Here is a 144,179-nt window from a genome sequence, read left to right as displayed (position 1 = left end):
ACCTGATGGCTAAGTGCCATTTACATAATGGGATTTCATTCAGCCTATACGAGATTGGGCTGCATTGTGAAACTCTATACGAAATAAACAACTTCAAGAGTAACTTGAAGCGGAAAGGAAATGTCAGTAGAAATAATACAAACTGGGCCAGCCCCACTATGCTCTTACCTCGGCACCTGCTATTAACCGATAAAAACAGCATTCTATTAATGCATTTCTTTGAATTGGATCTGAAGCTGCACCTGAATAGCTTCCACAAATCAATCTATCCTGCCCCGAATCCAGAAACCAAATGGCACCTCCCGCTACAGCACAATCGGTATTAAGTCTTTAATGCTGCTGCAAAAAAGGGACCACCTGCTGAGCATGGCCTCTCCATGGCCTTAGACCAGGGGTGTTAAACTCAACGCCTGGGGGCCAGATCTGGCCCATGGGGTGCTTAGATCTTGCCCGCGGGGCCACCCTGGAAACAACAAAGAACCAGCCCACGGTGCCTCGGCCAACGAAAATGGAGCTTGGGAGGGCTGCGCTCAGCCCACCCAGGCTTTGTTTTCAGCCGCGACAGCCTCCTGCAGCCCTCTGCCAGCAAAAATGGAGCCTGGGGAGACTGCGAGCAGCCTCCCCGAGCTCCATTTTCACTGGCAGAGGGCTTCAGGAGGCCATCGCGGCCAAAAGTGGAGCCTTGATGAGTGATGGCCACACCCACCCTGGCCACACCTACCCTGGCCACACCCCCTGGCACCCCAGGTCAAACCCAACCCTGATGTGGCCCTCGATGAAATTGAGTTTGACACCCCTGCCTTAGACTCTGTTCTGTAGGTCACACACACCCTCCTCCCTCGAACAACTTCCAAGAATTCCATTGCTTGCAATCCAGGGTGTTTAGATTCCCTGGCAAGAAGCTCCATTAGTAGCTGGTGGTACATTTCTCCATGAGTCATCAGCAGTGCCAGCCTATTTTAGACCCTCCATTTGTTGCTAAGATATATTAAGACACTCTTTCTGAATGAATTAGAACAGCAAAACAAAATCATTAGCAATCCAAAGTGCGTACAGAAAATCCTTAAAGTGGCCCTGTCAGCCTTAATGATGGGAGGGGTGTTGTTTTGTTTTGTGTAGAGTTTTTTTTTTTTTTTTTTTTTTTTTTGCAGGCGAAAGCGTAGCAAAAGTTCTTCTCCCCTCTGGGCAGTTGAGGAAATGCTATTAGAGAAACTTTCTGTTCCCACTTATCTGATAAAACTGTCAGCTCATTGGCAGCCAATTTGTAAAACAGCTGCCTTTTCATCTCTACTTCAGAGGGGCTTGGCTCTTATTGGCTGTCACTGAAATTAAGCTTCAGATGGCATTGATCAAGCAAATTAACAATACAGATGGGATCTTCTCAGGGAAGATCTGTAATAGGGTATCACTTAATGGGGGTGATTTACTAGTGTAGTTCTAATCCCAGAGAGCCCTTACATTCCTGAAACACTCAAGGCGGGTGGAAAATGCTTTGGCATTGTCATTCATTCGAGCAATGCAATGAATTATTCAGCATGCTTAAAGATCTTTTTATTATTTTAGACAGCAGTCCAGGACCAAAAAAAAAAAAAAAAATTTCAACTTCATCTGTAAAGAATGATTATTGATGATGAAATAACAATGAAGATAAAGGTTTCCCCTGTCCAGTCATGTCCAACTCTAGGGAACTGTGCTCATCTCGCTTTCTTAGTTGAGGGAACCAGTATTGTCTGAAGACATTTTCATGGCCTTGTGGCCAGTATGACTATATGCCAAAGGCACATGGAATGCTGTTATCTTCCTACCGAAGTGGTACCTATTTATCTACTTGCATTTATATGTTTTCGAACTGCTAGGTGGGCAGGAGCTGGGGCAAGTAGTGGGAGCTCATTCCATCACATAGTGCTCTGGTCTTGAACTTGGGCTGTCAGCTGACAAGCTCAACTGTCTTTAAGTTCTGAGCCACCACACCACCAAAATAAATATACAATTAATATAAATATTGTGTTGCTTGAACTCTAACCCTTTGTTTACTGAAACAAATAATTTTTTCCGTCAATCAGTTACAATGGAATGTATCATAGAGGGGAACTCTACAACCCTTAGGTTTAAGAAATAAATGGATACTCATTTATAAAGATAAAGGTAAGGTAAAAATTAATTCTTAAATAGAATTCTTTATTGGCCAAGTGTGATTGGACACAGAAGGAATTTGTCTCCTTCAGTAATGAATTCACTAAATGTACAGGTTGCTGGAACTGTACTTTTATTTTATTTTATCTTGCTTTCAAGTCAGTCTTATGTCCTAGTAACTGCATAAAATATCCATGCAATTTTCTAGGCATTATCTTTGCAAGTAGTTTGCCATTGTCTTCTTCTTAGTGTTGAGACAAAGTGATTGGTCCAGAGTTGGCAGGTCAACTAGTTGGCAGGTCATCACAACTCTTCCCATCTATTACTTCCCATCTAGTACTCTAAAACCACTAGATCAAATCATACCAACTTCTTATATCTAGTTTTCTACAAACGGTTCTTTAAATACGTTCAACAACAACTCCTATTATCTAATGCCATTTTTAGTAACCATCTCCAAATGCATAATTTATAGACATCTGTCATTCTCTAAGTGTTTCTAATGTTCAGCTTTCACAACTCTATATTATTACCAGCAAGACTATTGGTTTCACTCTTTTGATTTTATTTGTCATTCAAATGCCCTACCTTTGTCTCTAGAATTGTCTGAGCCTTTTAATGCTCTCTGCCCTAGAATGAATCTTCTCTTACTTCTGCAGTATGCAGCTCATCTTTATCTTTTCTTGATCCCAAGAAAATAACTCTATCTTCTGTCTTCACTTCTTCACTTTCAACTGTCAGTTCACTAAACGTAGAGATTGACACCATTTTTATCAATTTAATATGTTAACGTTAACCTGGATTTTTCACTTTCCTTTTTTTTCCACTTGCATAATGAACTTTGCTTTTAGCTGGCAAGGTGGTATAATCTACATATTTAAAATTGTTAGTGTGTTGACCTCTTATATGAGTCCCACTGGCATTCCTTCCAATCCTGTCATACTTCATATTGTTACAATACAATTACTGAACAGATATGCAGTCAATATTCATCTTTATCTTAGTTTTGTTCCTATTCTGTACCACTCTATTGGGTGTGATTGTGGTTGCACTGAATGAAATTCTTGATTGAGGTACTTTTTCCCTTTCTCCCTGATATTGAAAGACTATGCTCAGTCCTTCACTATCCTTCTTGTTGCTGAAATCTTTTCAACGCCAGCTCTAACACTAAATCTATTCCTTATATTAATCTTATATTTTGGCTATAAGTTTCCAAGATCATATCTTGCTGGCTCACTTCCTTTCTTCAACTTGATAAGTTTAACTTGTATATTTAATGCCAGTAATTCATTCTTTGTTCCAGTTTGCCAAGAATCTGAATTTTAATAAAATGACCATGGGGATGCCACACCAGTCATAAAATTGTCAAGTCACTTTTTTCAGTGCCATTGTAACTTCAAATGGTCACTAAATGAATGGTTGTAAGATGAGGACTAGCTGTAATTCATGGTCTGCTCTACATTCCACATTACAAGACAGTGTATCCAACTCCAGTTGTTTATAAGGATATTGTGACCGATAATATTAAATGCTGTTGAAATGTTCAACAAAAGCAAAAGACATATGACTCCTACCCAGCTTCCACTCAATGTGTAGTCCTTAATGGAACTGCATCTATATAGATGGAAGTATGCAGTGAGGTGCCCCGAAGCTCTGTCTTAGGTCCAGTATTCTTCATTATCTTCATCAATGATTTAGATGAGGGGATAGAAGGCGAATTCATGAAATTTGCAGACAACACCAAGCTGGCAGGAATAGCCAACACTCCAGAAAATAGGTTTAAGATATAGAAGCTTCTCAACAGACATGAAAACTGGGCCCTATCTAACAAAATGAAATTCAATGGTGAGAAAAGTGAGGTTCTACATTTAGGCAAGAAAAAACTAAATGCACAGTTACAGACTAGGTAGTACCTGGCTCGTAATAGTAATTGTGTGATGGATCTTGAAGTCCTCGTGGACAATCACTTAAATATGAGCCAGCACTGTGCTGCACCTGCCAAAAAAAAGCCCAACACAGTCCTAGGCTGCATTAACAGAGAGATAAAATCAAGATCATGTGAAGTGTTAGTATCACTTTTTAGTGCCCTGGTGAGACCAGACTTCGAACATTCGAATCCAGTTTTGGCTGCCACAATATTAAAAAGATGTTGAGACTTAGAAAGAGTGCAGAGAAGAACAACAAAGATAATTAGGTGACTGGAAGCTAAAACATATGAAGAACGGTTGCAGGAATTGGGTATATCTAGTTTAATGAAAAGAAGGATATGATAACAGTGTTCCAATATCTAAGGGCCACCACAAAAAAAAGGGGGTCAACATATTCTCCAAAGCACCTGAAGACAGGACAAGAAGTAATGGATCAAAGAGAGAACTAACCTAGAATTAAGGAGAAATTTCCTGGCAGTTAGAACAATTGAGGAACGACTTGCCTCGAAAAGTTGTGGGTATCCCAACACTGAATGTTTTCAAAAAGAGGTTGGACACCAGAGGTGGGTTTCAGCAGGTTCTGACCAGTTCTGGAGAACCGGTAGCGGAAATTATGAGTAGTTCAGAGAACCGGTAGTAAAAATTCTGACTGGCCCTGCCCCCATCTATTCTCTGCCTCCCAAGTCCCAGCTGATTGGGAGGAAATGGGGATTTTGCAGTAATCTTCCCCTGGAGTGGGGTGGGAATGTAGATTTTACAGTAGCCTTCCCCTGCCACGCCCACCAAGCCATCCCACACCCACCAAGCCACACCCACAGAACCAGTAATAACAGTTTTTGAAACCCACCACTGTTGGACGCCCATTTCTCTGAAATGATATAGGGTTTCCTGCATGAGTGGGAGTTGGACTAGAAGACCTCCAAGGTCTCCTCCAATTCTATTATACTATTATTTAGTTATTCTGTTATTTATTTGGGTTTTTGAAATGTAGCCAAATTAACATACTTATTCAAATTCTGAATGGATTTTCCCCACCCTAAGATGGTCACACACACATTAAATAACAATACTTCAAAACACTTGTGAACCTAGTCACAAAGTCCAACTTGTGTACTTTGGGAGATAATCCAAACTCATGCCAACATCCTTCTGATTAAGCAATCTAGCTGCATTCCCAAGCCACATTTCCCTGAGCCTTCTATAGTTATAAAGGCTGCTCCTGGCGTCTCTCCAGCTCGCTATTTCTTTCAAAAATGTAGGCAAAAGTCCCCACAGCCAGTGAAGATGACATAACCAGGCAGCTTTTATAAAACAAGTTAAGTAGAAGAATTTATTCCCTCCTCCCTTTTTTCTTCTTCTTTTTCATCCCCAAAATGTTTCTACCAGACTTTTTCCTTTTTTGGTGCTATTATATGATGATGTTGACCTCAACGGCATCAAGCCACCATCAAAGCAGCAATTGTTTTGTACCTTATCTCTGGAAAGCTGGCACAAGCTGATGCAATTTAGTAAGCACGATCCCCTGCTGTTTAATGAGAAGGTACGTCACTTCACTATTCTTTGATTGAGAAGATACATCCCTTGTTCTGCTTGGATCTTCTGCTGGAGGGCCCCTTTTAACATGTGCCAGTTGATAAAAGTGCCTTTGCAGTACTGGCAGCTCTTAATAACTAAAGCAGCTTTAGACATTTGCCATGCCTGTTACCACCCACAAGGTCTCAACAAAGATATTAGCACCACAACTGTCAGGCAACACAAACATATTTTCCAGAAGACTCCTTTGAGACTCAACTTTTTTTTCAATGCCTGATTTTAAAAGATGACCTTGAGACTGAATGAGTTCCTGATGACTGTATTTTAGCTTCTGTAAATCTTACAGACTCTAGCTTGCACCCTTCCCTGGAGATGTTAATTCAAACTATTTCTCTGACTTGAGAAGCAATGCATGAAGAATGGAGTATTTGCCCAGAATTAATATGGAACACATTAAAAGGTTTTCTGCAGTCACGACATAAACCTAAGACTGAAAATCAGGCTTGTCAGATGTTACATCTTTTCTATCCTGCTCTATGGAGTAGAGAGTTTGTCTCTGACAGAAAACCACTTGAAGAAACTAGAAGCATTTGAAATGTGGATTTACAGACGACTGTTACATATAAGCTGGGTTAACAAAATCACAAATGAGGAGGTGATAAGCAAAGGGAAATAATCAAAGCCATTAAAAAGCGAAAGTTAAAATATTTTGGACATGTGATGCGACACCCAGAAAAATATGGCATCCTTCACTTAATCCTCCAAGGAAAGATTGAAGGCAAATGAGGTCCAGGCAGAAGAAGAACATCATGGCTTCACAACTTTAGGGACTGGTTTGGACAAAACTCAGCAGCACTTTTTCATACAGCTGTTGACAAAAATAGGATTGCCAACACGATCGCCAACGTCCGATGACGGATATGGCACAAGAAGAAGAAGAATATGGAATATGAAAGTTCCTATCCTACACATGTCTATAGGTGAATCTCATCTAACTCAGCAGACAGGGATAGAAAGTTTACAGTATACATTTCCAGTCCTCTTTCCATATCCCAGTCCACTCCTGGTGTAACCACTGCAATGTAAAGCATAATTTCAAGTAAGTAAATTTGTATTCCTTCCTGGCAAGAGTAAATTGGTAGAGGTTATTTAACAGCAAGGAATGCCACTGAATTAACATGGTATTCATATACTTTTGTGGGACATATAATAGCTGTTTTGATCTTCTCCACCCCTGTCACTCATTTGAGTTGATAGGATTAAGACAAGTTGTGCAGTTCAGACTGTTAAGTCCTCCAAACCAGGAGGCCAAGCAGAGAATTCATAAGAACAGTTGAGGGAATACCAATTGCTACTCTCCACTATCAGTTGTCCAAGATGACCAACTTATGCTCCGTTAATGGTAGAGTCATGCAGCCCTGCGTGCTCTTTTTAATTATTTTTTAGGATGATGAATACTTAGGGTACTGGTGAGTCATAAACCAGTTTCTCTGTAGTAAAGGAATTTGTTTCCATGGTAACAGCTAATGTTTCCAGAGGAAATTTCCACAAGACAATCTCTCCTAAACAAAAAAAAAAAATATGCACACATACACAGCATATTTTTAAACAGGTGCAAAGTACTGCACCCACGCCATACCTCTGTTAAATAATCCAGTGCCCATCTATATAAATTCAGGTTCTTATTTCCCAGGGACATAAGCAGAGAACATGGGTAACATTTTGTACCACTAAATATATAAAATCTATACCTTGATTAAATACGTGGGTTTTTCAAGAAAGCCTCAACCATTCTGGGTTCCTCCAGACGTACAGACCAACATCCAATTAATTTAATCATTCTCGACAATCAGAAGGGGAACCAGGATGGGAAATCAGTTTCAAGAAAGTTCTGAGGGTAGGACAAGAAGCAATGGGTGGAAACTAATCAATTAATCAGTGGAACAACTTGCCTCCAGAAGTTGTGAATGTTCCAACACTGGAAGTTTTTAAGAAGATGTTGGATAACCATTTGTCTGAAGTGGTGTAGGGTTTCCTGCCTAAGCAGGGGGTTGGACTAGAAGACCTCCGAGGTCCCTTCCAACTCTGTTATTCTATTCTATTCTATTCTATTCTATTCTATTCTATTCTATTCTATTCTATTCTATTCTATTCTATTCTATTCTATTCTATTCTATTCTATTCATGCAATAGTTCACTGAATTTTTGATGTTTGAAAGTCTTCTGGTAACTGGAAGCCACAGATTTTCTTCTGCCATTTCTTAACTTTTCTAATGTTTGACTTTTGCACCTTTAGGAAATTTTATGCAATAATTCCTATGGCAATCCTAGGAAAATGCTGTTTATGTCAGGAAAGGGTACCAAAATGAGCAAAAGTAGGACACAAATGTTAAGGAACCAAAGAGCTCAAAGAAGCTGGTAACTTGTCACCACCTTCCATCTCTTTTGCCCAGTCACATAATGGAACATGGCAATTAACTTGGCAGACCAAACCCATAAGAATTCAGAGTTGCTGATTAAACCACCAAAATAGCCTAGAACAGTGATTGCTAACCTTTTTGCCATCGTGTGCCAGGAGCGGGAGAGGGTGCGTGTGCGTGTGCCCACACCCATAATTCTATGCGCTCTGCCCCCGGGCATGAGCGCATGACCCCCCCACGCTCCCCACACTCTTGGCACGCAATAGCACGGTAGGTCTATTTTTTGCTGTCCCCAGCCTCCAGAGCCTTTGTAGGAGTCTGGGGAGAGTGAAAATGGCCTTTCCCACCTCCTGGAGACCCTCCAGAGGCCGAAAACGGGCCATTTGCCAACTTCCAGTCCCTACTTTTGGTGGGCCTGATGTTTGCCATCACGGATGTAGAAGGACAGCATAATGCCCAGTGCTCAGTCAGCAGTTCTTGAGTAAACTTCTGCGACATTGGTGACAATATGCTGAATTGTTCGAGAAGGATGTTGCAACCACAGATACCTCAATGCATAATATCTATTTTTAATCATCTTTTTGAGCCATTTGAGGAAATAAAACATCTTTTTAAAGACTTATATTTTCCAACAATAGGTACAATCATACTACAATCTGCTTTTTGGCTCTTTCCAGTTAATTAGTTTTACCAAAAGCCAGGAGAGAATGGATTGAGTCATTCTGAAATTTTCAAGACCGCCTAGAGGGCTTTTCAAAACTGATTGACCAACTAATTTTGGAACCCTTCAAGTAAATTCTGGCTCTTGTATATTCATAAGAGCATGCGATTGCATTTATAAGCATGGACCTAGCTGAAATCAGAGCAACCAGAGATTTAATGTTGAATAGCGCAGTATTATACATCTTCTCAGGCACAAAAACTATATTACCAAATGGAAGAATATTAATAGAAAATGTGATTCAGGATTTGGAATTTTAAATGTATCTTAGTTGAATACGTTTCTTCAAAAAACGAATTGTTGTCAGAGCATATCAGCAGATTCTTATTGAAGCCAAGCTCCCCCCCCCTTGTGTTCCCATCCTTTTCCTTCTTGCTCTTAAATTCTTAGCTGCCCATTCTACATATTTGAGAAATGGCAGGAATAAGGAGAAGGAGCAGCAATTGCCACTGGTTTATCTCTGATAGATATGAATGATAGACACTGAAGAAAGCAAAAGAAATGGATTAAGAAGCAAAAAGCTGGCATTACAAACCATAGAGAACAAAAAAGAGCATATAAAACAAGTGGCGCCATGTTTGATCCCACATTAGCTTCATTGAAATAACCTCTTCTCTAACAGGAAATTGGGCCTATTTCACTGGCCCACCCCAGCACCCGAATGGACTGTGTTAGGTCTCATGCTGCTGACATTGGTAGCAAAAAGCAATGCCATCCAGGGCAGTGATGAAATCCAAATTTTTTAACTACTGGTTCTGTGGGTGTGGCTTGGTGGGCGTGGTGTGGCAGGGGAAGGATACTGCAAAATCCCCATTCCCTCCCCACTCCTGGGGGAAAGATATTGCAAAATCCCCATTCTCTCCCCACTCCTGTGGGAAGGATATTGCAAAATCTCCACTCCTACCCCACTCTGGGGCCAGCCAGAGGTGGTATTTGCCAGTTCTCCGAACTGCTCAAAATTTCCGCTACCGGTTCTCCAGAACCTGTCAGAACCTGCTGGATTTCACCCCTGATCCAGGGCTCTGGACAGGATCATGTCTATGTGGCCTCTCTTCATCCATCGCTCCTGACTCTCCCTGTGGTTTATGGAGGATTGCAGGTTCTGAAAAGGATTAAGAGATCCTAGAGCATTGCTAGAGCAAAACAAAGAATGATTGTGCCTGGACAGGACTTAGAGCTGCTGAAAAACTATCACTTGATCCCACCTGCCTGGACAATTCCTGCCCAGTTTCCCAGCTTTCTTTTTTAGGGAAGGTGGTAGAAAGGATGGTTGCTTGGCAGCTTCAGAGGATCCTGGATGAAACAGATTATCTAGACCAGTGGTGAAATTCATTTTTTTTTTACTACCGGTTCTGTAGGTGTGGCTTGGTGGGTGTGGCAGGGGAAGGATACTGCAAAATCTCTATTCCCACCCCACTCCAGGGGAAGGATACTGCAAAATCCCCATTGCCTCCCCACTCCTGGGGGAAGGATATTGCAAAATCTCCATTCCCATCCAATCCTGGGACCAGCCAGAGGTGGTATTCGCCGGTTCTCCGAACTGCTCAAAATTTCCGCTACTGGTTCTCCAGAACCTGTCAGAACCTGCTGGATTTCACCCCGATCTAGACCCCCTTTCAGTCCGGATTCAGACCCAGCTATGGAATTGGTCAGACTTATTGATGATCTCTGGCAAGAGCAGGATAGGAGTATTTCATCATTTGCTCTCCTCCATAGATACCTATGATTCCAGCCTTGCTCCATGCATGCCTAACACTTCAGCTTCTATATCACATTTTGGATGACTTGCCACACACCACCACCACCACCCCCAATCCTATATTGAAATTTTTAGAGCTTTTCCAAGTAGCAACAGAGATTGCATTGCATTGAGTTCATTTCATGATTGGTATTGAAGTCTATGCTTTGCAGGAAATATAGAGATTTGGTTTAGGGAGAAAAAAACCCAAAGCATGGCACTTTTTACTTCCTGCTTCAGTTTCTACTAATTTATACGAACACGTTGTTTTTTTTTTTCTTCAAATGGCCAACATTTTGCAGGTATCTGTTATAGCCTAGAAAACAAATGTTGTGGAACATCTCAAGTGTGGTTAGATTAGAAGTTCAAATGTGGATGACTCTCTGGAGCACCCTTTAGAGCTCCATGCTGGTTAATCTACAGGCAGAATTAGAATTGTGTAACCACTAACGCATGCTAGAAGAGTTCAGTGCACAGATTTGCTAGATAGCTTTGGAAATTCAAGTAACTTATTTACTTAGGTGGGAACAGTAGAACTGTCAGGTAATGTTAGAGTCTGGATATAGTCGTCCCATTGAGGCTTTCCTCTTGCAATGGCAGTATGTCTTATTCAGTGGTGGGTTTCAAAAATTTTTACTACCGGTTCTGTGGCTGTGGCTTGGTGGGTGTGGCATGGCTTGGTGGGTGTGGCTTGTAGGCGTGACAGGGGAAAGTTACTGCAAAATCCCCATTTCCTCCTAATCAGCTGGGACTCGGGAGGCAGAGAATAGATGGGGATGGGGCCAGTCAGAATTTTTACTACCGGTTCTCCAAACTACTCAAAATTTCCACTACCGGTTTTCCAGAACTGGTCAGAACCTGCTGAAACCCACCTCTGATCTTATTCCACTCACTTCAAGGCTGCAACTCAACTCATCTACTGCTATCTAATGAGATCACTTAGAATTCTCTCAAGCTTTACCTTATAACACATTAAATACTAACCCGATTACACAAATGTATAAAACTCCAGCCCATGTCAGCATTCATTCAGGTTTTAGCTGTGTCCATCATCTTTCCAATTTTTTAAAAAGAAAATAAGGTTAAAAATTATATGTCAAATATGTAAAACAGTTACATACAATTGTTGCATGTAACAAACATATTTTGAACACATTTTTTCCTATGATATATGTATTTGTATGCAACCATCACCTATATATTTTTCCTATGTAACCAGCCCAAATCTATCTACTGGTACATACATATATGCATGCATGCATGCACACATACATATATACATACAGGTACATACATAGATACATACATACATAAATCCACTCACCTGCTTATTTACATTACCAAAAAATATTTAAATATGGATACTCACATCTCTGTGAATTATGTACTATTGTACATAGGAGATTTTCAATCAGGCCCACCTTAATTTACGCAGACATGAAATGTTTATTTGTGTGCAACATTTCTCATTTGTTCATTTTTCCCATATTTGGCAGCCAGGCCTTGAGAAGAAAAATCACAGTACTCTACAGATTTTTTTTGAGTTAGCATGTGGAAATAAATCACATCTTCCGTATCACTGTCCACTTATAGAATTTTGTCACCAAATATAAATCATGAATGAAAATCAACAACCAGCAAACAAAAGGCTATTGAGGCTTAAGTTTCACATTGTTGTCAAAATTCCAACATTCCACCCTGTTAAATAAAAGATTAGAAGAATCTTTTTTTCATTTCCCAACTTCTGCCTTCTATTATGTATGCAATTGCTGCATCTCTGGAATTTGCATTCTTTTGAGTCTTTTAATAGCCAATACGTTTATGTTTGCTTTACGTATAGATTGATGCTTTATTTTAAAAAAGAAAAGATAGATAGTCCTTGACTTACAATCGCTCACTTAGTGACCATTCAAAATTACAACTGCATTGAAAAAAGTGACTTATGACCGTTTTTCACACTTGCAACCATTGCAGCATCTCATAAGTCACATGATCAAAATTTGGACTTGGCAATTGGCTCATATTTATGACGGTTGCAGAGTCCTGGGGTCATGTGATATGATTCACTTAACAATTGTGGCAAGAAAGGTTGTAAAATGGGGCAAAACTCAATAACTGTCATGCTTAACAATGGAAATTCTGGACTCAATTGTGGTTGCAAGTTGAGGACTTATTTTTTATTGTTTTTTTTTATTGGTTCGATTTATATGTCGCCCTTCTCCGGAGACTCAGGGTGGCTTACAATGTGTTAAGCAATAGCCTTCATACTTTTGTATATACCTGCTTAGTAGGGCTTTCGGCCCCCCCAAGCGGTGTTCTTTTTTATACAAAGTCAGTTTATTGCCCCCACAATCCGGGTCCTCATTTTACCTATCTCGGAAGGATGGAAGGCTGAGTCAACCTTGAGCCTGGTGAGAATTGAACTCGCAGTAATTGCAGGCAGCTGGCAGCTAAGTGCTACTTAACAACACTTTAGTCCGCTGCAGCACCAAGGCTCTTGTAAGTAAAAAACTACCTGTAAGTAAAAAAAAAATCGATTTGAAAAGGACCATTCTGTCCCTAAAGTGTTCTAGCTCAAATAATAGTACTCCAGAATGGGTTACGGATTCCTCTGAGCAGCATTGCATTCACCAGGATACCGTGGGAATGGGGAGTGGGGAAAGGTTTTGCCAATTCTTGCCCCATTCCTGCAAGGTTGGAGATCTATCTACCCAGTGGTGGGATTCAGCCAGTTCGCACCTATTCGGAAGAACCGGTTGTTAACTTTCTAAGCAGTTTGGAGAACTGGTTGTTGGAAGAAATCTTATTTTGTTTTTTTCCCACTTTACAGGGCTAATCCTGTAAGGAAGGCAGGAAGGAAACATTCTAGTGCTGTTCGTAGCCTAATCTTTATTGCCCTGCTTACAGAAACTGCCTCTCTGGTTAACCCTTATTACATTGTAACAGTGAAGCATCCATCGATTGTAACAGTGATGTTGAGTTGGCCACGCCCACACAGTCACATGACCACCGAGCCACGCCTACCCAGCTGGTCATTAGGGCAGAGAACTGGTTGTTAAATTATTTGAATCCCACTGTCTCTCCCTGAGGTATGTCCAACCTTGGCAACTTTAAGATTTGTGGACTTCAACTTCCAGAATTCCCCAGGCAGCATGGGAGTTAAAGTCGACAGGTCTTAAATTTGCCAAGGTTAGACATCCCTGATCTACCTCCTTTTCAGTCAGTGGAGGTCTCTGCTGTTCTAATCTCTTTTGTTTTTAGAAGAGATGCCTCTGATCTTGACGTTGTGACTGAGATAAATGATACCTTTGCTTTGCTTGCATTATTTGATTTATAGAAAATGTTGTCATTTTGTTCTAGGTGTCTGCTATGGACTGTAAATGGAGAATTGGTGCTCAATAACTTACACTTTTAAGATAATAAATAGTGTAAGAGAGGAAAAACCAGTGGAAGGATTGATGTCCCTGAACATAAGCATCTAAAACGTTTAAACCATTTTCATCCTTGTTTCAGACCACTGTGAGCCTCAAATGTCTTAGCATTAACTGAAGCTGCTCATTTGATAATACAGGTACATCCCTCCCTCTTGCAATAGAACTATTTGGACCATGCTTTTTTTAAAATCTTTGAAATATGTTTTAACACTTAATATTTACCCAGGTCTTTCAAGCCTTGTATAAGTTTGGGCCTTATTCCAGCAGCAGCAATCTCGGCCTTTCCACTCTGGGAAAGGAGTGCGGTTCAAATAAAAGACCAGCAGATGAAGATGGTTGTAAAGCTTTTATTGCCAAACACAGCCAAAAGGCAGAACAAGGCGAGTAATAGGGTCAAAGTCAGCACTGAGAGCACCTGCCTCTCAGCGCTATTTATGCACTTATTCCTGGTTAGCCAGCATCCAGCGTTCAAAACCAAACCCCCCCCATTAGCTGTTCACCAGTTTTTTTGTAATTCCCACCCTTCCGCAGCACTCCGGTGCTTTGGGACATCATCACAAACTGCCAAGCCTGCTGCTTCGCTGACGGCCTTTGGATGCCAGCTTTCCGTCCGCTGCCCAAATTGGCCTCCCACCACCGTCCCAGCTTCTTTACAGGTAGCTTCAGCCGCTGCGTCTCCCACTCTTCCCCCCTGCCCCAAGTGTGTCGAGTCCCGGCCAGGGCTCGACAAGCAATGCATTTAAGACATGGAGCTTTCTAGTTATGAATTAAAACAAAACAAGCCACACGATTGTCGCATATCTTCCATTTCCCTCAGTCAGTTGTAGTGCTGTAAGAAGAAAGAATACAATGAGGTTCTCATTTGGAGAGTTTTATAGCCACTTGGCCCAAGCTGTTCAAAGGCAATTGTGATTGTGCAAACAGTCCGTCCTCCCTTCAGTGGGCAACCACTTGGCTCTTAGGTGAAGAAGCAAAGCAATTGCACCTAAGCAAATTAGTTGCGGCACTGCTCACACCTCAGTGAGATAGCTGCCAAAATACACCTTCTGAAAATTCCTTTGACATTTCAGGAATTGAAAAAAGCAAACACGGAGCACGGAGCCAACACTCAAGCTGCTGTGGCAACACTCAGCCTATCCAAAGCAATATTTGAGAAAGAGAGAAAGCAATATTTGACAAAGAGAGCCAGTTTGGTCTAGTGGTTAAAGCTAGAAAGCAAGAGACCATGAGCTCCGGTCCTGCCTTAACCATGAAAGCCAGCTGGGGGACCTTGGGCCAGGCACTCTCTCTCAGCCTAACTCACCTCAGTGATTTCCCTCCCCCCCACCTGTGGCCTAATATAATAGCTGCACCTTCTGCAACCTGGAAGCCTCTTGGTGTTTTGGGGACTTCAACTATCACCCCTCTAGAGAAAATAGGCAGGAACTTTATGAATGCTCCCTTAAATTGTAATAAATAAAGATGAGATGTTGACCTAATAATACATAAATACTAATACATGGATTAGGTCCCATCAAGTTTGTGTTGATTCTTAGAACACAGACTTTTTTAGGAGCCATGGTGGCGCAGTGGTTATAACGCAACATTGCAGGCTAATTCTGCCGACTGCCAGCAGTTCAATTCTCATTGGCTCAAGTTTGACTCAGCCTTCCAGGTTAATAAAATGAGGATCCAGATTGTTGGGGGCAATAGGCTGACTCTGTAAACCAGTTAGAGAGGGCTGTAAATCACCGTGAAGCAGTATATAAGTCTAAGTGCTCTTGCTATTTCTTTATGACAATCCGTCTGTAACATGATCCTTCAGGTGTTCCGATGGGGCACACTTTGCACTGTAACTGAGTCCATCTACCTTACTGCTAGCTATCCTCTCCTTGTTTTTCCTTCCACCTTTTCCAGCGTTAGAGCCTTTTCAAGTAAGTTAGTATTTGCATAATGGGTCCAAAGTAGGATAATTTAAGCCAGGCCATTTGGGCTCAAGTGAGGTGAACCCTTTGTTGTCTGTCCATGTTATTCTCAGGAGTCTTCTCCACCAACAAATAAAATTCTGATCATGTGGACTCAACGTATATGGAGGAAACTACCCTGTTTCTCCCAAAATAAGACAACCCCTGATAATAAGCCCAATCGGGCTTTTGAGCGCATGGCAATAAGGCCAAGCACTTATTTCAGAGTTCAAAAAAATATAAGACAGGGTCTTATTTTTGGGGAAACACGGTAGTTTGGCAAAGGCAGCCCAACCAAGGATCCACTTGGAATTCTTTTTCTTGTTACAGGTCAGCGCTGTCCTTTATTACTATAATTTTAGGAGAACCATAACTATGCTAACAGTTTAGGAGCCCAGGAGTGATGGACTTTGCTAAAATTGGCCTTTAGGTTGTTTCTAGTGCTGTTGATACTTTCTTATAAAAGTAGAGAATTGTTTTAACAATTGGCTTCGAAATCATATTCGAAGAGTGCACATTATTGATTCCTCATCACACTGGAGACAGGTATCAAGTGGGATGCCACACAGATCAGCTCTGGGTCCTCTACTTTTCAATGTTTTCACTAATGAGTTGTAAGAAGAAGAGACAGAAATGCTTATAAATTTGCCAATGACACAAATTGGAAGGGATAGCTAATACTCCAGAAGAAGAAATACAATTTAAAATTATTTTGATGGACTGAAAAAAATGGGCTGAAATGACAGAATGAAATTTAGCAGAGACAAGCGCAAAATTCTTCATTTAGGAAACAAAAATCAAATGTACAGGTGCAGGATGCACAAAAGATCTTGGAACGCTAGTTGATCCTTAACTGAATTTCAGCCAGCAATGTCATATGTCTTCAAAGAAGGTAACTGTAGTTTTAAGCTGCAGCAATAGAAGTATAATATTCAAATCCCATAAAGTAATTGTTCTGCTTTGTTTCAGTTTGGTTATACTCTCCTAAAATATTGTGTTTAGTTTTGGTCACTGCATTTGAAGAAGGTTTCAGAGATAGGACAGTACTCTTTAATTGCTTAAGAGTTCTTCCTTGCTGAATGACTTTCACACCCACGTGACAATATAATCAGTCCTCTTGGCATGTTGATGCAGTTAAGTTGAAAATTTCATCTGCTGAATCCCTGCTTGTCATGCAGTTTTTATGATTTCAGGATCTCTGTTAGGTAAATATTGGCAGCTTGCAACAATATTTCCATGCCAAGTTGATAGTGAATCTCTTTTGCTTTAAAAAGCTTCATGGAACAACACAAAAAACAGCATTTTATCAGATTGCACTGAGAACTATCATACCTGGGCTACAAAAAAACAACAATATCCCACTTTGATGGCAACAAAAACATACCAAAATATCTCTTTGCTTCCATGTAGAGATTGTCCAGATTTCTGCAGCCCAAATAAAATAAATCTAGTCCTTGACTTATAACCACAACTGCGACTGACAGTTCCATTGCTAAGCGGCGCAATTGTTAAAGTCAGTCACACCCATGTTACAGCCATTTTTGCCATGATTGTTAAGTGAATCCATGTTTCTCAATTTACTTTGATTGTCAGAAACTGGCTGGGAAAATCACAAGCGGCAATCACATGATCTTGGGATGCTGAAAAATGCCAGCCAGTAGCCAAGCACCTGGATTGTGATCAATGACTGTGGGGACAGTGCAACAGTTATAAGTGCAAAAATGAGCCTGAAAGTCAGGTGACAATGATCTGCACCATGGTAACTTATAAGGTCACTAAATCAATGTCTTAAAACGAGAACTACCTTGCTTGTACAAGTCTCTTGTCTGTGGTCTTTTGACTTTCTTTTTGTCTTTTGACCTCAGCCAGAGGTTTTCCCCATTACCTGTTGGATTTTTGCTGCAGAGTAAGCAGGCATAGATTAACCATGGGAGTATCTACATGCTGATCCTAAACTAAGACTCCAGGTGAACTGCTAACACCACTAGAACACTTTGATGAAATTCACAGCAGGAGGCAGCACTCAATGAAAACCATGACCGATCTTGAAGACTACTAATTAGAGGTGGATCTTGATAGCGGTGGTGCCAGAAGGATCCAATCCTTTAATCAAAGAGACAAAAAACACCATTGCAGCAGTGTATGCTCCAGCCTTTCATACATGCCATGTGATGCCACAACATTTTAGCGATAAAATATAGCACTTAAGCTTGCTTCATTCTTAGCACTCTTTGATTTAAAATCTACTTAATCACTGCCTAACAAATCCCAAACCCAGCAATGATAATGCATAGCAAGGAAATTTTAGCAGAGGCCAGGAGTTTATGCTTGGTAGCTCTTATGCATTCTTAAGTAGTTTAATTAGCAATGTAATTTCCTGTTAGATTCCCAGCGCTCTTTTGAGAACAAAGCTGAATTACAATTACAGCTCTTCTTGGCTGGGGGAAAAAAAGAAGCAGCAGGCAAGAGCCCAACGAAGCATACTCATTTTTCTGCAAAAGTGGTATAATGAGGGAGGAGCAGTAACTTAAGGCAAGCATATGGAACTATTCATAGGCATGGCCCTTAAACGGAAGGCATCATGCGTCATTACGTGTTCGTAGCAGAAAAAAACAGCCTATCTGCTGCAAAAGGCAAAAGGCTTGCATTTTGTTAAAAACAGAATAGGCGGCTGAGAGAGTTGCCTTTATTTTCCTTGGAAATTCTCAACTGCTATACCAAGTGCTGCTCTTCTATCATGTCTGGTCACTTGCTAGCCTATTTTGCGGAAGCCTTGGGTAGACAAACTTTGTTTGCTTTGAAAGACGCTTTCCAGGAACTGCTGCATGTGATGGAGTTGATGTTGATTTAGACTTATGAATAGAGGCCTAAGCATCTGTTCCAGGGATTACTGTCTAAAGACAGCAAATCTTAGCTGCCTAGAGCAGGGGTCCTCAAACTTGGTAGCTTTAAGACTTGTGGACTTTAACTCCCAGAATTCTCCAGCCAGCATAGCTGGAGTTAAATGTTTCTTTCCTCTGTCCTCATATAAGTAGAAGGGTTAAAAAAACAGGAGACTCCATCAATCAGAGGTAACTGCCATCTGAGCAGTAAACCTGGGCCAGCATCACCTGCCAAAACAGAAAATGGAATGAAATATTCAGTTGGCTTCACGTCCATCTTGTCTCAGCCCAGAAGACAAGCAGCTTAAGACTTTTGTATCAAACAGCCAATAGACATATCTGGATCAACAGCTGGAAAGAGAAGATGGAGGGAAAAAACTCCAATCCAGTCCGCAAGGAAGTTTCCAGCATAGACTGTGGAATGAACCATGAATTACTGTGGTTAAATGTGCATATTAAAATTAGGAATGCTAAGATGTCATCTGGAGAGAATATAGTTAGACTGTAAAATCACTGTAGGAAAACAGGTGTAATATACTTTATAAGTGGAAGTAAACTAAGGAGCTGTGGGAAGAGATGAGAAATATTGTGAAAAGTGAACAGTTCCCAAAATAAAAACATTCAAGTGGCTTTCAAAGCAACTTTTATATCGTCAGAGGAAAACACAATGAAAGTTTTGCACTTTAAGGACAGATATTCAAGTAGTGAATGCAGATTTCTCAATGTCAAGCCACAATGTCAAAGGATTACAATTTTAAAAAATCAACAAAAATCTTATGATTAAAAATAGGGGAATTCTAGGAAAAATTTCAATGGTGGTTGGAATATTCAAAAGCAATCATACTGTAGACGAGATCTGAGAGAAATAAAGTGAGGAGAAAAGAAGACAGAAAGACAATGCTGAAAGTCCTTCAGAAAGAAATTTACAAAAAGACAAAAATATTGATATATAGAGTGTATTCAGAAGTAGACTCCATTAGAAAATGAGGTATGACAGTCAGAAAACCTAGTTGTCAAATAAAAGAGCACAGCACAGTACATCGATAAAATATGGGCTGCACAATTTGAAGCTGGAAGAGCAGAGATACAGTGTTAATGGCTCTATGTCAACAAATACGACTTTGTTGCTTAAAAATTGGAGATCAGTATATAAACCTATATCAAAAAAAGGAAAATGGAACAAAAAGTACAAATTATGAAATGATTCAGTGTAATTATGGATAAATATCTAAGGAATATTGGTGGTATAATAGGGTTGTTAATCAGGAATGTGAACGTAGATGTACTTGGGTAGATAGACAATGCCATATTATTGACTGAAACCTGAAGATTTTACAGTGAATGCTAGACTGATTGGGCAATACAGTAAAAACTATGGATATGAAAATAAATGCATCCAATTATAAAAGTTGTGTTTGATAGGAAAAATGGGTCGAATGATTACAAGTATGCAGAAATTGTAAAAAAAACTAGACTTAATATTAGTATATGAAATTATCTACTTTAGTTGAATGTTTACCAAATATAGGAAAATGGATGAAGACATTTCAAGATATGCAAATGCTGATAGAAATGTGAAAAATAATGCAATATCTGTTATGAGGAATACTTATACTTACCGCCTTCTACCGCATAACTCCCAACGACCGGTAAGATCCCACAGAGTTGGTCTCCTTCAGGTCCTGTCAGCTAAACAATGCCGGCTGGCGGGCCCCCGGGGGAGGGCCTTCTCTGTGGCTGCCCCAGCTCTCTGGAACCAGTTACCTCCTGAGGTCCGGACCATCCCCACCCTACTGGCCTTCCGAAAAGCGGTGAAGACCTGGCTTTTCCAGCAGGCCTGGGGCCGTTGATCTCGCTCTTGCGATCCGATGAGATCCGGCCATGAATGGTGTGAATGAGTTTTAATGTTTTTAATTTTTAAATGTTTTTTATAATGATTTTAAATGCATTGTGAGCCACCCTGAGTCTTCGGAGAGGGGCGGCATACAAATTGAATTAATATTTAATATTTAATATATTTATACTTTTTTAAAAAAAAAAATCCAAAATAGATGTGCACTCTTGCTTCTACAGTGGAAGTGCATTCAGACATCTATGTAGTAAACAGTTATAGTGCCAAGAATGAATGGGTGATAAATGTAGATAGATAGAATACAAAAATGAGTGACTAACTATAGTAAATCTAAAGTGCACCAGAACATCTCACACCATTTTTACTTTGGAACAAAAAACGACTTTGAGAACTGAGCTTGGAGAAATAGAGTGCTTCAAAAGAGTGGCCAGATTGAGATAAAAATGAGTAATGTCTGTTTGTCTGTTGAGTAATTATATTACGGGTGTGTCAAGATTGGAAAGAATGACAGCTGGAAATTGGAGATCCAAATACTGACAACTGAAGATAAGCAAATGACATCATCTTGTTAGCTGAAAGCAAAGATTTTAAAAAGCTCATCATGCAAGTAAAAATGGAAAGTGAAAATTCCAGATTGGTGTTAAATATTAAAATGCCAAAGATAATAGCAAGTTTAATATGATAGCAATGAAGATGGTGGACAATCCCAATTTATCAGCATGATACTTGACTCATTTGAAGCAACACAGCACATGATGCTTCCTCAACACAATGTCTTCCTCTTGTTTTAGGACTGTGGCTCCCAGGTCTAAGAGGATGACTAGGGATTCTGGGTGGAAACATACATGGCAAGTATCAGGAATACACTTTGGAGTGTATTATAAATTGCATAAACAAGAAAAATTACAACAACTTGAACATATTTTAAATAGAATTCCCTACAAATTGAAGCCATTTAGAGTAGTGGTGGTGCAGTAGTTAAAATGCAGTATTGCAGGCTAATTCTGCCAACTGCCAGCAGTTCAATTCTCACCGGCTCAAGGTTGACTCAGCCTTCCATCCTTCCGAGGTTGGTAAAATGAAGACCCAGATTATTGTGGACAATATGCTGACTCTGCAAGTCGCTTAGAGGGGGCTGTAAAGCACTATGAAGCGGTATGTAAATCTAAGTGCTATTGCTATTTTCCTGTTACTCCAGACTGAATAACTAATTTTGCAGGCACCTCTCTTTAACCTACATGAACAATTTGCTCTGCCTGAGTGTGGGAGATGGTACTCGTGGAGGGAAAACTGGTGTGATGGATTACAGTGAAGTAACAGTTTCCCAGGAAGGAGGGAGCGCATTCCAGAAAGGCAGGAGAAGGGAGAGACAAGAGGAAGCACAGCCAGAGTCCAATAGGGGACAGAGGGAGAAGTAAAAGGATTAGGATGAAAGTAGTAAGGGTTAGGTCTGGCAAGATTCTGTCTGTTGTATGTAAGTAAATAAAGAACTGAACTCTGACTGAATTGTTCTATGTTGTTTTGGGGCTTTGCCCAAAACTGGTCTTGATTAAAATACAGTGAATATAGTGGAGAAGAAAATGTCAGGAAGTAATAGATCCATGATGGCAAACCTATGGCATAGGTGCCAGAGCTGGCACACAGCACCCTCTCTGTGGGCACGCGAGCTATTGCCCCAGTTAAGCTTTGCCACGCATGCATGGGCACCTCCTGCTGGCCACCTGGTCTTCGGGTCCCTGCCGCACATGTGTGTGGGGCGGGGGGCATGTGGGAGGGCCTCGTGTGCATGCGTGGGGGCAGGGTGTGTGCGGGGAGGCCTCACACGCATGGGTGGGGCAGGGCATGTGGGGGGCCGCACACATATGTGCAGGGTTCAGGGCATGTGTGGCATGCATGTGAGCATGCACAGGGGGCGGAACGTGTGTGGGGTACCATGCGTGCATGCGGGCCGCAGGGGGGAACACATGCATGCACAGGAGCCGGGTGCATGTGCAGGGGCCATGCGTATACTGCATTCATGCACTTTGGGCACTTGGTCTGGAAAAGGTTAGCCATCACTGTACTAGATCAATCTCTTGAGATTTTCCCCAGCTTGATGAAACATACTCTCTGCATGCTGTGTCTATGAAGTGACTCAACAAAAATGAGCATTTTTAATAGCCAACTTGACTTTTGGGAAGAAGTATGATTTGGAGAATAATGATTTTACAGTTCAATCCAAGATTTCTATGTTGGAGGAAGAATGTTAATACCACCTTAATTTCAAACTTTGTTCCCTGTGGGTACGTTCCTTCCAACATTAGGCAGCTTCTTTTTGATAAACATAAATATGCGTATTTAAAACTATACCTGTGTTTGATAATACAACAACTGTCTGCTTACATCTTAGTTCTGTTTTTTACTTACTAAACAGATTCTTTGGTGCAATCTGAAAATACTTTCATGCCTGGCAGAATCTTATCTGAATGTCTGGATTTACTCTCATTTTTTTAAAAGTTGCAACTAAATGCCAGTTTCAGAGGTAGAATTTTTTTTTTTACTTTGATTGCCATCTAAGCCTGATGAACAGGTCTTGAACATTCAAAAAATTGTTTAGCATTTTCTGGCCTTGCGTTAGCCTTATGAGTAAAATGTGGATTTTTGAACTTTTGGAATAGTAATTTGTTGTCAAGATCTGAGAGAGAGCTATCTCTCCTCATGTCCAGAAGAAAATCCAGAGCTAAACCTGGCATTTCTTGCAGTACATTCCAATACTTTCTGATACTAGAATAGAATAGAATAGAATAGAATAGAATAGAATAGAATAGAATAGAATAGAATAGAATAGAATAGAATAGAATAGAATAGAATAACAGAGTTGGAAGGGACCTTGGAGGTCTTCTAGTCCAACCTCTTGCCCAGGCAGGAAACCCTACACCACTTCAGACAAATGGTTATCCAACATCTTCTTAAAAATTTCTGGTGTTGGAGCATTCACAACTTCTGCAGGCAAGTTGTTCCACTTATTAATTGTTCTAACTGTCAGGAAAATGTCCTTAGTTCTAAGTTGCTTCTCTCCTTGATTAGTTTCCATCCATTGCTTCTTATCCTAGCCTCAGGTGCTTTGGAGAATAGCTTGACTCCCTCTTCTGTGTGGCAACCCCTGAGATATTGGAACACTGCTATCATGTCTCCCCTAGTCCTTCTTTTCATTAAACTAGACATACCCAGTTCCTGCAACCGTTCTTCATATGTTTTAGCCTCCAGTCCCCTAATCATCTTTGTTGCTCTTCTCTGCACTCTTTCTAGAGTCTCAGCATCTTTTTTACATCATGGCAACCAAAACTGAATGCAATATTCCAAGTGTGGCCTTACCAAGGCATTATAAAGTGGTATTTACATTTCACGTGATCTTGATTCTATCCCTCATTTAACATTTTTAAAGGACACCTATGTTAGTTTACTGTAAGAAAATCCTGAAGATTTACAAGGCTGAGGCTTAGAGCCAGAGATACAAGAATAAAATGAAGCTGAGAGTAGAGCTGTCATACAAGCTTGTTTCAAAAGAACTCATTGTAGATGAGTTGTCAACATGGACAACATTCAGAGACATTCTGTAAAACCTAACAATTTAGGGTTTTTTTTTCTTTGCCAAACATCTCACCCTAGGAATAAGAAAGCCCATTTGCTTTGGAAAAGGCTAGTTTATTATGTGTATCAGTGTTACACTGAATACTCCAAGGATCACATCCTCCCACATAACGGTAATCCTTCTTCTGCAGTAACACCACCTTCACAATCCTCCTTTAGGTGTTACTTCAACTGGAGAAGGTATGGCTCAATAAGACTGAAAGTCTTTTTTTTCTGAAATACCTACAGTTTTAAATTCTTTCCAAAAGATGAGTTCATATTTTCAATGCCAGTCAAGGCATTTTCAACTGATTTTAAATTTCTTATGCTGTTATGCTTTTTTGTTGTTGTTTTTTTACTTTGTTTATATAATTGTTTGTGATTTTTTTTTTAAACTGAGAATCCATGTTGAGAGTCATTTTAATAATGAAGAGTAGGTTAACACAATTAGGGTATAAATAAAGAAACAAAGAAAAAACCCACTCTTCCCCAGTAGCTTTTTTTTTTAAAAAAAGGAGTGAACCATTAAATTTTTCCCTTAGCAGTAGAATGGATAAGGTCGGCTCCAATCTCAGAGCATGAAGGAGAAGCTTAAAAACAGTAAACAATTCTGGGAAAATATTGTGGGTTCCTGGGCAAAGAATGTTGTTGTTTTTTGATGGATCAGTTTACAGTGACACACACACACACAAAATGCAGGAAGGTTGAAATGTAACTGAAAAACTGCTTTCCTTCATGGATGTCAATCAAAGTAAAAACCTGATACAAGAGTAGAATTTCAGTCTTTTGCTCATGGACACACATGATGTGAGAAAGACTCCAAGGGCCTTGTGTGAAATTTGTTTGAGTGTTCACACTCCTGAGCTGAAATACAATTCTTATGTTTCCTTTCTCTGTATAGGACACTGACTTTTGGCTCCCAGTCTCCAAGGTAAGTGATGGGATAGGAGTAGGGGTGAAATCCAGCAGGTTCTGACAGGTTCTGGAGAACCGGTAGTGGAAATTTTGAGTAGTTTGGAGAATCGGCAAATACCACCCCTGGATGGCTCCAGAGTGGGGTGGGAATGGAGATTTTGCAATATCCTTCCCCCAGGACTGGGGAGGGAATGGAGATTTTGCAGTATCCTTCCCCTGGAGTGGGGTGGGAATGGAAATTTTGCAGTATCCTTCCCTTGCCATGCCCACCAAGCCACACCATGCCCACCAAGCCACGCCCACAGAACCAGTAGTAAAAAAATTTGGATTTCACCACTGGTTAGGAGCAAAGCATTTGACAGTCAAGTCATGGCAGTCCTCACTTAACAGCTACAATTGGGACTCCATCACTAAGTGCAACATTTGCTAAACAAAACATATTGTGATTATAATGGGCTTACAACCTCACTTCCCCTTTGATTATTAAACAAAACATCATATGTCTACAACTTATGATTTTACATCTGTCTTTTCTATTAACTGCTTGTTACAAGCCAGCTGCAAAACACAAAAATGGTGATCGTATGACTGCAGGGTCAAATAGTGCCAGTCACAAATGTGAGGATTGGTCACAATGCTGGGGGTATATTTTTTTTACACCATTGTAACTTCAAACAGTTGTTAAAGAAGGCAGTCAACAAGCAAGGACCATCTTTAATTAAAACAGACTGGCAAAGTAATTCTATTTACCCCATTCAGGGGTTTGCTACTGGGCAATAAGAAACTTTTTAAGAGGCACTAAAGGCAGAGAACACTTAAACATTTAAACAAAACAATGAAAGTGGAGCAAAGAAGTCAGTTGGTTAAACATCTGGAAAACTGGAGCTTTTCACAGTGCAAACTGGAGGTATGGAAGAATATTTCAGCCATTTGATAGATTGTGTTATTTCACTGTTAGGTCTCTGAAATGGCATTGCACATAAAGAAGAAAAGTTAAATTGCCAAATGTTGGGTTTGCCAGATACTTTGCTTTTGATTCTGCAAAATGGATGAGTTTGCATACTCACACTCATTCTTTTTTCCCCCATAAGCCATTGTACAGGTCTTTGATAAAAGCATATTGAAAGTCCTTTTCAATGTTTTTTACATATTTTTTTCATTCAGAATAAAGTTAAAATATAAAATATGAAACTCAATAAATGGCTTAGGGCCGGGGTATTTACGAGACTGCCTTCTGCCGCCAATAGCCTCCCACCGGCCAGTACGCTCGGACAGAGAGGGCTTCCTCAGGGGGCTGTCCGCCAGACAATCTCGGCTGGCGACCCCCAGGGGGAGAGCCTTCTCTGTGGCGGCACCCACCCTCTGGAGCGACCTACCCCCAGAGATACGCACGATACCAGACCTCCGGACTTTTCGTCGGGCCCTGAAAACTCATTTATTTCACCTAGCCAGGCTGGCTTGATCCCATCTGTTCAGTTTTAATTTGAAATTGGTTTTAATTGGGTTGTTTTAAATTGTGGGCCGAAATTATTTAATTACCTTTTAAACTGTTTTTAAATTTTGTATGCTCTGTTTTATCTCGGCTGTTCACCGCCCTGAGTCCTGCTGGAGAAGGGTGTATAAAAATAAAATAAAATAAATAAATAAATAATAAAAATCCAAGAAGATATAAAAGAAAAAAACCCACAAAAGAATCAGAACATTTAAAAAAGGGTGCATCAAAAAAGCAACATATTATACACATATTATCCTTTCTAGTTGAATATATTACTACAATTAATTCCCACCCCTTGCAAAACAGGACCTCCCAAAAATTTTAAACTACTAAATCTATTAACAACTTGTTGACCTGTCTTCCATATGTTACATTCGTGACAAAGTAGTTAGCAGGAAAAACAATAATAGTAAAACAGAAGACAATTAAAATTTCAAATCTCTCTGTTAACAAGCTATTATTGTAATCCCACTCATAGAAAATTTACCATGGCATCTTAACTATCCCGGATCATCCCAAAAGTTATAAATAAATCATCCTGGGTCAAAAATCCATGTTTTGTTTCTTAATATCCTCTTTGTCCTATTGTCGTTTAATTAAATGTAGTAAATTCAGTCTCCAGAATATGTCTATCTTTGAGTCAGAGTGCAAGCAGAAGTAGTTACAAGTTACCTGTAATAAATTCATCCAGTCTCCCTCTGTCTTCATAGACCAAGGGTCTCCAACCTTGGCAACTTTAAGACTTGTGGACTTCAACTCCCAGAGTTCCTCAGCCAGTTTGCTGACTGACTGAGGAACTCTGCACCGGCTGGAAGAGTTAGGGTGGGGGCACCATGTTGCGGTGGTTCTCCTCCTTTCTCTCTGAGAAAGTCTGTGTTGGCAGGGGGGCAGAGGTCAAGCCCGAGGCCCCTTTTATGTGGGGTGCCACAAGGGTCGGTCCTCTTGCCCCTTCTGTTCAACATTTATGTGAAGCTGCTGGGTGAGATCATCCGTGGTTTCGGGGTGAAGTATCACCAGTACGCTGATGACACTCAGCTGTACATCTCCACCCTGGACCACCCCAATGATGCCCTTGAAGTGATGTCCCAGTGCCTGGAGGCTGTACGAATCTGGATGGGGAGAAACAGACTCAAGCTCAACCCATCCAAGACCGAGTGGCTGTGGTTTCCAACATCCCAATATAGTCAATTGGTGCCATCACTGACTATTGGGGGCGAGTCGTTGGCCCCCACGGAGAGGGTCCGCAACTTGGGTGTCCTCCTGGACTCACAGCTGTCTTTAGAAGGGCATCTGACGGCTGTGGCCAGGAGGGCATTTTATCAGATTCGCCTGATTCGCCAGTTGCGTCCCTTTCTGGATTGGGACTCGTTAAATACGGTCACTCTTGCCCTCCTCACTTCCCGCCTGGACTACTGCAATGTTCTCTACATGGGGCTCCCCTTGAGGAGCACCCGGAGGCTCCAGCTGGTCCAGAATGCGGCCATGCAGGTGGTTATGGGAGCAACGGGGCGCTCCCATGTGACCCCCCCTCCTGCACGAGCTGCACTGGCTCCCGGTGGTCTTCCAGGTGTGCTTCAAGGTTTTGATTACCACCTTTAGAGCGCTCCATGGTCTAGGACCGGGGTATCTACGAGACCGCCTTCTGCCACCAGTAGGCTCTCACCGACCAGTACGCTCCCATAGAGAGGGGGTTCTTAGGGTGCCATCGGTCAAACAGTGTCGACTGGCGGCCCCCAGGGGGAGAGCCTTCTCTGTGGGAGCACCTGCCATCTGGAACGAGCTCCCCCCGGAGATATGGAAGATCACTGATCTGCGCGCTTTCCGCCGTGCCCTTAAAACATTCCTATTCCAGCAGGCCGGCCTGGTCTAACCTCTTTTTTAAATTGTTTTTAAATTTTTTAAATTTTAAATTTGTCTTATAAAATTGGGGTTTTTAAATTTTGTTTTCTGGGCCAAATTATTTAATTGTATTTTAATGATTTTTTAACATTTGTATTATATGTATTTTATCTTTTGGCTGTTCACCGCCCTGAATGACGGTGTAGGGCGTAGGAGTAGGGCGGTATATAAATTCAATAAATAATAATAAAATAATAATAATTTCTTTTGTTATTCCTTCTCACAAGATTCATCCAAGCTTTTAAAAACCTCTTCTGTAAATCCAATGTAAAAAAATTATTCAGGTCACTCTCTTGATTTATTATTTGTAGTTTTCTTTTGATTTTTAAAGCATCATCCTGTTTGTTTTGTACGTCCAATTAAATATCTTTTTCTATGCCATTACCAACTCAGTCTCTGTCTTATCCGTTAAATCTTGTTCTTCTATCATTTCTTGTCTCTTTTGGACAAAGTCTATCCATAGAAGTTGGCATCATATTGGTATGTTATTAACTTCTGATTCCATTTTTCAAAAATGTCCTTCAGTATTTCCAATATTTTGGAACAATCACTAGCTATTAACCAGGTTCATGCATTCTTTTCTTTTAATTAAAATCTTCAGTTCTGCCTATGAATTGCAATTTTATATTTGCAATTGCATTGCAATTTAAAAATGCAATTTTTAAAATTACTTCCTTTATGTTGTAGAAAAAATTCAAATCAAGTCAACTTTCCCACAAAAAGGATTTTTCATAATTAATTCCAAAACATTTCAGATTTATCTTTAATCTGTTTATAACTTTCTAAAATGAAAATCTTAATTCATTTTTTGCTGTTTATTTCAATCTTTTCTCTCATTTGCCAATGCTCAAAACCTACAGGAGATCACTGTCTTGAGATCTCCTCTTGAGGAGCAACTGTCTGGAACACTTGTGGGCAATCTTTCCATCCTCTCTTTGATCTGGCAGGTCAAGAGAACTAATCTACTCATTGGTTCTTTGTTCTTTGCCATGGTATCAGCTCTACTTTTCACAGTGCCATCTTCAGTCTCCCATTTCTTCCTCTGGAAGTCTGCACAAATATCTTTCTTGGTGCACAGCCCACTCAGTTCCTTGGTAACCATCTCAGCTGAAGGCAATGAAGCAAGTCAAGAGATGATGAGAACACAGGTAGAGCAAAAAAAAAAAAAATCTTCCAGTCCTCTCAAACTTAATCAAACTCTACTAAGAGTTGATTGCTGATCCTACATGGTCTAGGACCCCATTTGGTCAGATTTTTTTTGGAATGCATTTCACTTCTTAAAACCTAATGATACAGACAAGCCAGGGAGCTTTCATTAATTTGTTTGTAAGTTTGCCTACCACTAGAGACCAAACAGCAGAGCACAACCACACAAAAGTTAAAAGAGCAAAGATTAAGCTCTTAAAAATCTAACTATCCAATTATCAATTACCATGTCTCCTTTGTATAATCAGTACTGAGTAGAATTGGCTATTCTTATAAATCAGAGGTGTCAAATTGGTGGCCCACAGGCCGGATGCATCATGTGTAGGCCACGCCCACCCCGGCTCCGGGAAGGGGAAAATCGTCATGATAAATCACGTGACGGCAACATGATGCTGGAAGTTTGACACCCATGTTATAAATCAGGGGTGTCAAATTTGATTTCATTGAGGGCCACATCAGGGTTGTGTTTGACCTTGGGGGGCTAGGTGGGTGTGGCCAGGGTGGGCATGGACAGCTTGATGTTACTCGTGTCGGGGGAGCCTGTGCAGGCCTGAGTGCTCTGCCAGTGAAAATGGGCTTCTGATCTCTGTTTTGGCTGGGACGGTCTCTTGCAACCCTCTGCCAGTGAAAATGGAGCTTGCGGCCCTCCCGAGCTCTGTTTTTGCTGGTAGAGGGTTGCAGGAGGCCATCCCAGCCGAAAATGGAGATTGGGATCTGTTTTCGCTGGCAGAGGCACCACGGGGCAGTCCGTCACTGTTTCTAGAACAGCCCCATGGGTCAGATCTAAGCATCCCGTGGGCCGAATCCAGGCCTTGAGTTTGCCACCCCTGTTATAAATGAATCCACTAATAGGGGGGAAATATTTTCTTCATATGTCTGGCTTTGATAAGTAAAAGCATTATTAGTTGAAGACCTGCAACACTCATCACAAGAAACGATGGGAAGCTGATTCAGTTGACCCTTTGGAGCGAAGGCATAGGCAACCTTATATTACTGTACTTCACAAATGACTCCTAGATGTTAGGAAATTATGTACATTAAAAAAAACACTCTCCAGTGCAAGAAAGACTCAATAAAGATCAGATGCTTGACTATAGAGAAAGATCTTCTCTATCAATCATCTCTGCAGTAATAGAAGAAAAAAACTTTGATCTTTCTGGAAATTGTTATGAAGACTATGCTGTTTTATGCCTAAAATTCATGCTGGAGCAAAACTGAAAGGCTTAACTTAAGTCAAAATTAACACCATCCTTCCAGGAAGGGGCAAAACTATGAGCAAGAATTAAGGCTCAGTCTTCTGAAAAATATAATTTTAGCCACCATATCTAATATGAGTCTGGAGAAGAATCTCCATGTATAACAGATAACAGGATCACCTTTATACAGTGTATTTGGGGTGAAGTCCTTCAAGAGCACTTAGATATTTATCATATGCACAACTGTATATTGTAAAGCAAGAGGCCTTGAAAACATAACTGTGTTTATAACACATAACTGTGTTTAAACATAACAATCATTTCCTTTGCAGCTAGCAAATTGAATTATTACCTTAGAGAACCTTTGTGCTCAGCAATGTCTTTTGTTTGTTTTTCCATGCTGTAGATGGGAAGAAGATTATTCAAAGGCATTTAAACCCTTTGACTTTTTCGATATAGATAAATTGGAGTCTATGTCAGTGTGGTGTGATTCAATCTTCACCTTAATATAGAAAAAAAGCTGTACATACACAAAGGGTGTTTGGAGGAGAAGCATAAAACACTAAATAAATACCTTGGTGGTCTTTGGCAATAGACTAATTCCATATCCAGTTCTAGTCAGATATTAAGGATAATATATTTAACAAATTGTAAGGTTATCTTGTGAGTGTGTGTGAGTGTATATACTTTTGGAGAGTATACAAGTTATAGTATGTAAGGTATACAGCAAGAAATATAACTAATAATATAATTAATTAAAGGCATTGAGATAAGAGGAGAAATCTTACAGATCTTACACATTATTTATGGTACTGTCTTGTTTCTGCTTCAGCACATGGAAAAAATTTAGAATCCTCTTGATGGGAAAATCACTTTTGTTTGATTCACATATAAATGAATATAAATTAATTTAAACAAGGATATATCAATATAGAGGTTAGAAAGTTTGTGCAGGCTGTTAAACGGAGATGATCTTATCAAAAGTTCCTAATGTGCTCCATTATTTAATCTATTGTAATAACAATGCTTTAATATTCTTACTGACAAATGCTATCATGTTTCCCTTGAGTCTTCTCTTCATTAGGCTAAACATATCTAGTTACAGGAACCAATCTGAGTCGGTCACCAGGACCAAAGGTTTTGTCTTCTGAGCTTTTGGACACATGCTGGAGTCCATCTTCAGGGAACTTCTCTATAACCTCAGGCCTAACCCTAATTCTAAGCCAGATTGGATCCTGCAACATTATCCTGGGACACATCCAGTGGTAGGTTTTTATTGGTTTGCTCCGGTTCAAGCGAATCAGTAGTGGCAGCGAAAGGCTCCGCCCACTCACCCAGAAGTCATCACAGACACTCTGCGCATGCAGAGAAGGATCTGCGCATGTGCAGAAGTGCCACGCACAAGCACGCACTCCCAGTTCCAAGGTAAGTGGAAACCACTACTGGACACATCTATTTGCCTTCATTTGTGATACCTATTTCCCTTAGCCATTCATTGTACGATTTAGTCTCCAGACCCCTTGTTATCTTTGTTGCTCTTCTCTGCACTCTTTTTAGGGCCTCTATGCCGTAATACCTCTGTATGAACTATCAAAAGGTGCCAAGTGTCTATGATATCCATTGTCATCCTAATTTTACAGCATGGACTTGAATCCTGTGATGGGATGGTATCTACAAATCTCAACAGCTGCAGAATTTTGAGGCATTTTTCTTAAGTTACCCAGTAAGGACAATTAATTCTTAAAAAGGTTAATTAGAAGCGTGTTTGTTTGGAAGTCTTTTCCCAGTCTTGTTCCAACAGAGAATGTCAGCATATATTCTTAGGCTTAATTTGGTTTGCACTGTAATTTGTGTGCTTGACCTATAGTAAAATGCAGGTAAAGAGAAAAGGGGGGCAAAGCCAGCAATAACTAACTGTTAACAGCAGGTTTTGAAATTATAATTAAAAAAACACCTGCCACTTAGGTCAGGCATCTCAGTGTAACAACATAGCTTCACATTTGCGCCTCATCGACTTTCAAGATGAAATACTTCAAGATATTTGAGGATTTCTTGCATGTTTAAAATTAAAAGTCACAGGTATTGGTACATTAAAAAGAATTCCCTGTTGGTAATATTTTATGTTTGCTTTGTTGTTGGATTGTCATCTTATGATTATGTAGTTATTTTTGCATTTATTTTGGTTGATTTTTTGTATGTTTGAATGTTATTTATTGTGAGCTACCCAGAGTAGGTTGGAGTTGGGCGGCATCCAAATGAAAAAATAAAAATAAAGATTAAAGAGTTGGGGAACTGAGCAGATCCTACACTAAAAGCAAAAGTCTACTATCTTGGGGATTAAAGTTTATGGATAAAATTGACTAATATTAGCTTTTATTTTGAAACATTTGACTACGATTTAACTTCTTAATGTTATCTCCTCATCCTTCTGATGCAATCCAAGTTTGTAAAAGCTCTTCGCATTTACAATCAAGTGCTTCTGTTAGAGGCAGTTTTATAAAGACATAACATTGATAGGAGCCATGTACAGTAGGCAACTGAGAGTAAAACATTCCATGCAGTATAGGAATCCAGATGAAAGCATCTCAGACAAAATCTGGCTAACTGAGCACATCTAGTAAAGAGAGCCCACCATCTCTACAAATTATTTGTACCTCCATATATATCATGGGTTTTTTTTTTTTTAAAAAAGAAAATAATAACAGCAAGGCCTAAAACAGAAATAAAATACTGGGTTGGTGTAGAGATGTCTTTAAAGAAACGAAATGTAACGCAACATATCAAGTGATTCTTGCGAACGTATTCCTGTTAAACAATACTTGTTTGCAAAAATGCCTCCATTTCATTTTTTCCTCCAATGCTCCAATTTTAATATATCATTACATTTATCAAAATAAAGCATATTTTTAACATTCTCAACACTATAACAATGACTTATTCACTCTAATATTGATAGAGATAAAGGCAAATTAGTTATGTCTGTTTTTTTATGTTCTTTGAGTACAAATTGAAAGGGGTGGATAGGTGATTCATCAGCACAAAATCATACAGACAGCAAAACTGTAGCTAAGCCTGAAAAACGTATAACTTTCCAAGGGTGTATTGCGTCCAAAGCTGTGTTATTTAAAGTTAGTCAAACACTATTGACCAGCTTTAATCAAGATCAATAATTGACCTGATTATGTGTCCTCTAGCTGATCCTGGCATCTAACCATAAGCCTGAATCTGATAAATACAAGCTTCCTCGTGAATACAAGTATTTATTCACATTTATGCACATCAAATACAAGTCCGATTCTGAACAAAGAACATATGTAAACATATTCACACCAAAGTCTGCACTTACTTGCAGTTAGATCAACTAGAGCAATGTATCTCAACCTCAGCAAATTTAAGATGTGTGAACTTCAGCTGCTAGTATGTGTGGGGTTGAAATCCACACATCTTAAAGTTGCAGGGGTTGAGAAACATTAAGGTAAAGGTTTTCTCTTAATATGACATTAACCTTGAGGATACAAAATCAACCCCAAAATCAACCTGTCTGGAAATACATTTCATTCTGAAAAATTCCTTTGATATTTTGAGGTTGGAAATGAATTACACCTTGACTTTCAAGTATCTTACTCACTGATGTCTAGTAAATTTGAGTTAGTGCTATGTTTCATTATATTCTAAAAGAGACACATGAGTAATGCTTTTTTTTGGTTTTTATTAGTATATTAAATAAGTGAAGTTGGTTACTTTTGCCCTGTTTGGTGATTTTATTTATGTTTCTGGCCAGTGATGTCTGCAAGGTATGGGTAAAAAAGTCAAGATGGTGAACGTAACAGTGTGATCAAACCTGTACCAAAGGTGCTTTTTCAAGAGGCAACTGGACTGTCTGGTTTTTCTTTGAAGACATTTCGCTCCTTTGGGACAACTATGACCTGGATGACTGTGAATCTTCATAGATACAGATTGAACCTCTACTTTTTTTTTCTCCTCACACTGTTGTGGTCTCCATCTTGATCGTTTTTACCTTACTCTGCAGAGAAGCCTATCCTGATCTGTCTGTCTGTCTGTCTGTCTGTCTGTCTGTCTGTCTGTCTATCTATCTATCTATCTATCTATCTATCTATCTATCTATCATCTATCTATCTATCTATCATCTATCTATCATCTATCTATCATCTATCATCTATCTATCTATCATCTATCTATCTATCTATCTATCTATCTATCTATCTATCTATCTATCTATCTTCTATTTATCTATCATCTATCTATCTATAACTATCTATCATCTATCTTATATACCACCCAACTTCCAATAACTGTTAGGGGGACATATTGACCTGATTTGAAGGGTAAAATAACTTACACAAGATCCTATTTTTCTATGTTCCAGACATGAAGTTGGATTTCTGCAAATCGAGGGTAATGATTAGTCAAGCAGTGTTAGCCATTTTACTTTTGAAATACACATTTAAGGTTGTCAAGAGAGGCTTAATACATAGACAGGGATGTCTGTAGTATATGGTCAAAAAAGTCAAAATGTTGGCCAAGATGATATGATCAAAGCTGTGGATTTTATATATGGGTTGCACAGAACACACCAAAAAAAACCCAGATGGTTCAATTACATCATCCTGGCCACCATCTTGATTTGTTTTTACTTTAACCTGTGACACCTCTGTGGATAGTAAACTGTAAATCTTGTGAGGGAGTAGATCTTTGGATTTCTGAGGGAAGCTATACTGGAAGAGCAAAAATCATAGCTAGGAACAGTCTTGGCCTCAAATATTTGGTTGCCTCAGGTAAAATAGCACTGACTCTACCACCTCAAAAAGTCAACTACATACCATGTTTTCCCGAAAATAAGACCCTGTCTTATATTTTTTTGAACCCTGAAATAAGCGCTTGGCCTCGTTGCCATGCGCTCAAAAGCCCGACTGGGCTTATTATCAGGGGATGTCTTATTTTGGGGGAAATAGGGTAATACTCAAAGCAGGCTGTGTTATTTTAAGAATGAAATAAAAAAGAGGCTTTATTTCATCTTTCTGACTGTAAAGATGACTACAGTGACATACCATAATTTTGTGTGTGTGTGACATCCAAGGGAGCAGTTTATGGCAACTGCCCATTCAAACCAACTGTAAGGCCAAGATTATGCAACATATTTTGACAAAAAAACAGGCATGCAGCAAAGTAATGGTCCTTAACCACCAGACAGCTGGGCTGTCTTATAAGGAGGAGGCAACCTTTAGCGGTCCCAGGTGAAAGGGGCCTTTCTCCCGTGACTTTGCAAAATAGCTAAAAGGTGTCGTTCCCCTAAGCGTTTAACTGTTAGCAGGATTTGGTCTTATTTTCATCCTGGTTTTAATTGCACAGATTTTATTATTGTGCTTTATAGGTTTGCATCTTGATGCATGGCTTGTGATTACTGCCTTGGGTGCTTATGTAAGCAGAAATGTGGGATATTTATAATCATGCTGTCAAAGGATAAAGGGAGTTTGCAGAAAGGAGGGCTTAGAAGAAAGGGGAATTCAGTCCTGAACATTCTGAACCTGAGACAATCGCTAAAGGTATAATTGTTTTACTGAATTCCAAAGACGAAACAGCAAGAGTCACAACCCTCCTCCACTAATTCTACTTCTAAAACTAATCCTATCATCAGGGTTGGAGTAGAAAACGTTATTCTCAATGTACCTAAGTTTCATAGAGACAGGATTTCCTTTACCTCTTTCATCACATGTTCAAAATTCTGCCTGTCATCAGTAGTAGGATTTGTTTCTCTTCAAATATGAGCACTAAAACAATCACAATTTCTTTGTGATTTCTGAGCTTAGGAAAATGATATTTCAGCCCTGCTGTCTCCTCAGGACAGGCAGGGAAAAACCAAATAAATGTTCTCTTTATTTTCCCCCTGAGAACCACCAACTGCTGCTCGCTTCAGCTGTGAGTCCAGATTAGCAGAGCAACATTTCATTTTCTTCCTAACATGTTACAAGAGCTTTTATCATTATTTCATAGGTTTCGTATCTTGTATTTCATCAGGGAATGCAAGAGAAGTAAGGAAGTGACAAAGCAGCATATCATAGTACCAGAAAAACAACTTAAATCTTCCACAGCCACAAATTGACTTGGGTGGAGTTGTGTAAAATCTTGGGAAGTGTGACAGGTCAGATTTATCAGGACAACATTTTCCAGAGCTTTTCTTTTTTTAGTTCAATGGCTTATCTTTCCGGATTTTAGAGCAACCATAGATGTTCACAAAGCTAATAGCTGCTGCAACCTGATATGACTTATCTCAATGTGTAAACATCAGGACTGAATTGCCAAAATGCAGGATATCTGTTAGCAGAAGCAATTTCAGGATTAAACAGACTTCTGACTTTTGCATGAGTAAGTCCTCTGCCCCCACAATCTGCCAGTTAGAAATCTAGGCAGAAGGAGGCAACTGCATCAGGCAGAGGATGTGTGGGGAGGACAGAAAGTCTTCTGTCAGGGTTGCAGAAAACAGTTTGCAAAATATTGGGTGTTAAACGCTCTGTCAAAAACATTGGGTTTAGGCATGAAATGCTCAGTTGGAAATGAGGAGTGAGACGTTATGCAGATCTTCAATCAAATATGAGAGGATGAAGCTTTATTATGGGAAAGAACTCAGGGTAGTTAGTGTAGTTGGAGCCAGACCACAAAGTGGTCTTCATATAATCCCTTCCAACCCTTTCATGGTGTGAGATTACAACTCCAATAATCTGTGGGCTAGTAGACATCTGGATTGCGGATAAAAGAAAGTGTGGTATACAACCTTCTGGAGAAAGAACTGGAAATTGTTTGAATAGCTTTACTTGGATATAGTCTTGACTATGCCTATGGCTCACCAAAATTATAGATCTCTTCTCAACAAACTGGCCCTTTAAGCATGTATGGTAAAAGCTGAGTAAGGAATCATTGTCTACAACAGGAGTGTCAAACTGGCAGCCCGCAGTCCAGATGCGTCATGCACAGGCCCTGCCCACCCCCGCTCTGTGAAGGGAAAAAACAGTGCGAAACATCATGTGATGGTAACGTGACGCTACAAGTTTGACCCCTGTGGTCTACAACTTTTTGAAGCAGTAATTGTGAGGCACTGAAGACACATCGCAACAGGTTGGTGAAAAGCAAAATGTTCTCCTCTTTGCTTATCAGAGTCATCACATCTTCTTGCCTCCACCCACATAAAAGGCTAATAGCAACTTGGGAATCAGAGCATAGGAATTAACAGAAGGGGGAGGGGCGCTTGGGAAACGGGAAAGGGTAGAACACAGAAAGAAGGGGGTGGAATGGAGGTGTGCTGTGAACCATTCATTTCAGTCAGGAAAACTGGCACTTACAAGGTTTGTAATAACATCAGTTGTGGCCTTGAGTGGAGTAAGATATTCTACTACACATTTCCCAATCTGGTGCTGCCCAAATGTATGGCACTCTGTTAGTCTCCTGTTGGACATGATATTGGGGAATTCTGGGAACTTGAGTCCAAGATCTCTGGAGATTGATTGGATTATATTTAAAGAAAGCAGTTTTACTGCAGCATGAGGACTCCTGTTAAGAATGCTTAACTGTAAATAGATGCATTATATTAAAGTATAACCCAAAGAATATCATAACACACTCATTTTAGACATCTGGATACTTTCATTGGAGACAAACAAAATAGCTATAAAGTTCTGGCACTGGGAGAGAAAAAGAGATAAAAAATGTTAATGCAAAACATTCAACGTTAAGGGAAATTTTTCAGACTGGAAATTCAGAGCCTATTTATAAACAACCGCTCTAAGCAATCAGAGACAAAAAGAAGGGCAGTGCAAGATTATCTCAGACAGGAGATGGACAAAGTAATTCATCCTCTTGATTTCCTTGTCAGGGAGTTCCTCCCTAGAGAAACAGATAGAGGATTGTACTGTCATCTAGTTTTCAGGCTCACTTATATAGGAACATATTTCTTAGCTTCAGGGAAGATACAAACCAGAGCTTTGGTAATTCATAACTAGTTTGGATAAAAGGACATTTTGGTTTAAGGCAGCTGATACAGTTTCCAAGGAGGCTTGCTCATGTCTGCGGATTCTTTTGTGGTGATAGGGTATTGTAGATGTTTTGACTCCCACAGCTTGCTTTAAGCTGTTGATATCCATCATGGCTTCGTTCTACTGCACCATTAGCACAACTCTCCTATTTCAGATGATTTTGTATCTATCGTCCTGGTATTAAAATGCTTTCATCTCTGTGCCTGAATCCTGCATGTGCTTACTTTTTTTTTTTTTTTTTAAGAACTGAAGCTTTACAGTGAAATCCTACTGTTTACTGTGCAATTATGGGGCTTTATGGGGCTCGCTCCCAGGAAATGTGCAGTGACAGTTACAACACAAGGTTGGATTGTTGTTGCCATCTGCTGGAGGCATCGTGTAAGTTCACAAAAAAATTCAAGGGGTAAAATCCAAAACTGGATTATGAAAATAAAACAAATGTGCTTTTTGCTTGGGAAGGAAATGCTTCATTAAGAAATAAGTATAGCAACAGCAGTAATGTGTAAGCATTCTACCAAAGGAATTGATTTGGAAAACATAAAAATAACATAATGTGCCTTGGATTTGCTTAGGGCTCAAGTCAAACTCCCTAATCGGAAATCTGATTCTGTTGTTTCCCATTGATAATTATGGAAATAAATAGTTACAATTTTTTAAAAAAATTCTCCCACAGGAACTAAAGGGGGCTTAATCATGCCAAATTTCCAACTAAAAGGTTCAAGTATTTTCTGCTTTGTGACTTATAAGTTGTTATTTAAATGAAGTGGGGGGAAATTTACAATCAAACTTTCCTATGATGAGCTAATTAGATCTAGTCAGTTTTAAATTAAAATGTTCAGATTTTGTTTTCAATAGAAAAAGAGCCTCTTTTGAGATTTCCAGGAAAAATATACATATGTATTTTGAGGGCAACTCTCACAAAACGGCCCGAAGTCACTTAGGTGAGATAGGTGGTATAGACATTTTATAAATAAATAATATTCCAGTACACAAATAGTCCTAGTCAAAAAAACTGTAAAAATTCATAAAGTTAGATGTTATCATTTGTGTGAGTAGGGACACTTCAAATAGGAACAGGAGGACTATTATATATATTTGTTGCCTTGAGTTATTTATAAAAAAATAATGAAGGCGGATTAAAAAGCATCTTGAAAATTTGGATTGCGTGCGAATTGCTTTTCTTTAACCCCTTTAACCACACAAAATGTGTGTGTGTGTGTGTGCACACGTGGTAATTTGTACAAAATATGTATACATCACAGGTATATCATAGCCAAGATGGCAGGCATAGTCATAAACATCAGATATGCAGATACTGAAAACCTTAATCTGAAACTGGCTTACTTGACAGAAGTCCTGCATGATTTGGCAAGATTAGTCTCTTTACAAAAAAGAAATGAAACCATAACCACTGGGAAGATTTGTCCATGGCAGAACAAAGAAATCAAAGCCTTTATAGAAGACTATTCTGCTGGTTTTCAATTCTAACCTTTTCCCTGCTACCTTTCTAAATCAATGAACAATTAGATGGCCAAAGAAGACACCTGATCATTGTTGGCATAATGATATTTTGTAGTATGGGAACTACTAGTTCCTGCTTCATTAACTTCATTCCTTCCCCCACTCCCCATTAAAAAATTTTGGTAAATCAGAAGAGGTTTGTTTTTAACTCGAATGCCACCAAATTTATTTTATTTATTTATGAAATTTGGTAGCCACCCATCTTATGACATGGGGAATCTGGGTGGTTTACAACATTAAAAAAAATCATAGAAAGCACAACATAACAAGAATGATAATGGGGGGGGATAAACGGGGCATGGCGGGGTGTTCACGTGCGCATGTGCAGGGGAGCGTGGGGGGGTCACACACACATGCACAGGGGGCGGAGCACAGGGGGTTGTGCGTACATTGCATTATGGATGCATCACTGTCCTAGATACTAGTTTGCGATTATGGAGAACCATATCCAGGATCTAAATTAGCCATGGAAGTTAACAGGGGACTATTTAACCCCAATAACAGAGTTATTGCAGAGGGGAAAAATATAGGGTTGGTACATATACTGTGGTAAGCTCTTAGAAGAAGGGCTTGATATAAATAAATCAAATTAAATTCTCAGTCCTAGTCAGAATCACCATTAAACAAGTCTTTAACTAACCACATTGGTATTTTTTTTTTATTTTTAACATAGCCCAGTATAGTACTTTTGGATATGCTCATTATATTTTTATGAACCTTTCGATTTAATCAAACTATTTTCCCAAAAAGGTACATTTTCCCATCGAAATGTGGTAAAAAGTATTTTCAAAAACTTCTGTGCCTTCTAATTTTTGTTATATTTGCAGGATACTGCCTCATCAATATAACATGATCTATTCTGGCTGATAGATGGCTAGTCTGGCTGACAAAAGCATGCAGATGTTAAATTATAGTTTTGATATTTCTTATGGCAAATGATTTACATGTCTTCACTCATTTCCACCCCACCCCCCCAATTATATGTATTATTCATAACACTCTACATGCTTTTTGTTTATACCTTTTTGACAGTTGTCTTCCCTCCTACCATTTCCCATTCTATCCTGATCACTCTATCTTGCTTTTTTACTTCTCACACAATGTAATTCTTCCCCCTTCATTGTGCTCCAAAGTCTACTGTATTGCCAAATGGCATCAGTTCCTCTATTAAAATATTGGCCTTCATCTAGCACAAACTTCTTTCTCTCATCTTCCATTAGCTCATTTCTCTTTCAGAATTATTCACATCTTTCATTGTTCCAACAATACAATTTCTAAAATGCTTTGTCTTTCCTCTCTACATCCAACATTCCTTCATGAAATTTTACTTACCAGCACCAGCTCCTTAAATCACCTTCCGAGTTGTGATCAAAATCTCTGAAGATCATTTATTGTGTAAGAATGATCTATCTGGAAAGAATGAGAAACTGTGAAGTCTCTGCATCAATTCTTAATTTAATCAGAGGATTACTGCATGGCTAATGGCCATAAGCAATCTTTATTCCTTGGTTTATCTGGTTTTATATTTTTATTAATTTGCAAAAATTCTTATAGACAGGACAAAAGCAAAGATAAAAAACAAAGTAGGAAATCTATCTATCCAGGTTTTGAATGGTTGATTTTGAATGTTCCTGTCTTCTAAGTATTTTTTTTCATACTTAAGTAGGATTGGCACACTTTATTTCGTTTGGCATGTTTCTCAAATCCACATACTCCTCATGATTTCAATCATAATTCAAAGTGCTGCATACAGACAATCCCCTCAAATATACCTGCGGCTAGAAAAGGTCACTATCAGAGGGTCTCTTTTTACAGAGTGAATAATATTGGTCGTCAAGTGATCTTACCTCAGCCTATGTGTGTGACTCAGAGGTGGGTTTCAAATTTTTTTTACTACCGGTTCTGTGGGCGTGGCTTGGTGGGCGTGGCAGGGGAAGGATACTGCAAAATCCCCATTTCCTCCCGATCATCCGGGACTCGGGAGGCAGAGAATAGATGGGGGCGGGGCCAGTCAGAATTTTTACACTGGTTTTCTGAACTACTCAAAATTTCCTCTACTGGTTCTCCAGAACTGGTCAGAACCTGCTGAAACCCACCTCTGGTGTGACTGTGTATGTGCATGTGTTACTGACTATTACTATAATCTTATATAAGACCAACCTCAATTTTGGGAGGGGAGGGAGACGCCCTGAGTCTTCGGAGAAAGGCGGCATATAAATTGAACTAACTAAATAAATAAAATAAATAAATATGCCCTGCTGCAATTTATCATTGCACTGCCGGTGGCGTTCCGGATTCGTTTCAAGGTGCTGGTGCTTACCTATAAAGCCCTTCATGGCTTAGGCCTGGGGTACTTACAGGACCATCTCCTGCCGCTCTCCCAACGTCCCGTGCGTTCTCACAGAGTGGGCCTCCTCAGGGTGCTGTCGGCCAAACAATGTTGGCTGACAGCCCCCAGGAGGAGAGCATTCTCTGTGGGAGCCCCGACCCTCTGGAATGGATTGCCCACCGAGCTCAGGACAGTCCCCGACCTCCTTTCTTTCCGTCGCGAGCTGAAGACGTGGCTCTTCCATCAACTCAACTGATCTGTTGGGTGTACACTGTTATAATTTTAAAGTGTTTTAATTGGGGTGTTGATTTTAATTTTATCTTGTTGTGATTTGTATTGGAAATTGTCATTTTGTAAGCCGCCTTGAGTCCCTCAGGAGAAAGGCGGCATATAAATCGCAATAATAAATAAATAAATAAATAAATAAATCATGAATGTAATGTGAATAATGATAATTGCAGGAGCAAAAGTATAGCATGAGTACAGTAAAATGCACATCTGAAAAATGCAAAACAATAAATGACAGCTTTGGAGCTTGGCAATAGAATACATAGTCATTTCTATTCAAAGAACAGAAGAGAAGGTATATTAACCAGAACATTTTCACCATTGTTTTTCACGGGAAAAAGAGTAATGAAACATACAACATCCATGCATAGTTGTTTAAAAGTCTTCGATATAAAAAAACTGAACATGAAAATAAAACAAGAGACAAGAAGATCTTTTTTTTTTAATTTCATTGTTTCTTCACTGTCAATACTGTCTTTTCAAAGCAACATGTTACAAACAAATCCTGTCAACTTTTCCCAGTTTTAAACAGCGACAATATTTACAGGCTGTTTCAAACAACATACACACATCCACGCGCTCATACTCTCACTGACACATACAAAGTACACATAACCCTATCCCTGGCAAGTTCTCCATATGCTGGTAAATGCAAAGCACATATTCTATTTTCCAACTCATTTTATCTTCGCCCTCCCTTATTTAAGGTAATAATAAGCAGTTCATTACCTGGCTGAGTTCAGATAATAACAAGTCTGACTTTTAACCTTTGTGACTTTTGTCATCCATTTGGGTTGTTTTAAAGTTAGTATAAATATCTAAATGGTATTTTCAAATATGTTTGCTGATGAACGGTGTATACAAATCTATGAAGCCTTTTAGAGCAGCCATCTTTTAAAAAATTTGGGGACAATTAGATATGGGCAGTAGCTCCCACCAAGGTCTTATGTACTCACCACCATTTTACTAAGGCACACATTAAATACTGCTATAATTGTTGTCTAGCATTGCAGGGCTAATGGCATCAGGTTACCAATCACCAAGTAGGACCAGACAAGTAGAACCTATATAATAGGTAAGAAAAATCTCTCTTAATAAAATTAGGTATATAAAACCATGGTGGCTGAATCTATAGTTAATATGAAATATTTAGGTATGCTTTGAAAAGCTCTTTCAAATGCACTAGTCCATTGGTAGAGTTATTACCACTTAAAATATATAGAACTGAAGGGCTGGCGTCACTGCTTCATCTCATCTGTTAAGAAGGCATTTCAATGTCAGTTTGGGTAAAATGTGCCCCCAAATCTAAGTTTTCAAAGGCCTCTTCCATAACACTCCGTACCATCTATTCCATATTTTCACATAACATTGCAACTATGCAACTAGTCATTCTCCAACAGCAGCAAGCATGGGTAGAAAAAGCAACAAATAATAATAATAAAAAAAAAACACCTTGTAAAAGATATAATTTTTTCAAAAACATTTCCTTCCCTCCATATCTATTTCCTAGGTTACAAGAACATCTACAGAATATTACCTCAATATTGAGCAATAATAAGATTTTGTTCTTTATGAAAATTAAAGCATTTCACGAGGTGGGTGAGGTAAAAGAAATTTCTCCTTTAATTTCCCAAAATATTAACTGGGAAGCTAAGTATACGTCTGTGATTTTACATTAAATTAGTGCCTAGATGGATTATCAGTTTATTATGCATATATTTATAAACATTGATAGTAGGCAAATTAACTTTCATAAACTTTTTCTACATAAATATTATAGCTTAATATAGAAATTAATTTAGTGGATTACTAGTTTTGTACAAGACTTAGTATCAAATGCAAAAAAAAAAATTGTAAAGTTTTCAGAATGCTTGTCATAACTATTTGAAGAAATTAAATGAAGAAAGCCACCAAGTCCACATATGAAAAACTGCAAAACAATTAATTTGGCTTCCAAGCTCATATACTGCAACAAGCAAAGAAAAAAGTTTCATAAACACTAGTTAATCCCACATTAAGGATAATCCACCAAATTATTGGGAGATGAACATCTTAAAAATCTGGAAATAAAATTAGATATATATTTTCATGAATGCCAATTAGATGAGATTTATATCTAACAAAGGTGTGATTGAGATTGTGCTAATCAAATAATTTGTTTTCAATTATTTAAACTAAATTTATCACATTCTAAATGTATCTAGATATATTAGAAGTCTTGAAATTATCTTCTCTTTCAATATACCTATTTAATTTCAAATATAATCAGTAGTGTGGAGTAGCCTATGTCACAGAGTGCCATTTCTGTTCCTATTAATAATTAAAAATAGGAAAGAAAAATCTTATCAGAAAAATCCAATTTTTTATATTACGGTGTTCATTGCCTCATTCAAGCTAATCTTCAAAAGCACTCTCTTTATCAATGGATTTAATATATACAAAATGACTGATTAATCTTTTTGAAAGGTAGATTGCATTTTCTTTCTATGTTTGGGAAAGTCAAAAAGATAAATGAATATTTAATTGTCAATTAAAATGTGAAGATGCCTGACCAAAACTCAGAAAATGATTTTTCTCTTGTTCATAAAATGATGAAAATATGATAGTGTCAGGGTTTAAACTGGGAGCATTCAGACATTAGCAGGTGATATATATTTTACCAGAACAGCAAAATCTTTTTGAAGCTTTTTTCTATATTTTATTATTAAAGCTGCTCCCCTGGACAAATTTTGTGGTTTTCAGATTCTAGCAAGAGTTATCTGCAGCAGTGAACAGCTTTGCAAAGTATGGTCAAGATTGTAATGCAGTAAGAATGACATTTGGATTTTACTTTAATGTACTCAGCAAGTTGCAAAGGCTGTTTTTTATGGTATCAGATTGTTCATGTTTTGACATTATTTGACTATGTTCATAAAGTGTACAATGGTTATGTTTCACTGCAATTTCTTGCTTGTAAGATTACCCATTCATAATTAACATAGGAATAATTCAAAAATAAAAGATGGCTGCTTCTAAAAGCTACAACTGCAAATTGTTCTGTTTCCTACTGAGCCCAGTTTCAGATCACATAAAGGAAACAACCACTACATATAAAACTTTCCATTAACATTGTGAGCAAGTCATAGAAACAGCAAGATAAAAAATTGCAACTTTGTCCCCTTACTCTGTTGCTGTTTGAGTAACTTGTTTCCCTGAAAACACACACTAAAAATTCCAATCAGTAAAAATCGATGATATGCAACATAAATCAGTTTCACAGTTATATGCAAAGTACAATTATTATAGAATATATAATTATTGAAAATAAATTCAAGTCACAGAACATAATAGCAACTAAAGGGAGCTAAAACGCAAAATGATACAGATAATATGATACAACATGCCTTCTGATTTTTATCCTTTAATTTTTTTAAAAAGTAAACTATTTTGCTTAATAAAGGAGTAAGTCCCAGAACAGAGATAAAGTCACAACCTTATTTAAAACAATGTATCTCATCCAGTTTTCCATAAAAAGAAAAGCAAACATTTTTTCAAAGGAGCCCAGTAAAGTACTTTTGTTGACTCCATATTGGAAAGTAACAAAAGTAGAGGAAGAAAATGCACAATTGTATGATTGAGCCCATTATGTAAAAAGATAAAATTTACGTTATCAATTGGTTTCACCATGAGTTAGGCTTCCCTGGAGTTTTCTCCTGTAATTACTGGTTAATCTACCATATATTGTAAATAGGAAAGAATAAATAAGTTGTTGGACAATTTTGTAGCCAAAAATGAATCAATGGTATTTCCTAACATCATATGAATATGGAGGAGAAGGTGACTAATCCCAAAGGCAATTTAAATAACACTATTTTCTTTTTATATATATATATATTTATATCAATAAATGTTCTGAGCAATCTCAGATTTTTGTAGTGCATTGCCATAAAAAAAATAGTGCAGTTTTCTCAATGATCTTTTTTCCCACTTAGAAGAAATAAGAAGTTTAAAATCTGGTTATACTTGCAGTTAATGAAACATTCTATTCAGCTTCACACTGACCTCGACATTTATACAATTTTCAGTTGCTTCAAAAAATGAACTGAATCTACATTAATGAGACAAAATATTTTGGCAAGACAATTAGAAAAAATGAGATGCTCCTGTTTTGAAACTTGGAAAATGTGGGATTGTTTTAAAGCATTGCAATGGATAAAATAATGTATAAAGCAAAAGATTTATCCTGTTTACCCTTCATGCACAATATTTTCTTCAGTAGCTATCTTGAAAAATATCAAAAGCACCCACTTAATTCTTTTGGAGACTGACATCCTACCCTTAACTTCATATTCAAGTCTCTTCCTATTACTTGAGCTGTAGAGTATCCTTCTGGGATTCCTTACTTCATTTCTAAACATTGTGGAGATGGACTAGGCGTTAATTGTCCAAGAAGATCACACTTCAGCCCCAAGTTCCAGGACTCCGGTTTCAATCACTGCAACATATTTGTCTTCAATTTGGACGAGCAAGATGGTTTTGTCTATATGGGACCTATGCCCTGGATCTCTGCTGCAAGGCACCCAACGGTGAATCACCTAGCAGGGGTAGCAAGAAAAAGAAAATATACTCAGCAGTGATACTAGAACTTTGTCATTCTGAAGTAATACATGCAGGCTACGTGAGAAGATCAAGATTAGTCTTTCAGGTCTTACTTATTTATGTTGTTGCTCCAGCACAGAAACTACTTTGATTCTACTCTTGAAAGTTATTGGTAAGAACCTCCTCTGCTATAATACTGAGAATAAAATAATAATAGAAATATTCCCATATTTCACAGGAGAAAATACGTTCTAGAAAGCATTCAGAACTGTAACAAGGGAACAGGAAATGTCATACTTTGGTAAATAGTGCACTTCTTTATGTATATTTCCCTCACGTGGATTTAATATACTATGCTCTTACCATCCAAGAAACTATGCAGAATTGATAGGGTCTTAAGTTGTTGTTTTAAAAAACAGTTAACTTAACTTTTAAAAAGTTAAGAATTCCAGAACACATGACACATATTCCCGTCTATCATTATAATATAGAATTTGTAAAATTGGCTTTTTCTTACTGCTCCACTTTTTGAATTTACATACAATCCATATAACCTCTGAACATGCCAATAGCAAAGGCGGCTGAGGAATGAAACTTACATGGCCTTCCATGCCTTCCTGAGGATTCCAGTCTTTCCAGCTGTTTCTTCCAGCTCTTAGTCTTATCATTTCATCTGGCCACTGCAGTTCTTTTCTTTTGGATAAGTTGATCCCTTCCAAAACCTGGCTAGGATCTATTATCTAAAAAAAGCAGCTTAAAATTAGTGCTATGCAAAAATTGAGTTTGAAATTCCCCGTTCTGAAATAGTTCAAAACTTTTTCAACTCAAAATGTTTTGCATATCCTCCAAGTATAATTCGATTCCAAACACTATAAACCACAGACAGCAAAATAAGAAGGGAGATGTATTTCCACAACCATTAGAGAGCCCCAGGTTTCACACTCCTACAATTAGTTTGAGTAGAACAGAGAAAATGTGATATAATTCAGTGTTTCCCATTAATGCTTTTCTTAGCTTCCAAACTTGGGTCATCAAGCTTGGACCTCAAACCAACACTAGACAAGCAAGCCTATCTAACGTAAAAACAAATACTTGCTTAATTTTCCACCTAATAGCATTGTTATAACATTATAGAAAACTGTTGAAATAGCTTTAATACTTAACGTACACCATATTTTTCTGTAATACAAAGATCTTTATTCCCTGACCATATCTTTGCCTTGTTCATTCTCTATCCTTTAGCGAATGTATACCCTGAAGGACCATTTTCAAAGTGTAGCCAAAGCACAGCACAGCCCTAGAGAATACCAGCTGTTAAGAGGTGTTATATCTGAAGTCTTCGGTGAATTCTGTATATTAAGAATTAGTTTTTCATCCCACAGTGTTGCATTCCAGAAGTGTAGGGAAGATTAAAAAATTAAACCCATAACTGTCCACCCATAAAAATAGTCATTAGATAATAATGGGCATATAAACCAGATCAATTCCAACATTTCATTTACCTGAATTCTGTAAACAACATCATCCCTTTTGGTTTGTGTCTGGTTCACAGGGCTCACATTTGTGCCTGCCTGTGAATCAGTGACATTCGTCATTCCATCGGTCCCTAAAAAGCCAACAAGGGCATGTTGTTTGCAGGCTGGGATGCTCTGACTGGAACTGCTTGAAGAAGGGAGGCCATGTTGCATATTGGCAACACCAGTCTGGTTAGCGGGTTCCATTTGGTTCACCATGGACAGACGGGACTGTATGGACGATGGAAGATTGCGAAGGGAAAGCTGGCTGGTGGAAGACCGTCGGCAAGGCACAAAGCCTGTGGTGGATGTCCGGAGGGATGAATGACGGCTGCTGTAGCAGTATGTTGACTGGCTGGCAACTGAAGCACGAGCAGGGGAATGTCTGATAAGGCTTGACTGCACAGAATGAGCACTCTGGCTGGTGCCTAAAAATAAAATATATTTTATTTTTAAGCAAAGAATAAATGAAATTATTATATGCTGTATAATAATTTTAGATATATGCATTTTGTATATATATTTATTTATTTATTTATTTATTTTATAGGCTATAGTTTGTTTATTCCAAAGATGGAAAATTGACTGGAAAATTGAAAAACCTATTGGCTTGCAAAATGTGTCTGATAAACTACACAGAAGTCCCTTCAACTTCCTTCAATGATAAATTTAATTTCCCCCACTTCCGGGTCTTTTATGCCTGATGCTCTTAATCATTGGCAGTCAGTCTGTTTCACCACTGGGGGTTTTTAAGAAGAGGCTGGACAGTCACTTGTCTAAAATGGTGTAGGGTCTCCTGCTTGAGCAGGGGGTTGGACTAGAAGACCTCCAAGGTCACTTCCAGCTCTATTCTGATTGATTGATTGACTATTGCTCTGTATGATAGTTTTCAAAATGTAATCAGCAATTTATTTGTCCTGGACATTTTAGTTTTGGATATTATCATTTGAGGAGGTATAAATACAACTGTTTGATTTGTGTGGTGTGATTTCTACAAAGAACTTCCCACATAGCACTAGCACTAGCACTTAGTCTTATATACTGCCTTACAGTGCTTTACAGCTCTACAGATTTACAGAGTCAGCATATTGCCCCCAACAATCTGGGTCCTCATTTTACCCACCTCAGAAGGATGGAAGGCTAAGTCAACCTGGAGCCTGGTGAGATTTGAACTGCCAAATTGCAGGCAGCTGGCAGTCAGCAAAAGTAGTCTGCAGTACTGTACTCTAACCACTGAGCCATGATGGTTTTCACATAGTTAAAATAATCCTAAGAAACTATTTAAGATAGTCTTGACATAAGGTGCAAAATAAATCCAGATCTTTCCCTTGGTAATGAAATATAGATGTGGTATAATGTAATTAATTAATCAATCAATCACTAAATTGATTTACATACGAAAAATATGATGAGTTGTTGGGTGGCTAATAACTCATTCAAACAATAAAACAGCATAGGTGAAGTGAAAAACCAACAATGACTACCAAGAATGGACCCAACAGAAACTACTTAAAAGGCCATCTAACCTCTCTACCCCCAGACCTGGAACGCATTCTAGTTTTAGCACTTATGGAAAGCTAGCAAAATTAGAGCCTGTTAGGTTCAGCTTGTAGCTTACTCCTAACTTGTTGGTCAGGCAATATATCTGTTTCTTTAAGAAACAACTGAGCCACGTAATCAGGGTTTGTTGAACCCTGTAATTAGGCTACAATGCATAAATAAGCAGCGCAGAGAAGCGTTCTTTGTTCCTGATTGATCCTGTTCCTGTTGTTTCCTGCGTCTTTCTGCTGATTGGTGTTAGACTGAATTGTTAAATGGTACTGTATACCGAGAGTTACTAAAGTCTGTTTGCTTTGGTAAGGGAAGATACTTACTGGACTGATATTACTGTTTATGACCTTGGACTGTTTTACTTACACCGAGACTGCTTATTATCTTGTATATAAAGTATTTTTCTCACACGAGCTGCATGTTTATCTCCTTCCCTGTGTGTTTCTGCTCTGCTCGTTGCACAAGCAACAAATACTTTTTACACACACCCTAACAGAGCCAATCTGGTCTTGGGGAATATGGTTTTCCAGAGGGCAGGTGCTATGACAGAAAAGACTTGTTTCCGAAGTCCTATATCATTTGTTTAATTGAAAGGACATGGTTGACGGGAAGATAGAATTTAAAACAACAACATTTCAAAGATTAATTATCCCAATCTGGCAGTGAGGTATTTGAATGCATACACTCTCAGACACTAGTTCAGTTTTACCTAGGGTGACTGGATGAGAGGCGACAGGGGGTTGCAATCCTACTCCAGATCCCTGCCCAACAGTTGCATTCCCACCTCCTTGAGATACACTGCTCTGAGAATCGTTGACAGTTACACTATTACTTGTGCAGGAAGCACCACCTCCAGCATCTGAGTCTTCAATGTTTCCTCCACTGTTGCAACCAGCACCACAACCTTTTCTTAACCTGAACATAACAATAAAAATAAAATAAAAATACAATAAAATAACAATAAAAATACAGAAATAAAAACAATAGCAAGCAGACTTAAGAAAGTAGTTATCAGATTCTACCAAAATCTTACAGTCATATCTTGACCTATTATTTTCATGTTTATTTATCATACATCCTACTTTTCTTCCAGAAATTCAAGATGGCATATAGTTCTCCATCACTGTATCTACCTCATAGCAATTTCTTGAGATAGATAAAGCTGAGCAAGTGGGCCTGGTCCAAAAGTTATTCAACACAACACAACACCAGTTTTCTCAGCTGTTGTAGAATAGAATAGAATAGAATAGAACAGAATAGAACAGAACAGAACAGAACAGAATTCTTTATTGGCCAAGTGTAATTGGACACACAAGGAATTTGTCTTGGTGCATACGCTCTTGGTGTACATAAAAGAAAAGATACATTTGTACAACACTTAATGATAGTCATAGGGAACAAATAAGCAATCAAATCATATTAGGAAACAATCAATATAAATCTTGAGGATGCCAGCAGTATCCTTGTAGGGATGGGAGAAACAAAACAGGTAAGATTTTATTGCCTAATTTACCTTCATAAACTTACAAATCATCCCTGGAACAGTGAACTCCAGAGGAAAATAGGACAGTATTGTAATAGTAAGGGAGCATTTGCGCCTGGAAGAGTTTCACAAAGAGCAAACTTTATCCATAGTTAATGTTTTCAGGAAGTAAATAATACAACTGAGATTAAAACTGACTGTTGACAAAATACTGAAAAAGGCTTTCCACATTTCTAATAAAAGCAATATTCTTGTTTTGACAGAAATCTTACTCTGAGTTTGCATCATAAAAAGAAAAGTGATAAAATAAAACAAAACTTTATAGTGTACCATTCTAATTAAATATACTAAAATGAGCAACTGTACTCTGGAGACTTTTTTTATTCACCTGTGCCATGTAGATACTATGAAGTTCTTGATGTTTCCCAGACTGATGGCACCACCAAGAATGTCCTTTAGCTGTTCAAGGCTATCAGAATATGAAGTTGTCAGAGGTGAGACATAAATTGGGTATCCAATAGGCTGATCACAAGATGAGTTAATCATGTTCCTCAAAGCTTGTTTTGCATTTTGGATGCTCCCTCTTTCTGGGTTTCGATTGCGTAAGAAGACCAACTCCTGCTGCTGCCCAGCCCAAAGGCCACGAACACATTCCTTATTTACCTGCAAAAACACAGAAATCAAGAAGGTATGTAGAAAATAGTGTGGCAAAATGCAAACCAGACAGCTATAACTACATGAATCTTAAAACATGAAATATTCACTGATTTTATCAAATAAATCTACTAGCACAAAAGTGGTCTAAAATTACAACCATTTTTAAATGTCCCAAAAGTGCTTTTTTTCAAAAGGCAACTGAACTTTCTTGGTTTTTTTTTTCCTTTGAAAATATTTCATTTCTCATCCATGAAGCTTCCTTGGTTCTAACTAACTGGTGGGGAACTGAAGAAGCTTGGATGTGAACTGAAACATTTTTAAGGAAAAAAACCCAAGGAAGTCCAAATGCCTTTTGGAAAAAAGCGCCTTTGGGACAACCATGACCTGGATGATTGAGAGTCTCCATAGATGCTTTTTAAATGCATAACTGAAAACAGGATATAGGCACGCACACATACACACTTCCATCCTAATCATAAATACACTCAAGATTTAGACAATTTTAAAATTATACATTAAAGTTTTACCTTTTAGAAAAATAACTAAAATTCATTTAATTACTTTAGAAGCATGCAGCCCCTGTATTTAACTTTATGGAAAGCATTCATGCATATATTATATCATTATTTATTCTACTTTTAAGCGTTCAAAATTTGCTTATACACAAGAAGTAGATAAAATCTGTTATTAGTATGCTGTAGGAAGTAAGATGTAGCAAGGTAGTGAGAGATGCTTCTGCTACACTTTTCACAATTATGGAATTATATATATATATTGTATATATATAATTCCATAATTGTATATATAATATATATGTAGGTCTTTGGTTATTTGGGTTTTCTCCCACGTAGAATTGGAAGTTTCAACAAAGTCTCATTCGTCATCTTCAGGCTGGTGTTTTCGGCTTCGTGCTCCTAGAAGCACGAAGCCGAAAACACCAGCCTGAAGATGACGAATGAGACTTCGTTGAAATATCGCCAAGACACTTCCAATTCTACGCGGGACAAAACCCAAATAACCAAAGACCTACATACAAACACCCGCGAAAACCTCAGAAAATAAATATATATATATATAATATAAAATGTCTGTAAATCCTGCAGATTTCCTTAATCAAAATATTTAAAAACCTAAAAGAATTTAACATCAGAGAATTGCTTAACAAAATCACAGCATTTAAAAAAGGAATTAAAAAAAAAAATCAAAACACCAATTTCATACTAGAAAGTAATAAATGCCTATCCTCCCCATTTATTACATCTCATCCTAGAACAGGTAGTCTCATCCCCTCCATTAATAGTATCTTACTTTAATGACTCTGAAGATTAGATAGCGCTTGTTCAACATGATGATCTTGTATTCGTTGGTGCCATCATCCATCACGTGGCGAAGGGCAAGTAGGGAGGGAGAATTGGAAAGTACAGCACTTCGCCAAGCAGGGTCCCCCTCATGAGCTATAACCAAGTTTTGTTCATGCGTTGTGATAGCTTCATAGAGAACAGCAGGATCATCGTATTCATCAGGAGAGGTGAAATGATCCTAAACCAAAGAGTAAAAGCACTGTTCAATATGAGCCTTCATTGTGAAAAGGGAAATGATTATATTCTAGTCCAGAGTTGCTGAGCCTTGGCAACATGAGGACATGTGGACTTCAACTCCCAGAATAGCAAGTTTGGCTGAGGAATTCTGGGAATTTAGGTCCACACATCTTCAACCTGCCAAGGCTGAGGAACATTGTTTTAGCCTATGTTAAAATTATACAGTCAAAGTTTATATTCAGCCAAACACAATCATTTAAGATTGCATCTAGTTATCAGCTTGAGAAAAACATTAAACAATGAAGAATGCTCAGTTTCCCTAAAGGCTAACAAATTTACCACTGTATAAGCATTCATAGACCACAGTCTAGGTTTTAAGCTGAGGTGTAAAACAACTCAGCCGTAAATTTCTCCAGGGATGGATTTGTGACATCTGGCACCATGGCAATACCAAATGCAATTAACAAACATAGTTTTTCTCTTATCAAAAAAGATGTAAAAATTGCACTTGTTTTTAAGAAATGCGTATGAAACCAATATATGCTTCTGAAAGTTTAGTATTAAAAAATGAGAAAAAATGAGAAACAATGGAGACCAGGGAAAATTTGATAAACAATACCAGGGAATTTTGTAGTCAGTGATATTGAAAAGTAGTCTGCTTCCCTTCAATTCCTAACTGCTCAATTCTTTCCTTCTCCATTTAATTCCAACTATTTCCCCCAAATTTGCTCAGTCCTGCTCTTTCTTACATGAGGTAACCTTGCAAGGAAAAATAGAAGTTGTTTAAAAAAATACCAAATAGATCTGTTAAAATATCTATTGAAAATATCTATTCACTCTACATTGAATTGCTGATCCTGCTAATATGGACAGTAAAGCAAATTCCTATAACTTACATATCTTTAATTATAAAGCTATTTGTGAAAATAAATCCATTCAAACAGGTAACTGAAAAAATATCAAAGCCAATTTGTTTCTTGGAAGTTAATGTTTTCCTTTCCTGATAAATTATCCTAAATAAACTGTCAAAGAATGCTATCGCCAGTCAATATCCATGTATTGGAACAACATTCTTTTAATACATTTCAATTATGTATACAAATATACGTGTGAACCAAGCATTATTTATTTATGTATTTATTTTATTCAACTTCTAAAGCCGCCCATCTTAGTGAATGACTCTGGTAAATTTGATAAATTTACCAGATGATATATAACCAGAGTCACTTGCTTGAGATGGGTGGCAACAGAAAGTGAATGAGTGAATGAATGAATAAATATAACACTGAATTAATTTTTACTGTATTTATTGGCATTCATTTCATAATTAATTTTTTTCCTCATACATTACTAAAAGTGACTTCTTTTTCAAGAGCTCCATTTGCTCTTGAATCAACTTTTTACCAATGGGAGAACTGCTACAAACCCTTACCCACAGAGTTTGAATTATAATAATCTATGTCACCTTCGGCTGATGTGCATGTGTGCAAGCATTCTTTATACCTGATGCAGTTTTAGTGACATGCGTATTCCAGGGACCACCACTTTTCTCAGTAATTCCATGTCTGCAAAAATCCATTCATCTCGAATTGATGATATACGAAAGTCTCCTTTAAACAAGGCATGGAGCCCATACAGGAAAGATTCCAGATTACTGTTTGGTTTGGGAGAGAAACCCCAAACATTAAAGCAAGCATTCAATATTCTAAAATTAGTTGAAGAAAGTAAGATTTTCATTTCTATATAAACATTGTGGGCTGCCCAAGCAAATTTAAACTGCCATCATAAACAAATATAAACCAGAAGTATTAAAAAAAAAGAAGCTGACAATCATTCTTCAGTTCCTCATCTGTCCTGGCTATGCATTTAAGAATGGCTGAAACACTAAAGGGAACTAATCATCCTCAAATTATTTGGCAGAAAAGTGGCATAAATTCTTTGGGTTAATGAGAATAGCAGTAGTTCTATCTGGAAACTTGCATTACTTTGTACTCTGCAGTTATTTACTGAATAAGCACCTGGCCTATTTGCTGACAAATTACTTCTGTGTCTCAAGAGTCTTTCACTTCCATCAGAATCAATTTTATACTTATTCTATTCTTGAACTTAAAAGGAAAGACTCCCCAAGTTCCCTTTTCTTTTTCTCGACGTTTATAGATTGAGCTTGTCCCAAATACCAGCTCGGTGCTGGTCAATGACTACAATAAAATTAAAAGATTCAAAAATGCAAGCATATTCTTTACAGCTGTGTTTCTCAACCTTTGCAGCTTCAAGATGTGTGGACTTCAGCTTCCAGAATTCCACTACCTGAAGTCTGCATATTTTCAAGCTGCCAAGATTGAGAAACACTGCTTTAAAGGTTTGTCACTCTGAGAAATCTGCCATTAACAGACATATTGAGATAAGGTCTTGCTATGAACCATTCCAAAAAGGAAGCAACCAAAATCAAAGAAAGAGGCAAACAGATCTAAGTAGATTCTTCATCATCCTGCACTTATTAACCAAGGCCAGAACAGGAACCAGCACTAAATCAACAACCAAAGAAACAATTACACTAATGATAGCAGACAGCAAACTGCACTTCACCATGCACTGATGTGGTTAGCTAGAGTGGCCATGAAACATTCAGATGGAGAAAAGCAAGCTCAGGGAATGCCAAAGGCCTAACAAACAGTTATATTGCATAAAGGAATTGCAACTTTTTAAATTGAAAACATTTTCTTACAATCATCTAGATGAGGGACATCAAGGTCAAAAGGCAAGGCCTAAGAGTTCTAAATACTAAATGCTTATGGAGGAGAACTGCAGCAGGATAAGCTTCCTCTTCCTATTAAGCATCCTGTCAGAATTTGTCACTAATATTTAGAGACTGAAATTAGCTACTCAAATCTGGTAAGTCAAATTAAGAGTGGGAATGGAAAAGGTACAGCTATATTCTAGGGGACCTATTCTGGAATAATAAATAAGAGTACCTAGCCATATGATGTGAAGCAGTTCCCAGAGCTCTCCGACCAAGAACAGACAGTCCATAGCAAAGGGTAACCAAAGAAGAATCCTTATCTGCATTGAGTGGCTTTGAATAAAAACAAAAACAAAAATTGAAAATATTAGATAAAGAATATAAGATGTTTGTGTGCACCATTAATACCATTATGTTCCATCACATAACTCAAACTGTAACTTTTCCTCACTGTTTTCTACTTTCTTAAGGAAAAAAAGTGGAGAATACCCAAAATGGGACATTCACTTTAATAAAAGCAGCTGCAAGCCTTTATGTTCCATCATCAGCAAATGAGATATTGTTATTACTGAATAGATTCTTGGTAGCAATAAATTCTCTTCAGAGCTAATATAAATACTTTAAGCAAATATATATATGGGACTCAGCTAAGAAGTTCAACTTTCTTCCACATTTTCAGGATTCAGATGTCCTTTGAGAGATAAGACAGCATATCTTCATAGGATTTCTTAATCATTCAAAAGTACTTACTTTTTCTCTCTGAGAGCAGCAATATTCTACCCAGTTGAGATAAATTATACAAAAACTCTCTCTTGAAATCCCTGCTAGCCGATGATCATAATCCTCATCAATATTAGGATTAAATGTAGGGTCTACATCTACGTAATTTTGGTCTGCACATTGTTGCAGTCCTTCCTGCATTGTTTCATTTGATAACCATTCCTCTAGCTTGGGAGATGATATTACATAATAGATGATACCCTACAAGATTAAAAAAAATGAGTTATTAGAATATATACATCTGATTGTAACTTTTAAGCATTTAGCAAAATAGAAGGAAAGATTAAACACATCCTCTGTAGATGTTGAACCCTGATGGTTTCTTTACCAGACCCAAGCCATAGTAAGGAAAGGAAAGGTAAAGAAATGGAAAAAAGGAAAATACCCAGATGTATTGTTTTTCTGTTGGTTTACAAGAACAAACCATTTAGAAGAATAGTTTGCACAGTATTTATTATTTTTAATTACTCTGGGTTGGAGGATGGAGATTTACATTTGAAGTTCAAATTCCTCACACGTTCAATCCCAAAGCAACTTTGCTCACCAGTGCATTTCTAGCCAATATGATTTTTTTTCTATAGGCACATTACCACTTCAGTGAATCACTGAAGTTGTTAAGCTAGTAACACAGTGATTAGGTGAATCTGGCTAACCCATTGGCTTTGCTTGTCAAAAGGTTACAAAAGGTGATCACATAACCCCAGGACACTGCAACTGTCATAAATATGAGTCAGCTTCCAAGCATCTGAATTCTGATCATGTGACCATGGGGATGTTGCAATGGTCGTAAGTGTGAAAAACGGTCATAAGTCACTTTTTTCAGTGCCATTGTAACTTTGAATGTTCACTAAATGAACTGTTGTAAGTTAAGACTACCTGTATATAGCACAGATATTAATAGCTTGGGTAAAACAGCTTAGTACTCATTCGTAAAGAGAAAAGCAATTCTACACTCCTGAGTTAGAGATGTACCTTGACATAGTACGTAGTGAGTATTTTCCTTAGATCAAAGACCTGAAGCATGGAAGCAGCACTGTTGTCGGTGATGCTGTAACCCTCCAAGACATACTTTGTGACTAGAACTTCCCAAGCGAGCCAACGCTGGCCAAAGGCAGCATTAAAAGACAACACATGAGGGATGTGACCAGGTTCACAGCAACAAAACCCTTCATCTTCTTCAACCCCTTCAGTGATAGCTTCTACTTCTCGTTGCTGACAATAAGTTCCTGAAATGAAAAAAGGTAATTCGTAAAAATAGGAGCATTAACACCACCAGTTCTGATAATTTAAAAATAATGATTTGCACTTGCTTTCTGGAAGAAAATGGGATGAGTAATATTGGGATAAGTAATTAAGGACCTTCATGAGTTCATGTTCATTTGATCAGTGATGTCTGTATCATAGGTTTTTTTTTTAACTACAATGCTTATACCATTGGAAAGATACCATAAATTACTAAAATAGAATTCACTAATGAAAGAAAAAGTAACAGAATTTTTGTTGAAGTATGTGAAGAAAGAAAAGATTAAGTGAGGTTATAAAATGAACTTCGTTCAGCTCTATTAATTTTATTCAGACTCAGAGCATCTCGATCTAAAATATTTATTAATCCAATGGACTAAATTTGCATGTTACAATGTTTGAAGCAGAAAGTAGTATGGGAAGATTAATGAAAAGTGCATTCACATAGATTGGAAAAATATTGGAGTGCGCCGAAATGAACAAATTGACTTCAGAAATTAATGACAGAGAAGATTCAGAATTTTATAGCGTGTGGGACATGTGGTACGAATGGATGGGGGAAAGAAATAAAGAAGGTAATAGAGATTAAATTTTAACTAATTAACAAAATCTATATGAATAGTATTAGATTTAGTCTTAGGGAGTTGAGCACTATTATTTTTAAGTGTTTGAAATTAAATCTAGCTTCAAGAAACAATATCAACAAAAGACAAGCAATAATGTATGTAGATGTATATATGTATATAACTGCACCAATGAACCGAAAATGTACCGATTGTATCACTATATGTTATAATAAAATCAAATTTAAAAAAAAAAAAGAAAAGTGCATTCACATAGATTTTACCTCTGAATTCAAGCCCTCTCAGTTGGAAGGTGACTAAGCCATTGCCAATCTCTATAAGGTGTACAAGTGCATTGAGGTAGTCGGAAGCAAGAATAAAGCAATCTCCAGTACTGTAATTTCCCCATCGCCCCAAGAGTAAGTCTCCACACAGGCTGTGCTGAAGGGAGCGAGTTAAATGTTCATAGAAGATTGAATTCAAGTTATTGTCATCAGAACCTACATGGAGGAGAAACATAATACAATATACTAAAAACATAAATTTATTTTTATAATTCTACTGAAAAATCATCTCAAGATATTACAACAGACTGGGATAGATGATCACTTTAAGAGCTTATAGCTGACTCAACTCTTGACTTTTAGTCATATTATTTTCACTGTAGAAACATTAATATATGTAGTTCTCTTGGCATCAAGGTAAATTCTTAGCTGGGGCACCCCAAAAGTGAGAGAGATCAGATGTTGAACCATCTCCAGGAACTCAAGATAGTATCCACAGTACTTTCTTCTCCATTTTTTCTACAATAGTACAATACAGAGATAGCCGAACTACAAATAAAAGATTTGCACTCTTTAGCGCCTAGCATACAGGATTAAACTTTGCCCCTGGTTAAGATTAATTAGTTATTGTTTTACAGATAGTTTTCTATCTTTGGATATACTTTTTTTGAAAAGAGGAATCCAGATAAGAGGACAAGTTGCTAGAATATATCTGGTAGCTTAAATAGGGATTGTGAAAAGAGAAATATTCATAAGGACAGCAGCAGAAGTTTGGGTTTTTTTCCTGAAAAAACAGGAAAAAAACATAAAAGAAAGACTCTACATTTATTCAGATGATACAGAAATAGGAAATATTAGTTATAACTTTGAAGTTGCACTTTAGAAAAATATGGTTAACTAGAGAAAAAGATTTTCATCTATTAGTTGAATTCATCTATTAGATGAATACAGGTAGTCCTTGACTTACTACCACAATTGAGCCCTAAATTTCTGTTGTTAAATGAATCTGGCTTCCCCATTGATTTTGTTGTCAGAAGGTCGCAAAAGGAGATCACATGACCCTGGGACACTGCAACCATCATAAATATGAGTCAGTTGTCAAGTATCTGAATTTTGCAACGATCGTAAGTGTGAAAAACGGTCATGTCATCTTTTTCAGTGTCGTAACTTTGTAAGTTACTAAATGAACTGTTGTAAGTCGAGGACTACCTGTAGTATGTATCACATCATTTAAGAAGACAACTGATAAAAGAATATAGATAAAATCAATAAAACAAGCAAGATATTTGAATGATTAAGGAACATGGTATCTAAGATTGAACTCTATTTGTTGCAAATCAATTTCAAGTAAATTGCTAACAATTAAACAAAAAAATCCTATTAAGATTTATCCTCCATAATACCCTTCTCAAAGACAGAATCCTAAGCAGGTAAATACTGTTGCACATACACAATGTACTTATCTATTAGAAAGTGCTCTTCCCCACCCCCTTAAAAGATGCAAAATATCGTCTTTCATCGGGTTAATTTTGGTTTCCATTCAAAAAAAGGTATGGACTGAATTGAGCCATTGCACAATCCACTCAACAGCTCACCTGCCTACTTTCATCAATATTACCTGGGTTTCTGTCAAGCTGAGAAGCCAGTCTTGTGTTTGAGTGATCCACTCGTTTTGTGCTGAAATGAAGACAAAAAAGTAGTGTTACTTGTACTCCTGAAATGCTTTGAAATGAAGCACCACAGGGTACTTACTCTATCTCTTTTCCTACCATTCTACCCTCCAGACAGAGACTCATTTTTACATGCCTTATCTTAAAATAAGTAAGAGAGAACCTTCTATAGAAGCTAATATACAAGCTAATCCCCAACTGGTGATTTTCCAAAATATTTGATTCCTTGCTACACCATTCCTCTTACAGAACTGAAAACAGGGCAGTGAACAGTGCTAGTTCCAGTTATTTGTTTTCTGATAAGAGAAGCTGAGCCAGATATGTTTTCTGGATGTGAAAACAGATCCTGTCTGTTTTTCAAAGTTCAGAATGATACTTTCATGAATTTTGTGGCAACCAGAAAGCTAAAGTTTACAAAAAACCATTTTAGGAGGGCCTTACAATAAAGAAATCAAAACATTACTAAAATCAGGAGAAACATAGTGAATAATAGTTCGTTAAATTCTGGCAAGACGTGCTAGAAAAACATCAAAATGAGAATGTCTGACCGGAAAAAAGCAGGTGCATTATTCTCCTGCACTGTTAAACTCAAATCTTTTTTACTCATTTAAAAAGGTATTTGTTAAATGGAAATATCTGAAGCTCTGTAGTTTCATTTTTTTCTTAAAAAGTTAATATATTCAGAATAGTCAGTATCAAGAAAAGAAACGTTATTTGTGCCTTTGAGATTAAGAAGTTTATTTTAAATTCTAGAGTCAACCAATCCAACAACTTCATGAAGAAATATCCTATTTTTCAACACATTACAAATATACAATACATGAAAGCCTTGTATGATTTCAGTAACACCTACTTGTAATCTCTCTCCCAGAACTTGACGGGTCTGACATAAGAAGTGATAAATATTGCACTTCCCAAAAAAGGGTTCAATGGGGTAGAGAAAAAGGCAGACACGATTGCCTGGACAAACAGCATTGCAGAATCTACCGGACAATAAAGTTAAGGATGTCATAATTGTTACCCGCTTATTAGCAGGATAGAATGAAGCAGTATATTTGTCCCCTATTATTTTTTCTTACAACACTGAGCATGTAAATTCACCTTTGCTTTTCGTAATCACTTACTGTATATTTTCTCTCCTAGATTTAAATTTCAGGAGATCAAATTAAAATAAGTTTGAATTTCAAAAGGATACGGGGCACAGCAAATGGTTGGGCAAAAGCATGGAAAGCAGATCCCCATGTGATTTGCCAAGGAGCAATATAAGTGTACACAAACCTCAGTTTATAAAAAAGTTCCCAGAGCTAAAAAAGAAATCAGAAGAAAATATTTAGAAACATAAGCACCAGCAGGAGTAGCAATACAGAAGCATAATCATGCATGGATTTAATCCTCTTAAAGCATGTGCAAAATAATGTCTCCATTAAGGCTTAAGGGAACTCGATTTCAGGGAGCCACAGAGACCTATCCACCGCATCCCATGTTTGTATGTAAGCATGCCCTGTTGAACTGATTAAAGACCACTGTCAAGAACAAAAGTGAAGTGGAATTTTTCTAGGTTCCCTTTTAAAATTGAGGGGAAAAATACCATGACATTGCAAGATTTATTTTACATTATAAGATTAGAAAAATTTAAAAAGTAGAGACAATCATCACTTCTGGAGTCTACTGTACATGGACGTGCCCATGTAGTTTTCTTCTCAACAAACCATTTTCTCGGTAGTTTATGTTGGCTTCCTCTGGGATATTTTTTTCTCAAATTCTCAGTTTTTGACTACCACCCTAAGATATCCTGTTAAATCTCCAAATTTGTCCAATTATCCAAATTTACTTTACGTGTCTAATATGTACAATTTTAGTTAGCTTTCTGAGATTAGTCAACATTGACCAAAACTCATACCTTTATACTTTGTACCATAACAATTCTTGTTTATCTGTTTATTATTAACAAATGTACAGAAACCTAAATGGTCTCTCAGCTAGTAACAAGGCATACATCATACTAAACCACCTACAGGAAACAATAAAAGAATACTTGAAGAAGATTACAGGTTGTGCTCACATGACTTGCTCACCTATAAACGCTGGTTTCAGCTTAGTAGTTTGTATGAACACAGCCATTATATTTTATAAATCATAATTTATGGCTTCATACATTGCTCAAAATCAGCCAGCTGTAGTTTATTCAGTGAACCATGGCTAAATAAATAAGAGTTTAATATATATGAACTAGATCTGTGTTAAAAAGGTCTGCTTGAGCTTTATAAAAGTTCATTGAGCAAGAAGACAGCTCTGCTACATAAAAAGCCCTTTCCCCCTTTGCTCTGGCAGATGTTGAGGTGTTCACACTAAGCCAGGTTCTGCCAGTTGCTTGTAACAATATGGACTAGAATGGCGATGCTGTATTTGACTTTACCTTGCTGAAGAGTATGGACATGAAGAACAAGTCTAGCAGCATGGTCTCAGAGAATCGATTGTAATCAAACGTAAAGAAAAGCACTGTAAAAATGATAGTGACATACTGGTAGGTTGGATTGCTAAAAGATGAGCGCAGCAACTTCATACCAGCTATAGTAATCATTAAAGCACCAAGTCTGCAATGAGAAAAATACAATTTCAGATGAAACCTGAAGCCAAGGAATTCCCTTAGTTTTCCCTTTAGAAACTCCCATTAGTTTCTTCTTGCCTCACTCCCCTCTACCTGATCAGTTTGTTGATTATACTCAGTGAACTTATTTTCTAAAATTCCTTTTTATTAGATTTCCTAACTCGCAGGATCTTGTCTGGGTTCTCAGCATATGTCTACATTCCAGTTTTGTAACTGATCATGATGACACTAAGATGGCAAAATGTGTATCTAACAGCAGAATGCCAGCTCCATCCTTTTCTATTTCCTTTGCAACAATATAGGCTAATCTGTTAACAGGCACAATTTGCACTGCAACTTCAATTTTGTCACTTGTCCCTCGGTGGATACCCATGTATCTATGGTTATGTAAAGTCTTAATCTTACCTAAAAAATACCTAAATTGCATGTTTTTTTAAAAGTAGAAAGAAAATAAATAAATAAATATAGACTAAATTAATAAATACAGATGAAAGATATTGCAGTGCAACAGATCACTTTGTGTCTTGGATAAGTGGAATATTCATTCAGCTTATGCCTTCATACCAACTCATTTAATTGAAGTCATAAACTTTACTCCCACCTACATTGCATGCATTTTCTCCTTTCTTAAAATGATATATAGCAGTGTTGGTGAACCTTTTCGGCACTGAGTGCCAAAATGGGAGCGCATGAACACGTGTGTGTGCCAGAAACCGGAAGAGCAGCCACCCGGCACGCATGCACACACCGGGCAGCTGCTCTTCCGGTTTCCGGCACAAACATACACACCAGCCAGCTGGTTTTCGCACGTGCATGCGCGCCCAAAGCCGGAAGACCAGGTGGAATCCGGAAGAGCAGCCACCCGGCGCACACATGGGCAGCTGCTCTTCTGGTTTCCGGCATTCCCATGTGTGTGAAAACCAACTGGCCGGCGTGCCAGAACCCGGAAGAGCAATGGGCAACGGCTCTTCCGGGTTCTGTGTGCCACTTCCGGCATGCATGCCATAAGTTCGCCATCACGGATATATAGGAACCTCCTTTTCCCATTATATGCCAATATTCAGTTAATAAAGTAGATTAGGTAAAAAGATGGTAAAAGGCCTCAAGATCCTGTCATCATATGAAAAGCTCTGCTAGATTAGACCAAAGGATTATCTATGGAGGTAGCTGCAGACTAGATCCAGCCCAAGTTCTCCTTTCACACCAGATTTGGCCCTATTCGCTTATGGATTTGGAGTCACCTTGATGATAGATAGACAATCAAATGGATAGGGTTCTGATTCTTTTTATATGATTTTTATGACATTCCATTTGTCTTGGACAAAATAAAAGGTAGTATTCGTTCATGCAAATATTAATCTGATATGTCCCAATAATATGGTAGTTTTCAGAAGGCAGAGAAAGTAAAGGTTTGGAATCTCAGGCACAGGGTGTTGGAAAGGAGAACTTCATGAATCAAGTAACTTAAACCTGAGAAAAGATAGGTGGAGAGTTTGTGTGGCAGTTTGTAGAGATTTAGGCAAGGAAAAATTAATGAGAGATTCAAGCTTTCCTTCCTAACAGTAAAAGAACTTTTACCATGGAAAAATATTAGCAAGGGAAGTTGTAAGTGCCCTTTCTCTAGAACAGGGGACTGGATCTAGAACAGTCCCGGGGACTGGATCCGGACTATTTATTTATTTATTTATTTATTTATTTATTTATTTATTTATTTATTTATTTATTATTTATTTATTTATTTATTTATTTATTTATTTATTTTTCGTATTTCTATGCTGCCCACTCTCCGAGGACTCTGGGCGGCTTACAACAAAGACAATATACTAAATAGCATACTGCCCCCAACAATCTGGGTTCTCATTTTACCTACCTCGGAAGGATGGAAGGCTGAGTCAACCTTGAGCCGGTGAGATTTGATCCGCTGATCTGCTGAACTAGCAGTCAGCTGAAGTAGCTGCAGTACTGCACTCTAACCACTGCGCCACCTCGGCTCATGTGGTGCATAGATCTGTCCCGCAGAGCCATCCTGGAAGCAGCAAAGGACAGGTCCGTGGTGCCACAGCCAGTGAAAACGGAGCTCAGCCTTCCTGAGCTCCATTTTTCCTGGTAGAGGGTCACAGGAAGCCGTCGCAGCCGAAAATGGAGCTCGGGAACCCATTTTCGCTGGCAGAGCGCTCGGGCCTCCACAGGCACCCCCGACACAAGTGACATCGAGCTGGCCACGCCCACACCAGCCACGCCCACACCAGCCCCCCAAGGTCAAACACAACTCTGATGCAGCCCTCAATCGAAATCGAGGTTGACACCTCTGCTCTAGAAGAAGTAACTGTCTGCCATTAACTTTAACTTGAATTTCTGTACTGAGCAGGAGTTTGAACTCAATGGCTTGAATGAGACCTTCTTATTCTACAGTTGCATGAGAGACACTAAAGCATTCCTAGTGCTGAGGATGATGAAAGGTTATAAAATGGGGAAGTGAAAATAGCAACAAAGCTCCCAAACAGACACCTTTTTTCAAAATGCTAATCATAATTAAAACAAAAGTAAAATAATGATGCATGCCTTTTTCTACTTACTCTGTATCTAATCTCTTTGGACTAGCAATAGCCTTTGCACTGCTGCTGAGCTCATTGAGGACTACCAAGGGATAGATTATATTCTTCTCCACAAAAAGAAGCCATATATGAGCTTTCTCAAACCACATAACATGTGCGGCATCTAAGAAGTCAAAGAGTACATTATGAAATCAAGAATTTCTGGAGTATGCATAGAATATCAAACTCAACTCTAATACCTCTAACGGAACATCCCTAAAATAGCTGCACTGTCTTTCTTTATAGATAGAGGAATAAGGTTTCTATGGCAAAAAGAAAAAACTAGCACATAACAATAGCACTTACACTAATATACCGCTTTACAGTGCTTTACAGCCCTCTCTAAGTGGCTTACAGAGTCAGCTTATTTCCCCCAATAATTTGGGTCCTCATTTTATCCACCTCAGAAGGATGGAAGGCTGAGTCAACCTTGAGCCTGGTAAGATTTGAACTGCCAAATTGCAGGCAACCTGCAGTCAGCAGAAGTAGCCTGCAGTACTGCACTCTAACCACTGTGCCACCACGGCTCATGTAATTTAACTATACATAGAATTTTTAATAAATGCAGCTTAATTAGAAAAACTCAACATATTCAGTGATAATGCAACCAATACTGTATTTAGTTAATCTACTGCAAATTGTGCTACTTACTGCGGACTTCAAACTGATAGTATTCCTTGGTTTTCAGCAATGGATGAGAAAAACAGTGCCATGGGAGCTGTTTTCGGAGCTGAGGCAGCACATAATGGGTCATAAATCCTATTAATCCCACCAATGCATACAAAACGTAACTTAAAACAGGCTAAAAGAAAATTTTAAGAAAAAAAAATCTCAAAATCAGGTAAATATAATAACCATCCCTTTCAGAATTGTGTTACTTTATTTACTTTATTTCATTGTAAATAACAGCTCTGATTAAAAAGCTATCTTCTTCTCTGCTTAATCTTACCAACTAACATTGTATGTCAGAGCATATCAAAAACATCAGAAACACATGAAGCAGTCCAATGGTGGGTTTCAAATTTTTTTACTACGGTTCTATGGGCGTGGCTTGGATATGGCATGGCTTGGTGGGCGTGGCAGGGGCAGGATACTATAAAATTTCCATTCCCACCCCACTCCAGGGGAAGGATACTGTAAAATCTCCATTCCCTCCTCAATCCAGGGGAAGGTTACTGCAAAATCCCCATTTCCTCCCGATCAGCTGGGACTTGGGAGGCAGGGAATAGATGGGGGCGGGGCCAGTCAGAATTTTTACTACTGGTTCTCTGAACTACTCAAAATATCCGCTACCGGTTCTCCAGAACTGGTCAGAACCTGCTGAAACCCACCTCTGAAGTAGTCCCTTATTGGATCCTAGTTGCTTCCCTTGATTAAATGTATATCAGTTTATGGGAATATGATACCAACTGAAGAAAAATGGCAATAGAATTCTGTATTTTCCCTTTAAATGCTATACTTTAAATGCAGAATATTACACTGCATATTATTATTAGAATTAAATTTTGGTTTTTGTCCAGGATTGGAGCACTCCTTCTATATTTTCTCACCTATCCTTTGAGAAAATATGGGTATCCTAAAATGAGCTTCTCTGAATGAATATGATTAAAATCTAGATTCTTCTCCAACTCCTTAACCACTGAATTTGCTGGAAGTTTATCATTTAGTCGCCACCCACTGATATGTTTACTAACTTTCTTGCTATAGTCCTTTTAGTATTTGCATTTTATGGCATGTGTATCAGACAAAACAAAAACAAACAAAAATGAGATTCTGGTCTGTTCAGACAACACAGCTTCAGTACATCATGGTTTTTAGCATCCCAAGTTTCCATATTTACTCATATACCAGACACATCAGTCTGCTCTTGAAAAAGTTGTACAAGCAGGAACATGGAGAAATGAGAGAATTTTCTAATTACAGGCTACCTCATATCCTTCCCATCTTACTTAAAATTCTTAAGATAGTAATGGGGACTAGCTGGAATAAACCCTCGAGCACTTAATGCAAGAAAAAAAAGAGAGGCATACATAGAATCAATGTGATATGACAAAGAAGTTTTCTATGTGGTTAAGCAATCCAAAAATATCCAAGAAAGATTTATAAAAGAAATGTGTATCATGATTTTTTAAGTGGGCAGCAGAAATAAATCTTACCTGCAATACTGTGAACCCTGTGCTGACATGGATTGCAAAATAAAGTACACCAATGACTACACAAACAACAAGATCAGACTGCAAACGTTCATTCTAGAAAAAAAGAAAAAGACAATGCATCTGCATATCAAGAAGGTTCTATAAAATTTCCACATTTTTATTACTCACATGGTTATTTTGAAGAGGGTTTCAGAATATAGTGTTGCAATTAATATTTATAGACTCAAAACCTATTCCCCTCCCACAGTTTTTATTGACATATTTGTGGAATTTTAGTCCAGGTACCAGATGACTTGCCAAGCTGTACAAACAATTGTTAGAACAGAGTATCATAAATCTTAGCATAGTCTGAACAAATCATTTAAACACCTGAATTGTGTGTGTATCTGTCTGTCTGTCTGTCTGTCTGTCTGTCTGTCTGTCTTTGGCACAGAGTATTATCATAGCAATACTACTACTACTACTACTACTACTAATAATAATAATAATAATGATGATGATGATGATGATGATGTCCATGTGAAAAAGTAATTATTTTTAGATTCATTAATTGTTTTCATCATGTTTAGTTATAATCACTGCAACCAAATGTTCTCTGAAACTAGTGATTAGCTTCTCATATTAATACACAGGTATTCTGACTCATTCCTCCATGGTGAATGGCTTCCACTAAATGGCATTTGTGGGTTTTCTTGCATTACTTGCTTACTTCAGGCCCCACGTAATACTTCAATGAGATTTAGGTCAGCACTTTGACACTGAGTTTGTTCTTCCTCCATTATTGTGTAGATTTCTTTGTATATTTGGAATCATTGGCTTTTTGTATGATCTACTTGTGCCTTACTTCAATTTTAGCTGGCAGATAGATGACCTAATATTTCCCTGTAGAATTCACTAAGAGGGTCAAAATTCTTGCTTCCTTCAAAACTGGCAAGTCATTCAGGTCCTGAACAAGCAAAGCATCCCCAATCCAGCTCCACATTTGACTAATGGTACAAAGTTCTTACAGCAGAATGTATTGTTTGATTTAATATAATAAATATAATGTAAATATAATAACACACATAAGCCTAAAAAGTTCCAATTCTGATTTAGTGGCAAAAATACCCTGTTTTCCCCAAAATAAGACATCCCCTGATAATAAGCCCAATTGGGCTTTTGAGCACATGGCAATAAGGCCAAGCGCTTATTTCAGAGTTCAAAAAAAATATAAGACAGGGTCTTATTTTCAGGGAAACAGGGTATGCAAATATTTAGATATTCTGAAATAATCAAATACTCTTTTCATAGAATTGTAGACATGGAATCTGCACATTGGGATGTTCTCCAAATGTTATGGACTCCCGTCCCATTTGAGTCGGAAGCACTGTTTAAGGCACTCCCGGGTTGAAAGGAGTAGTCGGTGACATCACCACTGCCTGGGGTGGCTCCTTTCATGTTCCCATCAAGGAGTGGAGCAAATGACAGGAGCTCACCCCACTATGCAGCAGTACTTGGATCTTGAATGCAGATGTTGCTAACCTCCAACCCGGCATGAGCCACTGCGTTCTAATGTTCTAGATTGTATCTCCCACAAATTCCAGATGAGCAATGATCAGTATTAATAGTTCTGGAAGTTTCCCCTGTTCATGAAATCTATTAATCTTTCTCTAGTCTTATACTACAGATTTGGCTTATTTATAGCAGACAGTAGCATTGTTCATATTACTGGAAATATAACTGTATACAACACTGAAACACCTATAAGTATTAGACTACGACTAAGATGGTGATTATTCCTAAATATTCCAGAAATATGTCAACTATTTAGCTCAATATTTAGTATTCATAATAGCAAACTTGTGAGAATCATTAGTAATTTGAACTATGTTACAACTTACCACTGAGTTTCTAAGCTTTTCAGGTAAGGGGTCTTTGACTTCAGATAATGGATCTTCTGGATTTTTATCTTCTGAAGTAGGAAAAAGCTTTGATTGCACTAAAGAGCTAAAGTAAATACTTGTTTTAAACAAAGTCTTTACAGAAAAGAACTGCATTATTCATTACTGTATTGTAAGCAAATCTAAAACATCCCTTCCAGTTTAAAGGAAAATGAGCCTTTTTTTAAAAAAAAAATAAAACAAATGGTATCTATCAAAAGAGCTCTATCACTCTTTGGTATCCCCACTGTCTGGATATTTTTACAGTGCTGTAGCTCACGTGATAAAATGTTATAAATTGCTTCTGTATATCCTCTACAGCAAGGTGCCAATCATTCGTGGTTTCATTGAAACAGCTGAAATTTGAAAATGTAAATGAATGTAACCATTTAACTACTACACATTTATCTTTTGGATATCATCAGAAATGTTTCAGTTCAATATTTGAAACAATCTGTAAGTAATTTAAAGTACTCTGTAATTTTTAGCTGACTGTTCTTATGCAAATAATTCCTACAAAGCTCTGAGTGTGACTTAAATTTATTTATTTAGAAGATTTATATCACTGCCCATCTTAAGTAACCCTAGGTGGCTCACAACAACAGTAAAACCAAGTTATGAAAGATTGTTTTATGACAGAAGATAATCATAAAAACTGTAAAGCAGTAAACAAAAAAATCTGTGCCTTAATCATCTCCTTAGGATACCCCATGGCAACCTCCAGTTGCCCATATTCCAAACTATCTCTCGATACAGTTTTAGGAGAGGGACGGGTCGAGCCAAGGAGAGACTTAGTCTACAATCTCTATGTGGGCACAAGAGGGCAAAGTCCAACCCCTTCTTGAATGCCATTGAACTTTATCTAGTCTCACCCAGGTGCAAACTGTTAGTCTGAGAAAATTCCTGTGTATAGGCATGAGCAATAACACAATTAATTGGACTCTTCAAAAGTGGGTCGGTTGGTTGTGCCTAATAACAGTAAAATCCTATCCCAGCACTTTGGTAAAATGCCTGATCTTAATGTCTTACATAAGGCTAAAAGAGCTATGAATCCTGAAAGACCTCCCAACTGCACACCAAGTCAATCTGGGGAGTGCAACCCCATCCAGGTCAAAGATGACAAATCACCAGATCATGGACGGCTAAAGTCTCAGAGCCATTCCATCTTGTTAGGGTCATGATTTAAAATTTAGATTCTGACTATGATAAAGTTACTCCAACTGAATTTGTGGAATGGTCAGCTCAGAAGCCACCAATTTAAGAATGACTTGAGGCTGATCAGGCACAACCTGGAGAGCTGGAGCAGTCAGATGATGAGGCACAACCCCGAAGCCATTGGGCTTCGTGCACAGAGCAAAACAACAATGCCCTGTGAGGCTTCTTGCCAAACAGAGGGAGAGGTCTTCATAATTGAAGGCCACTAGTTGAAGACTGATTTAAAAGGCAGCCTTAACTGATGTCCCTTCATTGGAAACAAGTATCTGATCTCTGGCTCTTATGTGATATTCATGTGGATTCTACTTGTAATTCTTGGACTGGCCTGACTTGGCTCCCTGAAATTTGGACTGGATTTTGACTACTCTTCTGCATGCTCCTTTTGAAAGCAAAACCACTCAGGCAGAGTTTCTTTTTCAGAGACTGTTTTGATTTACATTATTATCCTTGATTGCAGTTCAGCCTTGAATCAATTGCTAATCTCCAAGATCTGCCCAACTAGAATCCAGTTCTGAGTGAAACTGAAAGACTTATCTGACAGATGCTGAAGACTCCTCACAGTGGCCCTGCAAGACCTCCCCTGGCTCTTCTTTAGAGGGACCTGGTGACCCCAAACAGGGCTGCTGGGCAGCTCTCTCTCTCTCTCTCTCTCTCTCTCTCTCTCTCTGTGTGTGTGTGTGTGTGTGTGTGTGTGTGTGTGTGTTATTTGGGTCCTCTAGTCTTCCTGCACAAGTGAATGAAACATTTTACTTCAGAATCTCTGAACAAGTGATGGAGAATCACCTCTTACCACAGAAAGAGGCAATGGGCTAATGGACAGAAAAGATTATTGAATCCAGATATATACAAATGCTTCAGAATCATCACAGTCTATGGCAGTAATCAGAATAACCTGGCAGCAAAGAAATTTCAATGCAGCAAAGAGCTGCAATTCCAATCCTATATCTATTTACTACTAATTTCAAGTGAGTTAAGGTGACTTACTCATAGAAGCAAAATTAGGATTTTAAAAAGATAATTTCTTCTAATATTTCTCAATTTGAGGAACAAAATTAATGTAATATTGGAACAGGAAGACATCACTTACAAAAGGACAGAAGGATCACTACTTTGTCGGCTGAGATGATAGGAAATTGCCACTAAGGTACCACAGAATACTGAAAAAAGCACTGGAATATGTTGACCATCCCAAGAATCCTGTAGACAAATATGTATTCCTTTATCAGAATAATTAAGTCAAGTTATAGTATAAAAGATCATTTTTATTTTAAATTTTTTAGAAAGTCTGCATTAAAAAATGAATAATATCAATTGCATAGCCATAGTTGGTAAACCACAAGATTATTTGATTTGGGGATTTTTTTAAAACTGGACTTTCTCGGGTTTTTTTTTCCTTTGAAAATGTTTCGCTTCACGTCCTAGAAGCTTCTTCAGTTCTAACTGGTGGGGAACTAAAGTTTTAGGTTTCTTTAGTTTTAGTTTTTTTAGTTTACTTTATTGTCATTGCACCTCGTACAACGAAATTAAATGCCATCTTCAGTGTACATCATACATAAGAAAACTATAAAAATAAAACAAAAACACACATCCTTCACATTCTATACAATTGAATTGAAACTTGAAGCTTCTTGGATAAGAAGCAAAATGTTTTCAAAGCAAAAACCAAGAAGTCCAGTTGCCTTTTGGAAAAAGCATCTTTGGGTTAATGAAATGTAATAATAAAATAATCCAACTCCAGTTATTCAGAATAGAATACCAACTGAGAGCTCTGAAACAAGGCACTCACTACTCAATATAAAGATCAAAAAGCATTTGGAAGCTTTATAATTCCTTGGGAAAAATAATTGAGAACTTTGGAAGTAGCAAATCTCAGTGTTTAAGTCACATACAGATTATGCTCTTCCAAATTAAAGCAAAATCAGGACAAAGGCAAATGAACCTTTTCAAAAATCACATGTATGGTCAGTCACTAGGAGTCATATATACAGGGTGTAAGGATAGTAAATGACCACAACTTCTGCTTTTCAGCAATTTATATTCAACAAGCATTTTCTCTAAATCTGGAGACCCATGTAGCCATGTGTATACATCTGCTGTATGAATCTCCTGTTAAAATTAGGATATGAATCTGCTATTTTTGAAATTTTTTTCATGTTATAAAAAAGGAGAATGAAGCAGTGTATTTCCATATGGTCCAAATTCTTAAGCTTAAGAATGTAAAATTTAGAATTTTAAATTAATTAAATTATTAATCAATTAAACACATTAAGAATCTAGCAGCTTAAAGGCTAAATTAATTCTCTATGTAGATTTTTTCCCTTCTTTTTGGCTAGGTTTAATTTATTGCAATAATCACAATATGCATTGAGAAAAAGAGAGAAAGATCTTTTTCTCACTATAAACCATTATTGTATTTTTTCTTTATAGTGTTTTAGTTCTTTGTATTACAGTATTATAAAATAATAATACTGTAATAATACTGTAACAACACTAATGACATTAGACCTAATATTAACAAATATTCAAAATATATTTTCTTATATAAAGATGTGAGATTTTTGTCTGCACCTTGAAGCTATTTCAAATTAGTTTTATTGGAAAACCCCTGGCTTTCTGTATTGTACAAAAAAAGGATGTTATAAACCCATGAAATCAAGTGATAACTGCATTTATGCATTTATCTGCATTTTTTATTTATTTTTATTTTATTTTAATTTGATTTATATGCCGCCCTTCTCCGAAGACTCAGGGCGGCTTACAATGTGCTCAGCAATAGCCTTCATCCTTTTGTATATTTATACAAAGTCAGCTTATTGCCCCCACAAACTGGGTCCTCATTTCACCTACCTTAGAAAGGATGGAAGGCTGAGTCAACCTTGAGCCTTGGCGAGATTCGAACCCTGCAGTAGCAGGGTTTAAAAACAGAATGTAACAATTTTAAATCTAACTGTACTATATAAAAATATAGCACTGGTGGTACTACTCACCTTTAGGGCCCCATAACACAATCCATATAATAACGCTACAGCCACAATACTACAGATAAAACTGTAGAGTGCTGCAATGAGGCTTGTCGTGGCTAGATAATAATACAACAATAAAGAATTAAAAAATGAGTAAAATGAATCTTGATGTAAAAATTAAGCATTTATTATTTTGAAGTTTATTTTAGGTGTGCCTTTGTGTATAAATTTTTTTAATGAATTCAACTTTCAGGAAATATTTTTTCACACCTTCTTAGTTTATCAAATATAAATTATTATTACTTTTCAAATAATATAGAGGTAGTCCTCGACTTACAACAGTTCATTTAGTGACCATTCAAAGTTACAACAGCATTAAAACTATTTTTCGCACTTATAACCATTACAGCATCCCCATGGTCAAGTGATCAAAATTCAGATGCTTGATAACTGACTCATATTTATGACAGTTGCTGTGTTCCGGGATCACAGGATCATCTTTTGCAACCTTTCAACAAGCAAAGTCAATGGGGAAGCCAAATTCATTTAACATTAACAACTGCAAAGATTCACTGGGCATCAGGGGTCTCAGAATGCAGGATGGCAAGGGTGACTGTGGCTGGGCCTGGGATGGCTGTGGCTTCCAGGAGCATGGCAAGCAACCCGGGAACCACACCTTGCAAGACATGGTGCAGAGCAGTCAAAAGGGCAGAGATCTTCTAGGGATACAGACAGGTGGGAGTGGAGTTGCTTACCTTTCTAAGGTTTGCGAGTGGGAGGGACCAAGGCTAGAATGGCTCGGATGGGGTGGGTGCTCAGCTAACAACTGCTAAAATATACTTAACTGTGACAAGGGGAATTGCCAGGATTGCCGCACTAAGCATGTGACATCCCACATTATGAGCCTATTGGTTAGCAATGGAAATTCCATTTCCAATTGTGGTTGTAAGTCAAAGACAACCTATAATCTGAAAAGGCTAAATTATGGCACACTGAAAACTGACAGTTTGCCTAAACAGTCAAATTATTTTTTAGAAACCCACTGAAAAGTTTTTTACTGATTATATTTCATGAAATAAAATGATTTTTACTCACCATTGCCTCCAAAGACATGAATATCTAATTGTTCACAGAGGTACATCACAAATGTGTTCACCTGAGGCAGAAGACCAATGAAGAATACTATAGGGAAGCATAATATAAACACTATAGGAGACAAAAATGATAAAAAGCAATAAGTACATGAAGAATTGCTGACTGATTTTCCACATTTGTACCACATTGTAAAGGTACTTTTCCAACATTGTCATAACTGTGAACAGTCGCTAAAGAAGATGGTCACTTAAAAAGGACTACCTGTTTTGTTATTTTCCCTATGTCTTGATTATATTTTCTAGAATCTAAATCCTGTATATTCACTTAAACTCTTTGTTCTGGGATCTTCTTGGAACTGGTGTATCAAAACATTTCATCTTATTTAAGAGAAAGACAGAGAGGGAGAGTCTAAAATAGAATAATTAGGTTCAACAGCGCAAAGATGACACAGTAAGCAATCAGAACGTACATCAGGGAGGGGAGAACCTAGCAACCTCTAGATGTTGCTACCTGGGATGGCTGCAATTTTGGTTCAATAGCATCTGGAAGGTTACAGGTTTTCCAGCCCTTACCTAAATGCACCAAATAGAAAAATCACTCACCCATTATCAAGTCCCTTGCTGAAAGCAGCAATATTGGATTTGTGAAAGCCATTCCATATAGTTGGAACCGTGCAGTAAAAGTGCTCTTGCTGCCATAGTCCAATAGCCAAATGAGACTGCAGCATATACAGAAGTAAACGGGCCTGCTGTAGGCTATGATTCGGTTATGACCCTGGAATACAATTTTGAGTACTGCAACTTAAGTTGTAAATCATAACTACTCCTTTCTTTAAAAATCAGTTCTGAAACTTCATTTCGCATGCTAGTTCCATTGAACACAGAGCTTATGCCTTTTTCTACACAAAGGAATAGGGTTCCCCCCCACATAAGACATTGCACAACAACATTATTATAATTATTTATCAATTGCATCAGCTTTATATTCCAAGCAACTAACAAAGATTCTAGTAATATTGATTTTCAGTTCTAAACAACAGTTTATTTTCTGCTATCATTAGATTATTTTTTTTGCAGCTTCTACTAAAATAATAGAAATTGCCTTTACTCTTTTGTGATTTTATTGAATTCCTATCAGGCATCGTTAAAATAAATATTGCTGCGTATGTGTATTGTTTTTCTAGTTTCTGTGGTTAACACTCCCAAAATTTTCTATTTAGAACAGGGGTGTCAAACTGGCAGCCCATGGGTCGGATGCATCACATGCAGGCCATGCCCACCCCAGCTCTGCAAAGGCAAAAAAGTTACAATAAGTCACCTAGCATTACATCAAACTGAGAGCATATGCACCAAATTCCTTGTGTGTCCAATCACACTTGACCAATAAAAAATTCTATTCTATTCTATCATGTGACATGATCAAGTTTGACACCCGTGATTTAGAAAATTACCTTCATTTTTAGTGGATTTAATTAATACATTTAATTAATACATTTTGAACTGTATACTGGCCATTTGTAGGCATATCATATACTGTACAGATTTTTTTTTAAACCAACAATGGTTTTAAAATACAATTTCTCCTTAATGGCAATATTTTTGTTGTTTTGTTGAAACAACAGCAATAGATGCAGCATTTTTTGATTTATTAGACCAGATGGGAAAACTTACATGTCGAGGTGATGAAGAATCTGGCTGAACGCTCTGAAAAAGTGCAAAGATAGCAGAAAAATGTTATTGTTGGTTTGGTACCTCATAAGATAATAATCTGAACAAATGGTATTTAAAATGACTTCCCTGGACACATTAAACTATCAGGACAGCATTTTTCACCTGTGAAAAAATATTTGTCAACTATTATCCAGAGCAAACAGGATCTAAAAAATCTATCAAAGTTTACATATGTCTAGTTGCAACAGAAAATAAACACAGTGTACATGTATATGAATAACACACAAAAAAAGCCTAATCAACAATAGGAAGAACACACTGTTTTTCTTTGTGGGTTACCACAGAAAGAAAAACTGTGTTGCTCCTTGGAAAAAAAAATCCAAATCCACAATCATGCAATAGCCTCATTTGGGACAATCCAAGTATCTCAAATTGTGAGTGAGTTTTTGAATTATTCAGAAAACTTGTGGATATTTCTTTTTAAAAATATTACCCAATGCGGTTTTTAACGATTTGTAAGATTGAAACTTTTATGAATCTCACTTAAAAAAATAATAATTACAGAATGAATAATATTCCCAAGTGTTAATCATTGCCTGTCTCACAAGGTACTGCATCCACGTACATTAATATTTCCTGTGACATCTCAAAAAGAGTATTAGTGGCTTCTTAATCACGATTATAAGAACAAGCCAGAACTGAATCCAATTCAACTCAATCCAATCCAATCCAATCCAATAAAATATATTTTGAAATCCACACTTGTTCTACAAACCATAGTTTATGCAAACTCCTGAGCTATGGCTGGTTTACACTTAAAGGCAAAATTAATTTATTTCAATCTTCTTCACTGGTATATTTTAAAAAAAGGAACTGAGAGGAATATGAAGACTGAAAAGATTTGTTCGCATTTTGGGAATCATTATTCCGCTCTCCCCTTCAAGGTGTTCTTTTAATGTCTTTATTCAAAAATAAGTTATAAAACAGGGACATCTTTTGAAAATACAAAACTCACATGGTAGACAACTTTAATAATTTAAAACTACACAATAGTGAGGATAAAACATTACCTTCAGCAAAGAGTACTGGCAACTGGCAATCACTAAACAAAATTGGAAGACCCAGATGTCCTTGAAGAAGCCTTCTATAAGGAGTACAGAACCTAGGAAAGCCACTTGGATAGCTAGAATGACAGCTAATACATTTTCCAAGATTTCACGATTCCTATGGACAAAGAGATGTATATGTTAGTGAAATGCTACAACAGGAACAAAGAATGCAAGAAAGCAGAACAAATCAAATAACTATTGTTATCCATATTCAGAAGACATATTTGCTTGTTTTTGGTTTTGAAATACATTTTAGTTATAATCAACCACGTTTTCACTTGAATTCAAGTGAACAATCTATTTTATTAAATAGATCCAAAACAGATCCTCATTCAATCCATCATTTAATCAAATCATCCGGCAGTCCAAATTTTAACAAGAAGAGATTACCACTTCCTCTTTGTTTTCTAGGGTTTTTTTTTTCTAATTAATAGTAAATATTTTGTTATTGCTGGTCTTGCTTGGGTCTCAGTAAACTATTATTTGGCAATTTTACTCCTTAATGCTTTGATAGTTCTAGAATCTTTAGATTTCTTTTCAAACGGACTAATAACCTAAACACATTCTATGTAAGGACTTACCTGTCAAACAAAGCCAAAAGAGTCAATCTATCAAAATTGATACCAATCCAGACTTTGGGTAAGATCCAAAAGCGATAATAGTGTTTCACTTTTTGCGATGACTCCTCTTGTGGTTGTAGATGGTCCTGCAAATCAGGACTTAGGTCCATGTCTTGATGCTCCAGAAGATCAGTATCTATGGTCAACAGTCTGTTCAGTCTGATCTGAGGGAGGGAAAGCTACAATAACGTTAATAAGATTTGCTTTCATATTTAACTTCTTCAGTCCTATTTTGAAAGAATATAAATATTATGAGAGAGATCCTGCTAAGTGATGACTACTTGATTGCCCACCATCTTTATAAGCCTCTACAAGCACTGGGGAGAGAGCTATCTCTGGAAGAGTTATCTGAATGACTTTTGCTAATGAACATTTGCTCAAAAACACTATGGGTATGCCACAGGATAACTGGATTGGCTAATTGTCTCCAACAAGGAAATACAGATACCTGCACACCAAGCTATAGGGATATTTAATGCTACATCAAAGGATGAGACTAGGACTGCTCAACAAGGTATATGGATTGGATTGGATATCAATAAGGCATTGATACATATTAGCCCCAATATATTAATGCATTCTAATCATTCTAATGATCCGCAGCTGTATAGGTAGTCCTTGACTTGCAACAGTTCAGTTAGTGACTTTCAAAGATACAATGGCACTGAAAAAAGTGACATATGACTGCTTGTCATACTTACAGCCATTGTAGCATCCCCACGTCATGCAATCAAAATTCAGCTGCTTGGCAACTGACTCATATTTGTGGGTTGCAGTGTCCCATGGTCATGTGATCACTTTTTGCCACCTTCTGACAAGCAAAGTCAATGGGAAAGCCGGATTCATTTAACAACTATGTCTAACTTAACAACTGCAGTGATTCATTTAAGAAATGTGGTAAGAAAGGTCATAAAATGGGACAAATATTTCACTTAGCAACAGAAATGTTGGGCTCAGTTGTGCTCATAAATTGAGGACTACCTAATGTCCAGCTGCTGAACACCTGAACCATAAATTTCAGGTGGTTAGCCTGAATTTAATTGGACCAGCTAAGTGTAGAATATAAAATTAAATATAATTTGTGATAAATAGAAGCAAATGCAAAAAAACTTACTAAATCATGTGGATAAAAACGAACTGAGGTAGAACTTGATACATGAGAATCCGTATCACTGAAACAAGAAGACAAGTTTAGTTGGATACCTTAGTCTGATTTCCAATTCAATTCAGTTTTCTGTTTTAGAAAATAGAACATTACCCCAATATGCTCATACACACAAACATACACATAATATTGAAGCTAATGTTTGACTTTGGCAGAATGTCTATTTAAGCCATAGGCTAGGATTTTCTTTCTTTCTGATGCATGCACACATATAACAATAATATTGGTGTGTTGTTCCCAATTATTATTCAATCATAAGTATCTGATTCAATACATAAACCCTGATATTATACAATATAAATCTAAAACATTTGCTTTTAGTATCAAAACGCAATCCTACAAATATTATCCATTTATAAATAAATTGGTATTACTGCATAAACTACAGCAACTACTTTCAAAAACACACCAGATGTTAGATGTTCTTCTTGCAGCTGGCTCAAAATTCACAAGCGACATATCACATCCCCCTGTCTCATAGAGTGTGGAACTGAACTTACCTATTGAAGAGAAAGTCAATATAGATTAAATATTATGAAATCTTTGAACACTGTAGCAACAAACATCTAGTTATTTACAAACATACACACCAATTTAAAAATCATGAATAAGAAATGATTTTATAAGTAAGATCGCTCAAAAGATATTGTAATCAGTATTAGAGATTAAAACACATGGCCACTTATGAAGCTGGCTAATTTATATACCCATTTTTTATCATCCTTGTATGGTTTAGTTTGTTACCACAAACCTTAAAAACATAACATCAAGACAATTAAAAAACTTACAATGAGATTTTTTGTTAAAAAATTTCACCTTATTTGGTTTACCAATTTCTACAGCAGTAAGACTACCTTTCCTGTAAGAGAAAGCTCATAAATTGAATTTATGTATTTGCAGAAAAATAATTAAATAATTAAACAAACAAGAGAGGGAAAAGAATTTCTCTTGTATAATATCTGAATGTGAGACCATTCAGTGAAATTAATTGGTAATATGCTTAAAACAGATATAAGGAAGTGATTCTTTGAAATTATGTCAATCTATGTAATTTGCTGTCATGATAACTCTACTACTTGATGAAAACATGGAAAACCTACTTCCATTAAAACTATATATTAGCAACCCATGATTATTAGCTACTGATAAAAACAATTACTAAATGGTTCCTAACTCAGATATTCCTAATAAAGGAATAAAGGAAAGATGTAAAGAAAAATGCTTGATTCTAAATTCCTACCTACTGTAAATAAAATGGACTAAATCTTTATATCTGCTAACTCTATGTGTTTCAGTAGTGAGTTGCTGCTGGTTCGGTCCGGATCTTGCGAACCGGTAGTAACAGCGGTGGGAGGCTCCGCCCACCCACCCGGACATCATCACGGATGCTCTGCGCATGCGCAGAAGTTTCTGTCTATGTGCAGAAGTGATGTACGCGTGCATGCATTCTCCCGTTGTGAACCGGTAGCAAAGATAAGTGGAACCCACCCCTGGTGTGTGTGTGTGTGTATGTGTACGTGCGTGCGTGGTATAAAAATATCACACACTAGAATTTTTTAATTATTATATGCCATAGAGAAAATGCAAAGTGTACACCTTTTTGATGCATGCAATTCTGGGAGTTGGAGTGTTCTCAAATGATCCCCAATGTTGATAAGGGTAATGTTTTTGAACTCTGTTCTTTTTTCTTTTTCTTTTTAAATATGAGGATTTTGAGGGATTTTAAAGGGTGAATTGTAAAGGCCCAAGATCACTGCATCACTCAAAAATCTGATTAAAGCTAGTGAAAATCACACATTTTTGTGACTGTTTTTTAAGGGACACAATACATTATATTTCTGCATTTTAGCTTTTAAGATCTAACCAACCCCTAAAAAGACCTTGTGTCATATTCATTCTGGTGATTTCCTTGTTTCAGTTATTCTTCTATCTGCTGAACCAAATCAAATCCATTAAACCACAGATTTAAAGAATTAGCAGTGCTTGCTTTTTATCAGCAGAGGGAGATAAAACTCTGCAGCTCAATAGAGTTGAATTCTACGATTACTAAATTGTTACTAAACAATGACACAATGAAATTAAAAAAATAATAAAATAGAAAAATGTAGAAGAACAAAAATCCTCCACTCTTTATATTTCTTTGCTTGAAATAGGGAATTGAAGGAGTCATAGTCTCCATTAAACCTCTTTTCAGAAGAAATCCATTGGTCACCATAGTTTGATTTCAATACAGAACAATTATATACAAACATGCATGGCTATCAGGTTCTTCCTGTTCAAGAAATGCAAAATCCACAAAAAGTGTAATAAATTGTAAGCCAAAAAATTAAAGATATAAGACTAAAAAAAAGAAAAGAAAAATAAAGTAGAATAAAATTACTCCACAAATGTAACATTGGCTATATTTTTCCAATTCTTTCTAGCCTTGGAAAACACATTCATCTTCTACTGCATCCTTACATAGATTCATATATTGCTTTCAATTCTTTAAACTTATCACTTTCTTTCTCAGAATCTCACGAATTCTATCCAACGATGCTTATTTTGGAGTTCCCTTCCTCTCAACCAATCCATTCTTCCTTCACATATTTACTTTGAATTCATTTAGCCTATACAAGCAAATTAATTCAACTTATTTCTTTAATGCTGATCATGGCATGTTATAATTTATAATCCATTGTAGGCCTTCATTTCATTGCATATATTCCTAAACTCCAAATCCATAATATCAAGCCATCTTTATTTATTACACTCTTAATCCTTTTTCTCATTTTTCATGGACACACAATGTATGTGAGTGTGTATGTATGTATGTGTGTATACATATACATATACATATACACATATACACATATATACATACACACACACACACACACACACATATATATATATATATTCTGAGGTTTTCGCGGGTGTTTGTATGTAGGTCTTTGGTTATTCGGGTTTTCTCCCGCGTAAAATTGGAAGTATCTTGGCGACGTTTCGACGAAGTCTCATTTGTCATCTTCAGGCTGGTGTTTTCGGCTTCGTGCTTCTAGGAGCAATGTGTGATCGCAGCTGTTTCTTCCTTTTAACTGCCCGTGGGGGTGTGAACTGATTGGGTGGGAGCTTGGCTGTGTTCTGAGCACAACCAAGCCCCCACCTAAACAGAACACACCCCCATCCAATCAGAGCACAGCCAACCCCCCATCCAATCAGAGCACAGCCAAACCCCCAACCATTCAGAACACACCTCCACCCAATCAGAACACAGCCAAGCTATTTAAAAGGAAGAAACAGCTGCGATCACACATTGCTCCTAGAAGCACGAAGCCGAAAACCCCAGCCTGAAGATGACAAATGAGACTTCGTCGAAACGTTGCCAAGACACTTCCAATTTTACGTGGGAGAAAACCCAAATAACCAAAGACCTACACGCGCGCGCACACACACACACACACATATATATTTCTTTTATTTGTTAATTCACACTTTTTAATAAAGTAGATATCTCTTTTATATTCCAAGTTGCATATGGCCTGCTGAAATCTTAAATCTATCATAAACTTGTTTAGTAAAAAAAAAAGTATAGAAGTGGTTACCAGCTTCAATTGCAAACATACCATGAGCAGCAGCATCATGAAAAGACAATCCAGTAAGGGCAGGATTTTTTTAGTTCATTTTTGTCAATCTGCCAGAAGTGCTCCTGAACTTCAATTTTACCCTAAGAAAGTTGACGCTATTACAATATATGCAAGATAGAGTTTCTAAATTAGAAATTGCAAGCTAATATGCTATTGCAAGCATTCCACCAGCTAGAAAGGACATGTAGTCTATCAACATAATTCAGAATGTTATAACAACTGTATTAAGTGAACAAAGAAATATAAAAACAATAATTTATATAACTGACTTTACATCAGCTTTCCAGCTAGTTCCTAGTTTAGCCCATACCAATTACACACAATTACCATTTGTAGATACAAATCCTTTTTGCCTCGTTGCTTACATTGACAAAAAATCGAATTTAGATTACCAGACAGAAAAGCTGCAAAATTCTGTGAAAGATTTTTAAAAATAAAATCAAACTCAGGCCCTCAATGTTTTATTGTCTGTCTGTCTATCTATCCTATCTGTCTTCCATATTTCTAAGTATCCCATCTCCCTCAAAGAGGGGCTCTGATTTTTTGGTCTAGCAAGCCAGTAATTCATTCATATTGATAAGGATGGCAAATATATTGGCTTTGTTTTGAGAAGAGTACCAGCTGAGCAATTACAATACAATACTTACTCAAAACTTCCCCATTTAAGGGCAATTTATACAACACAATTTCACAGTATTAATTCACTTATCCCTCTCTAGATTCCAAACACGGCAATACTATGCATTTAAGTTATGGCAAAGCTATATTAAATTTCAAAACTTGTAGCAATAGAACATCATCCAATTTGGAAATGTAACACAGATAATCCTAAACTTAGAATCCCTCCCACTCCAAAGCTCCATATGATCTCCCACTAATGGTTTATTTAGATATAAATAGCACAGATGAAGAAATGGTATTCTGCAGAACACCATGAGTGAATGACTTACCTACTGAATATTGTTATCTAGCACCATTAAAAAAAAAAATCTAAATTTAATTTTACTCCCCAAAGCAGAGAGAGAAAATAGAAATATGTGTTGCTGCTACATTTTGGATATCTAAACACTCGAAAACTTCTGGTACCTGGCTGACAGTCCACTTGATGACTTCTTATCACTTCCATAAATACAGTGAGATAAGTCACGCCTATAGTCACAATAAATATATAAATATATATAATATAAATTTATATGAATGAATTTAACAGTGGAAACCAGATTTCCCTCAATAGTGTGTAGATTTATTTCATTGTTATTTGATTTCTTTAAAGTATGTATATAATCATATGACAAATTAAACATACCCCATGTAAAAAAAACTTTTTTTAATATATGTGGACAAAATAATTGTTTGTATTCATCCAAACAATATATAAAGACAAGGATGGTATTACTTAAAACTGACTTTGCAATCATTTATTCAACAAAAAAGAAATAACAGATATATCATTTCCTTCTGTGGAAAAGATAAGTACACCCTTTGTTTTAATGCAGGTAGTTCTTGCTTAACAATCAGAACTAAGTTATGATGGACCCCCAAATCGTTACTGTTGACCCATCCTTTCAGTTATGATTGCTGCACACAAAAATGATTTTTGGTAAAAAAACAACACCCATTTGGGAGAATGGGTTCACTTAACAGCCACGTAATTCACTTAACCACCATATGATTTGCTTAACAATTGCAGTCAATTGGAGTAGAAATGGTTGTAAAATCAGGTCACATGGTGATCTGCTTAACAACTGCAAAGTCTTTCGATAAAAATTCCAAGATAATGTGACGTATCTGTAGTTGATATTGCCTCCTTTGGCAGAAACAACCTCAAATTGGTATTTCTTATAACTGCCTCATAGTGTCTGACATCCACTGCAATTTATTTTCACTCTTCCATGAAGATTTTTTTTTCACCTGTGTGATTGAAGGGTTTCAGCCCATTTCAAATTATCCCACAATGTCTTGATGGGATTTGCAGTAGATACAGACTTTGACTTGGTTATTGCAGGTTCCTCCATTTCTTTCTTTTTCCTCCAAGCCATTCCTTGACAGATTTATTGCAATGTTTAGGATCATTAGTCACTGGGTCACTGTTTCAGATATATTTCTTTACCTAAACAGAGAAACAGAATGACCAGGGACTGGTATAAAAGCAGTGGGATTGGGAACAACTTTTGATTTCCTGCCAGCTTCCCCATTGATTTTCCTTGTAGAAAGTTGGTAGAGAACATTGGAAATGACTAACATGCGACTATGACAGACTGCTGTAGTACAGCAGTGGGGCAGAACTGAAGCAGCCATAACTTGGCTAAATATTAATCGCACCGGAGTAATGGATCATAGATTTTGATGCATTCTTTAAGTTACTCCATTTGACATATGTTAATTCAAAAATAGTTGCCCAATAATGCACTGTTTCTCCCAAATGAAGGTCACAAGCAATCAGACACAAAGATTTTAGAGGTATATAAACTTATCTACAGAAAAATGTTTATCAAGTCTGCTGAACATAGTGATGCTTCAATTCTAGGATTAAAGTTGAGCTAACAAATGATGACAAAATAATCTCATACATAATGTGACTATGATTCAAAGAGAAATATATTAGCATCTTTTTTTAAAAAAGCAACCACTTGTATTACCCAAAGCCAACATTTAATCACTTCTAAGTTAACCATTTTTCACCAGGCTATATGCTTTCCTGTAGTGCCAGTGTCAAATATGGTAGCAGTGAGGCTAATTGTGCACTCTGGTGCCACGGATGTCTATCTTCTCACTTGATTTGATTTACATGGTTCCAGCATGTAAACAATAACACTCCAAGGACATTAATGGGCCACAATTACAACTCTGAAATAGAGGAACAATCTCTGAGGGAAAAAAATTCTAATCAAAGGTAGGAAGCCTGTATAACTCTTGAAACAGAACTAGACGACAAGAAAATAGGAACTCCCTTCATCTGAATTATAGCAGTCATCTGCCCATTCATTCCAAAACATAAATATAAAAGTAATACATTCAGAGATTATTGAAACTCCAAACTTCTTTCATTCTGTAGTTGCCACTAAATGCTGCAGGTACCAGTAGAGCAGTCACATTCGAATAGACAGAGCCATAACATTAGAATAAGAGCTCCATCAAAACAGACATGTTCCTAAAGTTATTCCAGTAAAAAATGGCACTTCAAATCTTTGTAATAGCTTTCCTAATCTTTTTTTCCTTATACAAATTATTTTTAAAAACAGCACATACGTGATATTAAAAATGCATTAAGTTCTCCAATTTATCAGCATCCCTGTTTTCTAAGTTAAATCTGGACTACAGAAAAATAAGGACACGAAAATTCATATTTTGGGGGGAAAGACGATGCTAATAGAGGACATTCCCCATGTTGTCCTTTGGAGAAGATAAATTCAGCACAACTCCTGTTTGCTTATTGTTGAATAAACTATTTATATGGAAGTTCCAGCTATTCATGCAACACAGGGGTGAAATGCTCCTGGTTCGGACTGGATCGCCCAATCCGGTAGCGATGGAGGCGGGTGGTTCGGAGAACCGGTAGCAAAAATCCCTGCCCCCCCCCCATGCCCAGCTGAACCACGCAATCATCAGAGGCTTTTTTTTTTAATTTTTAAAAGCATTTTTTCTACAACCTCTTTGGCCAAAAAAATGCTTTTAAAAGTAAAAAAAAAGCTTCTGATGATCCTGCGGCTCAGCTGGGATTGTCAGAGGCTTTTAAAAGCAATTTTTCTACAACCTCTTCAGCTGAAGAGGTTGTAGAAAAAATGGTTTTAAAAGTGTAAAAAAAAAAAAGTTGGCCACGCCCACCCAGTCACATTACCCCCCCATCAAGCTATGCCACAGAACCGGTAGTAACAAATTTTACATTTCACCATTGATACAACATAAGAATTTTCAAATATTTTGTAGTTCTTTAGTAATGACATCTGTTCTGGAAACCTAAAGAATTAAAACTAAAATGAACAATAATAAAATGGTGGTGCAAAGGTCAGACCAACTGAAAAAAAAGTATTAAAAAAGTAATTATTGTTCTAAAAGCTTCTAACTTTCATCCACTAGATATGCCAATACACTGGGAAAGGTTCTGATTATACAGAATTATGGTACTATGAAACAAATGTGAATTTATTTAAATCCTTGTCAATGATTTGGAAATTCAAAGGACGGGCAGCACATATTCAAAATTAGTATATTTTTCCACAAGCTATGTAATAGAAACAGCAAAAGGAGGAGAGGGAGGAGCATAGTTTCCTAATTTAAAGATCTAATTTTCAACTAGGGAGTAATTTCACAGCAGCATCCTTTTGTTTATTTCCCAGGTTTGTATTTTTAGGAAGAATATAAAAATATTCCTTTCATTTTATGACTGCTTTTTGCAGCAAAAAGAGTTTTGCATGATCAGTGAGAGACTACTATTGTTACCAATTTCTAAAAATACCCTTCCACATTCCCAATTTTTTGATTCCCAGCAAAAGTATCATCAGTTAACATAAAATTAATTACATTTCTTAAGACTTAATTTTGAGAAATTACAAATAGAATTGCAGCTTTAGCAAAATAGCATTTACTGTATAATTTACTTAATACTTTGTAAACATTTTTTTTTTGCAATCTGCAAGTTGTCATTTTAAGTATGCCCTTTTTCAAAGTCGTCAAAAAGAAATTTTTATCAAGTTACATTATTCCAGTTAATCATGAGACAGCAATATTGAATTCTAGTACTTTGCAACACGATAGAATAGAAAAGGATTGCAAAATGAGACATCAGCAATACCTAAATAAATTGTGATCAATCTGGTCATACATAAAAACCTCTTTTCAAAAATCAAACTTGGGATATTGTAGCAAGGGGAGTCCAGCTATCATATGTATCACATACCCCAACCCAGAACAGAACATTCCTATCTGAGATGGGTATTTTCTTCTATTAAGGAGGCAATGGATTGGAAGGAATGCACCTAGAGCAGTGAGGGAAGGACAGCCATCTGGCCAGTTAGATCAGACAAATCAATCTTGGTGACTGAAGACAAAACAGACATTTCAGCCAGATTGCCTTTACATCCACTCCTGAAAGTATCAGTGCTTAAATTTAGCACTGCTTTCATATATATGTGCACAGAGAAGCCACAATTATTTCTCACCTGATTAAAATATTAATAGGATTTTACATTGTGGATGATAATTCAGTAATCATCAGAGGTCACATGACAGATGTTACGCTCTGGTACAAATTTAAATCGTCCAACATGAAACAGATTGTGGAAGTCATTTCTATGATAAATTATAATTATGATTTAATTAAAAATAGGCTTGCTGAATTATTAAAGTACAAGTACTATCATGCCTTCTCTAGGTTTATAGTTTCCATATCCAAACATAAGTTCCAGTACAGAATTCAGAAATGTTGATCAATAAAAAAAATAAATAATCACAAGTGTCAGTATTGTAAGGAGGGCCATAAACCATAAATCAAAGCCATAAATCAAATTAAAAAAAAAAAACAATTTACAATGGCAACATTTAACACAAAAGTGTATTATAACAACAAAGTTTGAAATACTATTACTTGCATTCTGCACAGTAATGCTAAAAAGCGATTTATTAGAGTTCCATGCATGATTAAAATCTTCAAAATAAATGCAAAAAGTTGAGACATGGTATTTTGATGGATTTTAATATAACTTAATTCAGTATCTTCAGTCAGTGATTTAAAAAAAACCTAGATAATTTAACATAGGAAGTCTTGCAAAAGGGAGATCAGAAGCAATTTGCTATAAGAAACACACCTCAACAGTCTGAAATAAAGCCAAGACTAAGCAAGTTTAGGTAGAATGCATTATAAGCCACAAATCTATGGAATAAACACTTTGATTGCACTAAGTTATGTAATGCCTGCATACCAAGTTCATTGTGCAAACTGCTGCTGCCGACAGCAGATGCATTGTCATGTGTTGCTTCTAACTGGACACTCCCATTTCTCACCAGCAAGGAGGTGCTAGCGCTGAGTACTGCTGCCTGGGAATGGGGGCGTGACTGGACTTTGACTTTGGCTGTGGACTGCTGCCCTTGCTGAACATCTTGAAGGCTACGAAAGAACATGGATGGTGGAAACATTACAGGGAAGAACACAGAAACAGCAGCTAGAAACCAAGTTAACACTGTATTTGGTATTAAGGTTAAAAGAGAACTGCAATACATTGAACTAGCCAATCTTTGATGAACAACACTATTACAACATATCCAGGAAGTCAAACAAACAAAAGTTAAAATTAGCTGGATATCCATTCCAAGCAGTTTCTACACTAACTTGGAATTAACACTTCAAAATATTTTCTGTTTCACATAGTTCTCTTCTAAGCAGTATTGGAAAGTGCAATTATATCATGATGTCAATGTCTAATGTAAATATCATGGTAATTTTTTAAAATGTAAGCTTTGCTTTTTTTTTTTTTTTGCTAACAAACAGCAAATGTTACTCTTTCATGCAAGTTTAAAGTAAACTTTGAAAAGACTATAAGGAGTAAACGCAGTTGCTTTGCTCAACTCAATTTAAAAATTACATATGTTGTATTAAAAATCACTTTGTTTTATTTATTTCATTTTATTATCTATTTATATAGATAGAAAACAAATTATTAGTACATATCTAATTTCCCTTTTTTTTTCTACATTCCCCTCAAATGTATTTTGTTTAAAGGTCTGTCCAGGATAAATTCAGAGGTGTACCCTCTGAAGATAGGGTGAAGATAAAAACAAGAAAAATTCTTGATGTACAAATGAATAAATATGTACTACATAAAACCCAGAGTTTTTCCAAATGCTGAAAAATTGTGATATAGAAAAATTAGATGGGACTGTGAAATAAACCCATTCTGCATGCAGATATCTGATACCCTATGCTACCTATAGTTTTAGTTTAATTTCAATTGTGACTTACAATCATAGTTATGTAGCCTTGTTTTATTGCATAATAGCAATCTACCTTACAGGTAACTAAATAAGCATCACACTGAATAAGATTATGTACAGTCTTTCAAGTCACGATTATGACTGCAATATTAGCACATTTAGCATATTATGACTGCAAGAAGGCCCCAGTATAAGGATAGCCCATAGTTAAGAACAGAGCCTGTTCTTAACTATGGGCTATCCTTATACTGGGATCTTCTTAACCTGGGAACTTGCTTTAGTGCAGTCATAATATGCTAAATGTGCTAATATTACAGTCATAATCATGACTTGAAATTTGAACCATTGTACATTTAACTTGAATCACTATGTATTTAACTTCAAATTTGCTACAAAAGAGCCTATTGTAGCAAATTTGAAGTTAAATACATAGTGATTCAAGTTAAATATACAATGGTTCAAATTCATTATACAATATTACTTATTACATAATAATATTGTGCCAGCTTACATATAAATTCGACTTAAGAATAAAACTCTTATACTGGGTCCTATCTGTATAGCACATTTTAAGAAGGCGGCAGAAATTATATATGTTACAGATGAATTGAATTCTACTGAATTAAATCACTCCTACTTCTTGGTAAATCAATAATGGATACCGTATATGTACTTATATATCCCTGAAAGGTATTTCTAAAATGAACATGCAGCAAGCTCTAAATGTGTAACTGTTTAATTATTTATTTATTCAATTTGTATTGTTTTTCTACATAACTTTATAAGGCTGGTTCAGTCTTGCAGTCTGCATTTGTGCCTTGAAGTATTATTTTTGTAGAACGTATTATTTTATAATTCTACAATACATAGTATGTAAAAGGAATATTGAATTTTAAAACAATCAGATTAAAAATATTAATGCCAACAGAAAAAATATATAAAATATGACTAACAGTAATCTATTGATGAGTAATGTAAGCATAAATTAATGCTTAGTTATTAATATTAGTTTCTTAAGGTCCTTGTGTAACTCCACTCCTTATCCAAATAACATTTCAGATAAAAAGAATTATTCCAACAAAAAGGATTAAGTTTGATAAATTCACATTGCTCATAAAATTGAAGCAATATTTAATTGAGTGCAAGAGATCTATAAAAAGTTTTATATATATATATTTGTTTCATAGGTTTAATTATCCAATTAGTTACATCTTTAGTGTTAGCAGTCTTGATATTACCTAGCTGGGTAGTAAAAAGTCTGCAAGAAAAAATCTAAGATCAGAGATCACCAAGGACTCCATAATTCAATCCTGAACTGCATATAATGCATTCTATTGATTTCTTTCATAGTTTATATTCTTCTTGGTTCATACACCTAATTATCTGACCAGTCTTTCTGCATTTTAGACTTACAAACAATTAAATTTTTCCCTGATTCTTGTGAAGAACTCTTTTACATTTTTTTCTCTTTATAGAAGGAAATGAGACAGAGGTTGCTTGGCTTTCTTTATGTGTTAACTGGATCTTCCATAAAATTCGCATTTGGGAAATAGATTCAAATGATCTTTTCTATGAAAATATTACAGGAGATTTTACATTAAGAATAATTATGAAACAGTTTTAATTTCAAAACTGTTGACCAATAATACTATAGAATTCTAACAGTATGTTAGAATTTAACATACTGTTAAATTTCATATGTTCAATATGTATAATTCCTAAAATTGTAGTAATTTTACTATTAACTTAATCATTAGAAGAATCTTACTATCATATTTCAGTAAAATAAATTAATAACTGAACATCAAAAATATATTTTAAAGAACCATCTACATCTGAGTAACACATTGCATTCCAATCTATTAGAACGGATAGTCATAGTTTTAGAACAAGTAGAGAATTTTGACTCTCTACTTGTTGCAGCATTACCCCATATTCATAAAACTTGGGTCAAAATCAGAAAAAAGTTTTTAAACATCCTAACCAAGAAATAAGAGTATATACTTTGTTTACTCTAAACAGCTTGTGTCAGAAACAGATGTGGTAGTTTAGAGCATATGATGCATATAGAATTGAATTATTAGGGCCTTTGTTTAAAATAGTTTACATTTAAAAAAATTATACAATATAATATTAATATCTACACATACAAATACAAGAATTAAGAAGTTATTTAATGTTGGTGTATATTCTATATTATCATTTTCCAAACTGTAGAAAAAATGTATATGTGCATTTATTTATATCGGGGGGATTAAATACAAATTTTATACCAAAATAGTCTATTTAACATTAAGCTTAAAAAAATACATTTCACATAAAAGTAAAATTTATCAAAATGAAATAACTCTTACAGAAATGAAGATGGGTAATCTTTGGGAAATTTTTCCTGCTACTTAGTCATGGCCTTTAATCTGTTTTTTTTGTGACATTACTTAGCAGAAGCCTTCAGGAATTACTGTACAGTTTTAATAAATATCATTTACTCTCAAGCCTTTGATACTCCATTTTGTTGCACAAAAATTACAAATTAATAAATCACCTATTCTGCAAATTTCAGCCATGAACATTATTAAAAGAGCCCTAAGAATATATTCAACAAAATATGAGAAATTATAATGGATAGGAAATCCTGTTGAAAAATATTTCCAAACAAAGTCTCATGTAGCTGTGCATTTTCAATGGACATGACAAGAAGTATCACCATGCAACATGCAAGCCAGCAAGAACAGTGTTAGTTTCCATGGTCCATAAAAACATTGTTATTTGATGGTTTAGCAGTAGCCACAATTCTTTTTTTCCTATCTATATAGGATAAATAAGCTGGGCTTTGGATGCCACACAAAAACTAATGCTGAACTCTAGACATTTTAAATTTCACCAAGTTAGAGCTGGGAAACTTTTACTTAAAGCAGTTACTGCCAGTTAATGCACAGTATTTGGCTTGATAGACAAATGTTATGCTTTAGATAAATTCAGCTCCCCGCGTGTCTGGTTCTTTATTTCTGGGTTGTCTGTAATTATTTTTATTCTGTTTCACAGGTTAAGAGAAAAAACAACAAAGCCTAGTTACCTCAAATAAAGATACAACAGAGTTCATAAATAGCTTTAATTTTTAACAAAAATTTAAAGAATGTTATAATTGTATGGAAAACAATCTAGAATGAGCTCAGACAATTTTTTTCCAAGTTGATAAAATATTTAGGAGCCCACCTAAATTTAGGTTGTAGTATCTATATTATCCATTAAGCTAAGAATCCAAATTTGCCTCAAGAACTGTGCAGGAGATTACATGATACCCCTTCCCAAATCCCATTTCCTGAGCCAAGTCCTTCTCACTCAGCAGTCTTTTTCTGTTTCTGTACAAGAAAAAAATAATAATCCTTCTCTATTCTTAGAAATGATTAACTTTTGAGTGCTGAACTTCCATTGGCTAGATAATACCTGTAGCATGGTACCATGGAGTTATTTTATGTTATAGACAATATTGTGACTGAAATTGACTCCTAAATTTTACAGCTGAATTTAAAATGTTGATAAGATAAAAAGGAAAAATAGATATACATTCAAGTGAAAGACCAACTACATAGTTGAATTTGGAAGTTCATTAGTTTATTACTGAGGAATACTCTAAGTTTGGAATGTTTAAAAAAATGAGGGGTCAAATACTTCAATAAATAGTTGCAGTGAGAAGAAAATGTTAGAAAGGTTGCTTTATTTTTTATTCCAATTGCTTACTTAACACATGTAATCCACTGACTTTTCCCTTCTTTAAAGAAATGAAAAAACCCATTACTACTACTGAATACTTAAATATGACCTAATTCTTAGGTTCCTAAAAAGTCTTCTTTTGGAGAAAGAAGTCTTGTCATGACAACAAGAAATAGGCAAGAAATAGATAAGAATTATCAGCAAATGAGATTTTTTTTTTGTTAAAAGAACAGCATAACTTTACACAAGTTCTAAATTAAAATTAGCAATAGCAGAGAGTGAAAAATGGAACATTGATCCCATTATTTAATTATCCAACTGTGATCTAAAAGATACAGAAGCTGTATCAAATACGTGCCTTTATCATATTAACAAAGGCTCAATAGACTGTTTTTGCAATGGAATAGCCCACCACTGAAAATGCTCTTCACATGAATGGATTCCCATTAAAATTATGAGTCTATGTGAAGCAGTGGAAGCTGAAGTTAGCCCTTCAAGGTCAGATCAGGAAAGAGATTCCAAAAAACTGACTGGAATTATATTTATGTAGGCTGCAGTAAAAGAATCTCCTCTGTTCCCCTTATCCTATATGAACTAGAGGGGAGTCAGTCTGGGCTCCTTTCTTATGCTTTTGCTATTGCTCAGGGTAAGACTTACAACAGTTCATTTAGTGACCGTTTGAAGTTACAACGGCACTGAAAAAAGTGACTTATAACCATTTTTCACACATATGACCATTGTCCCATCCCCATGGTCACATGATTTATATTTAGATGCTTGACAACTAGTTCGTATCTATGACAGTTAGTGTCCTGGGATCATGTGATCACCCTTTGTGACCTTCTAACAAGCAAAGTCAATGGGGAAGCCAGATTCACTTAACAATTGTATTACTAATTTAACAACTGCAGTGATTCACTTAACAATTGTGGCAAGAAAAGTCCTAAAATGGGGCAAAACTCACTTAACGAATTTCTCACTTAGCAACATAAATTCTGGGCTCAATTCTGATCATAAATCAAGGACTACTTGTACCATTATGAATATATCCAAAGAATTTTTGTATTAAGATTATATAGTTGAAAGGAGGACACAATGGTATAATTTTATTCCACTTATGCACAAAGCAGCATGGAAAATAGGGCTAGTTCTATACTCTTTGGTATCAAAAATGTAATACATTTACTTTCATTAGAATGTTAACAGTACTAATTATACTCAGAACATTTTATTTAATTATACTGTCATGCTACTCATTAATAAGAGCTATCTGGACAATCAGTTAAACATTTCTTCTTCTTTTCTTCCTCTTTTAGCACCTCGAGTGTTGAGGTTAAGCATTGTAATACTAAAATATAAAAACACAAAATACGTTCCTAATATTGAGAAAAACAATTTTGGAATGCTTCATCAATACTCATTGAATTATCTATGACTTCATGACCAGTTTGCATTGCTTTCAAGACAGTTCTGAATAATCAAGATTAAATGACAGATTTAGAAGCTAATAAATTTGTTGTTCTTTTCTCTACTTCCATATACGAAATTACTCCAATGTTATTAATTATTGAGGATTTAATACGGATTTAATCTTAAAGGAGGAAATTTATCAATACTTTTCAACTAATGACTATTAGCCAACATACAGATCATCTGTAAAACATAAAATTCATTCAGATTATTGAGGCATATGCAAAATATATTTGCATACTCACTTTACATTGTGAAATGACAAGATTTTGTATTTTATGCACAATTGTGGATTTACTTTTTTATTCTGGATTGCATTATATAGTTCTGTTCTAAAACATTTTGTGCACTGTTATATTTATACTAGTATTGTATGTTATTGGTTTTATTTCAGTATCTTATTAAAGTATCATAACTGATTTTTAATGAGGCCATTGATGCATTTCATAAGATTCTCAAGTGCAGAGGGAAAATGATGATTGCATTCCTTTTGGCATAGGAACCATATGTAGAATTCTGGGTGCTCTCTAAACTTAGTTGTTTGCTGGCATATGTTTTTTTTTTGCTTGATTGTGTGTCCGTTTAATCCCCGCTTATCTGGGTGTTGGTTGATGTTCTGATCTTTTTATTTTTAGTTTTTTTAGTGTCTCTTTTGAATGTAAATGTGGTTTATTTCTATGTTCTATTGATGGCAGATTTATTTGAATGCCAAAGTTTCTAGGAATTCCCTAGCATTACTGGATTTAGCTTGGTCTGGGATGCTCATACTCTATTTCCCCCCAAATAAGACATCTCCTCATAATAAGCCCAATCGGGCTTTGGAGCGCATGGCAATAAGGCCAAGCGCTTATTTCAGGGTTCAAAAAAATATAAGACAGGGTCTTATTTTCAGGGAAACACAGTTGTTTACCAGCTGAAAGCATGGTTAAGCCTGTCTATGTGTGTGAGATTAAGGAGTTTTACTGTGTTTTCTTACTGCTAGGTATTCATGGATGTGCTCTGCAAGTCTTCTGCCTGTCTGTCCTACATAGCGATTGTTATAATCCTTGCACTGTATGTTGTAGATAGATCCTACTTTTTCTTCTTGGACTACGGGGTCTTTTGGTTTAGAATGATTTGGAGAACTTTAGTAGGTCTATGTCTTATGGTGATGCCATGTAGTTATAATAATCTGTTTGGTTATTTCTGAGATTTTTTTTTTTTTAATGTATTTCAGTGTTACCCTTTCATCACTTGTGTAGGTTGTGCTGCAATGGGTCAATTAACCAGGGACTGTTGAAAAAGTATACATTTAATTGGATGAAGTTATATAGGTTTCCTTTTTTTGGAGTTATGTATTCCTGCAGTGTTTTTATATACATCTGAATAATATGCTTACCCAGCTCCTATTGAGGGATTTTGGGTTGTTATTTTGTTAATGATTAGTGTGGGTTGTTTTTCAATAGAGTTGTGTTTCTAATTTGCCATTATTTCCCCTGCTGATGACGATATCAACACTATATAGTGTGTTGTTTTCTTCTTCCCTTGTGAATTTTATTCCTTTGAAGATGTTGATTGTTTCATGTGTCTTCTCTAGTTGTTCCTTTTTTATTATGACAAAGGTTTTGTCTATGTACCTGATCCATATTTTTAGTTGTACGTGTGGGAGTGCTAGTTTCTAGATACTGTATTATAGTCTCTGCTATAAAACCTGAAAGTGGTGGGTTTTTTTGCTAGTTCTGGATAGCACACAAACCAATTAAAGCCCCCCAAAATCTTAAGTAAACCAAAAGTTCCATTAGCCCAAAGACTCCAAAAACAGGAGTCATCTACAACATATAGTATAAGGACTATAACAAGGGCAGACTGGCAGAAGACTAGGAGCATGCACCAACTACCAATCAGAAGACAAGATGAAAACTTAATCTCATAATTAAACTAACAGACAGAATTAATCATATTTTCAATTGGGAGCATTCTACACTAAGCCAAATTCAACAACACTAGGGAATTCCTTGAAAGTTGGCATTCAGACAAATCAGCTACCAATAGACACAAAGAGACAAAACATGTTTACATACCATTCAAGAAAGACAAAAAAAAAAAGCCAAGAAGGAAACAAAATGATCAAAACATATTCTTTGTAGCAAAAACACCAGATAAACAGGAATTAACATCAGAAAAACAATAAAGCAGAAAACAATGCCCTAATCAAGAAACTACCAAGGAGAAAACCACACCCGCATCACACTGGCAGGGAAGTTACTATATATAAACAGGGGGCAAACTCTGCATTCACTAATACTGATGATGCTACTTAAGTCAGGTAATGAAATGTCTGCAAACAAACAACCAAACTCAGAGAGCATCAAGGATTCCATAGTTCAACCTTGAGATACATATTATAGTCTATTGGAACCATAGGTAATGTCTTCCCAAAGCATTAAGTTACCCCTACCCTTTCCTTAGATATCTCTAATTTTCCATAATTGGTTAAAATTAAATTTAGTCGACAAAAGGAAAGTACAAAGAAACAAACTTACAACCTGAAGTTGAAGAAAAATTTAACACTATTAGATATGTCAGTGTTGTTTTGATCATGTCCAATTCCCCCTTGTTCCAACTACCGTATTTTTTGGACTATAAGACGCACCGGTGTATAAGACACACCAAGATTTTGAAAAGGTAAGCAAGAAAATAAAAAGGGTTTTGCCTTCCCCAGCCCCCAGGAGCACTCTGCAGGCCTCCCAAACCCTTTGTGCATCCCATTTTTGCGAAAAATGGGGCACACAGAGGATTTGGGAGGCCTGCATAGTTCTCCTGGGGGCTGGGGAGGGCAAAAATGTGATGCATGGGGGAATTGGGAGGCCAAAAACGGCCCCATTTTTTGCAAAAATGGGGGCGTTTTTGCCCTTCCCAGCCCCCAGGAGCACTCTGCAGGCCTCCCAAAGTCTCTGTGTGCGCCATTTTTGCGAAAAACAGGCCCATTTTTCGCAAAAACGGGACGTGCGGGGCGGGGCTTCAGGAGGCAAAAAATGGCGGTATTCAGTGTATAAGACGCACCAACATTTCCATCCTCTTTTAGCGGGGAACAATGTGCCTTATACTCCGAAAATCTACATAATCTACAAATTTGTCATGCAGTTCTCAATCCCCCCAAATTCTAGGGTTTTGTTTTTTTTTGGATTTATATGCCGCCCTTCTCCGGAGACTCAGGGCGGCTTACAATGTGTTAAGCAATAGCCTTCATACTTTTGTATATTTATACAAAGTCAGCTTATTGCCCCCACAAACTGGGTCCTCAATTTACCTACCTTAGAAAGGATGGAAAGCTGAGTCAACCTTGAGCCTTTATGTTTTACAAGAATAGAATAGCATTGCTCAATTTGCCCGATTCCCCCATTTCATTGCCAACCTATCACACAACATTCCAGAGGACCAATCAATCCTCAGGAATAACTTAAAAGTAACTGTTAAGTGAGGAATGCTCTGGTTATCTATCGGTATCCAATCTAACCAGGGGTGAAATGCTCCCGGTTCAAACCAGATCGCACGATCCGGTAGTGATGGAGTCGGGTGGTTGGGAGAACCGATAGCAAAAATCCCTGCCCCCACCCCGCCCATGCCCAGCTGAGCCGCGCGATCATCAGAGGCTTTTTTTTTACTTTTAAAAGCATTTTTTCTACAACCTCTGGCCAAAGAGGTCGTAGAAAAATGTTTTTAAAAGGCTCTGATGATCCCAGCTGAGCCGCGCAATCATCAGAGGCTTTTTTTTAACTTTTAAAAACATTTTTTTGCAACCTCTTCAACCAAAGGGGTTGTAGAAAAAATGCTTTTAAAAGGTAAAAAAAAGCCTCTGACGATCACAGTTGAGTAGCACGATCGTCAGAGGCTCTTTTTTTACTTTTAAAAGTAATGCTTTTAAAGGTTAAAAAAAGATTGCGCGCCACAGCTGATCACCCCTCCCTCGCATGCTGTTATACTTACCGCATGCCTCCTTTTGGCGTGCACTACCTGCACGCACCTCACATTTGGTATGTGGTGCGCACTGCACATGTGCAGTCAGCAAACCCGTAGTAAACCGGTTCAGATTTCACCCCTGAATCTAACAAACTGGTTTCCAAGTTGAAAAATAGATGTATTTATAAATATCTGAAGTACCTCAAGTGATGCTTTAGAATTTGGATATTTTTCCAACACTACACCAGTAATTTTTTTCTCTTGACACTTGCCTTTTATGTGTATTCAGTAGCATATACAAGAGAAAATCTGTGACAAATGTGTGATATATAAACACTGAAGTTACAGCAGCGCTTCACAATCACAACTCATACTTATTTCAGATTTTACAACAGAAAATATTTTTATGAAATCTGTACTACAATTGAGATTTATTATTTAATATTTAATTTCTTATTAAATATAATAGCTAATGAATTTTAAAGCAGAAATATGGATTTAAGATTTTTAAAATCTGATATAGTTTACATTTAAAGGCTAGATGGAGGTGAATATATTGATAATGTCTCCAAAAATATTTACACTTTAATATATTTTGGTTTTTCTGCATTGGTTTAATCACCCTAACTGATAACTCACGAATTATTTAAAGTAACTTCTACATTTAATATTTGTAGCAAAAAGTAATGCATTGAAAAAAATTAGAAACTTAAATGAAAGAGCTAATTTTAGATCAGTTTGTTAGCATTCTGGCTGTTTTAGATGACTTTCGGTAGACTAATCATTTTGAAAATATGGTCAAAATAATGAACAACCTAGTGTACACATGCACAACTGAAAAAGTATCACAAATGCATGCAGTAACAGCTTAAGGAGTTTGATTGGTGGGAATAAGGAGAAAAGGCAGAACAAAGCATGCCTACAACACCATTGGGAGTTGGGAGCAGTGATCAGCTGCATGCATGTTAGATACGGTGGAACACAAATACCATACCTGAGGGGAGAGCCGATGAGCAATGAAGGAGGGGTAGGGTTACTCCCTGCATTGTGTCGGCGCCGTACTGCCTGACGCCTAAATGTGCTGCGTTCACGCCGAACTGTGACTGCTTCCTCATTGGCTTGTGCTGCTGCATCAAGACAGACCAAGTCAAATTGAACCTCAGACCAATAATGTTTACACCATCCAATGCTATTCCCACAAATTGTTCTTTCTCCTGCAAATCAGTTGATCATTTTAGTTCACTGCCAATAAAAACTATGAGTATGGAATGGTCAACTTAACAAGTATCTAGCTAAGGTTTCTTATTTCAGGCAGAGAGTTTAAGTCAATTTAAAAAAAAATAATAATTTGATTCCACAAAATCAATAGTTGTAAGCACCCATTGAAAATATATCTTAATTTCAAATAAAATCTAAATTAAATAACAGTTGATAGTTTCTTAAAAAGTTATAGACACTCCTATGCTAAAATTGAAAATTGAAAATGTAAGAATGGGGGTGTGGGGAGGGGGAATCTAAAATCTCCCTTGATTCCATGAAAGAAATTTCATGTTTCTTTGAACTTAGCTTTTAGTTTGTCTAGAAGTACAAAATGGAAGCAAGCAAAATTTCTCAGTTGCTCTTTTTCCTCTCAACAAATGTAATTATGATATGCAAAAGAGAATGTGAACTCCCTAATGTTATTTGATGTTATTTTTTCTTATGTGACATCAAATCATTTTCAAGTTCTAGCAACCACACAGAATGGGGTTTTTTTTCTAGGACATTCTATCCCTAACCTGTTCTTTCAAGTTTCCCAAATATTTCAGAACTGTTTTCTAGCAACTAATTAGCAAGCATGCCTGTCCTGGAAATATATGGCATATATTTGGAAAATGTATTTCAAATAATTAATTTAAACATTGTACACTGAATCTAAAAATATCTTCTTTAAGGACAGAGACTTGTAGAAACCCCTTGAGAATCTGTGTAGTAATGAACTTCTTCCATTATCCTTGGGGAGGAGTGAAGAATAGGAAGTTCAAGTAACCGGGTTTTAAAATGTTGTTGTTGGATGCTTCTGAAAATAGCTTTCCTGCCTTCCTTGGAACCAGATTTATCTGACTCCCATTAGCTGATTCTGACAGATTCAGAAGAAGCAGGGAATCCCACTTTTTATTATGTAATTATACTGAAATAGCTGTATATACTTTGGCTTTAGAATTTAACTGCCTTCTCAAACACATTTTAACAATAGCAATAGCACTTAGACTTATATTCCACTTTTAACAGCATTTATGGCTGTATAAACTGAAATAAATAAAAGATTACTTTTGAAATCGCTACTGAATTCTACTTTGAAGAAGTGACATTCAGAAGCAAAGGCCACTCTCATCAGACCAATGCAATTTCTTTACTGAAGGCTGTGCCCAATCATGGGAGGGGAAGAATAAAAATACAGAACTAGTTCAATTGTTACCAAGCCAAATTTCAGTACTAATCTTCTAATTCAGATACTACTGAGTACTACAGACATCTACATTTTAGAACTCAGTTTTATTATTCTGTTTTTCTGCAACAGCTCAAGGCAATGTACATACCTTATTTTCACCACCACACCAATTTTATCCTCAAAACTAAAACAAAAATAGATTAGGCATGAAGAACTGAACTGGGTCACCTCCAATCCCAATCCAATATTTTAATCATTATATCTTAATGGCTTTCAGTGGTGGAGAGCACAAGCCTCTGAGGGTGTTGATTAGCTTGGAGAAATGGGATCTGAGGCTTGTTCTGCTTACACTGAATTTTTAGACACTGCCTACATTCATAAAAAATGAAAAACACAGCTTCATTTAGATAGAATGGCACTCAATAGTTTGTTGAACAAGCCATTGCACCTTGGGATAAATGGTTAAGTATGAATTTGTCATCGCTCTAAGCCATACATAAACATCTTCAGTTTAAAGAGAGCATGTACTTCTAATACACTGTACATAGCTGGCTTTTCCTACAGGCAACCAGAGTGGCACTTCTTAGAAATCATGTTCCATGGTTCATAAAATAGATATATTATCTAAAGACTCCACTTCTGACTTCTACTGTATACCCAAGTTCACAGAAGTTTACTGTAGAACTAAACATAAGCTACCAGAAGGAATTACACTTAATCATTTTGTGAAACAGAAGGGTTGTTTGCAGGTAATATCCCACCAATAAAAAGAGCTACTGACACTACACTTTGTATTTTGGGAAATACATGGTACTGATGCAAACAAAAACAACAGGAATAAAAAAACCTCAGAGAACTATCAAAATTATCTTAAATTATGCAAGTATGACAGGCTCCTCCCAATCCTAATAAGCAACCACCTGGACTAGACATGAACTGACACTACTGTTCAGTATTTAGAGTTTACCTAGGCATGAGAGGCAACATCCATTCTAAAACATTTTAAATAGAACAGATGTGAAAATGTATCCAGATAATAACTCGAGGCCACAGATTATGGCTAACCAGTAGATGCTCAGAATCCTGGTGTGTTCGTTTTAAAAAGAAAAACCAACTGATTATGCTGCTTATTCACACTGCTAAATCACTGTAGCCATTTTGGTAGAGTTGATAAATACTTTTAATCAGCTTCATTTATCACATACTGTATTTCTATCAGAAAATTAGGATACAGCATTGCCACTGAATACTATCATTTAAATATTAGATGAACATGTAGTGCAAGATCAGAAGATGTGGAGAGACCTGGCCCATAGAATCACCAGGAGTGGGACATGACTGAATGGGTAACATCAACATAATCAAATACTGGATGTGTTAAAACTAGTCTTGCACTCAAATCTTCCATCTTAATATGTATGTTTCTCCTTAAAAATAATGCTTTAGACTGTTTATTGTCCATTAATATACCTCAGTTAAAAAGGAAGTGAATAGCTGCATGTGGATAAACAAAGCTTCATGATATCCACCCACCACAGAATCTTATACTGAGATCAGGCAGGCCTCAGAAACAAAGCATTTCTACCACCAACTGGAGTCATATACATCTAGTTTGGCATTCCTCTCACTACCAAGATGGGCAGTTCTCCCTGGTGATATAAAATACCAATATTTGTTTGTTTGTTTGTTTCCCAGGAATTTATTGAATTTCACATGCTTTTATCATAAAGTGCTTTGAAATTTCCTGTGAAAATAAAAAGTACAAACAAATTATATTAACTAAATAAGTATACATCATATTGAGCACTGAAACATTTTTATCTGTTCTGGTTTCCTCACTCAAGGCTATCACAGTCATTCTGCTACTGTTTTCTTCTCATTCCTTTGGACAGGAAACGTGTAATGGATAGGTTTGTATAAATTATATAGGCTTCTTTTAGATAAGAGTATGTCTTCTCAAAATAGATCATCACATTTTATTGGCAAGTGTGTATATGTGTGTGTATATATAAAATCATAATCTCATGTAACAATTGTTATGTCTTCTCAAAATAGATGACATAACAATTATATCATATTTAATTCCTGGCTTTTTCAACCATATTCATGAATCTTAACTAAATCTTATGAATATTTTAAAATTGAAACAGGTGAATTTTGTTCCAGATTTAGGTAAATTATTCATGAATGCCGTTTGTTGAATTATTTCCCTGTCTTAATATTTTTTTCAAAGGAAATAGCAATCTGATATGAATGTGAATCTGTTGTTTTACAAAAACCAGGAAAGGGGGGGGGGAGACAGATATAAAGAGGCAAAAGAGAAAATTGTAGATTTTAAAAGCTGAATTCCAAGATATCAAAAAACATTACTGGCAAAACATCTTCTCATTATGTACTGCACAAGTTAACGTACAAGGTACAAAGGGGAAAAAAAGCCTATTTAAAAAAGCAACTTTAGTTGGTTTTATTTTTTCCAATGTTGAGCATAAACTAAAGTGGCATTGTATCCAGAAAATCATTTTTTTCACAGCCAAGGAAAGAATGAATTTCATAATGTTACATTATTTTAAAATAGTGCTATCATATTGTTTCTTATATACCTTATATTTGCTTCTCTTCTTCAATCCATGAACACACTCATTTTGACACTTTTTCCAGCCCTTGAATTTAAATATACCAACAAGTTGACATCTACATTGCAAATAGAACCAAGAACAACATTTACCACTTGGAAAGTAATGAAGAATATGGATGTTCCATTACAAGTGGAGCAAGTATTGGAAACAATGTAACTAAATAAACCCAGAGTAGTTATTACCCTGCAAAAAATATTGCTAAAGCTGACAGGATAATACGATATTTGCATTTCTATGCTAAGTACTATGGGGAAATAAAATCTGAATCACTTTTCTTCTGAGAATACTGCTGCATATGCTTCTCTTATTCAACCTCCTACAATGTTTCATATTTCTAACTCAGCTCCAGCAAGTTACAGAAGAACATAAAGTAACTCTTTTGTCTTACATGTTGACCTAAATTTAAATGGCAGCAATTAATTCCTAAAGTTTGCTTTTGGCAGATATGAATGACAGATTTTTACATAAAATAATCCAATATAACCATTACTGTGTGCATAAGGCATCAGTTCTTTACAGACAGAAGATAAATTACAATATTTACCCAAAAGGAAAATTATTTTGAATTTAAGATGATTGAAACTTCTCTTGGAATGACAGAAAAAAGATCATTTCAATCTGTTACCATATTCCCAGTGAACATATATTACTTTATAGTAAAGATAAATGAGGGTGGGGGAAGACAATTCTTCCTATCGTATAAATATCAATGTTTGTATTATAATGAATTATATCCAACTGATGTCATAAGAACTACACCACAAAATTCTAAACTATGCATTGGATCTTACTTATATCTCCAGGCCAGTTCTGTAACCCTTGCAAGTTACAAGTTTATTATGAAACTTCATCATTGAGAATACTATAACTGTTAATAATTGCCAAAATGTGCATTACAACTACCTTCACTTCTGAAAGTAGAATTGACTGCATTCTACTCATAAGAAAGTTTAGTATGGTTAACCATAAATAATGAACCTATTAGTCAGCTATTATGCTAGTGAATGATGTCAACACTGGATGAGAAAAGCTTTCTTTCTGAGAATTTGTATCAAGGGAAGCTGGAGTAAACTTAATATTGTGCCAGTTGCTAATCATGACTATCACAATCTGATGAGTTCATGCATATCACAAATCTCACGAGATCACGGAGATTTCATCTCCCAGCTATTTCAGTTTTAAAGCAACCTAGGTCTGGTTAGTGTGTTTGCTAACAATAATTAGCTCGTTATACCTGACAAGCCCTCATTGACTCATGATGGAAAAAGTCACACAAAACAGCAGAAGATTCTCCATAACCTAACTTGGCCTGTTAGCACTGTTACATTTGGATCCAATCAGCAAAGAAGTGGAAATTGGAAGATCAAATTGAAGTTGATATTTTATTAATTAGATGAACAGAAACAGACTAGTACTCTTAATAATTAAGATACGAGAAGAAAATAAATATATCATAAATGTGGAAAAATACTACTTTAAATTCAGACTCTGCATTGAATAGCAATTTCTTAGTTCTGAAAAAGCTTAGGAAGCACTTCATTCCAACATGATATAATAACACTTTATTTTTTTAATTTTTTTTAAATAATGCTAAGGACTAACAAACAAGTCTGGGACACTAATATTACCCTGTTTCCCCCAAAATAAGACATTGCAAAATAATGTTTGTTTCCCCCAAAATAAGACATTCCCTGATAATAAGCTCAATTGGGTTTTTGAGTTCATGGCAATAAGGCCAAGTGCTTATTTCAGGGTTCAAAAAAATATAAGACAGGGTCTTATTTTTGGGGAAACACGGTATATGATTGTCTACAAAGAAAACAATGTTAATTTTTAGGTAACGTAAAAGCTTGGGAAATATTGATATCCTTCTAGTCCAAGACATTTCAGTTCACAATACAACTACTCAAACTGTATTGCAAAGACTGTTAACATTTCTATTTGCTATATCTCTGTCAATGTTTATGATGAGGTTATGATGAGTGTATATAATAAAATAAAACTGAAATAATAAGCCTTTTTGATCACTGATTGTGATAATGCTAGTTTATACTTATATTTTGTTGAATTATTTAAAAATATTTCATAAGTGAAAAAACAGTGATTGCCTTCCCATTTAACTGCAAATACTTTAAATATGAAGCATCAACTACTTTGGTAAACAAAGTGGGATAAAATTCAAATATATAAAAAGTCACACACACACTCATACAAACATACATATACATATAGTATATATATAAACATGTTGTGCTAATTAAACTGAAACAGCCTGTCAATATAAGTTATCAGAAACCCTCTCACTTGGGATTTCTATTAACAGTAATATTAATACCAATAGAAGAGCATATTTTATTATTTATAGTAAGTTATAATTATAACATATAAGCTATATTTATAAGTTACATTCATTGGCACTGTTTATTCTTAAAACCATACAAGATACTACTGAGGAAATGCTTACAAATCAGAACCGTCAATTGGAGATGCTTTTCTTTCTGCCACTCTATTGTTCTAAGTTATGTTTTGATCATTGGCAACTTTACTTATATTAAAGTTCAGGTTTATACAAAACATAAATATTTTGCAAGAATTTCTAAGCTGGAAGGTGCTGGTGTGCTTGTGATATGCTGCTACTACAGGTAGTCCTCAACTTACGACAACAATCCAACCCAAAATTTATGTTGCTAAGTGAGAGATTTGTTAAGGGAGTTTTGCCCTATTTTATGATTTTTCTTGCCACATTTGTTAAGTGAATCACCACAGTTGTTAAATTAGTAACACAGTTGTTAAGTGAACTTGGTTTCCTCATTGACTATGCTTGTCAGAAGGTTGTAAAAGATGATCAGGTGACACAGGAGCACTGCAACCGTCATAAATGTGAGTCAGTTGTCAAGCGTCCAAATGTAAATCACATGGCCATGGGGATGCTGCAACGATCGTAAGTGTGAAAAATGATCATGTCACTTTTTTCAGTGCCATTGTAAGTTGAGGACTGCCTGTACTAATAGACTTCAGCTTTCTTGACTGTCAAGTATGTTTAAAAGTGACCTAAAGTAAAACTTGAATAGACCTATCAAGCAAATAGATAACTAGCCCCTAATGTGCTTAAAGAATCAAATAACAGCCGTTTTATGGAAAGAAAAATCTCCTTGATCTTCAGAAGCCATTATACAGAGAGTGCAAAGAGCTGGTTTCATTATCCTCAAGAAACAAACATGGACCTTAAATCTACTGCAAAATATACCATATTTTTCAGACTATAAGACGCACCCAAACTTACAGGAGGAAAACAAGAAAAAATAGTTTTTGGCCTCCATGTGTCAGATTTTCATGCTCCCCAGCCCCCAGAAGCACACTGCAATGCTCCACACAGCCCATTTTCACCAAAAATGGCCCCATTTTTGGGCTCCCAAGCTCTCTGCTCATCACGTTTTCGCCCTCCCAGGGCCTCAGAAGCACTCTGCAGTGCTCTACACGGCCCTTGCCGTTCTTGCCAAAAATGCGCCCGTTTTTGCCAAAACCGCGCCCTTTTTTGCCTGCAGAATGCTTCTGGGGGCCGTGGAGGGCGAAAACACGACCCGCAGAGTGTTCGGGATGCCAAAAATGCCCGTATTCGGTCTATAAGACGCACCTAAATTTTCACCCACTTTGGGGGGGGGGGGGGAAGGTGTGTCTTATACTCCGAAAAATACGGTATATACTGGAAAATGCTTTAGAAGAAATTAGTATCTGTTTAATACTTGCACTAATTCAGCATTAAAATATACACTACAACCATGTTCCACTGGAATATTTGTTGATGATGAAAGCAATATAGGAATTGTTATATTGAAGAAACCACACACATATCAAGAGCTTAACTTATGGGACTCACAAAAAAGGCCAGATGGTACCACACTACAAAAGAAAAGAAATCTGTGTTTTGTTCAGTCATTACAATAAGACGAAGAGATGCAACAGAAAAACTTGAAAGGAAAGATGCTATACATATTTAAGAGCTTTAAGTAGTAGAATGCAAATATGTTCAACATTACCTCATTATTACAGATAAACAGATAAACATGATAAAAGTAAATATTTTACTAGATGACAAATACAAAGCATCATATACTTGGGTACCAATATGCCTACAGATACCTCACTGGGCACCTGTCAGATTGCCTATCTTGCCTGGCTTTTTAAAATTGATGTTTTTGGCAGTAGGCTATAATTGGCTGGCACTTAGGCTGTAATATTGTTCTCATTTACCATAATCACAGCAATTCTTAGAAAATTAATACAATTGATAGCTTTAACTATTTTTTTTTATTTGGAAGTGTGCTCACTAGATCAGAAAATAAATGATAACCAGAGGTAGTAGGGATTATATTCTTTGATAGCTGGGAACAACTTCACCAGTTTGACTTTTGACAAATGGGTGTTTGTGGTAAGACCCGCCAAGACATCCGTTTTGTGAAAGCATCAATACCACATTTTCAACATTCCAATGTGTCCAACTGACCTCAATAATTCTGTTGAGTTTGTATTTGTTCAACCTCTCTTAGTTCGTGTTGAGGGATCCAATATTAGCAATAGTAATGCTGTACTATTTACTATTTACTGCTAATTGAACTCAGAATAGCATTAGCATAAAATGATCTCAAAATGTAAAACACCCATAATAAAGATGACCTGCAAGAAGTTGAAATTTCTTATAAGCCAATGTAGACTATGTAGAGAACAATCGCACTGATAGACAGTGCTGCATCTAAAGTATTCCAGTTACTTACCAATGCTTCCCTTCTCCTGATCTTCTCTTTCAGTAAACATAGGCTGGTTTGGTAAGCTATTTCTAGAGCGAGTGACTGATTCTAGTTGTGAAGCCCTTCCCAACAGAGATAGCTCATCAAGCACCTCTCCCTCTTTGGCCTCTAAGTCAGATTTAGAAGTTGTTAGTTGTTTTATTGTATCTGGCATCATTAGATTTGGATCATTCAAACAGGCTACTGCACCACTATCCAAGCTTAATACCCTGGTACGACTCTTGGCACTGTTTGTACTGTGAGTCTGTCGGGTTGAATGCTTTTTGACAATCGCATCAGTGCCCAAGTGAATTTTGTAAGAATTTTCCAAGTCTGTGCCTCTCTCTTTGGCAATATATTTTGTCTTTAGGGCATTGAATTTTCCTTCAGGAGACTGGCATGAATGAGAAGTTGTGCTGGAAGAGCTATCACTGCTGAACTGGTGGGCTGACTGCATACTTGAAGTTCGGCTCAAATCACTTTGATCACTTGAGTCTTCATCATGGCAAAAACCTGCACTGTGGGGCTTGGTAGCAGATACTCCTCGGAAGGAAATATACTCTTTGTGTCGACTTGTGTCAAAACTACTCGCCCGTTTTTTCCCTGTCCTTCTCCTGCTAGATTTTTGAGCTGAACCTGTCCGATGGATTAAGCTACAGGATTTAGGACGCACATCCCCCTCCTTCTGCTTTTCTACCATTTCCTTAAAAGTTCTTGAGTCAACCACGGAAGATTTCTCTTTATGTTCATCTCTTTTCACAGCAGGGTTTCCAGGAGACTGTTCTGCTTGTGTTGTTAGTTCATTAGCATGAGGATTCTTATTTGCTTCTTCTGAAGCAGAGGTACTAAGGGCCCTCTGATTGTGCATCTCCTCTGATGCATTCAGGCATTCTTCTACTTGAATGCAACTGCTGGTTTTAGTTTCAACTATAGTTCTTTCCTTGCTCGTCCTTTTGTTAGTAGCAACGTGACAGTCCTCAGAATCAACAGCATAGTCTTTTTTCTTGCTGCTTTTTTTCTCTTCTTTAGGTGACACCTCATGATCTGACAACATGCTTTCTATATGAGTTGAACTTGTCTGCTCACTTTTATAGCTGCTGACAGTACTGATTGTGTCACGGTCAGTCCCACTACAATAACTCTCTGTTGAGCCACTACTTCTTGTACTCAGGCTTCTCAGGCTATCCACACTTTTATCTGCTTGTAGAGACTTACTCCTGCTGCTTTTGACTAGCAGCTGTGGACTGCTACATTTTAGAATATCATCTAGTTGAAATACACCAGAGATACATGAGTTCTCAGCTAATGATTCTTTGGATCCTGTTCGAGGCTTGCAAGCTTCTAATTCACTGACAGTATCCAGCCCCCGCCTTTGCTGATAGAGAGGAAAGTCATTTAGTGATACATCTGGAAATGCAACAGCTGAACTGGAAGTCCGTGGCACACCTCGTGGTCTATGATCTTTCCTGTAGGAGTGTGAATGCAAAGGGACCAGAGAAGCCATTTCTGTGTCACATGCATTAGACACAGAAGGATCTATATGCTGATTAGGAAGGCATACTTTATCAGTACTGTCTCTTGATAACTCCTGTGCAGTTGACAATGAGGGCTGTATGGATACAAAGGAATCAACGGAGACCAGATGAAAAGTCTTCCGATCAGCTGTCAAATCTGTTTGTTTAAAAAAATGAAACAAAATTAAGAATTTTGCATATTACTCTCACTGCTATAAAATGTCATTTATTCTAGATTTCTTTTTCAGCTAATGTGTAAATACAGAATCTGCTCTAATAAATATGACTAAAATCCACAATCCTTATTGTTTTCTTAGTTATTCATCACTCAGCAAATCTATGCATAAGAATATCAGTCTACCAAAACCCTAAACAATGATAACCGAGACAACTATTACATGGAATTAATGCAAGAACCCAAAAGAGATAGAATAAGTATTTTACAATGTATACTCTAGGTAGTTCTTAGCTTACAACCATTAATTCAGTGACCATTCTAAGTTACAGTGGCTGATTGAAGGGATTGATGACCAGTCTCCAGGTTACAGCTGTTGTAGCATCCCTGTGGTCACATGATCAAATTTTGGGTGTTTAGGGGCCCACCTGCAATGATAACCACAAAAATATTGCAAGTCCCCTCAACCACCTATCTTTCCCCATCTATGCCCTTTTACAGCTACAGGGTCATGGTGAATCAAGATGCCCTGAGCCACAGTGCCCAGCTTGGTAGGCAGTAGTCAAAAGGGCAGAGATGGGGGTCACAGGTGTACAGGGGAAATTGAAAATGAGTCCCTTACTTATCAAGAGCAGGAGCTGGGAAAACAACAGGAGCTTACCCCGTCATGGTCTCGAACCTGGGCTGTCAGCTTTCCAGCTGACAAGCTCAGTCTTTAACCACCGAGCTATCGTGCTCCCATAGTTAAATAATAAAATAATGTAAATAAAAAAATATTGTAAGTAATCAGTCTTGATACCCTGTTTCCCCCAAAATAAGACATTCCCTGATAATAAGCCCAATCAGGCTTTTGAGCGCATGGCAATAAGGCCAAGCACTTATTTCAGGGTTCAAAAAAATATAAGACAGGGTCTTATTTTCGGGGAAACAAGGTAATTACAATAAGCTAACTTTTTGATGAAATCCAGATAACAAAAATAAGTCATTAATATTGCATGAATATTATGCTAAGTGCATTAGCTCACTTGACTGCAGATCTGGAAGCATGCAAAATATAACATATGGATATGTGTGAAAATCACTTCATCAAGTTTGTTGTAGAGAAGTCTTTTTTTAAAAAAATAAGTGTTTAATTCTAACTCTTTGCAAGCTACTTTCATTAAGATTCATATCAGTAGCATATGAATCCACAGAGAAAAATACTTATGACACATCTAACACCCTCTGAGGTTTGCTAGAAAAAAAATAAAAGACTTTAGAATAGCAAAAGACTTCAGATGTAATCATAACTTTAGTCTTGATTATATAACAGATAAAATGATCAGTTAATACAGCAAGCTACAGTTAAATGACTATTATTTTGCAAATACAAAATTAAGACAGTTATTATTTGTTTTACTAAAAAAGTAACAAGGATATAACACATAATATGTTGAACAAGACATACATACCTTGTTCTTCGCTCCCTTCTTTACAAAGACTAGAACTCTGGCCAAGACTCAGACTGATATCATCAGAAGTCTTTGCAGTGTCTGTATCACCTAAGTAGTAGAAAAAATGTTAGCTCAGAAAGCATCACCCTATATGCCTAAAGGAAAATAGAATTTAAAAGGTGTTTTTAATTCTCTACATATAGTTATAATGATCTGAATTGTATACTCTATCTGTATTAGATCAGCAGGGACACTCTTGCATACTCCTGTTGCATTAATGTAAGACTACACTGCGACAGAACAACTAAGAAAACTAAAAGATAATAGGGCATCTCCACCATATTAAATTACATTACCTTGCTGGCTAATATGCCTGTGCAACCACAAAACTGATGAGAGAAAAGGCACATCATGGAAGACTAAGAGAGTTTGCTAGCTTCTGCAAGAAGCTGCAGAATTTACAACAGGGAGGCCAGTTGCAGTCTGTGAGACCTCATCATACACAGGGCTTACCTTACTATTTCTAGTGAACAGCCCCAGATAATCCCTATAAGAGGATAGCACGAAAACGACTCTCATATATGATATGGTGAGGATATATATTGCAAATGAAATCCCAAATGGTCAGTACATCCTTAAAACCAAAATAAGTCTCACCCTTCATATAAGGATGAAAGAGCACTGACTAACACCTCTAAATTCCCTGTTTGTAATGATACGAATGACCTGTAATTCTTGAATCCATTCTTCCATACAAAATCACACACACCGAGGACACAGGAGCAATCAGCAGGGATTAAGGACATGTTTTAATGTAATTCCTTATATCAACAAAATAAGTTCATTCAACATTATATCCCCAAGAAGATTTGGCTCACTTATGCATTATTTAAAGGAAACTAAATTGAAGGTGCTGACCCCATGTGAAGTGATGAAGATGGGAAATCATCAAATGTCTTCTTGATGGCCCAAAGCCCTGAAATCCTCTATACTTTCTCCTAAATTAGGAAATGTCCCTAACTACCTGTTTTTCAGAAAATGTTGAGACTTTATTATTTTCTAGAGCAGTTGAATGCTGATGATGCACGTTAGTTCATTTTGCTGCATCAGCTTTAGCTGCATTATTACTGTAAACCACCACCTCAGGCTCAACTAAGTGAAACTTTATAGTATCTTTGCAGAAAGAAATAAACCATTATATGTTCAAATGAAACACCAAAGTAACTTTAACCAAAGATTGGAACAGATTTAGTGCATCAAATAACATTGCAAGGAGTGAAAACCTGTATGGCCGGACCTGACTTATTCCAACTTTATGAACATGGAAGTTGTGATCTGAAGAAGTGCTATAGAGATTGGGTTGGTAGCTCATTTAACTATATTAGGAAACAATAATTATTACAGAGCTTAAGATGAAATAATACCATCTTTGAGAGTGAAGGTTTGTTCTCCAAGTTTGTGAGTTGGTTTCCAAACATTTCATTACCAGACTAGATAACGACTTCAGTAGAATTTAGGGATTCTTAAATTCCTACTGGCTATATTGCCAAAGGCATGAATATGGTCAATAAAAATCATTGCATATACGACAGTGGTGAAATGTAAAATTTGTTACTACCAGTTCTGTGGGCGTGGCTTGGTGAGGTGGTGGTAATGTGACTGGGTGGGCGTGGCCAACTTTTTTTTTTTTTTTTTTTACTTTTACAAGCATTTTTTCTATAACCTCTTCGGCCGAAGAAGTTGTTAAAAAAAATGCTTTTAAAAGGCTCTGACGATCCCAGCTGAGCCGCGTGATCATCAGAGAGTTGTTTTTTTTAACTTTTAAAAGCATTTTTTCTAAAAAACCTCTGATGACTGCACGGCTCAGCTAGGCATGCGGGGGGGGGGAGAGATTTTTGCTACTGGTTCTCTGAACCACCCGCCGCCATCGCTACCGGATCGGGCAATCCAGTCCGAACCGGAAGCATTTCACCCCTGATATACGATAACTAGAGCTGTGAAAGTTCAAACCAGTTTCTTCTTGGAAATACTTCAGAAGACATTCCAGAATAATATGTTTCAATCCTGGAAGAGGCATGCTACTGCAACAGGAAAGCAAAGAGAAAGAATTCCTGGGATATCAATTTTAGGGTTAAAAAATTAAAATTTAAAGTAAAGATATTCTGTATTTTTTTTTTGGTCATGGCTCAAGGGTCAATACGAATTTTTCTGTATCTTATATTGTGTTAACAATATCTATCAACAATATAATGGAAAATCCTTTTAATACTAATGCATCTGCTGCGGTTATTCAAAGATGAAAATTAGAATGTTACCTTTAATGGTAGCTGCAGTTCCATGACGAGATAAACCTGATCCAATCTAAAAAGAAAGAAATAACCAAGTGAGTTGCACCAGTAATTTACCTTCTTAGGCAAAATTGGGATAACCGGAGTAAATACCTGAAATCCCCTTTATTAATAGAATAATAGGAATAGTACCTTTAAGCTTTTTAAAAAATAATATTTTAAAAATGTTTATTTTGTAAACACAAAAATTTAAGCTATTGTCTACTGCAAATTAATCATATAATTGCTTTCCCCCCTAAATCACTGTGCTATTTCTGCTCCTCTCATAAAATAGATTTTGGAATTTTAAATAATGTGAATGATTAATATCAATCATAACAATAATGCATAAATAACTGCAATTAGTAATACCTACAGACATCCAAATACATGAACGTACAATGATTCACAGAATCCAATCAGCCCAATGTTAAACAACTGCAGAGAATAGCAACAAAAATAACTGTTTCATTGCCAGAATAACTTCAACAAATTATGTAAATAAAAAAGAAACACTTTGAAAGAATTTAACAAATGTACGATATTAAAATCCTGGAAGTTGACAAAAAGCAAAGGAATAAGATCCTCAATAAACTAAAACAAATGATGATAAAATAATCATGAACATTAAAGGGTACTGTTATTTGGCTGATATTTCAGCTGAATTTAACTAAAAAAAGTCATGTGTCCCCAAACAGTTCTTACCTGGTTATTTAGATCTAGGCCAGCAAAAGAATTTCGGGAACTGCATCCTACAGGAGGTGTGGCTTCTCGAATAAACTCTGACATCTCAATCCCTCCACCTGGATCACTAAAAGGTAAGAAATTTTAATGTTTAAAGTATTATTTTGGTTATTTATATCAAGTTACACCAAAGGATATATTTGAAGTTTTTTCAATTGCCAGTATTGTTAATACTCAGTACATCTACTGAAACTGCACAAAATTCAATGTTGTAATCCCAAATCTTTAGTTAGCAAATTATCAAGAGTTGTTCAATCTCTTCTATATCTAAGAAATAATAAGCTTCTTTATATTATTACAGTATTTTATACCCAAATTATTATTCATAAAAATGCCCCCAAGATGACAGAATCCAAAAAACTATTCTTCTCACAAGAGTGCAAAAGGTCTCTGATTAACACAATTCTAAAAAGGTATGCTAAAGAAAAGGTGTACACTGAAACACTGTACAGTAGAGATACCTTAGAAGATATTCCCTACTTACAAGAACCTCTAGTATTAGAAGATGAAGTAAGATCAACACTCCAAGTTGGAAGGCTACAGGAACTGGTGAAATAACACACAGAAATATGGAAATCAACAGAAAAAGAACCAGTAAAAGTTGTAACCAGACTGAAGAATGATACAGTGGCCAACAGACAGGAGAAGAGCCTTTTCTGCTGTGGCTCTCTCACTCTGGAACATTGTGCTGTTTGAGGTGAGATCCACCATCACCTTCTTGACTTTCTGAAAAAGGCCTGAAAACCTGGCTCTGCCGGTTGGCTTGGGGTCCCAATAGTGTCCTACTCTGTAGATGGTTAATAGACTTAGAAGAAGATCCCAGTTCCACCCCATTTGTGTACTGATTCCCATCTTATTATTTTGTTATTAACTTTTAATGTTTAGTGTTTATACACACACACACACCGTGTTTCCCCAAAAATAAGATCCTGTCTTATATTTTTTTGAACCCTGAAATAAGTGCTTGGCCTTATTGCCACGCGCTCAAAAGCCCGATTGGGCTTATTATCAGGGGATGTCTACCTGTGTTTATGATGTTGTAAGCCACTCAGAGTTGTTCATCAGTGAGAAGGGCAGCATATAAATGTAATAAATAAATAAAAATTAAAAATACCAAAATAGAGCAAACTATCATACAATAGTCTTAATTGCTAGCAAAATAATGCCGAGGAGCATCCAATGTAGATTAGAGCTCTACCTGGAAAAAGAGATGTCAGATGTGCAAGCTGGCTTTAGAAAAGATCAAGGAACCTGAGATATTATTGCTGAATAACTGAGAAAGCCAAAGAAGATACTTGCTTCATTGATTATATAGAAAAGCCTTTAATGGTGTTAATCATGTCAAGCTGTTGAATATGCTCAGAAAAATAGGAATCCCAGAACATCTAAATATTCTCATCAAAACCATATATACTGTACAAGTCAGGAAACCACAGTTCAGCAGAACATGGTAAAATAAACTGCTCCAGCTGGGCAAAAGAGTGTGACTCTTCCCTTATTTATTCAGCCTGCATGCTGAATCTTAAGAAAAGATAGATTGGAAGATGAGGATAGATACTTCTGGGGAAGAAATGGCAAACTCAAGAACAACACATAGTAAGTTAAGTTAAGATGGGCTCTATCCCACTCTGGGGTCTCCAGATCTTTAAGGCCTTACGAAAGAATGTCAGAGTGGGGGCAAGTTTAATTTCTGTAGGGCTCCTTATTCCAAAGGGAGGGAGCCATCAAGGAGAAGGCACTTCTTCTGGGTCCTGCCAGATGTATTTCCTTAGAGGAGGGGACCCGCAGCATTTTTTGCCTCCCTGCTCTAGTAGGTTGAGTAAATGTAACAGGCAAGAGATGGTCCTTCAGATAACTCGGTCTCAAGTCATGAAGGGCTTTAAAGGTGACAAACAGCACCCTAAATTGCACCTGGAAGTAAATCGGCAGCCAATGCAGCTTCTGCAGGAGAGGTAACATGTGCACACCCAGGTCTGCAAAAATCATGCAGGCCAATGCATATTACGAATTGGGTCTGTTTGGGGCAATGCCATTCCATCCAAGACAAAAGGTAGCAATTTTCCATGGACCAAAGAAAATAAAGCCAGAGCCACTCGGTCTTGCTTCCATTGCTTCCCATCCAGCTCCTAACAGTTTCCAAGCACTGCAAGTATCATCATCATATTTATGATATATCAGTCCATAGTGACGGATGATCTCATTCAGCGTCTTCAAGGTATTGCTTATGACCTTTAAAGCCTTTAAAATTTTGTCTTTATTTTTGCAATCAGATCATCCTGCTGACTCATTATCAGTAGCATTCAACTACTATTTCAAAGTCTTTTTCTCAAGTACTGTATCTCACTATAGCCAAGCCAGACAACCTCCGTGCTATATTGCTGCATTTGATTTTTGCTTTTCAAATATACAACTTTGCTGTTTTCTGTATTCAATTTTATTCCATTACTTTTGCTTCATTTCTCTAACCTATCAAGATTGTTGTTTGTTATTAGCTATCCCACACATTTTTTTATCATCTGCACTAATGAATACATAAGAACAGAAGACTGAACCATATGGCTCCCTGTTTGATACTTTTCTCCTGTTGATGATGAATCCTTGATGATAGGATTTTTTGAGCCAGCTATGTACCCACTTAACTGTCATGCCTTAGAATCCCGATCAAAATCTCATGGGTACTTTAAAGCAGCCTCTGAGTAGGCATTAATGTTCCTAGGGCTACTATCTCCCTCTGTATCCTCAGCAGGAAATCAGGAAATCAGTTGCTGGGATTGAGAGGAATAAAAAAGTAAAAAGTTTCCCACACACTCACTACAGGCACTTTTTGTGGCAAAAGTCCATATGTACCTGCTCATTCATGCTGAAAAATGAAGGGACCGGTTTGAAAATCTTGGGTTTTCAAGTGCTACTCTTTAGACTCTGGCCTATATAATGGATTGAGAGTGAATATATTCTTATGAAGCCCACAAATATAAGCATAATTCAACCCACAATAACACATAATGATTTTAGCTCAATAATCAAGGACAATTCCATGTATTATTTTCTACTACTATCAACAATTGGAATAGAGAATCTATAACAGAATAGATGAACAAAATGAACTGAACAAGAACTCTGAAGAACACAAGCCAGCACAGTAAATTTAAAGGCTAACCCAATCTTCTATAACTCAGTAGTTTATAAAATGCACAATAAAAACAAAAACTTCATTAGAAGGAAAAATCAGTGATTATTGGGGGGAGGGGAACCCACACCCATCACCCACCTTAAATCAGGACCTGGGGACAGAGCCACTTTTTAAGAGCTTATTGAAATGCAAGGAGAGCCATATAAATATTTTATAATTCTTTTATTCTGTTCTATTTTCAGTTTGTACAAATTGGAATTTATTTATTTATTTTAATTTATAGCCACACTCTTGCCAAAGTGAATCTAGGTAGCAAACAAAATATAAAATTCATCAATATAAATAAACCAATTAAATAAATAAATAAGAAACAGCAGCCAAGAATAAAACACTGAAATAAAAATAATGACTCAAGTCTCACAAACTACCAATCCCCACACATAAGCCAACAAGTCTTAAATGCTTTCTGGAATGCCCGCAGGGTAAGGGGTCAAGCTAATCTCAGGTGGTAATGAAAAGGCACAACAATTGTAAAGATACATGGCACCCAAAGCATGTCCCTGCAAGCAGATCTAATAGAGCAGGTAGAAACAATCGTTGAGAGGTGGTCCTTCAAATATCCTGGCCTCATGTCATAAAGAGCTTTTTAGGCAACAACCAGCACTTTGTTTACCAAAAATGAATACAGGTTGCAGAACAAAGATGTAACATATGCAAAATGAGGAATGCTCATAATTGCCTGTGTTGCCACATTCTTCAACAATTGTTGTTTATTGATGCTCTCCAGGGGCAGCCTTATGTAGAATACATTGCATAAGTCTTTATGTGAGCTGACCAAGCACGAGTGATCATGCTTTGTGCTCTGGAGGCTAACTAAAAGCAAGGAACAACTGCTATAAGCACTGAATAATGAAAAGAGACACAGTATGTAAATAAGGGTGTCAGTTTCTCTCTCACCCAACTTGTCTATCTTCTTGAATCATGGGAATAAGAAAAGTTGTTATTGGGGCTATAATGTCCTACAGGCAGAAAATTAAAATGAGGGCGAAACTTTTAGTACTAATTTGTTTCAAGGGAAAGTCTGAATCTCTGTTTAGGCTGAACCTGGACCAATCTGCTTATCTTTTGTACAGAATGGCTTCCAAATAAAGCCAGTAGATAGATAATCTGCAGCTATGAGTACAGTGGCAGGTAGGCCATAATATGAAAAAACAAGTCTTGTTGCCTATAAGAAGGAATGAATCGTTACTTAGGTCCACTGGTTAAAGCATCAGACTAGAAACCAGGAGATTGTGAGTTATAGTCCTGCCTTAGGCGTGAAAGCCAGCTAGGTGACTTTGGGCCAGTCACTCTTTTTTAACCCAACTCCCTCACTCAGGTTGTTGTTGTGAGGAAAATAGGAGGAGGAACATTAATTATGTTTACCATCTTGAGTTATTTATAAAAATAATAAAGTCAGGGGGGGGAAATAAAACTTTAAAAAAATCATCTCAGAATATAAATAGTTACCAGAATATAGTGACCAAAAATGGCCACACTTAAGATTTCTTACCTGGGTCCATTACTGTCCCTTCTCTTGGTAGAAGAGTTATTCTGCTCTGCTTTTGCACTCCTGTCCATTTGCTCACTGGCATTTCTCTCCACAATCTCACCTTCATCAAGTGCTCTGTGAAGACGGTAGTTTATCATCTTCAGAACAATGAAGAGAGCAGCTATCACTGGGCAGTAAATTGCTACTATCACCATGGAAGAAGGAAGAGCCTTTTGAAAAAGAAAAGGAATTGGATACAAGAGGAAATTAGGGAAATTATTTTCAACATTTAGTTGTATACACTTTGAATCTGAATATCCACAACTTGTCATGTACAACAAATTTAGGCAGTATTAAAATATAGTTAACAATATAAATATACATTATACATGAAAGAAGCATAAGTTTTCAACCTATGTCTAAGTTTTGAGTTTATGTTTTCTCTGGAAAAGAGTATTAATTGATAAAGATTTTTTTTAAAAAATGATACTGAGATGGAAAATGAAAGGAAAAAGAATTGACTAATATGTGGCTTTAGTTACTCTTATGCAGGCTGGACAAATGCAGCCATCAAATCACACAGAAAATATAGTGATAACCAAACAGATGAAATGTAGTGATCGTCTAAGAGTCTGTACCATGCTGGTTATGGAACTGATCAGAAATGAGGTGACCTTGGATCCTAATCCTAAATCAACATAATCTTTGTTATTACTGAATAGAAACAGAGCACTATGCCATCAAATCTTATTTAAATAGAGAACTATTAAGAAAGGTCTACATATTCATGCCTAACCTCAAACAGGTCATTCTCAAAACTGGAGAGTGATTTAAAACATAATTGAAAGGGAAAATTGAGAAAGTGAAAGCTTTGCAACATGCTTTAAGTTACTGGAAACCACAATTCAGCTACAGTATATGCAGCAAGGAAGTAAAGGAACCGCAAAGTCCAAAGCACTAGCTGGCTATTAAAAAATAACAATGCAGTTTTTATGGTAGATGTCTCCCAAACTGATGTTCAACACATCTGAAGGGCATAACATCCACCAAACCCATATATAACATATACATGCTTCTATCCAGTCTGCACCAATTTTGGCTGGTGGGTTCCAGAAGAGCCTTTTCTGGCACAGCCCCTGCCTTTTGGAAGGAGGTGGGCTCTGCCAGCTCTCTTTTAGCCTCAAACTAAGAAAGACTTAAAACTTGGCTATGCTGGTTGGCTTGGAGTCCTGAAGTACAAGCTGCTGGCTGGAGGTGGTTGGTACAGTAATAGAGAAGGCACCACCACCTCTAGACTTCAAACCCAGGATTTGGGGGGGGGGGGGGCGCCAGGGGGTATTGAACTTTTTATATATTTATCTGTTTTTATATTTATAATTATCTTTGTATTTGCATATTTTATGACACTGCTTAGACTAGCTTGAAACTGAGATAGGTGGCAAATCAATTTAATAAATAATTGCTACAATATAACTGAGTATACACCAACTATCCTGCCCAAAAGTCTGTATCTTTACTCTCTGGACCTCCACCCATTCCTGAGTGAAAAAAGTACATTTTACCTACAGTTATTAGCGTGTGAATGAATATGTTATATGTGTGAATAATTAAATGTCATGAGTCTACTACCTGAGACAAGAGTTCCACTTGGTCAATCAAAGTAGAGTATCTTATCTGACTTAAAGGCAAATAGAGGATAGAGACCTTTATGTACAAATAAAAGCACAGGTTATGAAATACTCATGAACTCTCTAGTTGGAGAAATATTGAGCACTATTTTGGCCTCCTACAATTCTTTGATCAACAGAATGGTACAGTATTTAATTTTCATCCTATCAGCCAATCACAGGATATAGACAAGCTTGTTTTGATAATGGCTGTTAAGAGCCCTGGCTGGTTCTAATGTGTATTATTAAGAGTAGAAATTGTGGTAAATTAAATCACTGAGTACTTTAAGCTCTAACTTAAAAATAGTACCTACTTGGCAAGGAAGTTAGATTAGATATGGGCATTAAATATTAGTGAACTGCTGAATTATCTGCATTTGCACTCTTCATCTAGTATCAATTAATAATGAAAAGTTTATTTAAAAGATATTTTGAAAAATGATTCTAAGAGTATATGTTTAATATTATATATAATCTCCATCACTGTTCTACTCAAACAGCAATTACTGTTCTGAATTTGTTAGCTTTTTCTTCACCATTCTTGACCTCTAATGTATAAAATGATGAGTTTTTTATTTTTTACATGCCGGAATTATCATATAGCAATTTAGATAAAATGTTTTTGCTTGCAAACTTAATATTCTGCAGTATTTCCTAATGGGTAAGTAAATGGGCAAGTGAAAAAAAATGAAACATCACTATCTGCTTTAAAAACTAGTTTAAAAAATCCTTATTGATGCTTCTATTTATATTTCTTCTGCACATATTGAGGGAATCAGAACTCTGAAGAACAAGAGTAATTCTGACAATTCTATTAAGTACTCATCATACTGAGTTGTTTCTAGAATTTAACAGAGCACACCTATTAAGATTTAGAGTGAGGGCCACCTTTTTATTTTACAAAGGATAGCTTGGAGTAAAATTTAGTATTTTAATATTTGCAATTAATCATTTAACTTATTTGTCATACTAATCATTTGATGTATTTTAGAATGTACTCTGTCATAACACTTTTTTGGGAAGAGTGACACCTTATAATTTCTTTTTGAAGAAATTGTGCCTTGTCAAACTGGCTCAAGCTTACTTGCTCACCCTGAAGCACCATGGTAATGAAAACACACTGCAGTACCCAATTGCCCCAACTCCCCAGATATCTACTTACTTAATGCTGCAACTCCTTCAGTTATATTAATGAACACATCTTAGAATGTTCATAAACATAACTGATGGTGCAGAAACCATGCTGAACATTCTCCCAGCTGAATTTCTTTTTTAAAATAATAGCAACAATAATATAAGTACCCTAAAATCAGAAATACTTATTTAAGCCACTTCAGGGCCACAACCTTCAGATCAGTGGTGGGCTGCTGCCAGTTCGGACTGGTTCAGGCAAACTGGTAGTTGCAACCTGCGGGCCCACCCATCCACCCGGGGCACAATCCCGTCCTATATCGCTGTGTTTTTGACGCCGCACGCATGCGCAGATGGCACACATGAGCAAATTACGGTGTTTTGTGATGCCGCACACGCATGCTCACATTTCCCTTGCTGGGCAAACCGGTTGTTACAGTATGTGACACCCAACTCTGCTTCAGATGTATGCTTTATGACAAGTCCTTAAAGAATGCTTGTGGACTATGCACTGGGTTAGAAGAGCCATTAACTTGACTAAAAGGATAAGTAAGTCTTCATGTATCTCTAGTGAAAAATCTATTATGATTTATTAGCAAGCAATGATTAAGAATATTGTAAAATTCAATGTATATACAAAAAAAAATTGCCTCATAATTTTATCACAGAGAGGCTAAAGGGAGAGATTTTTGATAAACTTTACGAATAGGAAAGAGAGGCAACAAAATATTCAATCAAACTAATGGCAGCCTACTATTGATATTTTTGGAGGGAATAGTCTTTGGAAAAAAGAAGTCCTTTTACAACAAATACCCTTTCTTGATAAACAAGAAGAAGTCTTTAAAGAAGGCACTCTGAAATAAGAAAAAACATAGAAGAACAAATGTAAGATTAATAAGGCAGAAGAAAAAAATTGAGGGCTAAATAATATGAAATTATCCAAACATGTAATCAGTGCTTGAGTAAGATTACTACTAGGAAATTTGTTCAATCCTTACCCAAAGAAAACTTAAGAAAGGAGAACTTCAATTTCAAAATGACAGAGAAAATTAGATAAAAATATGCACTATAACCCAATGTTTGTTAACAAGGCAAAGTTCCACCTAGGTCAAAATTCTGAAAGAAAATTCTGAGAGGTAATTAACTAATTACAAGTTCATGAATCAATTGTCAGACAGTATATTCCAATTCAAAAATAACATTGAGTTTGTATTTTGACAAGAATAACTTAAAATATCCTATCCTGAATGCCTTTTTTAAAGTAGTGCTCCAAGAAACTAATAGGAACTTGCAGATTTTCAGAATAATTTTATTCCAAGAAACTAGGTACAATGTCATCACAGCTTGAATTATTAACAAAAGGAAAATAATTGTATGGAGAATCAACCAGCATTAACTCTAAAGAGGGATGTTTTACTTCATCCAACTAAGAATATAAATAATTAGGAAGATTGGGGTAATCCAAAATAATCACAGTTTTTACCTCAGGGGGATTTCTGGACAATGCATAAATGTCTAAATTGTCAAAACTTTCCTAAATTTAAGTAGGCCAATTCCTTCATCAAGAAAGATTGCTAAGTAGAAAAAAATGTGTAATTCCTAAAAGAGAAAAATAATATATGATATTCTGTGAAAAAATGAGATTTGTAATCATAATTGAGAAACAAGAGCACGTTAATTAGGAAAATAAAATCCAAAGTAGCCAATCAAAACCAACATTTTAAAAAAATCTAGATGGTAATATTTTTTTAAAGTTCAATGACTACAGGAAAGACATATATTAGCAATAAAGAAATGTTATGCAAAACATTCTGGCATGGACCACAGATCTGATAGTTTAATATAGAGAAAAAAGTTAATTTATGGCCATATATGCTCTATAAAGTTTTAAAGGTCAAAATCAACACTTTAAATTACACTCCAAAATAAATGGCCATTTTAAGATCTGTAAGAGAAATTAGTTGTTATTAACCTAAGTGTCTTATTGGGTAAAGAGGTTTCCAAGATGTCTTCAAATATAGCCTCACGTATAATAATATACTGCACCAATCTGCAGCAGGATTATCTCTAGCTAGAAAGAATATGCAGATGCTATACCACCCACAGTTGGTGAAAAGCAATTCATGCCAAACATGCCACTTGGGACTTTAACGAGAGAACTGCACATCATAGCAGTTTCAAAATGTATAACCATAACTAACCCTAGTTTTATCCAATGAATCAAAGTGCAAAGTCCAAAAATGTCAAGAGAAAATTCTAATTGGCTTATGAAAATTCACCACTGTTCACAAAGCAATTGGCAACCATTTTCAATCATAACATAATTTCAGTCAGCCACCCACAGTTGCCTCTACCGTTCTTTATAAACAGAAGCTCTCTGCTCCTGAGCAAAATTTCCCTAAATATTATATATCTGAATATTTATTTTCTATGTCTGCCTAACTCAACTGGATTGACTCATACAATAGTTATACCATTACTATTGTGTTATACTTATGGGTACCCAGAAGCAGCTGACTAAGCACTTGTTGCAAACAAAATATTGATTTAGACTGACCTGACCCAGCAATGGCTATTTTTTCATTGCATGTCAACCTACATTATATGTCAAGCTACAAAATAAGCTACATTGATAGATGTTTCTCTTTGTTAACCTTCTTAGCATTTTATTTTTTCCAAGATTTAGACTATGATTTCCTCTCATTCCTTGCAACTCCCTTCTTGCCTGCATCAGATTGTAAAACATACTCAATTTTCCCTATCTATATGTGATACAGTACAGTTATAGCAAGTCAAGAACTTACGTGAAACGGACAAGATTTTAATCTTCATTGGGCAATAAGGGCTACCATTTCTGAATAAAATTTATATTCCATCCAAAAGGCAGTTGAAGATAGTATTCACATGTTGAGTAAAAAGGCAAGATCTAAGCTGCCATTTTATGCACAAAATTCACAGTAAAACTTCCATCATTATAACAGGAGTATATGAAAAAAATTATCCAGATCCAAATACAATTCTAATGTGGCAATTCATTTTCTTCTTTGTTGTGAGTTTATGTCTTCACATACATGTGCAAAATTGTACCTTTTCAAAGCTAAAAAGTTTTTCAATGTATTTGGAAGTGGCAGACAATCAAAACTGTTGATGCAATAGTGAAAGAAAATCACATCCAAAAAGCCTGGATATACTTTTTTAAATATTTCTGCTGTAAATACTCCAGGTTGCTAATTTGGTTATCTTCTTCTTTGATGCTCACTTATTTTGGGCTACATGAACAGCCAAAAACAGCAAAAGGGAGGAATGAGCACATAATGTCTGAGCATAATACACCTGGCATCTAACACAGCCAAATCAGAAATTAATTTAACATTTCTGTCACTATACATCTGTATATAGGCTCTTTTGATTCAGAATGAACATTGGCTGTATAATACAACAGTTGGCAGTGCTAATCTCATTTCAGACTTCCAACATAGAAACTGCTATTCTGACACAGAAAAGATCAAGGCATACATGATCAGCATTTAAAAGGACTTTGATTCTCCAATTTAATCTCCTACTTAATACAACACCTACAATGCTAGATATGAATATATAAGTAATGGTGAAACCATTCCTGGAGTATTTATTAACTTTCTCTCAAAAGGGGAAATGACTACATCAGTGAAAATAAATAAGCTATATGCTCAATAGGTAGCCTTATCCATTTTGTAATTTAATTAGAAAATTATAGGATTTCTCTACAAAAAGCAAAGAAAATTTGCACTATTTGATAAAGAGTTCTATAATCAAGCTTTGGCCCCAGGTTATAGGTAACCTACATTCATCAATCAAAATATATGTCATAATAGAGGCCTAATATTTGAAAGAAATACAGTAAGGACTAAATTGGGGTCGTAAGTCAAGGACTACCTGTACAGTTTCTAGAATAGAAGTGTTTTGTGGACAACCATAGGTGCATCCATTGCTACCTATACTAGTGCATATTCGAACCAGTTTAAGCTTCTGGATAGTCTTCATTTGAAGACACTTCATTTCAGTCCACTGTGGAATGATAAGAACACTGGTGCTTATGTGTAATGCCTTCTAATCCAGAGAAAACCACAATGGAGAGACAAAATTTGTTTGTATAAAAGGTTTCCTGGCCATGGTTGCTGTTAAAGCTGAATCCAAGAATCCAAGAGAACCATCAGATTACAAAGCTGCTATTATGGGGAATCATGACCCCACATCCTATACATGAACTATCTCTGGATTCAGAAGGTCTTCATAATCCTCAGCCACTCATTATTGCTAGATTCAGTGTAAATCTGTTCCTCTCTATCCAGATGCCAATCACCTTTAGGTGCTGAGTCAAAAAGTTCACTGCCTCATTTGTCCAGCCTGATATAAGGAACAATTTGCCTGAATTAAAGAAATAACAAAGAATAGAAAAATAGAAGCGATTCGTTTTCCTTTATTTATTCAATTTATATGCCTGCCCATTTCAAACAGCAAACAGTTATAAAATCAATTAAATTACAAGTATAATACAAAAGAAAATTAAATACATACAGCAGCCACGAAAATTATTATCTGAAAATGATAACATAACCAGGAAATGGGAACCATAACACACTCTGGACCCTAGCCCAGCCATATAACTAGATCACATAAATCCATGGACTTATCAAAAGTCAACAAGATCAAGGCCATGCAATTTCTAAAGTGACAAAATTCCAGAGCATAGGTATTATAGGAAAAAAGCCGCCTAGTCACTGCCAGCAAATATTCCTTGACTAACTGGACTTAGAAAACGCCCATTCTGCTGGACTAGATTGGGCAGGTAAAAACAACTGGGGGAAGATGGTCCTTCATATAACCTTGTCTCAAGCCATGAAAGGCTTTAAAGGAGACAACCAGCATTTTGAATTGCACCTGGAAACACACTGGCAACCAATGCAGCTCAAGAAGCAGAGGTGTTACATATGCCAAGTACTTGACACCATTTACTACCCATGCAACTGCATTCTGTGCAGTTGAAGCTTCTGACTACTCTTCAAGGGCAGCCCAATGTAGAGCACATTGCAGTAATTATGACAGGAAGTCACAAAGGATTGAGTGATAATGACCAGAGCCTCCTGGTCCAGAATGGGCGCAACTGGCACAAAACCTGAAAGTGTGCAAAAGCCCTCTTAACCACAGATATAAAGTGTAAGAGGATCCCCGGACTGTGTACCTGGTCTGTGTGGGGCAATGCCACCTCATCCAGGACCAAATGTAAAAAAACCTTGACAATGGAAGGCCCAACTACACAAAGCCACCCTCCTCCCATTGTAGAGTGGAGACTGGAGAGGGATTTCAAGAGAACAAGTGCAGAAATGCTCTTTTACACATTGAAAGCAATGTGATCACACTGGCAGCAGGAAAAAAGTCAGGCAAATTAGTTCATCTATAGAAATCACTTGCTTCCTCCCCCTCTCCAGAGAGATTGGAGAGGAAGAAATTTCAAGAGACTACTGCAAGTTGTTTGTGTAAAATGCCCCCCTCATTTTATTCTTCTAGTTGCAATCTCATGCACAATTCTCTCTAGAGTCTTATTTGATGAACAACATAAATCTTTCACAAGTCAGCTTTTCCCTGGTATTTTATGTTTACTAGAATTTCCAAGGAATAAAGTGCAATAATGTCTGGTTGTCATGGCAACACCATACTCACACAAAAAGTTTCCCCTACATTAGACAGAACTGAATTTAGTAAGGGGAATGAGATAGCAATAGAACTTAGCATGTTCATTTCCCAATTCTGCTCCATAATTCTTCAGCTCATTATTCATTTCTGAAATCAAATTATCAAAAATATTTATATTATTGTTTAAGCCATTACCAGTTTATGACTACCAATATCTAGATTTCAGTAGGCCAAGAATATCAGTGATATTACAATAAATGCATAGAAAAAAAATCTTTAAAAAGTGATTCTAAGAAGTATTTTGTAGTTTTCCCATAACATGACCTGGCTGGGTTTAAGTTAAAGAAATTTTGTTTATAGCAAGAGAAAGAATCTCATTGCCTCTCTTCATCAGCTCATTCATTAATCCACAGAACACGAATGTATGTAGCTTAAAGCATACTGTAGTAGAAATATAAGCTGTAGTATGTAGCTTAAAGCATACTGTAGTAGAAACATATGCTGTAGTCTATCAAAGTTGTGCAGTCTTTCATCCAGAGTGTATGCTTTCTGTACACACATACAAAGACTTCAAGTTTTCACAGAAACATGTAATTCAAACAGATCTCAAGTATGTGGACTTCTGTCATCCCTCCAATCAAGACAATAACTATTAAATTAACATTATACATCAACATCAATAAAAAATAAAATGAGCACTGGGAAGAGTGCCTGATGACCATTTAATTGCACCTCCAGCTGTAGGATTTCTACTATATAAAAAAAAAGAGTATTATTTATCCCACTACAGACAGGGATGCATATCCAATTGTGGAACATTAGCACCAACATTTCCATCCCTCCCCAGCTGTTGTTTCAGTACTTTCGGACTGAGTCCATAAGCCTTTAGTTATTTATCCTTGGTCCTTCACAACTACACGCTCAGCAACTGTATATGTTGACAAGCTGCAGCCAATCCTGGATTTGGAGGACAATCTCATCAAAACACCCCACGTGTAAAGATTGCCACCCATTCAGCTTTAACACGCAAAAGGAACATTAGGTTTCCACACAAAGCATTTCCTGTGGGGAAAAAAAAATCCATAGCGTATGAGGAGGCCAAAAAAAAAGCCACGCATCCGCTTCAAACGACAGGAGAGAGAGGTCACACCACTGGGACCTTCTCCTATTTGTGTTTTTAAGAAGCGGAGGTCGGTGTTGGGACTTTTTCTCCCCAAGTTTATTAGCTTAGCGTTTGACCTGAACAAGGAGGCAACGGCCCTTTTTCCGACGGCATCGCCCTCCGCCTCAAAAAAAAAAAAAAAAAAAAAAAAAAAATACAGGAAAAAGCAGCAGCGGGAGAGCTGTGGTCTCAAGGCGGCTCCCCAGCCCAACCTGACCGGGAACACTCCTCAAGTGGCAAAGGCGACAGCCCCTAACCTCAAGGCGAGGCTGAAGCCCGAAAAAGCCCCTTCCCCTCCTTTCTCTCCCGGTGGGGATGGGTCAGGCCGGCTCCTTCACTCACCATGTATAACGTGAAAGGGAAGCCAAGCAGGAAGAGCCACAGGTAGAGGTGCAACGCGTTGACCCCGGCGCCCTGGTGCGGGTCTTGGTACCAGCCGCCGCTCAAAGCCGCCCACACACCCTGGCGCAGGATCTGCAGCACCTGAGAGCCCATGGCGGCCTGGCCCAGCCCGGGTCCTGCCAGCCCCGAGCTCTCTTCCCTCTACCCGTCCTGCGAGCCCGGGCACAACTGCCCGCCGCCTCCACAGCCTGAGCCTCGCGACAGCCACAAGAGCCACCCCCCCGTCCTCCGTCTTCCCCTCCTCCTCCTCCTCCTCCCCCCCGCCAACGCCGCCGCCATCTTACGTCCGGGCCCCGGACCGCCCGCCAGCCCGCCCGCCTATGGACCGGCAACCCTTGCGGCAGCCGACGCGACCTCAGCGCCCAACCTGGATTCTCCGCCCGCTGCGCGAACGGAAGGGGCGGCGGCGGCGGCGGCGGCATGTTCGCTTCGCTTCGCGAGGAAACCCCCCCCCCCCCCACAAGTGAAGCGAATCAGAGCCTCCAAGGGAAATAAACGTTTATTCTCGACCCTTGGCGAATGAAGCAGAGATGGGAGGGTCTTGTCATGGAGCTGCTTTCCAGCCACAAACGCTGGGTTTGGGCTTTTTTAAAGCCCGCGTTGATGTCCCCCAAATTGCGAGATATTTACTTCGGTCGCTGGAGAGACCCTCCGCCTGGCCAACTAGCTAGGTGTGGCAGAGAGTCAAGCCTTTGGCAAGGCTGCCGACAGCCAAAGCAACCGAACTCTAGTTGCTTTGGATGGCATCTGCTGCCTTCGCTACCTGAGCGCCATCAGCCGTTAGCGTTGCTGGAAATATGGGAAGTGGGGGGAAAGGCATTGAGAAGATTGCTAAAAATGCGAAAGGGAAACTACGAAAAACTAGAAGCTTAAAAAAAAAGGGATACAAGAGCAGCTCGCTTGTCAGGCCCCGGGAGCTGTGTACTTTCCTAGGGCGCCGTTCTCTACCAAGCGGCTTTGTAGCGCGAAGTACAAATGGCAATTCGTTCACAGACGCTTTTTGAGGTTTGGGCGATTTGGACCTCAGTCCTATGCACCCTTTTCCCCGGAGAATACAATATAGAGTCTGGATGTCCCAAAGGTCCTCTTTCAAGAGGCCTCTGGACTTTCTGGTTTTTCTTTTTCTCTTGGAAAAAACACCTTTGGGGACAACCGTGATCTGGATGACTGAGAATCTCCGTGAACGGACATTAAGAGTCTGAATGCTTCTCTGTGCTGAGGAAATCGCTTATGCGCAAGGCAACGTATAGCGTTGGTGGGCAGTTAGCTCGCTGCGACTATGAAATCGGGCGATGTGGGTCACTGATTAAACCACAAGTACTGCGGTACAATACGATGCCGAAGCGTCATTGGGTTTTGGAGAAGAGCAAAGAGGAACTGAAATGAAAAGAGTGTGAGTTTGATTGTAGTGGGTGGGGCCATGAGTTATTAAGTCACGCCCAGTCGTCCCTTCTCGCGAGATTGCCAATTCTTGCGACAACAGGAAAGCCGAAAGCGTCCCTGGGTGTCATAGTAACGAGACTTCCCCCCCCCCCAGCCCACGCTTGCATCGTGGCGTGCTGACAAAGCTCTATTCGATTTTCAAAAAAAAAAAAACCAAAAACATTTTGTGTTAGTGCTGCTTTATATATTTTTTTTATTACGGTTGTAAAATCTGCTGTGGGGCATAGTCTGGTATTACTGAGATTCACATAACAGATCTTGTATCGATTTGTCTGTAATTAACCATGGTTTATTCCAGCCAGCTTTCTGATTTGCATGATGTATGGCATGCTAGGCAAAATTATGGCTGACTAATTCGTTGTTCAGGGTGTTATGTAACCCCAGCCAAAAACAAATGGCAGTTTGCTTGCAAACAGAATGGGGCGATGTTAATTAAAACACATCTTACCAGGTGATCATTTGATTGACAGGAAGGCTCAGTAGTTTCATTGACTTTAGAACTGAGAGAGCAGGAACTCATAGTAAAGTTACTTTCACCAGTAAAATCAAACGGGAGGACTGAAGTTAAGAGGAATCCATAAGGGCAGGTGGAGTTACATCTAACCAGTGGTGGGATTCAATTTTTTTAACAACCTGTTTTGTAGGCGTGGCTTAGTTGGGGGGTGTGGCTTGGTGGTCATGTGATTGGGTGGACGTGGCTAGCTGGTCATGTGACCGGGTGGGCATGGCTATGTGCATAGGGACTACTCAGAGGGCTGAAAAAAGTCATTTTTGACTGGTCCTCGCACTTATGACCATCCTCACATTTATGCCCGTTGCAGCATTCTTAACAACCGTGTCAGTCATTTCACCACTACTTCTCTTCACCACAGTGACAAGATAGGGCGCAAAACGTAAAATGTGAGGACAGTCGTAAGTTCAAGGACTGGTCAAAAGTGTGAGGACCGGTCAAAAATAACTTTTTCAGCCTTCTGACTAGTCCATATGCACATAGGGACTATTCAGAGGGCTGAAAAAAGTCATTTCTGACTGGTCCTCACATTTTTGACCGGTCCTCGCACTTATGACCTTCCTCACATTTATGCCCGTTGCAGCATTCTTAACAACCGTGTCAGTCATTTCACCACTACTTCTCTTCACCACAGTGACAAGATAGGGTGCAAAACGTAAAATGTGAGGACTGTCGTAAGTTCAAGGACTAGTCAAAAGTGCAAGGACCAGTCAAAAATAACTTTTTCAGTCCTCTGAGTAGTCCATATGCACAAAAGGACTACCCAGAGGGCTGAAAAAAGTCATTTCTGACAGGTCTTCGCACTTTTGACCGGTCCTCACCCTTATGACTGGTCATCATTTATGCCCATTGTAGCATTCTTAACAACCGTGTCACTCATTTCACAACTGCTTCTCTTCACCATGGTGACAAGATAGGGCGAAAAACGTAAAATGTGAAGACAGTCGTAAGTTCGAGGAGTGGTCAAAAGTACGAGGACCAGTCAAAAATAACTTTTTCAGCCCTCTGAGTAATCCATATGCACAAAAGGATACAGCAATAGAGAGGGATGAAGGAAGGAGAAGAGAGATGGAAGAAAGAAGGAGAGAGAGGAAAGGAAGAGAAGGGAGGAAGGAAGGGAAGGGAAATTAGAGTAGGAGTGAGGGGAAGAGAGGGAGGAAGAGAGGAGGAGAAGGAGAAAGGAAGAGGAAGGAGGGGGAGAAGAAAGGGGGGGAAGAAAGTAAGAAGGAAAGAAAAAAGAGAGGTAGTAGGTTTGAGGAGAAAGATTGCTGTACAGTAAAAAAGATGAAATGGAAGAAAGGCAACCCCAAACAAATATAAAGATATTAAGATAAAGAATGAATTGTTAAACTTTAAAAAATAAAAGAGAACAAATATGAATAAATAGCAATAATTAGAAACACACATACAAAGATACAATTTATTTTCTTTGAACAGAATATTTGGCCGGTTCACAAATTTAAACAGTGTTTAGTCATTTCAATTAAATTTACAATTTTGATATTTCCTTTTTGCCATATTTATTCCTTATCTATTCATCCTCATCTCTAATCTTAATCAAATTCAATTTTTCCCTTCTATTCTATATTATACCCCTTCCCATTGTCATCTGTTTTTATATCCATCCTCACATTGGTTAATTATGTAATACTACAGTTGTTTAATACAAATTCAACATTTTAATATAAATCAATTAGTTATATAACTATCTTTTTTGTATATCAATCAATATGAACATGAATATTCCAATTATTTCCATGCAATCCAATTTCTTACAAATCAATTATATTTACCAATAATAATAAACCAAATAATTTCCCCCATATATTCCTCCAAACCACAACTTAACCATTTCTGCTTTCAACACAATATACAATTAATAGTATCTCAATTATTACAATTCCCTAGTTAAATAGAGCTTTTTTTCTTTTGTCTTTTAAAATCTTAAACTCTCCTCTTTTTCCCTAAATTTCCCATTGTTTGCACCTACCTTTTTTGGTGAGGAAAAAGAAAAGAAATCTGCCTGCCTAATTTTCCAACGTTGTAGCAAACAGCAAAGCCAACAGCCTGCTTTACTTTCAGTTTCGTTTTTCAGCATAGATAAGGGGGAAAAAAAATTCTGCTCCAGGACTCTTTGCAAGCAAGCAGCAGAGCCCTGAGCAAAACAGTTGAGAGCAAATCAGCTGAGAGTCGGGAGGCCGATCTAATCAACGGGCTAATTAGCCTATGCTGAAGCTCCGTGGGCCAATAAAATTACAAAAAAACACCAAACCATTTGTTAAATTGCTGGCTCGCCTGCCCCTCGCCCACCACTATTTATTGGCAATAAATAGTGGTGTGGAGGGGCGGGGCAAGGGGCAGGGCGAGCCAGCAATTTAACAAACAGTTCGGCCGAACCGCCTAGAACTGGCAGAATCCCACCACTGCATCTAACCAAATAAGGGCAAGAACTGGCATTGAGACACAAAAAAACACAGTGTGTGCTGCTCTCAGCAACCGAATAGACTGCAAACAGTTGGTTACAACAAGGTGGTAGAAAAGGGAAAAAAACCCTTGGGATTTAAATCTCAGCATATACAGATCTTTCAATTCTTTGGGAACTGTTTTTACATAATTAGGTCTGCCTAGCTGCAGTATCTACAGTAAAATTACTTCTCCATGCAATTCTCAAATTTTGTGAACATTTCCTAAAAATCTATTCATCCAAGAATTGGCTCAGAGAGCAGGAGGAAAATCAATCCACCTAAGAGGACAACTCCTTTTCCATTTGGAAAAAAAAAATAGCACGTTATTTTCTATATTGCTACCAAAGGCAGCCTATGCTTGACTAGAGCTAAAGCATTCCTCTAGTTATTTGAGAACTTGCATAAGTAGATCTGGAGCTAATTATAAGGCTAGATACAAGCTAATGTAATTACCAATGCTGCAAGGTTTGAAAGAGAGACATAATATATAAGGAGTGTGAAAAAGAAATCTTGAAATTGTCAAAGTAGAAATTAAATTTTAGGTGTATGTGAACTTAAGTGTAGCAGGATTTGCTATTCAGGGCATGGCATGGCAATAATGCTTAGAAAGGACATTACTCAGTATAATATGTATTATAGTTGGCTATAATCCATTAAATGATGGGATGGTATATTAGAATTACTGGATATCCCATACACAGTTACGCTCATCTATGCTCCTGTTGATCTGTTTCTTGGAATATTTTATCCAATCCTCATTTGAGGAAAGTTCTTTAGCTGTCAAATAGGACGTTTAATCACCAAACGGAGATGAAACTGAAATACCCATTGAGTTTTATAAACAAAGAGGAAGTTAACAGTTCTATGACAACAGATATGAAACAAGACTGAATTACAGACAGGTGCATAGATCAGTTTACATATTTGTTCCAAAAAAAGTGAGATGCAGGGAAATGTATAAATTATTGAACCATTTCATTCATTATTCATATAAATAAATTTATGCTTTGTATTATGCTTGATAATACAAAGATGTGGAGATTCACACTTGGAGAAAGTAATGCCAAATGAACTGGCAGAGTTTAGGTCAGTGGAGCATAAGATACCTAATATAAATGATATATTAAAAATAAGACATTTACAAGAAAAAGATCCTTTGCTTTGTTGACTGGTATATAATTTTATTTGATTTGAGCTCAGAAATAAATATGACCTGTCTGATGGAGAAATAGAGATATAGAGAGAAAGGCAATGGATGAGAATCAGTAAAACTCATTGCAAAGCTAATCAAAATTAGGTTAGGTTTCCAGGAGGTAAAAACATGTGATCTTTATTTAGCAATCTGACAGTTTCCTTTCTCTGTGTCATCACACACAGAGTTTAATGGAAATTAGTACTTCAATTTATTAGTTTATCAAATTTCTACACTATCCTTCTCACTTAAGTGACTTTGTGGAGTTTAGAAAGAATGTGCAAAAGCAAATATTGGAAAATTATTAGAAATGTGAGGTTCTTGCATTGTCTCTTTGGAAGCAAATTTTAGAGAAGGCCAACTAGTAAGCCAGATCAAGTGTGGACAATTAATTTTCTTAAGGGTTCACATGAGAAACTGGGACAATTGTGGAGGGCAGAACCAAAAGGGCTGTAAAGGTGCATAGGGATGCCTGCATATAAGCACATACGTAAATTGAAAAAAAAGCAATCATCTTCAAAAACCAATGCAATTGTGTGCATGGCATACACTTATTTACATTTAACTTCTAATTTCTGATTGAACTCATGCAAGCTGGACAGGGATACCCAAATATGTGGTCTGGGGACCATAAAATGCCGTGGTCTGAGCCAGACTGTAACTAATCAATATGCTGAGGCAGGAATGGCCCGCAGTGATTTATCAAGTAGTTTACTTTTTATGAGAGTTGAATGTCTCCATTTCAATAATTTTAGTTTTAAAAGGATTAGAGTTTCTATTATTTATTTAATAAATGAAACAAAATAATTTTTGAAGGGAGCTCTTTTTTCCCTTCTGCATTAACTCCATATAACCATTTCATATATATATTCAAGATAAGAAAACTTTTTTAAGCCATCACAAATAACTCCACACTTTGTTTCTTCAATCGGTTCCTGACAGTCATTTCTACCTTTTCATTTGAGTCAGATGCCAATGGAGGTACTCCTTATATAATGAGAAAAGGTGAAAATTGCATGGCACCAAGTGAATAGGATAAGATGGTGAATAGGATAAGATGATGAAATCCAATGTAATTTCATTTTTATACTTCTGTTTTTACTTGTTTCAGATTTTGAGGTTTGCAATGTAGCAATGAGTTGTTAGTGGTGTCAAGTTCAATAAAATCTATTAACACCATCTGCATCACCAAAAATTGTAATCATGAATTTTCCAACCAAAGCATAGTTTTTTTATTTTTATTTTTGCAGTGAAGCTTTGTGATGATATTCTTTTGCTTTTGAATCATAATGATGGACCCATGGCTTGTTGGTTGCTATGATGCTTTGAAGAAATGTCTTGCTTTTCTTCTCATAGTATGACAACAATTGCTGGCAAATTTCAATTCTTAAAGTTTTCACCTCTACCATCAGCATGCAATACTCCCAATACTCTCCCTCTACCATCAATTCTTAAAGTTTTCACCTCTACCATCAGCATGCAATACTCCCAATACTCTCCCAATACTGAAGGACTCAATAATGTGACTCATATTCCTGTGAAATTCCAAGCTTGACAGCAATTTCCTTTTAGCTCTTCTTTATCAGTTCATCAATCTTTCTCATTTGAAACTTGGTGGTTGCTCTAACCATGAGTTCACCTGGTCTTTATTCACACAAATCAGCTCTTTCCAGCTTGGCTCAAATATTAGTAATCACATAAACACAGTCATCACCATAAACTACCTGAATTCAATTGTGAATTAAACTGGCAGGATTCCTTGAGCAATTAAAATTTCCATCTCATAGTGGATTGCTTAAAGCATATTGAGAAATACTCATTACAAGCTTTCATTTCATGAACAATAGCAACACAAGCTTTCCCAACAACTCTTCAAGTGAAAGAAAGTGAGAGCTTCCAGTGAATTAGTGCTGCCATCTGTTGGTCACGTACAACATTGGAGACACTGCTTTTCATTCAATCCTGGTACAATTTTTGTTACTAATCTAGTTAAAGGGAAATAATTGCTGGGTTAAAAAAAATACAAATGATATGCTGATGTGTAGGCTCATCTTGCTTACAAATTATGGTTCCAAGCCCAATCGTGATTGATAACCTTTTCCTATAAATTAGGTAGAGATATTTGACCATCATATTCCTGTCAAATCTTTCTAAGATTTTTGAATTCAGAGTTTGAATACAATACAATGAAAACATTGGTACTGATGCTCAGTATTCTAACCTGGAGTTTTCTTTGTAAAAACATCCTGATAATGCCATTTTATTTTCAGTAGTAAAAGTGAAATGAACACTTGATTTAATGGCACTGGGTTTAGGAGATTTTGGGAGCAGTAGTCAATTTTTCATTGGACATCACCCACAAACTTAACAAAGCTTGTTTATGAAGCAAACTGGGCAAGTGATGTAATTTTATATCATTTGTGTCAATTTGTATAGTTAGACAATTGGTATCTATTTGTATCTGTCATTTATGTCAGTTTACAACATTTAATTTACAGAGATTATAAAGATAAAGGTAAAGATTTCTCCTTTTCAGTTGTGTCCAACTCTAGGGCGCCGGTGCTTATCTGTTTCTTAGCCAAAGGAGCCAGCATTGTCCAAAGACACATTCCAATTGAAGTTTTTACCTATTTATCTACTTGCATTTACATGCTTTTGAACTGCTAGGTTGGCAGGAGCTGGGGTAAGTAATGGGCCTTCACCCCATCATGTGGCGCTTGGGTCTCAAACTTGGGCTGTCAGCTTTCCAGCTGACAAATTCAGCGCCTTTAACCGCTAAGCCATCATGCCCCTCCACAGAGATATAAAAAATCAAGTATGAAATTACACAAGTAATGGAATTTTGGATTCCTAACATGGTCTGTTAAATTGAGGTTTTTCTGTATAAACATTAACTGAGTTTGTCTCCTCTTTTTGCTTAGAGTTAAGGAAGGTACAGTATATTTTGTAAAGCACAAAATATCCAAGTTGCTTCTGGTTTGGCCCCCAAATGTATTACAATGAGAGGAAAAACGTAATATCATGCTCAATAATGTTTTTCAAAACTTATTTAACTGTAAATATTAAACAACTATATGAAATATAGTTAAGTTTATGAATATGGTTAGATTTTATGAGATTTAGAATATAATAGAAATGGTGTAATTGTAGGGGATTACACTCTGGAATAGAATGGGTACCACAGAATTCAATCTTGCTGCTGGGAAGCATCATTTTTCCATTTGGATAGATTTCATAGCACATTGCAGACACACAGCTGTACCTCAGGATAAGACAGACAGGATAAGTATGCTGCTTTAACCTGCTGTCTGGAGGTTGCCGGGGCAGAAAAATTATTTTGTCATTGTTGTTATTTCTTTTGGTGGACATAATCATTGGACATAGTATGTTATAGAAGTCAGCATGAATTAAAATCAAAATATACTGTTAAAATATTCAATGATATCTGATTACATTCTACCACTAATAGAATAGTTTTTATAAAATGAATGGGAAAGCTCCAAATATTTGCACTTAGAATAAAAGGTGACTTATAAAATTTCCCAACATAATTACTGTGTTGCACCCAGGCTAAACTACAATGTAGTTAATTGCTGCTCAGTGTGTTAAGCAAAGCCAGGAAGAACAGTTATTTTTGGATCAATTTGTGTGTCAATACTTGGGAGTTAATCCAGTAAACAATGGTTTAATAAATCTTGGATTAAGCTGCAATACATGTATGTTGGAAACAAGTGCAGTTTTCTTTCAGGAATAGTTTAATTAGATATCCATTTATTTAAATATTAAATGAATAAACTGATTTAATTGGCTGAGATTTATTTAATCTAAATAAACCTCAACAGTGTTATTACATCCATAGCTGAATGGGTCTTGGGTTTGCAATTCCATTTTGTTCCTCTGGTTTTGTCACCCACTGTTGCATTCACCCAGTTTATTGGTTCTTCCAGATTAATACAATTAATCATGAAGAACAGTAGGATTAAAATAAAAAGCTAGTTTCCGGTTGGTGATTTGCAGCGACAGGGTGTTGAGTGAGAGCTCGCTGCTCCTCAACACCTTTTAACATCGCGTTTTGGGGATCCCCTCGGGGGACGCGGGACCCGGAGAGCCCTGCGGGCAAAAGAGGAAGCCAGGCAAGCGGGAAGTGGGTGCGATCACCTCTCGCTTGACCAGGCGGCTCTGCCTAGCCAACGCGGTGAGCCGGCCATTGATGGCGGGCGCGAAGCAGCAATAGCCAACAAAGACGGGAAGCTAAGAAGAAGATCGGAGGTGCGGTGACAGATTCAAGCCTATTCCCCTATACCTACGATCGTGCGGCAGAGAGGGGATCGGTGGTGTCGGGAGAGGAGTGCTCGGAGCGGCGAGAGGCAGAGACGGAGAAGGTGGAGCAGCTTGTACTCCCGGCGATCCGACAAGCCGAAGAGCAGACGAGAAAACGGGGAGAGTGGATTGCGTCTGTAAGGAGCTTTGGAGAGTGCGGTGTGGTGAGAGAGTAAAAGAAAAAGGAAAGACCATTGGTGTGGCTGGCTTTTGGTATTGGGATTGAGTGGAAGAAAGCAGAAGAAATACAGTGACTAGCTGTTTGAGGCTTTCAGCAAACAGGAAGTGCTTCCATTGAATCGGAAGAGTGGAACAGCAGCGGTTGAACAAGAAGACACTCTGGCAGAGACTATTACCATCGAGTTTGGTTGGAGCCCAGCAAAGTGGGAAATTGAAGATCTCCTATTTGTACTCTAAAATTCCGTAAATACTATAAACACTATAAAACAATATACTTATACTCATATATTTATATGTTTATATCTTTCCTATCCTTCTCTTGAGTATTTGTGATATTAATAAGTGAACTCTGTTTTCCTCTCTAACTTTAAAATTTTACAACTAATATTATTTAGATCTCTTAAGTCATTTTATAGATATATATATATATATATATATAAAAAAGGGTTGATTATATATGAGAATTTAGATTTCTATAATTAGTACTAGTTTAGGGAAAAGAGGGTTGGATTTGTATCTTACTAATTAAATTATTATATAAGATTTTATATTTATTATATCTATTTATACTTATTGTAATTTATCTATGCCTATTTATAGTTACTTATATCTATTATATCTATTTATATCCAACCTTTATTAAGATCTGAACTTAGAATTTATTAGTTCATTAACTTATTGTGGTCAACTTATACAATTTAGAATATATATCTGTATTTATCTATATCAATACTACCTATTAGGAACTGAACTTAGAATTTATTAACTTAAAATAATTACCTGTATTGTTAGCCTTTAACAATTTATATATATTACTTACTCTTTTCTAAGATTGAATTTAGATTATATTAAGCGATTAATTGATTTGTATTGAGATTTTGTCTACCTATTTGGAGGAGAACTAACTTATTGAGAGTGTAGAGAGGACCAATAAAGGAGCGAAATAGAGGTCTAAGAAAGCTCCTCAGAGAAAACGTGGCAAGTGCCACTGGATGAGAATTTGGAGAAAGATAGAGGAGATAATAAGAGACCAAAAATCGGTTCTGAAAGAAATGGCAAGTCTGACCTCCACAATTGCAAAAACTGCTAAAAAAGCGACATCTATACCTACCTTAGCGATGTCTTCCCCAGCCACCCAGAAATCAGTAGAAGGTCTCCAGAAACTAGACAAACCCCCTATAACTCCTACATTGCAAACGGTACAAACATCCCTTCAGTCAATCCAAGAAACAATGCTTGCGATGCAAGAAAAACTTTTGAATAGTCACTCCGAATTAAAATCAGACATCCATGCTCTTGATTTTAAAATGAATGAGATTCAAACGGCTATTGCTAGTAACGAAAATAGAATTTTAAAAGCAGAACAAAGAATTGAAAAAAACGAGAAAAAACTGGACACAGTAGACCAAACTTTGTCGGCACAAAATAAAGAAACGGAAGACGCGCTGATCCAACTTGAGATGGACAAGGCCTCGTTTTTCTTGCGTTTCCAGAACATCCTGGAAGACAAAGATGAGGATTTAGGTGATAAGATAGCGGAGCTGATTGCAGAAACTCTGCAGCAAGACAAGCAGGAAATAATTCGTGAGATTGATGAGGTGTACAGGGTCCAGACAAATTACGTAAGAAGAAACAGACTCCCCAGAGAGGTCCATGTGCGCTTTGCTAGAAAAAAAGTTAGGGATATCCTGTATAACATAGCTCGGGAGGAAAAAATTACCTATGGGGGAAAAGAAATTAATATTCTGAAACAAATTCCGAGAAGAGTGAGGGAAAGGAGGAGAAACTATAGGTTTTTGACAAATTATCTAAACAGGAGAAATATAATTTTTAGGTGGCTTTTGCCAGAAGGACTGCAAATTTCTTGGCAAGGGAGGAAAATAAGAATTGATTGTCTAAGTGATGCTCAAGACTTTTTAGAACAACTAAGGGGAGGAGAGGAGGAGCAAACCAGCAAGGAGGATAACGAGATAGTAAATACGGAAGAAGAGATATCCCAAGAGCAAATTACTAGGGAAGACATAGAAGAGGAGAAGAAAAAGGAGGATACTGAGGAAAGAGGGAAAAAATCAAGACCAGTGAGAGCAGTAACTTTAAAAGGTAAATAAGAACAAGAGACTAGAAACTAATTTCAGGAATGAACGATACCAAGATCATATCGGTAAATGTGAATGGATTAAACGATTACAAAAAAAGAAGGATAATATTGTCGAAATTGGTGAAACAAAATCCCGATATTATCTGCATCCAAGAGGTCCATATAAAAAAAGATGAAGCTGAATATTTAAATTACTGTAAATTTGGTAAAGTATTCTCCTCACTAGCTGAGAAAAGGAAAAGGGGGGTTGCTATCTATGTTAAGAAAGGAATAATGGCAGAATGTAAATATAAAGATGAAAAATGGAGAATACTCATAGTTGAAATAATGAGAGGTAATTCTAGACTGCTATTAGTAGGGGTTTATGCACCGAATAAAAAACAAGGGAAATTCTATAGGAAACTGCAGGAGCAGTTGGCAAATTGGGCACATCTTGAAATATGTATGCTAGGGGATTTTAATGGAATTGTAGATCCAAAGCTTGATTATAAGTGCGATATAACCAAAAAGAATAAAAGATCCCCCTTACCAAAGGTTTTTTTTGATTTGGTGGATGAGATAAATTTAATTGACATGTGGCGTACCTTACACCCCCAGGACAGACAATATACATTTTACTCCATCCCACAGAACTCCTGGTCCAGAATTGATATGGTTTGGGTTACTAGAAAATTGGCATTAGAAATTAAGAAAGTTAACATGGGCATCAATACTTGGGCAGATCATAAGCTCCTTGAAATCAGTTGGTCCCATGGT

At 37.0% G+C, this 144,179-nt stretch overlaps 1 protein-coding gene across 1 annotated transcript; it reads right to left on the bottom strand.

Annotated features, from left to right (window-relative positions):
* Positions 1 to 46,478: 46,478 nt before the first annotated feature.
* PCNX1 (pecanex 1) lies at positions 46,479 to 131,356 on the bottom strand. The gene is made up of 36 exons (XM_070939538.1): positions 131,155 to 131,356; positions 121,201 to 121,409; positions 116,480 to 116,585; positions 115,763 to 115,808; positions 113,466 to 113,555; positions 110,314 to 111,996; positions 101,469 to 101,601; positions 90,346 to 90,530; positions 81,211 to 81,301; positions 80,751 to 80,808; positions 79,598 to 79,815; positions 78,978 to 79,131; positions 77,908 to 77,940; positions 76,840 to 77,011; positions 76,238 to 76,348; positions 75,167 to 75,258; positions 73,267 to 73,376; positions 70,926 to 71,031; positions 69,046 to 69,138; positions 67,541 to 67,691; positions 66,872 to 67,013; positions 64,104 to 64,281; positions 62,883 to 62,991; positions 62,541 to 62,670; positions 61,636 to 61,694; positions 60,018 to 60,233; positions 58,901 to 59,154; positions 57,899 to 58,129; positions 57,381 to 57,481; positions 55,912 to 56,062; positions 54,179 to 54,409; positions 52,602 to 52,876; positions 51,440 to 51,645; positions 49,168 to 49,607; positions 48,265 to 48,405; positions 46,479 to 47,661 (listed from the first exon to the last, which is right to left on the bottom strand). The coding sequence occupies exons 1-36, from the start codon at positions 131,305 to 131,307 to the stop codon at positions 47,521 to 47,523; spliced, it is 6,999 nt and encodes a 2,332-aa protein (XP_070795639.1). The 5' UTR covers positions 131,308 to 131,356; the 3' UTR covers positions 46,479 to 47,520.
* Between the last annotated feature and the right edge of the window lie 12,823 nt (positions 131,357 to 144,179).

The sequence above is a fragment of the Pituophis catenifer genome, unplaced genomic scaffold, assembly GCF_029215685.1.
Source record: "Pituophis catenifer annectens isolate HBS135680 unplaced genomic scaffold, rPitCat1.0.hap2 SCAF_1, whole genome shotgun sequence".
In the NCBI taxonomy this organism is placed as follows: Eukaryota; Metazoa; Chordata; class Lepidosauria; order Squamata; family Colubridae; genus Pituophis; species Pituophis catenifer.
The sequence above is the reverse complement of the archived record's forward strand: the minus strand, read 5'-3'. Positions and strand labels throughout refer to the sequence as shown.

Bases quoted from the DNA above. Each gene is read 5' to 3' on its own strand.
- PCNX1 (XM_070939538.1), bottom strand. From the start codon at position 131,307: ATGGGCTCTCAGGTGCTGCAGATCCTGCGCCAGGGTGTGTGGGCGGCT. The intron at 113,556-115,762 runs GTAACATTCTAA...TCTACTACTTAG, and splicing joins AACTGCAGCTACCATTAAAG to GTGATACAGACACTGCAAAG. The intron at 111,997-113,465 runs GTATGTATGTCT...TTAAACAAACAG, and splicing joins AGAAGGGAGCGAAGAACAAG to ATTTGACAGCTGATCGGAAG.